The sequence below is a fragment of the Eucyclogobius newberryi genome, unplaced genomic scaffold, assembly GCF_026437365.1.
Source record: "Eucyclogobius newberryi isolate DKJ021-1_F unplaced genomic scaffold, fEucNew1.0.hap1 SCAF_16, whole genome shotgun sequence".
In the NCBI taxonomy this organism is placed as follows: domain Eukaryota; kingdom Metazoa; phylum Chordata; class Actinopteri; order Gobiiformes; family Gobiidae; genus Eucyclogobius; species Eucyclogobius newberryi.
The window spans coordinates 16,407,684-16,551,862 of record NW_027315790.1 but is presented as its reverse complement, the minus strand read 5'-3'; the positions used below and the strand labels follow the sequence as shown (position 1 = coordinate 16,551,862).

The following is a 144,179-nucleotide window of genomic DNA, read 5'->3' as shown; positions in this document are numbered from 1 at the left end:
AATTGCTCCCATTTGATCAAAACGAGTCCGATTAGGACCAAATTTGAATCAGTTGTTAAACTTTCTAGTTTGGACCAGTTTAGGCTGACAAAATTGAAATGGCAGTGATAGCGCCCCCTACAGAGTGACCTTTAAATTAACATTGAAGGTCAAAAATTAGTTTTACCAAAATTGTCTAAACTTTACCCAAAATTCTATTTTGCCGTCCCGATCACAAAAGCCAATCACAAAAATGCCTAAATTTTTACGCCGTAGTCGTAGCGATGACAGAAACCTCCCATGTTATCCCTATGGGAAAACCACAAAATCTCTCAAATTACCACATTTTTATGTTTTACACTTTAACGAAGTCCTCCTAGTGCGTTTTGCCCACCAACCTCAAAATCGGTGTACGTCCTCTAGACAAGTGGTGTATCTAAAGTTATCCAAATTTTAAGGATAACTTTTACGGTCTTTGTGCGACGGAGCCGCAAACGTTTCCCAGAATTCTGACTATTTGGCCTTCAGAGTGGCCTATAAACAATAGAGTTTTTCCAAATGACATGATATTTTGAACAAAATTCTAATTTGCCATCCTGATCATAAAAGTATGAGAGCCAAAGTCATATTTTGTACGGCGTAACCGGAGCGTTGACAGAAACATCCCATGTTATCCTTATGGGAAAATCGTAGAATCGCTCAAATCACCACATTTTTACGCTTCACACTTTAATGAACTCCTCCTAGGGCGATTGTCCGATCAAGTTCATATTTGGAGAATATCATCTACACAAGCGGGGCATCAAAACTTACCCATATTTTGATTCTAAGTGCTACGGTCTCTGTGTGGCGGACCCGCAAATATATGTCAGAAATGGGAAAACAGCGAAATCTCTAAAATCACCACATTTTTACGCTTCACACTTTAACGAACTCCTCCTAGGGCGATTGCCCGATCAAGCTCATATTTGGGGAAAATCATCTACACAAACGGGGCATCAAAAGTTATCCATATTTTGATTTTAAGTGGTACGGTCTCTGTGCCGTGGAGCTGCAAATATACTGTCACAAATGGGAAAAACGCCAAATCCTTGAAATGTTCACATTTACGCTTCACACTTTAACAAACTCCTCCGTGGGCAATAGCTCGATCAAGCTTTACTTTGGGAAAAATCATCTACACAAGCGGGGCATCAAAAGGTATCCATATTTTTATTTCAAGTGCTACGGTCTCTGTGCGGCGGCGCAGCAAATTTGACTGACACTTGTGTTCATTTGCACTGGATTGGCCATGTCCAATGTGTCGCCGTCTGTCAAGTTCTTTTTTTATTCAAGACACAATAAGGGCGCCATCTTTATCAAGTCAAAAGCGCAGAGTCGGAAGGCCGGCGGCCCGCGAGGGCCGTTGGATGCCGCTTGCGGCTTTAATATTCTTTCTTTCTTTCTTTCTTCTTCTCGGGACCAACCCCCCTATTTTTCACCCAGTGAACATTGACGAAAAGTCACAAAAATTTGCACACCTCTAAAAATCGTGCCTCTCTACATTCTGGCTATTTCCCTTTTCTAAAATAAAAAAAATTGGCGCGTCAGCGCCACCAAATGTACCAAAAATGCACTGAGAGATGGGAAATGACCCAAAAAAAATCTGATCGTAGAATCATGAAATTTGGCGCAGAGGTAGATGGTGACAAGAGAAGTAAAAAATATTATTACGGCAACGCCGTCCGCCCAACCAAATGTCGGCCATATTGCTTCAAAAATGGCTAAACATGACTTCGGAGTTTTTCCAAACGTCGTACTTTTACGAACTCCTCCCAGGGCGTTGGCCCTAAAAAGCTGAAATTTGGTGAAAATGCTACTGAGGAGTGGGACATCAAAAGTTATCCAAATTACATTGATACCTCTCACGGTCTCTGTGCGGCGAAGCCGCAAACTGTAGCTAGAATTTCAGAAATCTCCCATATTTAAAATTTCTGCCGTTTGCGCAGATAAAGTCCGAATTGCGTCAAATTAGAATCAGTTGTTAAACTCTTTGCCCTAAACCTACTTGAAGTGAAATAAATTCATTTGGCGCCACAGCGCCCCCTACAGATTTTATATGGAGGTTAAATGTTTAGTTTTGCGAAATTATATGAAATTTGACACACAACTCAATTTTAGCATCCCCATCAAAAAAGTCAATGACTCATGTCATAATTGTTATGGCGTTGCCGTAACGATGACCGAAACCTTTCATGTTATTCCAATGGGGAAATCGCCAGAACATGTTTACACTTTAGACTTTCACAAACTCCTCCCAGGGCGTCAGCCCTATTAACCTGAAATTTGGTGAGACTCATCTTCAAGACCATCAAAAGTTATCCACATTTTCATTCAAAGAGTCACGGTGTCTGTGCGGCAAAGCCGCACATTTTGCCAAGAATTCAAAATAAAATTGCTTTTTGATGGTAAAACAAAGGGGAGAAGATGTGACAGCGTCACAGATTCAGCAGTAGGCATAATAAAAGGACAATTGGGGCGCGTTAGCGCCCCCTCCTCTTGCGGCGTGGCGGCGGTGTGGCGGCGGCGTGGCGAGGGCCGATCATTGCCGCTTGCGGCTATATTTTTTATTATTATTATTTTTCTTGTTCTTCTTCAGCGCTTTGAGCTCTAATTTGACCCCCTGAACATGCTCAAAAACTCACCAAACTTTGCCCAAAATTCAAAATCGGCGAAAAATTTTGTTTTTTCTGGGCCATTTTTTTTTTCGTTAAAAAATGGCGCGACAGCGCCACCGACAAAAGTCAAAATACATTGCGCCTATGGGAGACGCCCCGAGGTCAACTTTGGCGTAAAGCTACGAAATTCGGGACACGCATTCCTCTCGTGAGGACAAAAAAAAAAACTCATTGTGGCCACGCCCCCAGACTTACCCTATGGCCGCCATTTTCCTTTGAAAATGAAAACACGCTGTGTTAGCCATTTTGTTCACGTCAAACTTTGACGAACTCCTCCTAGGGCGTTTTGCCCACCGACTTCAAAATCGGCGTACGTTCTCTGGACATGTGGGGCATCTAAAGTTATCCAATTTTTTGAGATACCTTTTACGGTCTGTGTGCGGCGCAGCCGCAAAGTTGGACAACTTATTTTGGAATATTGCAGATCTAAAAATTGCTCCCATTTGATCAAAACGAGTCCGATTAGGACCAAATTTGAATCAGTTCTTAAACTTTCTAGTTTGGACCAGTTTATGATGACAAAATTGAAATGGCCGCGATAGCGCCCCCTACAGAGTGACCTTTAAATTAACATTGAAGTTCAAAAATTTGTTTTACCAAAATTTTCTAAACTTTACCCAAAATTCTGTTTTGGCGTCGCGATCAAAAAAGCCAATCAGACAAATGCCTTAATATTTACGGCGTAGTCGTAGCGATGACATAAACCTCCCATGTTATCCCTATGGGAAAACCGCTAAATCTCTCGAATATCCACATTTTTATGTTTTACACTTTAACGAAGTCCTCCTAGTGCGTTTTGCCCACCGACCTCAAAATCGGTGTACGTCCTCTAGACAAGTGGGGCATCTAAAGTTATCCAAATTTTAAGGATAGCTTTTACGGTCTCTGTGCGACGGAGCCGCAAACGTTTCCCAGAATTCTGACTATTCTATTTGGCCTTCAGAGTGGCCTATAAACAATAGAGTTTTTCCAAATGACATGATATTTTGAACAAAATTCTAATTTGCCATCCTGATCACAAAAGTATGAGAGCCAAAGTCATATTTTGTACGGCGTAACCGTAGCGATGACAGAAACATCCCATGTTATCCTTATGGGAAAATCATAGAATTGCTCAAATCACCACATTTTTACGCTTCACACTTTAACGAACTCCTCCTAGGGCGATTGTCCGATCAAGTTCATATTTGGAGAATATCATCTACACAAGCGGGGCATCAAAACTTATCCATATTTTGATTCTAAGTGCTACGGTCTCTGTGTGGCGGACCCGCAAATATATGTCAGAAATGGGAAAACAGCGAAATCTCTGAAATGTTCACATTTACGCTTCACACTTTAATGAACTCCTCTGTGGGCAATAGCTCGATCAAGCTCATATTTGGGGAAAATCATCTACACAAGCGGGGCATCAAAAGTTATCCATATTTTTATTCCAAGTGCTACGGTCTCTGTGCGGCGGCGCAGCAAATTTGACTGACACTTGTGTTCATTTGCACTGGATTGGCCATGTCCAACGTGTCGCCGTCTGTCAAGTTCTTTTTTTATTCAACACACAATAAGGGCGCCATCTTTATCAAGTCGAAAGCGCAGAGTCGGAAGGCCGGCGGCCCACTTGCGGCTTTAATTTATTTAGAGATTTTTAGAGATTTTGAAATGAGATTTTAAGATGACATTTTTAAACAAGATTGAGCTGTATTAATGACACCCTTTTGTTCTTCCTATGCAACGACACCAACAAATGTTTTATTCAAATATATCCTGTCAATTGTATTCCTACGCCCCAGGCACAAAAGAGAAATTCTGAAACGAGTAAACCAAAAGGATTAAACCTGCCACAGAGTCAGTTTTGAACTTTATACATTAGGACCAAATGCCTGCAATTATTATTAATAAATAGTTCTAATTGTAATATAATTGCAAATTGGTCTTTCTTTTTATCTTCCTCAGAAAAACAAATTGATTTCTTTTCCTATATAATATACTATCTTAGGTTTATTTCCCTATTGTCAGTGCAATTCATGAAGCTGTGATTATTCTGATCACAACATTCAAACAAAACAGAAATATTGTGATAATGTTATAAGCAAAAACTCTTGACTTATTGACTACTAGACGTTATCATTTAGAAAGTTTGATTTCACAAAGCTAGAAAATTATTTTGATCTATAAGACAATTTGAATGAGATCAAATGAAGTATCTGACTGTTTGGTCTTGGTGTCAGTCATGAATTATCGTTAAATGTGATGTTTCTTCTCAGTGTTAATTTTGACCGACATTTTTATTTAGTTTTATTTTTCTTTTTTTTAATTTACTCAATAATTATTTCACGTTTTAGGCTAGTTTCAGTCCACAAAGATGTATTTTTAATTTTGTTGACTAAATATGTAATACTTTCAGTCAATCAGAAAAATATTGTATCTTAACTATGATAAATTGTATTGGAACTTTGACATAGTCTCCACTCGTCCCTTTTATTCATTTATGCTTATTTTTTTATATTTTATCAAAATATTAGTACTAGTTGACAACAAATTGTACTGTTGGTAGACAAACACGCATGTAAATTTAAGTCAAAGTTTTTTTGTTCATTATGAGTATGTGAGCTAAAGATTTTGGAGTGAATTATGAGTTTAATCCAACTAATACATATCTAGCATAAATATACATAATTAACTAATACTTTTCTGTATAGATTGTTGTTTTTGCATGAACTCCTGTGCAGAAGTTGTCTTTTGAGTGCAGTTTTGTTCGATACACGGAGATACTTCATGGTTTTGATAGCTTTTGTCACCCATCTTTAGTCCACCAGGAATTTTTTTAGTCAACCACAGCCCTGACACAAATATTTTAGTAGATGAAATTAGTAATGGGTCATAACACTAAAATCAAAACTAAAATATTGCGACATCTCTATTCATAATAAAGTGTTGTCAAGTTAACCACGAGTTCGTGCCTTGTTTTGTATAGCTGAAGAAAACTCAAAGAGATTTTTGAAGTAACAAACCTGATGTAAAAATCAAACCCTGCTGCAATTAAGGATAGAAATCCTTTTCAAACGGGGCCCTTGTCCCCTTGTACTTGTAATTGCAACACTTGCCCTTCCATTTCCAGCACTGTCACTTTGATCAATACAGCTCTCTGTAAAAAGATGGTTTCTCTGAAGTCAAATACAGAAGCTCATCACTTTGGTGGAGAAGACCTTGGACGATGTGCCAGTTTTATGAGGGCTGTCCGCAAGATGAAAGCACTATTCCTCCTGCATGGGCCTTTTTTACTCTCATGACAGATACAAGAGATCATTTAAAATGAGGCTGAATGATTAATACAAATCTAATCGATATTGCTGCAAGTTCACAACTTTCCAAAACTTGTCTTAGTTTAAATTGAGTAAGTGGGTTGTTCAGAATGTCCCTTTTATTAGATGTCAAAAAGCAAATAGTTCATCTGTAATTGATGGGCCTGTCCACATGATTTTTTTTTTTTTTTAATAAACACAAATGCTTAAATAGCAAAGCAAACAGCAATAGCAAAAAGTGTCAGTTGAAAGGACTGAGAAGCATATTTTTGTTGTAAATATGTCTCAATGTATTTATACAGCATATGTTAAAAGGACTGTACATTCAAATTAAGGCAACAAAAGTAAATGCAACAATACATATAAAGCTTTGAAATACATACAATGATAACAAATGTTTAAAAACCATATAATATATAGAATTAAATTAATAAAAGACACAAAGGACTACAAAATCTGGTCTTAAGACAAGGCTTTAAGCACTTCACTGCGGGGGAGTTTTCGACCCCCATTCCTCCGCTCAGATGGAGGGCAGATATTAACCATGAACCAGGTCAAGCAATTTGCAAACTGACTGTTAATAAGAAAAGTCCACCATAAATCTTTGACTTGTCTCCAGTTGGTTTTAAATTTGAAGTCTAGATATGACAATGGTTCTCCTGTTTTTCTAATTGTGACTTAGTTTGATAGGATATTACCTGTGGTCAATATTTATCATAGTTTAACTTCTGTTAAGTTGCAGTTTGTGAGGGAATTTAAAATCTATAATTTACCCTTAACGGCAACATTTTCTTGACAGTTTTAAATGCTGATTTGACAAAATAAAAGTCTTGTATGTGTTCCTGTGTCAAATCATAACTGTTTTGTAATTTATTTGGATTTTGGCCCTTCTTTAAAGTATGGAATTACCTATGACATATTTGCTGCCCATCAGGAAGTACAATTACTTCCAAAACGTACTTACAAAAATGGTCAAACAGGGAAAAATAGGCAAAATGTTTGGTAAAATCTGAAATATAATTGTGTTGTAATTGTGTACTCTAATCTGTCATATATAGACTTTAAGTGACCAGAATATTGCGATGTTTAGGTAATCTAATCTGTTATAAAACTACTAACCATGTTATTTTGACTGAACAAAGTTGTGAATTGTTTCAGATTTTTGTATGACCTAGCGGTTCAGATTTCAATGTTCTTTAAATTATTTATGAGTAAAAATATGCAAGCAAGCAAGCCATAAAATGTTTAAATAAAATACCATTTCAAAATACAGGCTAATTTCAAATATGTACAATACACTCTGAGCCTTCTGTTATTTTTCATTGTAGCATCTTGAATGCTGAATAGCGGGTTGTAGTACTATTGTAGTAGTACTTGATGAGCTCATTCATGAGTCTCATTCAGAAGGTCTGATCTGCAGGTGAGAACATCCGCTACTCTCAGCCAAAGCAGATTTAGCAGAAACCTTGCAGTGAGCAAATGAAGCATTAGAGCAGGTTACCAGGAGCATTAAAACAAGCCTTCGCTCTGCACGCCAGTGGATTAAGGCTGTTAAGTCTTTCACGTGCAGCTTTAATGAACATCCTTATACTGTCTGTATTGAATGCCCGACCACGAAGTATCTTATTGATTCAGCCTTCTATTGTTGCAAAACATTTGGTTTCTGCCTTTTCTATTTGCCTGGAATGTATTCATTTATTGGTTATTTAAAGGAGACATGCTATGAAAAATTTGAATTAGTTTGAAATGTATTTGATAGCATTTTGACTTATCTTGTATATTTTCAGAACATTTGCGACATCAGGGCTAAACTACCTCCTATCCCCGCTCACAGCCCTGTACTTCCTGACAATCTTTGGGAAAACCTCAGACTCTGGGTCATAAACAAATGAAAACAATGTAGCTAAAAAGCAAATTAAAACCATTAGAATTAGAAAAATGGCAAAATGTCACTATGAATAGGTGGGACCAGCAGCAAAGAATCAGATCTGCAGTTTTGAACAGGAAGTCAATGGACCCGTTTCTAATAATAAGTGGTTTCGAATCAATTTTTGGGTTTACAATGAACAAAATGTAATATAATTATCAACATATACGTAGAAAAATGTATTGAATGCCAAAAAAAGATCATATATCTTCTTTAACATGCATGTAACAGTGTGCGCCTCCCAATCACATCATTACCAGAGGGTTGATGGTTCAATCCCATCTCTTACGCAGCACATACTGCCTGTACCCATGGGCAGCCACCTTACCTAAAACCTGGAGTCTACTGCACAATTTGTTTCCATCTTATAAGATTTATGGATGTCACACAACAAAACACGGGGAATTTAAAACGGTAAGACAACACACAGTCAAACTGCAACTACTACAGATTAGAAGGGGCTAGCGCTACATGTACATTTATAAACGTTTCTAAATGAAATAGAAATGGGGAGATAAGTTTCCGGTTCATGGCTGAGCTCTTCAGTTTTTGCTTTGAGGAGCGCTTGTGTTCTGTGTGCTGTTGGTCACATATTTGTGTTTGCCGCTGGTGACATGTTTGACAGAGATCATAGACGCATCGAGACAAGGGCTCACTCTGCGGGCCACATGTCTGCCAGTAACCTTAGAGCAGCAGTGAATCCAAAAGTCCATTTATATTGCAGTGTTCAGTGTCCAAAAATGTCTGTATATGCCTTTTTTGTACAATTGAACATTTGAACATTTAGACATTATTGCATCCCTACAGTAATAAATGAGCCTGTTGCTGTCTCTGAAATTACACAAGCATAATCCAGGAGTGTGTACAGATGACATGAGCCACACAGGATTGACTGTCAACAAACACCTATACCTGGTTCCACTGAGAGACCAGCTCATTATACACTAGCCTACCTATAGATTGCTCACCTCCTCTTTCTAAGTCTGTTTCATGATAATAGAGCCAGCAGATTAAAAGTTAATTCATGTTTTAAAAGAGTTATCTATGCTAAATATACTATTAAAAACATTAGCATCTCATTAGCATTTGACCCACATGTTTTACTTATTTTGAGGGGGCTGCGATCTCTTGTTTAGGGATTTATTTCAAAGGCCTCGTTGCTTATTGCTCTTTGAAAATCTGGCAACCCTGACAGTCGCAGAGAAGACAAACTCATAAAAACAATTTGCCAAAAAAGCGTGAATGAAGCGATCCACAAAAGCAGGTATGTTTCTGATGAGGGAACAATATTATAACCTGGTCAAACAATGTGCATAATGTGTCCTGTATCAAGATGTGTTAGAGTGAATGATTTGTGGTTGGAAGGGCTATTGGCGCAGATTGGCAGCCACATCACTGCCACTCAGCCCCAGGACGAGTGTAGCTACAACACTTTACCATCTGGAGTGTGGGTATGGACTGAAAACTGTTGTGTAAACCAATTTTGGGTGTATAAAAAGGGCTTCATAAGTCTGATATATTCAAATAATGATTAACCGTTAAGTTTTCTGTGTATCGATTAATAAGTCCACTGATATTACAGGAGATCACGCAATTACAAATATTTAGACAGACTAGTATCTGGTGTATTTATCAATAAAAAGGAAAACTAAACTTACAATTCATTCCCAAAGCTCAAAATAACTATATAAAAGGTCTGCAGGTTAAAATATATGGACGCTGTATACATTAAAGTATGAATTACTATTGAAAAATCCACCCACAAAGCTACAGCAATGTTTTCAGTTTTGGATTTTCTTTGGCCGCTCTGTCAGTCTGCCACCTTCCTCCTGCACATCCACCCACATCCACCCACACCCTCACTACTTCCATTTATTCATGCAGCGAGCTTTGCACACTAACAGGTCAGAACTCAAAGTACAGCCTCAATCCAAGGTCTGAGAGTGCCAATTTATGACAGCCTTTTCACAAAATGTCATGCAAATTCTCCAAATTTGAACAGTTTTATCTAGATTCCAGGGTAAGTAGTAACACTTAAAAGTACATTAATGTTTAAGCAATCAGGGTTTACCATATCAAGGCATTATCAATAGTGCCTCCTGCAGGGCTGCTATCAATGCTAATGCTAGAGTTGAGATCCAGGACACAGTGGCGGCCATTGTGTTTCCTGAAAAGCCGCATATCCTGTTACATGTTCGGCTCTATTAGTGGATTTTCCGTATGACATTAAGCCTCGGTCAGATGAAGCGGTGGAAACTAACCCACAGATTCTTTCAATGACTTTGTTACTATCAGAGTATCAGGCTATACTTTTCAAAGGGTTACTATATCAGGCTAGTACAATACCAGAACCACAAGTTTTTCATATAATTAAGTAAAATTAGTTTTGCCTCACTACAGATATATGTTGTAAAAGCAGCTCTTTGGGCCAAAGTGAGACCCCAGTGTGCTGTCTGCATCTTATTTTAGACCAGGATGTGCTGTTTGTAGTTAGTTAGTTAGTGTAGCAGTACGGATGCGTGTAGTAGTTTTGTTTACGTCACAAGCATGTCCCATTGTAGGTCAGGTGTGCCTCCATGTCACGTGTCAATCCTGAAGCCGGCGTGAACGCTGCAACACTGTAATCGGTATGTTTACCCGAAAAGCCAATGTCACTTTCTCATAACTTCATTGACTTCATTGTAGGATTGGAGCCAGACGACCAAGCAGCTGCTATTCTTCTGTCTGTCTTGGTGTCTTCTAAAGCCTCGTGGCCAATGGACATGGTGGGCTTTTTCCTTCTTTTTGTTGACACGGTGGCATGTAATATTTCGCCGCAGTAGCCTCAAATAGTACTTATTTGCATTGAGAAATGGACTCCACCTGTAAGTAAATGTATTTTCTTTTGTGAAACAGATCACGGTGATCTTTGTCAACAAAACACCTTGCGATCCTGCATGCCACAGCAGAGCGCATCACACAGATTAAGGAAAAATGCTCAACAACTGTGGCATCGACAAGCAATGGGTTGATGTAATTTTGCGCGACAAACGCTGCTGCTAATATGAAGAAAGCCATGGGGGAGACGAGGTGCGGTTTGGGCGAGGGCGTCATCACCATTCCAGAGCACAGGCACGGGGTGCAGAGTGCGAGCTGATAGTGCGGCGTGATAGACACCGTGGCTACAGCGAGGATCAGAACACTCGCCCCTGTCTTACTCTCGACTCGACATTCAGACGGATTTCACCAAGAAAAACATACATTTTATTATCTAAGCCAGAAGAATATTAAGAGTGCAGTTCTGAAAAGCGCATTAATGGCCTTACTTTATGACACTGTTGCATTTTCATTTAATATGCACTTATGCGCTTATTTGTTTACATGCCTGCTGGGTATTTTAAGTTGAGCTGCTATTTTTGTTTAATTCAAATTTTGCACTATTATTTCTTATTCAAGCTACCTAGAAAGGAACACTGTTATTGTGTTAAGAAATAAAATAAAAACTGGGGACAACCTGTTTATGTTGCATTTGTGCATTTTTAAAAATGTGTTATGAAAGTATCGGATCGGGACTCGGTATCGGCAGATACTCAAAATCACATGACTCGGAATCGGATCGGGGCCAAGAAAACCTGATTGAGACGTCCCTAGAAATAACTATGGACCTGAAAAGCAGGTACAACATCTTTAATGCCGTTCTGTGGAACATGCTTAGGATCACCTGTGGGGGGAGTGATCAGAGGGGATCACCCGTGAGGGGAGTGATCAGAGGGGATCACCCATGAGGGGAGTGATCAGAGGGGATCCTCTGTGGGGGAGTGATCAGAGGGGATCCTCTGTGGGGGGAGTGATCAGAGGGGATCACCCGTGAGGGGAGTGATCAGAGGGGATCGAGGGGATCCTCTGTGGGGGGAGTGATCAGAGGGGAGTGATCAGAGGGGATCACCTGTGGGGGGAGTAATCAGAGGGGATCACCTGTGAGGGGAGCGATCAGAGGGGATCACCTGTGGGGGGAGTGATCACCTGTGAGGGGAGTGATCACCTGTGAGGGGAGTGATCAGAGGGGATCACCTGTGGGGGGAGTGATCACCTGTGAGGGGAGTGATCAGAGGGGATCACCTGTGGGGGGAGTGATCACCTGTGAGGGGAGTGATCAGAGGGGATCACCTGTGGGGGGAGTGATCACCTGTGAGGGGAGTGATCAGAGGGGATCCTCTGTGGGGGTGTGGCTGCAGCACTGGGATTATATTGAACTTAGTTATTGGTTTGGTTGTCTTGTTTCTAGTTATGATTAAATTGCCAGTTGTATTGATTTAAATATAATTTGCTTATGCGGTTGGTTTGTGTTGTGACCATGAAGAGGTTTTTCGGGTATTGCCTCTTGTTTCCTTCCCTCCCTGGTGGCTGTTGCCTTCCAGGAGGGAACTCCTGTGTAAGAGGAGATCCTAGGAATTTTTTGTTCTATTTTTTTTTTTTTAATAAATTCACTTTTTGAGCACTTTACTCTTGCTCTTACTTGCTTTGAACATCCAGTCTCTACATTACAGTCATTTTATAAACAACCAGGTGTTGCAGTTGCACCACAGTTAGACAACTTTACCCCATGATATGAAGAAACACACAAATTAATAAATACAAATTTCAAAAAGCATTCATACTTTTTTGTAAGACCAGGTAAGTTGTCAATCAAAAAACCTGACAAAAACATTACAAGAGAAGCATTTCTTCATCTTGGTTTTGCATTTCAAATTTGCAGGTGTCTAGAGGTTTTCACTTTGTTCTAAATAAAATTCAAATGTTTTATCAGTGGGAGAATAACGCCCTGTGGCTAATTGAGCTCACTGATTTGTGGTACCCCGTCGCCCCTGGCAAGTACAGTGAACTAGCCCATGCCGAAGGCATGGATCATGCATACTTACTCCTGCTATGACAGAAATAGTCAACAAATATAGCCGCAAGCGGCAATGATCGGCCCTCGCCACGCCGCCGCCACACCGCCGCCACGCCGCAAGAGGAGGGGGCGCTAACGCGCCCCAATTGTCCTTTTATTACGCCTACTGCTAAATCTGTGACGCTGTCACATCTTCTCCCCTTTGTTTTACCATCAAAAAGCTATTTTATTTTGAATTCTTGGCAAAATGTGCGGCTTTGCCGCACAGACACCGTGACTCTTTGAATGAAAATGTGGATAACTTTTGATGGTCCTGAAGATGAGTCTCACCAAATTTCAGGTTAATATGTCTAACGCCCTGGGAGGAGTTTGTGAAAGTCTAAAGTGTAAACATGTTCTGGCGATTTCCCCATTGGAATAACATGAAAGGTTTGGGTCATCGTTACGGCAACGCCATAACAATTATGACATGGGTCTCATTGACTTTTTTGATGGGGATGCTAAAATTGAGTTGTGTGTCAAATTTCAGATAATTTCGCAAAACTAAACATTTAACCTCCATATAAAATCTATAGGGGGCGCTGTCGCGCCAAATTAATTAATTTCACTTCAAGTAGGTTTAGGGCAAAGAGTTTAACAACTGATTCTAATTTGATGCAATTCGGACTTTATCTGCGCAAACGGCAGAAATTTTAAATATGGGAGATTTCTGAAATTTTAGTTACAGTTTGCGGCTTCGCCGCACAGAGACCGTGAGAGGTATCAATGTAATTTGGATAACTTTTGATGTCCCACTCCTCAGTAGCATTTTCACCAAATTTCAGCTTTTTAGGGCCAACGCCCTGGGAGGAGTTCGTAAAAGTACGACGTTTGGAAAAACTCCGAAGTCATGTTTAGCCATTTTTGAAGCAATATGGCCGACATTTGGTTGGGGGGACGGCGTTGCCGTAATAATATTTTTTACTTCTCTTGTCACCATCTACCTCTGCGCCAAATTTCATGATTCTACGATCAGATTTTTTTTTGGGTCATTTCCCATCTCTCAATGCATTTTTGGTACATTTGGTGGCGCTGACGCGCCAATTTTTTTATTTTAGAAAAGGGAAATAGCCAGAATGTAGAGAGGCACGATTTTTAGAGGTGTGCAAATTTTTGTGACTTTTCGTCAATGTTCACTGGGTGAAAAATAGGGGGGTTGGTCCCGAGAAGAAGAAAGAAAGAAAGAAAGAAAGAATAATATTCCGATGCGAAAACAATGTTTCCCATTTTTCAAATATCATAAACTATACATTTTCGGAAAGCGCTCGCGCTTTCCTACCTCATGGTGTGGGTCCCTGGTCACTGACGGGTACTTTCGATAATTTTGAGTGGGCTCCGCCCACTTTGTGTTTTTGGCCCTCTATACAGTAATAATGTTCAATTTTTGCATTACATGCTTATATGCACGGAACATGCAAGAGATGGGGAACGTATTCGTGAGCTACTTAGCGCAAATGAGTGCTTTATATGGTGCTTCCCAATGTAAAGTGCTCGTTTAGTGCGAACTTTTGCACGGGCTTCGCCCGTTTACAACGGTAATGTTCCATTTTCCTACAACTAATTAGTATGCACGGGGCGTGCATGAGTGGAGGAGTGCGTTAGTGAGTGTTTGGAAGTGGGCGAGCGCTTCGCGCTCGATTTCGTGCGCACTACGTGCGCACTTTCGCAGCCGTGCTTCGCACGGCCTTACGAGATTAATAGGCCTCTCGCCAGCTTGTGGCGCTCGGGCCTAATTAATTGTTGACAACAGCAGCGCGAAGCGCTGCATTCCTCAGAAAAAACCTCCTGGCATCGTCCCGTACGCGAGAATCCATGCCGCAGGCATGGGCCATGCTTGTATCTGCTCAAATCAATGGAAGTCTATGGGGAGTGGGCGGGGCATCCCGACGGAATAGGGAGTGACGAGCGCGTAAGCGCTCGTAATGATGATTCCACCCCATGGCGGCATGGGGAAGGCTTAGAGCTTTCAAACGATGTATAATTTGTTGTTATAGTGGAAACGGCTATATTGTTTTTGCTAAAAATATTATTATTATTATTATTTTTCTTGTTCTTCATCGCTTTGAACTCTAATTTGACCCCCTGAACATGCTCAAAAACTCACCAAACTTTGCCCAAAATTCAGAATCGGCGAAAAATTTTGTTTTTTCTGGGCCATTTTTTTTCGTTAAAAAATGGCGCGACAGCGCCACCGACAAAAGTCAAAATACATTGCGCCTATCGGAGACGCCCCGAGGCCAACTTTGTCGTAGAGCTACGAAATTCGGAACACACATTCCTCTCGTGAGGACAAAAAAAATATATTATTGTGGCCACGCCCCCAGATTTACCCTATGGCCGCCATCTTCCTTTGAAAATGAAAACACGCTGTGTTAGCCATTTTGTTCACGTCAAACTTTGACGAACTCCTCCTAGGGCGTTTTGCCCACCGACTTCAAAATCGGCGGACGTCCTCTGGACAAGTGGGGCATCTAAAGTTATCCAATTTTTTGAGATACCTTTTACGGTATGTGTGAGGCGCAGCCGCAAAGTTGGACAACTTATTTTGGAATATTGCAGATCTAAAAATTGCTCCCATTTGATCAAAACCAGTCCGATTAGGACCAAATTTGAATCAGTTGTTAAACTTTCTAGTTTGGACCAGTTTAGGCTGACAAAATTGAAATGGCCGCGATAGCGCCCCCTACAGAGTGACCTTTAAATTAACATTGAAGGTCAAAAATTAGTTTTACCAAAATTGTCTAAACTTTACCCAAAATTCTATTTTGCCGTCCCGATCACAAAAGCCAATCAGACAAATGCCTTAATTTTTACGGCGTAGTCGTAGCGATGACAGAAACATCCCATGTTATCCCTATGGGAAAACCACAAAATCTCTCAAATTACCACATTTTTATGTTTCACACTTTAACGAACTCCTCCTAGTGCGTTTTGCCCACCAACCTCAAAATCGGTGTACGTCCTCTAGACAAGTGGGGCATCTAAAGTTATCCAAATTTTAAGGATAAATTTTACGGTCTCTGTGCGACGGAGCCGCAAACGTTTCCCAGAATTCTGACTATTTGGCCTTCAGAGTAGCCTATAAACAATAGAGTTTTTCCAAATGACATGATATTTTGAACAAAATTCTAATTTGCCATCCTGATCATACAAGTATGAGAGCCAAAGTCATATTTTGTACGGCGTAACCGTAGCGTTGACAGAAACATCCCATGTTATCCTTATGGGAAAATCGTAGAATCGCTCAAATCACCACATTTTTACGCTTCACACTTTAATGAACTCCTCCTAGGGCGATTGTCCGATCAAGTTCATATTTGGAGAATATCATCTACACAAGCGGGGCATCAAAACGTATCCATATTTTGATTCTAAGTGCTACGGTCTCTGTGTGGCGGACCCGCAAATATATGTCAGAAATGGGAAAACAGCGAAATCTCTAAAATGACCACATTTTTACGCTTCACACTTTAACGAACTCCTCCTAGGGCGATTGCCCGATCAAGCTCATATTTGGGGAAAATCATCTACACAAACGGGGCATCAAAAGTTAGTCATATTTTGATTTTAAGTGGTACGGTCTCTGTGCCGTGGAGCTGCAAATATACTGTCACAAATGGGAAAAACGCCAAATCCTTGAAATGTTCACATTTACGCTTCACACTTTAACAAACTCCTCCTAGTGCGTTTGGCCCACCGATCTCAAAATCGGTGTACCTCCTCTATACAAGTGGGGCATCAAAAGTTATTCAAATTTTATGGATAACATTTACGGTCTCTGTGCAGCTGAGCCGCAAACTTTTCGCAGAATTTGGACTATTTGGCCTTCAGAGTGGCCTATAAACAAGAGTTTTTCCAAATGACATGACATTTTGCACCCAATTCTCATTTGCCATCCCCAAAATAAAAGTATGGGAGCCAAAGTCATATTTGGTAAAGCGTAGCCGTAGCGATGACAGAAACATCCCATGTTATCCCTATGGGGAAACCGCAAAATCTCTAAAATGACCACATTTTTACACTTCACACTTTAACAAACTCCTCCTAGGGCGATTATCCGATCAAGTTCATATTTGGGGAGAATCATCTACACAAGCGGGGCATCAAAAGTTATCCATATTTTTATTCCAAGTGTCACGGTCTCTGTGCGCTGGAGCTGCACATTTGACCGATATTTGTCTTCATTTGCACTGGTTAAGCACAGCATTGTACATGTCCAATGTGTCACTGTCTTAGTTCTTAGAAAATTGCGTTAGCGCCATCTCTGTAAAATGCAGAGAGCAGAGTCGGAAGGCCGGCGGCCCGCGAGGGCCGTTGGATGCCGCTTGCGGCTCTTCTTCTTCTTCTTCTTCTTCTTCGGACCAACCCCCCTATTTTTCACCCAGTGAACATTGACGAAAAGTCACAAAAATGTTCACACCTCTAAAAATCGTGCCTCTCTACATTCTGGCTATTTCCCTTTTCTAAAATAAAAAAAATTGGCGCGTCAGCGCCCCCAAATGTACCAAAAATGCATTGAGAGATGGGAAATGACCCAAAAAAAATCTGATTGTAGAATCATGAAATTTGGCGCAGAGGTAGATGGTGACAAGAGAAGTAAAAAATATTATTACGGCAACGCCGTCCGCCCAACCAAATGTCGGCCATATTGCTTCAAAAATGGCTAAACATGATTTTGGAGTTTTTCCAAACGTCGTACTTTTACGAACTCCTCCCAGGGTGTTGGCCCTAAAAAGCTGAAATTTTGTGAAAATGCTACTGAGGAGTGGGACATCAAAAGTTATCCAAATTACATTGATACCTCTCACGGTCTCTGTGCGGCGAAGCCGCAAACTGTAGCTAGAATTTCAGAAATCTCCCATATTTAAAATTTCTGCCGTTTGCGCAGATAAAGTCCGAATTGCGTCAAATTAGAATCAGTTGTTAAACTCTTTGCCCTAAACCCACTTGAAGTGAAATAAATTCATTTGGCGCCACAGCGCCCCCTACAGATTTTATATGGAGGTTAAATGTTTAGTTTTGCGAAATTATATGAAATTTGACACACAACTCAATTTTAGCATCCCCATCAAAAACGTCAATGAGACCCATGTCATAATTGTTATGGCGTTGCCGTAACGATGACCGAAACCTTCCATGTTATTCCAATGGGGAAATCGCCAGAACATGTTTACACTTTATACTTTCACAAACTCCTCTTAGGGCGTTAGCCCTATTAACCTGAAATTTGGTGAGACTCATCTTCAGGGGTGGACCATCAAAAGTGATCCACATTTTTATTCAAAGAGTCACGGTGTCTGTGCGGCAAAGCCGCACATTGTGCCAAGAGTTGCTTTTTGATGGTAAAACAAAGGGGAGAAGATGTGACAGCGTCACAGATTCAGCAGTAGGCGCAATAAAAGGACAATTGGGGCGCGTTAGCGCCCCCTCCTCTTGCGGCGTGGCGAGGGCCGATCATTGCCGCTTGCGGCTATATTTATTATTATATATAAGTATGACCATATATAAGTATGGCCTAAAACATATTCATCCCCATAGAGATGTCAGCCTGAACATCCATCCATCCATTTTCTACCGCTTGTTCCCTTTTGGGGTCACGGGTGACTGGAGCATATCCCAGTGACTTTGGGCCTTAGGCGGAGTACACCCTGGACAGTGGCCAACTTGTCGCAGGGTCAACACAGAGACATAGACATTACAGACAGTTCACTCTCACATTCATTCACTAGGGCCAATTTTAGACTTACCAATTTTTACCTAACACATGCATGTCTTTGGACGGTGGGAGAACACGGGGAGAACATGCAGACTCCACCCAGAGAGATCATGTGATGTTGGTCTGGTCCGGGAATCGAACCCATGATCTCCTTCTTGGGAGGCAAGAGCGCTAACCGCCTTTGCCACCGTGCACATGAAAAAAAAAAGGCCTTTATTTAAGTCTACTTTTTGGGAAAAAAAGTTGTTTTTCACCCTGCAACCTTCTTACCAGAGGATACAGCAACATCTTTCTCTTCCCTGACATACAGTCTTATGGGGAAACATTGAATAGGCCTGTGGTTGAATAAAATACTTTTTATAGAAGCAGATCATTAACTAGCTGTCCCTTCAAGCAGTCTAGTTTGGACCTCTTTTTGTGATTTCCCGGGGACCTTTGAGAATCTTTAGGTCCCTGACTTCGTTGGGAATCACTGGAGTAATGAGTGCTGCCCTCTGTCATTTATGTGATGTAGAAAGTCCACAACAGAGTGTTTGAAGCGTGTAGGTGAAGATGGATATGGATATTGACACGTGCGCACTCCTGGATGACTGAGAGGTTAGACTGACATTCCAGGGCAGTGGTGTTGCTAATATACAATTCTATACAGATAGTTGCATCATCATATCTGACAGAAAAATCTCATCATCTCAGCAACAGCATGGACATGACAGATTGTATTCCCAAATGAAAACACCATGTCTTTTAGTCCACGAGCATGCCTCTCACAAGCTGTGTTATGCCAATTCAATACAATGCATTTTTCAATTTGGTTTCTATTTGGTTCTGCAGTTCACTTCTGTTACTTCGTATGTGAAGCATTTGAATAATTTATACCATGATGCACACGATCAGATCTTGCGCACAACTTCCCTGGTGGGCAGCGTCTATAGCTGTCCATCTACCTCTTTACTTATTAATGCAGAAGCCTATGGAGAATGATCTTCAATAAATATTCACCCTCCATATCAGATTAACGGGATCGCTGAAACAGGGAAGCAACACACATTGATATGGCCAAATGTTGACTTAAAAGGATTTTTTTATTTTCTTTTTTCAGATATTTTACTGCAACATAGTCGTCTGGATGCTGTTTTATAAATCAAGATATTTCAAAAAAGTCATTTTCAATCTGATGGAAATGGTGTGAGCAGCTAGAATGTATACCCCTCCTGGACTCAGTTTGGTTTTGAGTTATAACTGAAACATGCCCTTGTTTACAAGTCTAACAATTTCCCTCTTACAGCTTGGATCGTTAAGGCCTATTTTGTTCACCGTAAACCACAATACTGATCTAAAACGGCCTAAAATAGAAACGGGTCTGCACGAAGTGATAGAAGTGACTGTAGCAAGCAGCAGATTTTCATTTACATATTTTTGTTTTTTTTTAATATGACATTTCCAAGCCCTACGAGTATGACAATGCATAAATCAATCAAAACAACTTTGGGTATGATAAGGGACGTACCAACATTATACGGTAACAGCTCATAAAACTCAATTTTACATAATATGCCTTAAATAGTTGGAAACACAGGAGTTTGTGACAAAATGATGACAAAACCTATAGCAGGACAATGTTGAATTGTTCTGCACTTGGTGCAGTCAGTTTGAGCCAAATGGACTACAATAAGCACTTTGACACTTCACCAAGGAACATTACAGGGACAATCTTCTGTCAAGTCATAGAAAAACTGTTGCTCAATTGCCTGCGTTCTTTAGGATCAGATAGTATGCTTGTATAGAATACTTGAAGGAGCTGGGGTATACCTGACTCCAGTATATTGTAAGAGCATCACTTTTGTGAGGAGAACTTTGCTGTGTGATGAAGGTTGCATGACAACAATCATTTGGTGCTAAATGTTAATAAGACAAAATAAATGGTATAGATTCGAAGCCTGTTGGTGATCATAGACATAGCCTGGTGGTCATACCTGACACAGATATGTAGGACTCCATGTAGACTGTATATTCACCTGGAGAATTCAAAAGTTTGTGGTCTCGGCTCCTACAGTTGCTCTATTTACTGTGCCAACTAAAACTGTATAGCTGCTGTTTCAGTTTGACCAGGCAGCGCTGGTGAGCCTGGTCAGATTCGGCGTAACTGACAGATACGGAACCATCTTGTGCAGTTGAAAACCAGATATAAAACGCTCTGAAAATCCTGGGTATGAAACAACACCAATCTGTGAGCGCTCTGTACGAGGAGTCTGTGCTCAGACAGGCCCAGAGGGTAGTGGCTGACCCCTCATTTCCCCAAGGAGACAATAAAGTACATGTATTATATGACCGCCAAGCCCTGCTTCGCTTCATGACATGGGCCAAAAAGTTTGAGAGCTTGGAATGAGTTGGATAGATTTAAATATTTACGTCCTCCTTTCACGGTTTGAAAATCTGCTACACCAGCTTTAAATAGATTTGCCAAGTCTAAGCTATTTCCTGGACTGTTCTCTTGTTTCTTGATTTTGTTCTTGTGTTCCATTCAATGCTGTGTAATTTAGCTTGTATGTTGACCAATACAGACGGTCTATAACAATAAGAGTAATCAATTCTAATCAATTCACTAGTAACGATTCCATTCGAGTCCATACCTCCATTCACAACTGGTTGAACAGTATGCTTTGGTAAATCTTACATGTCATTTGCAGCCTGTGGTTTTAAACACCTGTCTTTCCGGCTGACATCGACACTTGCAGAAAGCCGACACAAGTTGCATAAATAAATAACACTGTGAACTAATTGCGACTGTTTTCGTCCTGTGTGAAGAGCTTTTCTCTGGCTTTATCCTTGCGCGGAGGTCACCCAGGTGTAATGATGCCGTGCTTTGGGGAACAGAACATATCCACACTCAGAATTGGAAGCCTTTTCTCTTCACCGGCGCAAATCAAGGTTACTTTTCTGGGCCGATCTTTTCCCACTGTGACCATGGCGCCTGGGGAGGAGGAGGAGGAGGAGATGAGGATGCAACGCAACACCGTGAGGTTATGCAATACACAGCACACAGAGAAAGTGCAACAACAGCAAACTTGAGAGAAAGTGCCAACAAAATGTGATTTAGAAAAAAGTTCGGGGTGTTGGTAAGTGAATTACTGTAGCATCATTATCCAGCAGACAGACTTGCATTGATACACTGTTAGGAGCAGTTATTCAAACAAGGCTGACTCAGGGTTTTGGTCATGTTTCACGGTCGACAAGAGAACAGAAGGTGAGTTGGAAAGTGTCAAGGTGCTGGCAGGAACATTCTTTATGCTTTGTTGTGGGTTCATTCTAGGTGAGCTACAACTCAATAGGCTGCTGGAGCTAAATTCAGCCATAAAGTCCTGCCTCTTGCCACTGCCAGCTGACCACTGCCTGTCACTTTTACCTGTCACTTTTACCCTGCAAGTCATTCAAAGCTTTACGGGACACAACACTCTGCTCTTTCTCACAGCAGCAGAAGCTCTAACCTCCTTCCTTTTCATATAAAGCTGCCTATAAACTATTCTTTGCAGTTCAATCCCTTTCCTACATTTAATCTTGGCTTTGTGACCTTCTCTTTGACCAATTTGTATTTATTGGCAGTGTTGGGTGATAACGAATTACAAAGTAAGGCATTATATATGTGAACAGATTACTTTTAACACTGTAATATAGCATTTAGAATTGACTAATTAGACAGTTACTAGTCCTAGAGATGTTGTCCATAGAAATCTGTGTAAAACAGTAAAGTAGTAAAGTAAAAATAAAAAAACACCACATGCAAGACTCTAAACTTTGCCTCTGCTGTTGTTTGACTAAAATTAGGCCCAGTAATAAGCGGTATTACTTTTAGAAAGAGTAATACAATTATTTTTTGAAAAATTAAATGCAAGTAAAAATAGCAATTAGGAACTGGAAGACAACAGCGCAAATATTTTAGTTTGTAACATAATTGATACAAAAGCATAATCAGCTCTTTGTAACTTTAGGTCAAAAAATGACTTGTACCAAGAATAATTAAATGTTCTGTCCACTTTCTTTCCTCCATGGTCCCTGTAAGCAGAACATGCATGATCACACACTGAGTATCCGTGCTGTGGGGCAGTGCACTGGGCCTCAGCCTCTTCCATCAGACACACTTCCCTGACCATTCACCCCCAGGTTTACAACATGAACCCAAAAGTAACTCAACTTTAGTCCAACTTGTGTCACGCTACACGATGAGGTTGTGGGCTATGTATATACGTAATACCATAACTACACGCTTCCTCGTTAGCAATGATTGTTACAATGACGATCAGAGCTTTTGAAAGCTTTTAGTTGAATTGTCTCACTTTGGATTTACAAAACATTTATCCAAATAGTCTTGAACAGCGTTTTTTTAAGTACAGACAGAATTTGTAGACCCATAGACAAGTAACTTTAACTACACTTTTAAAAGCCTGAATTAAGTATTCACGCATTATCAACGTAAATGAAGTTAGTTATTATAGAGTGGTAATATTGTATATACTAACTGCACATGAATTAGCCATAATAAAAGGCTAATTAACTAAGGGGTTAGGATTTAGGGTATCAATGATGTTGTTACTAAGCCTGAATGATTCTTAATAAACCATGTATTTACTATTTCTTTGTTTATGCTTTAATACAGCTTTTAAAAGTGTAGTCAATATCAATATCTCTCTCGACATTCTGAATAATATCTCTCCTGGCGTTCCGAATGAGTGCACTTTCTCCCTACTTGACACACATTCAAACTGTGCTTCAAATAAAAAATAGAAAATAAATTTTCCTCATCAGTAGTCAGCCAGTTCTGTATTTGATTCGACCGTCCCCGCCGCGTCTCTTCCCCGCTGCTTCCATTGAACGCTGCTGTGATATTTCTCTCAACACTCTCAACAGTCGTCCTCTTGTGTTACAGTGGTATTGTTTACGCTGAAACCCATTTTTGTTTTATTGGAGAGGTAAATTGGCTGAAATGACTTTGTTCTATGCAGCGGCGGAGTGAGGGAAGTGGACTGATGATGAGTCCTGTGTGTGTCCGGGTAAATGACCGGGGCCTAATGGGACATGATCGGCACGACACTGCAGTGATTAGGACCCCCGCCGAGCGCCAGTCACAATCCACCACGGCAGCATTGATTGTCTTAGAGTGTCAGCAGTATGACTTTTTGTATATAAGTGTTAGTTTTCAGATGATTCCAGATGATATAGATGTATATTATAACGCTAAAACTTCAATATAAGCCATTTCACTAGTTACTGATGTTATATTTTCACAATTACGTTCCCGAACACAGCAATTAGTATTATTATGTGGGAATAAAAGCTTAAGAAATATGTTGGGTTTTTTATATTCTAATGGTGAAACTTTAATGAGCTTTTTTACCTTGTTAGAACAGTGTTTCATCAGCAGTAGTTTACTCAAAGTGGCTTCATTCATGCATGTTTGAGTAGTCCTGTATTGTCCTCCAACTGAAGCCGAGTGCTCAGATGATTCCTGTTTTCACCTACCCCCTATCCCCGCCCACATCCCTGAACTAAGTTTTTATTGTTGTAAAAATGAATACTCTGTCCCTTTCCCAAGTACTTTCCCCACAATGCGTTTCATTGTAATGTTTTAAAACAGTGCAGCACTTCTACCATAGCTGGAACAGAAAACAATGGAAAGGAATGTTTTAGCAGTTGAAAGTATTTGGAATGAATCCGTGACTGTCCAGCAACAACACTGTAAAAACGTTAGCTTGAGCTTGTTCTTATTTGTTTGTGTTAAATTCAGCCGATTATCCAAACTAAACACTGGCAGTTGTTTTACGCTGCTGTTTTTCGTTATTGCATTCTTAATGACTGTTCTCCTGTTTACCCCCTGTGCCAGGAGTCAAGTTCTGGAATACATCATTTCAAAAGTAAAAAGATGTAAATGAAAATCCAAATGCTTGTTACGGTGAAACGTCACTAGGAAGGGGCTTATCCGTTCTGCATTATTGAACAGGAAGTGAATGGACCTGTTTCTATTTCATTTACTAAGCAGTTTTGGATCAATATTGTGGTTTGCAATGAACAAACTGTAAAATAATGATCTACTTCTGTTATCGATTCAAAAGGTGCATGTTTTTATACTGTTTTATATAATTTGCTGATTTACTAACTTGTCCTTTATTACACAGCCTAAACCATAAGACCACAGTAACCATCGAGATAGAAGTAGGCCTATTATATATAGAACTCAGCATGGAACGTCAAGAAATCAAACCGTGTCCATACAGATACTTTAACCAAGAGCTGTGTACTACGGAAATACATGAATCACACTGTAGTGTCAGAATACTTTTGAATGAACGCTAAGTTTTGTATTTTGAAGTTTAAAATCTCCTAACTGAGCTAACTGAGGTGTGACGCCACAATCCAGAGCATTGTGTGAGTGCATTTAATGTCTTGTCTAGCCATAAAAAACCCAAAAACTAAAGCGTCCACCTCAGCATGTTCCACTGACTACGCTGCAGACCTTAGTTCCGTTGTATATTTGGGCCTGCTGTCCCTTCAGTGCTGCCAAACTTAGCGTGAATGGGACCACCTGCTGTGACTCATCCTCAACCTTTGGAGTTATTAAAGCACCTTTTCTCGGAATGCACCCGAGGTCTGTGAGCTGTGACAGAGAAGCAGATGTCGAACCACGATGGCCGCTCGTGGCTGGCTGCATGTCAGAAATAATATATTATTCCCATTATTCTGGTGCCAGTGATTTGCTTGGTGGCTAACTTTGTGAAACTGCACAGAAAAAATGGTCAATGTAGTAATAAGCAACATTTGTCAAAGGTTTGGCAGTAAATGTACATAAGCCAAACGTCCTTATCAGAGTGTAACACGACATAGACACAAATGTGTTTCTGGATCAAGTTCTTGGTAAAACAAAATGGTTTATCCCTTAAAATTACGTGTAATTTAAACCTATAAAAACCTGTGTCCTCATTGTACTTCACAAACCTGACTGTGGACTTTTTGGCCCGTAAGATTTATTAGACAGGACAGCTGAGCATGGAATGGGGGTGAGAGAAGGGAGGACATAAAGTAAGTTGTCAGAATTCAAACTGGGGATTCAAACTCATGACACTGGCATGTGAGCTGCCACCTTAACCACTCCACCACCGAGCAGAAGCTCCAGTTTTTTGTTTTTTGTTTGTTCCTTTAGCTTTTATATTCCACAGTGTGCCATAAAACGTATCAATCTCCACGTAGAATGTTCCAAAGTATGGCTTTATTTAGGACCAGTTCTCTGAATTTGATGGCCCTAAAAACGATTTAGGTTGTAGCCCTGCACCAATGGATCATGGATCATAAGAAAATAAAGGCAATCAATGAATAATAGGGCTTTTCTCTGAACTTCCATTAAGTGTGGAGCGCTGTAGACAAGAACAAGAACATTCCCCACAATGCATTTAATTTGAATGTTTTCAAAGGACGCAGCGCTATTGCCTTAGCAACTTAGCTGCCAGAGCTAAACGGAAACAATGGAAAGGAATGTCTTATGATATTTTAAATAAATCAGTAATTGTCCAGCTTAACAACACTGTAAACAGGTTAAGAAAAATCATTTAAACATATTTATTTGAACATAATGCGCTACATTGCTCTCACCAAGAACCATGATAAACCATGCAATTATATCTACATATAAATATTAAAAATGAAGCAAACAAACCATTTTGCTAAAGTATTTTAATAAATATTCTGAATAAAAACCAAAGAAGCAAAAGTTGATCAAGTAAAACATGACAATGAACAAATGGACATATTCTGAACAACTATTCAAAAAGGTTCTATTTCCACGGTGTATAGTTTTTGATAATTAGCCTAAGTAGCACACACACCTTTACAAACAGACGAATATCCAAGTAGTCCACAATTGAATGCATTTTTAATGAGGCGGGAGCTGGAACGGAGCCATCGGCCTTTTGACGGTGTCACGATCTAATAACGCGCTTTCGGAGAGCGGCGTGATTCAACATATCATTAAGTCCCGTGTCATCATTCCACACATGTCGCCCTTCTGCGGAGCCCCGGTACAGTACCGGTGATCTCCTGCACCGTGACTCCGTGTTGTGACCGGCCTGTGACAGAGGGAGAGAGAGTGCAGCACCCGCTCGCGCGCGCGCGCCAGGGGGAGGGCTGCGCGCGCGCTGCACTGCCAATAGGCGCGACGCTATATAATTAAACCCCCCCCAACGTAATCTCAACAGCACCATCCCCCAGTTTTAAATCCACTCCAGCGGCGCACTCCGTCCCAAACGCTGCCGTCCGTCCTCCGCTGTCCAATCGCTGCTCCAGAACCGTAGCCTCCGCACTGTCCCGTCCCGAGCCCTGCAGCAGCGGAGTAACGGAGCACCGGAGCACCGGAGCACCGCCACACAGCAGCAGCACCGCCACAGACTGCTGCTGCTGCTGCCTGTCCTCTGCACGATCATGCCGCTGTAGCCGAGGGGACACTGTCACTCATCCAGCGCCAGCGAGCAGCACGGAAAGTCAACTACATCGGCCCGATCCGCGTCCCCCCCCTCACCCCCCTAACCCCGACATTAGACAAGCAGAACACGTCCCGGAGCGATCCCGGCAGCAGCAGCAGCAGCAGCAGCAGCAGCAGCAGCAGGAGCAGGGTTTGCCCTCTCTCCTCTCCTCTTCTCTTCTACCCCTCCTCGTCTCTGTCGGGTAAGGATAAGACGCGTAGCCGTAGTGCCGCACGCGCAAGTCACATTTTGTCTCATCTTTGTGGACAGCGGGTGTTGGACGAGCCGGGCATGGTCCATTCCACGCTTGTGTTTTGGTAAAAGATGTGTTGTTGGATGCGCGAAAGTGAAGCGTAAAGCCATGTGATTGGGTCTTCTTTACGCATTGAGACGTATAGCGGATTATAAGAAGACGGGTTTATCTTTTGCGTGTTTGTAAAAAAAAACAAAAAAGGTTTAAAGCAGGTTGAGTGTGACCGTTGGTGATGGTGAAAGGGTTGCCATTTTTCTTTCTTTTCTTTTTTTTGTTCGTTTTTATGAATGGTTTGGATGCGGGACAGGGTCGTCCACCTTCTTTTTGCGTTGCTGTTCCCGGCTCTGCCACGCGGTCCTTCACTTCCAGCGCGCTCACGTTACGCTTTTCTCACTTTCCAAAGCAGAAAAACCGTTAGAAACAAGCGTGAAATTACGAGCAGCTTTTGGATTAAATTGTAGGGTACGACGCGTAATTGGCTGCATTATAGAGCTGTGGCAGGAGTGGAAGACAGTTAATTACACTAACGATGTTTTTCTTATAGTTTTTGCATAACTTCGAGCTCATATTTATTTGTATCATGCTTGTGTTGTTATTGTACCCTTTGTGTATTCATCTGCACATTTTACAGCCTATTAAAAAGTTTCACAGAGGTGTCAGCAGCAGTCACGGAAGAACAATTGTAGGGATTTAGTTGTTTAATCGATTAATCAGTTGTGTTTTCAAGTTTCATTGGTCAACACATTATTTTATTGGGATTCTAAGGATTTCTATGGACAACAGAAGAAAGAAGCGTGCTCACAGTAGGGCAGGGTTTGTTTGTCAAATGATTATTATCAAGAGACTTATTTTGATGGAATAAGGCTGCAGTATGTGTTATAAAACAGTCATTTCATTTGTGTTTGGAGTCTGTTTGGTCCAGACGATGATTACGATGATCAAAAGTCAATGGCAAATGATTTTTTTCTCAGCCGACTAGTCACGAATAATGGATTGACTGTTGCAGCCCGGGGTAGGAGTGAGTTGGTTTGAGATTTGGGAATACATCCGAGTTTACTAGTCGTTGTAATTGCGTAAACTCCTGTGATCTTATGGTCTTGGTCAGTGTACTTTTGGTCAGATATGTGATTTGTTCATACAATCGACTAAGCGACCGACCGATAATTCCATTAGAGATCCCTTAGAGACTAGGTTATTGCTACCAGTGCGATGGGATACATCATATTTACACCAGTCCACTTTGAAATCGACTTGCAAAGGCTTTGTTTGCTCTGATATTTAAAGTCTTCAATTCTACAAAAAAGATATGTATCGATGTCAGAATCAGAATTATGTATTGGTGTCACAACATTTTGAGATCACGATTGATGATTGTCTACAGTATTACAGTAAATGCATATTAATGTCTCTCAAATGTAAAGCGTCTTTGGGTATCTTGAAAAATGCTAACCTAAGTGTTATGTATATTATTATTATTTTTATTTGTAATTATGTTTTATTATATCATTATTTTTGTTTTTTTATTATTTTTATTATATTATTATGATATAAATTATTATTATTTGTTTTATTATTATTATCAGTATTATTAATGAAAGTTTGGCTATGATTGACTGTCCTAAAACCTTAAATGTAGATGATAAATAATACGTTTCTGGAATATGAATGAATGTGTATCGTGGTGAGTTAAGTAGGGTTTTTGGAATAATTCTATGTCATTTTGTGATAGTTGGATGATTGCAGTTTCCCTAATTACCCAACTCTCCCACACTGCTTGTTCTATTTGCTACAGGCTTCTCCTTTTCAATTATTGTGCTACTGCTCTAAACGACTTGATGTCTTGCATCGATTGGCATGAATAACTCAAAGTATTCACATATTTGCTGTTCTCCTCCATCACTCCAGTGTTTGGGAGCTGCCCTCTTTACTGGAGATAACAGTTCAGTCTGTGCACAGTGGACAGACTAAATGCCACCCAGCTGTTGCATGACTTCCAACTTATCCCTTCTGACTTAAAGGCCCTTCTGTCAGTGTTCGGCATCGCGTAAAGGAGGAAAAAGTAGCCTTGGGGAACGTTATTCAGAAGTGAGTGACAGTTGGGGAAGTGTAATGTTATTGAATTGAGTTGAAAATGTATAGCTGCATTTCTAACTAGCAAGTTTTTAGGTTGGGTGTCATACTGTAAGGAAATGAAATGTGGATTATCGTCCTATACATCCCTGTAGTTCATTTCTAGTAATTTGCTAAGTGTATTGAAATACTTGATTTGAACAATATCGTACAAAGTAAAACACCTTTGAGTGCAGCTGAACAAACCTTTCAGACCACAATTCATAATTTACAACCAATAAGAGAAGCTAAAATGTCTCGCTTATTTAGTAGTTCAGCTATGAGGTGTCTGAGGAGGTCCAAGTAGGATTTCTAATTGAAATACATGAACCAAAGTAATAATAGTCTTCATTTGTTAGATAAATGCTACAACAGAAATAAGAACAGAAATACACCCTTTTTTCTATGAAGCTATCACATTCAACAGTTGTTCCAATTCAATTGGAATTAACCAGCCTTGTACCCGGATATGAATCAATACTCAAATATAAATATAAACAAAACTGGAAAAAAAATGAAAAAAATTGACTTTTTCTGAATAGCTTTACAAAGGTCTTGATCTAAATCAGAATACAGTTATTATAACTTCATTTCAATACAAAGGAATAGGCTCAATACTCAATACCGATTCCAATATCACAAAAATAAAACAGTTTTACACAATAGACAGTCATTTTCAACAGTAAAATTAATACTTCTAGGCTACTTTCTTTATGTTACCACGATGTTACTAGTTTCTGCTAAAGCTGAAGCTCATTCTAAAACTGTCCAAAACAAGAAAAGTCCAAATATTGTCCTGTTTGTCCTCGAAGTATATGCAAACTTATCTAATTTTGTCACTAGTTGATTAGTATCTGATTTTAGATATTTTTAACAAGCCTGTAAAAGAACTAGCATAAGACCAGATGATAATATAAAAGCAAAGTATTATTATCTGTCAAAACTCCAGTCTATTGTAAAAAAATAAAATAATACATTTTATCATTCTGGTATTGAACTCGGTATCAATTATCAACCTTTTCGTATCGTGACAACACTTACTGCTGCTGATTGCAAGATTGCATAGAGAAAAGTTGTCGAAATGCTGCCTCTTAGCGTTAACATCCTTCATAAGACATGTGGTAGCGCTAGTCTTGCTGTTACATAAGGAGATAAATGAGAACTGGAGCACTACTTACCAAGTCAGGCAGTCTCAAACACACACTCGTCTGCGTTGACACTGTGTAACCTGTGAGTGTGGCAGTTATATTACGGGGCTGAGGTTTAACCCAAGTGTTAAGCACCTACAGAATGAGCGCTATATTTTCCAGCAACGGGGGGGGGGGAGATTATTTATGTCGAGAATTTCCTGCATGGCTTTTCAAAGTGCTCCTATTGATGAGGACAATGCAAAGAGAGAACGCGGCGCTGCTCGTATATATATATATATATATATATATATATATATATATATATATATATATATATATATATATATATATCTATATATATATATATATATATATCTATATATATATATATATATATATATATATATATATATATATATCTATATATATATATATATATATATATCTATATATATATATATATATATATATATATATATATATATATAATCTGACCTTGGTTGTGTGGATGTTGGAAATTCCCGTCCTTGTCTCCTCAGAATTTGTTAGCATAACATCCCGCAGTCATTTTGCATTAGCCGGCTTCACTGTCACAAAGAGGCTGACGTGCTTATTATTATGCATCATGGGAGCGATGTCACTGAAGCTTTCGTCACTCGTTTTTACATGCAAATTTACACTCAAAGCATGTTCAAGAAGAGACTTTATGGGTTTGAACTGTCCGTGGTACTGCAGGACTGACCATTGCATCATACCAGTAAATTAGATAGGAAAGAAAACAATTTATATTCTGACTATGGATGCCACTGTTGCTTTTTTATTTCATATTTTTGTAATGGCACTGTGGGTTAAGTGCCCAATTCAAACTCACATGCTGTGTCTATGGGCAAGACAAGAACATCATTGGATCATTTAATATCTGGCAATTTACACGGAAATAGGCACATTTTATGTACAGACCTTCTATCAAGTGAGTTTATATAGTGAGCAGTAAACCAGGTTAATTGCAACTAATATGACTTGCATTACGATTGGTAGTTCCATAACAATTGTATGAAAAGTATTAACTCATTTTGTGTGTTGTTGTTGTAGTTGTTGTTGTTTTTGAGATATTTTAACACGTACGTCAGAGTTCAAATTTGCCATGTTAAGAAATATGGTAAATCACATAATATAATGTCTAGAAGTTAAACTATTAGTTGTATGTTTTTAGGAAAGACAGTTGTCACGTAAGAGAAAAGTTGAATTTTTCAAAAGAATATGAAACACAACTTAATCTCAAAACTGTGTACGTTAGATAACATTTTTGCGCACTGTTGAGTTGAATTTTGGAAGAAAGTCCTTTAAAGTAATAACACAAAAAATGGATGATTAGTTACATAACTAATAGCCCATTTCTAAATAAACTCAAACTGAAATAATGCTGTTTTTTCTCCCAAACACAATCAAGCACGTTGTAGAATTCTGCTGTGATTGAATAGATTTTTTTCATCCATAACAGATTTTTTGTGTGTGATATCTAGACTCAGAAAAACAAGCTTGTGGGCGAGGCAAGCGTTTTCGACAAATGTTTTTCTGTGAAACCTTTTGATCCCCTTAACCAGGCTCACGTCAGATTGATCTGTGTCTCTGAATTGAGTTCTTTACATTAGAAGGCTCTTGCTGAAAGTCATCGGAAGAGTCCCAAAAGTGGAAGAAGCAGAAACATCTAAATTGTGTTAAATCCAGTGTTCAGAAAAGCACAGTCCTCTTTCTCATCTACAAATGCACAAAGCGCCATTGTGTGCTTGTTTTTTCACCCGCCGGCGTCGCCATATTTGTTTTGGTTCTGGTTGTTTTTACTTCCGCCCAAACCACAATGCTGCTCTGTGATTGGCCCCTTATACCACTGGTATGGACTGCACCAAACAGCGGGAGCCTAACAAGATGGATACTCAAGAGTTTGTGAATGCACAAACATCGCGAGAATTCATCTCTGTGGCGAGGTTAGAACCCCATCACTGCTGGAAAGGAGAGCGAGCTTACAAAAAAGTCTGATTGTAGAAAGATGGCTAACTGCGTGAGCGAAATGGAAACAAACATCATGATTAGGAGAAAGCTAAGGCATAAAATCTGGGTGTAAAATGCTTGTGGTCTGCTGTTATTGCACAGTAATGGGAGGAACACGGTAATGGCTTTGTTTATCTTTGTAATTTTATCTGGGATGTTTTAGAATGACCACTTTGCCGCTACAGAATTATCGTAGCAATTGAAGCCACACGTATTGATTTAAGTGGATCTTAGTGGAGAAAAACCTGTTTGTAAATTACTTGCACTTTTCTATTTCAAAGACCATTTGCAGTTCAACATAAACCTAATAAAAACAACAGCAGAGGTCTTTATCATAAGTCAACTAGCAGCATATGTACAGTATAAAACTTAACTATTTTAAATATCACTTTGTACGTCCGATGATGTAAATCTTACTAATCTTGATTGGTTCATTACTATGGAAAATGCTTGATGCTTGATACTCACTACTGGTTTTGAAAATCACAACATTATTTTGAACTGTTCTAAGACCATACTAAAACTGTTCAGGAAAGGGCCAATTTGTTCCTGTTTTTGTGATTTAATTTTTTTCAGTATCAGTACAACATTTAACTATTGTTACAGCTAATTGAAGAGACTTATTGTTAGTATGAAACAAATATTTCAAACAAAATACTTTTGACAATAATTATATTTTCAAATATTCAAATTTCAAATTGAGTTCTACACATTCATCATCTGGAAAGGCTCTCACTGAAAGCAATCAGGACGCTGATTGGTCGAAGCGTCACAACAGTGGAACAAGTCTAGAGATCTAAGTTTTGCAAAATCCAGCTCGAGATCTCTCTGTTCAAACAAACAAACAAACAAAAAAGTTGAAATACTCCCATTAGGGCCACCATTATTGTTTTGGTTAGTTTGGGAGCGTCACCTTTGGCCCAAACCACAATGGTGCCCTGTGATTGGTCCAGTAAGTGGTGCAGGTCCCATTGCAATCAAATGCAATTGCTGCAGCCTAACAAGAAGTATTCTCAAGAATTTGTGAACTCTCAAAAATGGTAAGAATTAACTTTGCTGGCAAGGTTATAGTCTGATTGAGGCTCCGTCCACACAAAGCTTAAAAAAAATGTTTTGTCGGAAACAGGTATTATCCACGTCTCCGCTGAGTACCCGCAACTTTTTTAAATTTGGTGTCGTCACAGCACCAGTGTTGCATCTATTCTGCATAAATGACTGACCTTTATATGATGTTTACTGCACTCCCAGCCACAAGAAAAAAAAATTGAAAAAAAATATAGATAAATATTCCCAGAGTTTGTCTCCATTAAGTTAGTTTTGAAGCTTTGACATTATATCCCAGTGACACCTGAAGCACACCTCTGCTCCCCTCGTCTCTTCTGTAGATTTCACATACATTTAGAATCTCTGCTACGTTTGAAAATAATCACTGCTAAATTTGTGTTTACATCTCGAAACCTTTCTGCGCACACTCCATGCCATATCTTCTTCTGGTTTGGTGTCTATCAGTGGCAGTGTCACAGTGACACATTCAGGCTTAAAGATGTATTACAGGGGTTTTACTGAACAAAAATATAACCGTTTTGTCTCTGTGGATGTAACCCTAGATCATGAACATTTAGAATCTTATGGACATTCTGTATCAATACATGATCAAATTAAATAACAAAGATTTGTTTGACAACCCTATCAGAGACCCATAATAGTGCAGTGAGCCCAGCACCACCCTACAAGCAAAATCCACTGCACTCTTTCTTTGGGCTAGTTATTAAATATGGACAGCATTCTCAACTTCATATTTGGAAAACGGCAATAATTAGAATTTCCCAACTCACCAAGATATGCATCAATGTTATGTGACAGTGTCTTGGTGCAAAAATAGCCTCAGATATTCCTTTTTTGAGTAACATTCTCCAAAACATCTGCCTCTGTCCAACTTTGCCAATCATTGTGAAAATCTATAACCTTTGACCGTTATAAAATCAGCTAAATCTGAAGTCAGGGATGTGTTGTGCTGCTTTATCTTCACCGTTCAGTCACATTTCTGCCACAAAAACTTGAAAATATGCTTGGAGTACAGATCGTCACTATCACCCAACTCCTAGTCATGAACCCCTTGTACGTTGTTACCCCTCGGCGACACTGTTTTTATATGACGCAGAGTGGGTGGTGACCTACACGAGTTGATACACATTCATAATCTGCCCTGAGCAACGCGACAGGGGCGTGACATGCAGTCCACGATATAGTCCCTGATAAGCTTGAGAGACGGAGACTGCTTGACTAGAGGACTGTCAGCAAAAACAACCAAAGATTGGACCAATCGATTCCCAGAGATGTTCGATGAAGCTTAGCGGTCTGAGTCAATAAGCCGTTTGGTCTTTTATCATACGTCTATGTGGCAGGAAGTCTGGAGATTGGATAATGTTGAGAGCAGCCAAGCAAAAGAGCAAAGGCCAGGCCACTCATCATGATAGAAAAAAGATATATCAAGAGGTTTATTTTGTTCCACCAAATGGTTTCTATCTACTCAAAAGAATCACTATTTCAGGCTTTATTGCCTTAAGTGCTCTGTTCACCCAGGCTTCAAAGAACAGAAATACTGGATTATGTCTTACCCGTTTATAGTGTTATGAGTCATGGAGCAAGTTTACATATAGACTTAGTGACACCTTGAAGGAGGCATTATGCAAACTTAACTTTTACTAGTTATTACCGTGCTGTAATTGTTTTCCATTCTCACTTTGCCACTTATTATTATATTAAGAATGATTCATTCGTGTTTGAGTCATCTTTATTTTACTGCATTCAAGATGCCATTGCTCAGAACATTTCCCCTACGCCCAGTACTTACTTTGTTTTGTGAAATGTTTTAGTTTCTTAGACTGTTATAAATGGCTCCAGCAGCATTGTGTAGTTTGCTGAACTAGACAGTCAGTCAGTCAGATCAGACAGTCCTACACTTTCTTTAGATTATGGTCAGCCAGAAATGGGCAGATTTGTTTCTTACTTGCTTGTTGTTGTTTAATATTACATTTCAAATGCTATAAATATTAAAAAATAATTATCAACATAGCTCATAGATTATAACAATATAGCTGAGCAAAGCAAAATGTCCAATTATTATTATTAATTTTCAATATAGATGCAGTTATAAAACTATATTTTCAGACTCATGCAATTCAAAATGTCTGCACCCAACTTTTGTACATGTGTTGAGTTAAATTAGTATTTTAATTAAAAATGAGACAGCTGTGTGCTATCTGATTAAAAACATTTGTATCCCCGCGAACCAGGAAGTAACTGTGTCGCGCTGTTAGCATGCTACTTGTTGTTAGCCGTTGCTTGAAAAAGTCCGCTCTGGACTCTGAAAGTTGGAAAAAGCACTTAGAAACTCATCATAGTGAAGAATTAGGATGTTCAAAATGTGGTGGGAAACTGAGGAATAATAGTTAGCCATTTCAGCTATTCGTCAACACAACCTGGCAATTTTTTGGAGAATAGCAATATATTATTTTCTAAATAAAAGCACTGCCAAGTTGGAGATACAGTACTTGCAATTTTTATGTCACGTTATCTAAAGATATTGTCAAAAGCTCTTGCCTTGAATTGGGATGAAAAAGAAAACAATTTGTTTCTTATATTATTGATTTCAGAGCACAATAGTAATTACTGTAGACGAAAGAATAACTATTGTTTTGTACTAAACATGGCTAGAGTCGGCTCTGTCTCTTAACAAGTCTATACTCCAACTTTCTCTCTACTTGCATTTTTTAATCACAAAATGAACATTTGCTTGTCTCAATGTTGACTTAACTTAAGGAAAAAAAAACATTGTCAAATTACAGGTGAGATCTGAGATCCGTCACTTTTCTGTTGTTCAGAATATGTGAATATGTAAGTGAATTATGTTGTAACATTTTCCTTGGCTCAAAATAAAATAAAATAAAATGGCTCAAACAATGGATAATACATTTTTCAAGTGCTTTTTTTGGCTTCTTTCTTCTTCTTTTTTTTAACCAAAAAACACCAGTAATTTAATAGTTTAATCATATTGAAAACATATTCAAACAATATTTAACGTGTGTTTGATTTATTTACTTATTTTTTTAGTAAATTTGTGAGTTTTGTGTTTTCCTCCAAAGATTGTAAAAGCAAGACTTTAAAACAAAATGAGACCAATGCACGCCGTCAGCAACTAATGAAGTATTTCATTTTTTGTCAACCTGGAAGTTAGAGCCAAAAGCGGCGTTCTGAGAGGCTGCACTTGGTGGTCCATCCCAGCTTCACTTCTCTGTCTGAAAAGACTCTTCTAAAGCTGTGCACTTAACTACAAAGGTTTGTGATCGATATGGACAAATTAGTATTCGTTTAAATACTACTTCCTCTCTCCTGTTGCAACATTGCAAATTCCCACTGTCGGACATAATAAAGGTTATCTTATCTTCTTATCTTATGTTTACACAAATATTGTAAAAAAGTATTTTATACCCCAGATAAATATATTCAGTTTTTATTTTTCCAACACTGAGTAGTTCATTTGTAAATCTGACTACAACGTCACAACAATTTAGGATCTCGATAACAATATTGGCAAATATTAGTTGGCAGACAGACATTGGTATCGGTGGGAAATATCGATATCGAAAAACCACCACTAATCATTACCACACATAGTAACATGATCAAAATTACGAAGTTATTGCATTTTCAATATGATCTAATAATGTGGAGTGACTTATTTGCCTTGAAAATAACACAGCTTTATCATTTTCAGTGCACTATGTCAGGTGAACTAGTGCTACAGTTGATCTGCCGCATTGTCTTCTACAAATTGCCGTAATTTGCCTTGTCATGGCCATTCTTGAGCGACTGCACCGTAATACATCATGGCACCATAACAACATGATTGTGGATATTCTTAATTGGAAGTGGTTGATGCTCTGTCTCCAGCGCATCGAGAGACACTGGTCCGGAATCATTTGACAGAAGTGGCACGTTACTTCTCTCTTTTGAGTCGGCAATAAAAATAACTACTGCATTTTACAAATTGGGTCAGGACAAAAAACGCACAAGTGAGAACATTCGAGCCGAGTTAAAACATTTGTGATCTGATACGATACACAATGAGTGCACAAGTTTGGAGAAAAACAAATGAATTTGTCATATTTTTGATGAATATTGCGATTAGATTGACTAATGTTTTGAAATGTCCATGAGCAATAATATCTAGAAGACTGAAATATGAACAGCTAAACTTAGACAATAATCCCATGCATTTTGGTTTGTAAACGTTTAAAAATCAGGGTTAAACTATTAATTCTTCCCTAATTAGACAAAATTTCATTTTTCACTCATTTGATAATTGCGCCATTTAGGTCGTCAAAAGTATGAAAAGTCAAATACTAATTGACACTAAAACTAGATTTGAGCGAGTACTGATAAAAAAAATAAAAAAAACACACATAAATGACAAAATTTGGCCTCTTCTGAACAGTTTTAGAATGATCTTGAGCTCTGGCTTAATAAATAAAATACAATTATTGTACAGGAAAATTGTCTAAAATCTTGACCTAAAAAAGAATCGAGAATATTCCTTTATAGTCAAATTTTAATTGTAATATTGTAACTTTAGCGTTTCAAAGCGTTTTCAAATTTTAATTTTGATTCCACTGCAATATATCGTGCAGCCCTAATGTCAAGTCTAAAGGAAGAGAATAAACACAGGCTATTTTCAGTTTTATCTTGTACTCTGCTGTGGACATTAGATAAAGGTCAGCCAATAACTCCCCTAAGCAGTCAATGCAGTTTGGCTAATGAAGTCAAGGGGTGAGAAAAATGTGTGTCTTTTAAAATGAGAACGCTTTCGGACCAGCGTAAAGTGCAGGAAAACCACTTGCAGCCATCACCCAATACCTTTTGCTCTGATCGTATCTCCCAATCTCTCTCAGCTCTATCAGCAACACTAAAGAAATGTTTATAACAAGCGCACACGTCTTCACTCCAACAAACGCGTTTCTCAGCATCTGATCTCCCGTTTCAATTTGTTTAGGCTTTCATCTTGTTCTGAGACGGCTCTACTTAAGCGTCTTTGTGGCTATGTGTCTGCGTAAAAGGCTGGGGAGATTAAAAGTAGCGTAATTAGTCCCTCACCGTGGAGCTGCACCGTCGGACTCGAAATAATTTCAAAGAAGAACTTCAAATCCCACAGTAACAAAGAAAGAGGCTGTTTATATCACTGTTCTTCGATGAATGCACTGAGGTACTGCATATTTTTGGAGCAATATTTTGTATAATATTTTGTAAATCTAAAAATGTGTTTGGTTTGGTACACTCTGTTGCATGTCATACAGGTTGTATTTTGAAAGTATTTTTAGGGCCGCAGTGATTAATGGGAATAATTGTGGCTTATCAACTGAATTATCTTATTTTGAAAATCTTATTTGGACTTAACACACATGTAAAAAGAAATAGCAGCATAATGAAATCAAAATGTGCACAATGTGAACATTTTCATCAGAACATATTTTCTGTTCAGAAACCTCCATTATTTGGTAAAAAAAAATCAGTTTAACAATCGAAATACACACAAATAGTTCTTTGAGTCGACTAATCATATAAATAATTGTTGAGTTGACTATCAAAATAATTGTAAGCTGCAGCCAGTGTCTTAGTTAATTAAACATGTCCTTTTTTAAGTTTTAGTTGAGTTTCGTCACAATATTTTAGTCGACTAAATCCATAATAGTTTTTGTCCACCAGAAAGGTTTATTGTATCTTAACTATGATCAATTGTATTGCTTCATGAATATGTGCAGTGTTTTTACAGTGTTTCTTTGAGTTTGTTTCCGCTTTGGTGTGAGGGTCTAGGACTGAGAAGAGGAACATTTGTCACTTTTATTCATTTATGTTTAGTTTTCATTATTTGACAAAAATATTAGTACTTTAATTCAAAAAAAAAATCTACTTTTAGTTGATGAAAATGCTTGTATATTTTAACAACAGTTTTAACTGTTCTTTTTATTTAGTTTTTGACAAGTCTGCAAATGAACACTGGTTACAGCTCTATAGAAATGAATGTGCTTTTGTGTGGATCATGTTAGAAAATGTAAATGCATTCTGTATTATTGCAGGTTATTGCTTAATGTTGTAATGTACAGTACGTTGCCTGTAATTGAAGAATGAACAATATAACAAAATCATTTTTACACATGAATTTAAAAATGTTTGACCATCAATTTTACTACTCAAGCTCTTCAAATTCAAAACATTCACGGTGAACATTCTGCAACACCTTTTAACTTGATCATCATCACAGAAGCAATAACGTCTATTTATACCATGTCATTTCTTGACTATATCCCTTAAAGGCTGGCCCCGCAATTTCACTGAATATTTCACATCTTCTCGAAGAATAACTACCAGTTGAGGTCAGGGTACGGACACCGAGTGCTGTTTTTTTTTTTGTCTTTTTTTTCTGTCAGAGTAACAGCCACACTGAGATGGAGATAAAATGTCCCCGGTGCAAAGAAAAAAAACAAATGATAACCTGTTTCAAACCGTGACAGCATCAATTAGGCTTTGCGTTTCCAGCCGCCAGCAGCCTTTTCACAGGGGCCTCTCTGGGCTACGACAGAGGGCCAATCAGAAATAGAAAAATCGATCTGGCGCCGGCTGGCTTGGATGCATTTACAAGCAGCTGTAATGACTGCGGGCTCGTTTCTCTCCAGCTGCTGGTGCAATCCCACAGCAGCCCTTAACAGAGCCGTGAATGAAATGACAGTATTATTCCGTCGAATGGCAGTAAATTATATCAGCTCTGACACACAAGCAGCCGCTAAACAGGAAGAAGACCTGTGTCAAACAGTGACACATTGGGGAAAGTGGGATAACATTTTGGAACGTAACCATTCATGTGTTGCTTTTATGTTCTGTACATAACATACGTAGAGTAATAATATGAAATAAATAAATAAAATAATACTTAACAAATAAAATAAATAAAATAAATAAAATAAATAAAATAAATAAAATAAATAAAATAAATAAAATAAATAAAATAAATAAAATAAATAAAATAAATAAAATAAATAAATACATATGTGGATAAAGAATTGTCCATACAGATCTTGTCCACTCGGGCCTTGATTTCCGGAGAACAGTAATGTGCCTTGAGGTATTGCCAAGTTGCCAATGCCAATATATATTTACAGTTTTGGAAGGTCCTGAACATACTGAACATACATGCCATGTGATGTACCTCATTTTTTTAAACAAAAGCTCTGATTTGATTTGGTTGGTTGGGTGCTGTGGTATTTTTTCAACCAAACTAATGTGCTGCAACTCAAAAAAGTTTGGAAAACACTGCACTAGAGAGTGAGCTAAAATAAGCCATCACAGTCTCCATGATTGCCTAACACACAAAATCAATACTATGCCCCGGCCTTTCGTTCAATAGGATCATGTGACTCTTAAATATGTAAACTAATATTAGCGTCTTTTTGTGGAAAGTTACTGTTATTCAACTTGACCAATTTACTTGTCTCGTCAAATTCTGTCTGTGTATTCTTTTTTGATTCGTTTTGTAGTTTGTAGTGTCAAAATAATAGCGTTGTTTCCGTGGTAGACCAGGGTTTTTCCACCTTTTGTGAGTCACGGCACACTTTTTTGGTCCATTTCTGTTATTCTTCTTTGGTGTTTTCATTCAAATGAAGCTCAACTTGGTCCGTCAATATGTCAATAATATGGATCAATTGTACATTAAAGCTTCAAGGTCAGTTTAAATTGTATAGCCAGCGGTTCCGCGGGGTCAATGTCAGTCATGTTTGTGTTCTGTCGGCCCGTCACTCTGCGTTGATTTATTTTGTTAAATCATGCTGAGATCACAGATAGTGTCAAGAAAATGGAGACAATATATCACAGCACGTCCTCTGCTGATAAACTGCAGAGTGAAAAATATGAGAAAATAAATGATTATGAAATACCACCTTAAAGCCCTTGATACCAGCTGTAGGAGCGTGTAAGCTTATATTAAAACATTGACTAACAAAACGACTAAATTCATCCATCCATCCATTTTCTACCGCTTGTTCCCTTTTGGGGTCGCGGGTGACTGGAGCCTATCCCAGTGACTTCGGGCCTTAGGCGGGGTACACCCTGGACAGTGGCCAACTTGTCGCAGGGCCAACACAGAGACATAGACATTACAGACAGTTCACGCTCACATTCATTCACTAGGGCCAATTTAGAGTCACCAATTTTACCTGACACATGCATGTCTTTGGACGGTGGGAGGAAGCCGGAGAACCCGGAGAGAACCCACGGTAACACGGGGAGAACATGCAAACTCCACCCAGAGAGATCATGTGACGTTGGTCTGGTCCGAGAATCGAACCCATGACTAAATTCATTTGTCATTAAAATAGTGCCTAGAATCAACATAGCAATGGGAATACTTCATAGAACATACAAAAATCTAACTATATGAGGATATTATTCTGAAATATTATGATTCCAGTTGAAATAAAGTGCAAAGTTCCAAATCTAGTTCTTCCCTTGACTCATCTATACTATGGAAAGCATGATATATATATTGCAAGCATGAACTAGCATAGCCACATAACTGGTACCTGTGAAAATATTGCTCTTTATGCTAATATTGTAGCTAGGGCTAAGAAATAGTGCAATGTAAAAAAAGAAATCTAACCAGTTGCAATTGAAAAAAAATGACTGACTTTAGACCAAGTGGACTTTTTATTTTGATTTGATTATGACATGAAGGTTGATTTAATTTTGTTATTATCTATATGATTTCTATTTTTATTTGAAATTTCGCTCTCTATTGTTTGCCCTAATGTTTGTTCCACGTTTTGTGTTTTATATTTTAAAAAAAGGTTTAAACATGTATTTAAGATCAATTAAAAAAATCTAACTGCTCTAATCCAGTGATGATCAACTTTATTTTGGTGATATTGTCATATTTTGTTTCAGTGTTGTTCTGTTGTGCGTCTACTAGAACATGGACACATTCACCCACTTCTCCTATTGGTTCATGCCAGACATGTGACCTGTAAAACACCCGCTGCCATCTTGGTTCAGGTTGCTAACTCCAAAGGAAATCTGCATAAACTGCTTGAATACCAGAACAGTCCATATATTTACAGTCAGCTGTGGTTCTGGCATTTACACAACAACAAATTACATCGTACAAAAAAACACCGTCATTTTAAAATGCAAATATGGCTTTGTTGTAGTGAGTAGTATAGAAAATGCTAAAAAATATGATTAGCATTGTTGATTAGCATACAGGTCGAACATAATGGACGCAAAGAAATCTTCTAACAACTGAAATGTGGCTTTTAAGCATCTGAAACCTTCCCTGTGTATAGCAATAGTGCCACATTATGCATTAATTATGTGATTTTAAGCTTTCAGTGTTTACTTTGAGTAATCTGTGTAAAAGCCTTTGAAAAGCTCAGATCTGACTGCGCTAACTGCCCTGTGAGGCGTTAGTTTATAAAAACCTGTGTACCAGTTTTCTTTTATTAAAATCAAAGTACAAAACACTCGCCGCTTCTTGTAGAAACAGTATGTCATGTTTATTAATGTATTTATTATTTCACATTGCAAAGCTGCAGGTGTTCAATCAATTTTATTTAATTTATAGAAAATGTATTTAAAAAGGACCTGCCGCAATTGAGTTCTATTCTTGATATGTAACGCATGTTGGCATGAACCGACTAGTCAAAGAGTGAGTCACAACTGAATTCAATCAATAACGGTTAAATGTGAACTCTTAGAAGCAACAGATCACTTTATTTGCCCCTTAATGGATAATATAAAAGATAATTACTGCATGGATTATGATAAAATCTAAATTGTGATCATAGTTCTTCAAATTTGTGACATGATTAACCAAAATGATGCAGTAAACGTCCCATTTCTGGGCTCGAAACGGAGATTTGTGATTTAAACGATGCCCTTGTTGTATCCAATGTGACGGAAATGCTTGGATGTGTTTCTGTATTTCTGTGAGAATTAAAAGGCCGCCCCGAGCTTGGGGGACTGATTAAACCACCCGATGCTTAAAAAAATCTGGCAGCTGAATACAAGTTACTACAGCTTTATCCTCCCCCCTCTTTTTTGTCTTCTGTGACCTGATTTTGTGCAGTTCTCCAGCAAAAGAAAACAAAGTGTACAATAATTCTTTCCCAAGCGGAGGAGAATACAAAGCTACATTTTCTCCCATATCTCTTCTTTTGAATTGTTATTTTTCTACCAGACAAATGCAAAATATACTAAATTAGCCATTCAACAATTAGCTGCAAGAAGGACATCACAGAATTGAATGCAGAATTGCCGACATCTCCCAAGCCAAACCTTTCTACTGGTCTGAGTCTCTACATTCTCTACAAATGGCAGAATCTGTAGTGAACACAACTGAACGCATGGCAGGGAGATATCGCTACAAACGGCACCCGTGACAACCCCTGCCTTGTAGCTTAGCGGCCTGTCAGAAATCAGAGCGCTGCTGCTGCTGTGGATATCGTGGCTTCCATGCGGGAGATGCCACGGCGTCTGGTAAGGCAGCGACGCGAAAAGAGGCGATCAAAGAAGCATAAGGACGCACCGGTGGTTGGATTTTAAAGGCTGTCAAAAGTTTGGTCCCAAAGGTTTACTTACATGTGTTATTATCAGCGTTATGTTGGTTTGGATGTGTTCTGACAGTTTTCACAAGGTGTTTTTGTGTTGGTAAAGCGCAAGGCAAATGTGCATTATTGTAATATATTATGTCTTTCTCCACCGAAATGTTTATGTTATAATTTGTATGAAAACTGAAGCCAACACGCTCTCATACCAACGTAATTGGCTTCATCTGCAGTTAATAAAATGTCAAGAATAATCTTGGGTAGCCCAGATTAAGTAAAGTATCATGCCCCAGAACCTGTCAGCAAATGTCTGGTTCAGCAAATTAATCTATTTATCTCAGTAGGCAAACAACATGGCTTCAATAGTAATGCAATTTGAGCTGCTACTCACAATTATTGTAGTTGTCTAGTCAGTGATTTTGTTTCCAATTAGTGAAGTAAAAAAAAAAGTACATTGAAACTTTTAAATACATCACATTTTGGAATATGGTAACTAGTACTAGTAGTATATTTACAAAGAAATTGAACATTGATCATTAAGCGTTTAATCTTTTGTGACATTTTGAGTCAAGAATTAGGGATGGGCAATGTACTGCAATTCGGTTAAATTATGGCCATATGTTTGCACAAAAATGCTACAAATTATTTTAAATCACAGCTCAATTATTTATTATTTTTATCAATAAGAGAAAAGTAAATTTGTAGGCCTGGCTTTTAATTTTAAAATCTAAATATCTGTATCTGCAAATATTGGCATAAACATCATTACTTTTTTTTACCAACATTTCTGTGTACAAGCTATTTGTATTTCTTAATTGTTTTCTCTCCGTTGGCGTGGCAGAATTTCTTCTTACACAGGTGTTAACTGTGACACTTGTGGCGGTTGTAATGTGTTGTGTTGAAAGTGCTGAGGGAAACTGGAGGATGCTGTCTGCCATGTGTGTGATCGTGTTCTCTGCAGCAGCTGAGGGGAGTTCACGTCCCAGCTCACGGGGCACCGGGGCCGGGGCCGGGGCCGGGGAAGGAGAGAGGAAGCAAATGGAGCGGCAGAAGACGCAAAAAGCATGCTAGTCTTGTCTGAAAGGCCTATCTTTAATCTAATCTGAGCCAACAGTCAGCCCTGCATGCACGCCATTAATGTAGACGTCACTGCGCCACACTGCATTGTGGGAAAGCTCTTGTCATCTGACACAACCTTATGACATGATGCGACGTGAAGGAGGAAATTCTCACAGCGTCACGGATCATGTTGTTATTTTTAGACACACTCCCACACGCTGTCACCAGCCCAGGAAGTGTCGAGCGAAGGGTAGTTACAGGAAGGTGAACAATATTCAAGTTATTATACAGTGTATTGTATGTCAGCTAGTTGTATTTAGTTCATTTAGTAGACCCTTGATTTTGTACATCTTTAGTTGGGATGATTTTGTCACATAATTTGTGTGGTTTTAGCATCACCGATGGAAGGAGTTTGTGTGACATATTGGCTTTAAATCAAATTGTATTGTACCAATTTTGAAATGCATATTATTAGACGTGGGGTTAAGAATATAGAAAGATATTTGTTTAAACCTAAAGTGGCACACCATCAGAGCAGCTGGGTAAGGATGCATTAAATGAATATGAATGTAAAATGTAACTGTTTGGAAATAATAATGTCATAAAATATTTGTATATTCTAAGTTTTACAGCACACTTGAGATACTGAGACATTTTTTTTTTTAATTTCCATTGCACATTTTCTATTACCATCAACTGATATTGTAACAACTTTACCATTAGATGCGATACCATCAAATATTGTATCGTAAACGGTTATTAGTTTTGTGAATAAAATGCATGTACGCTCTTCTATTGGACATTCATTATTAGCATATAAGACCAAAAATACTAAAATGTAACTGTTGACCATGTTCAAGTGACTCTGTGCTTGCGTTTTTTTTAATATTCCATTTATTGCTTGACCTGAATTGCCAAATAATTGCCTTTGGTGCACAGGAAATGAATTTGATGCTGTTAGAATAATTATCAGTCTCATGTGGGAAACTTGTCTTCCTTGGGTGCATGTTTAAGAGACTTGTGTGATATTTTGTGAAGTCTGACAGTGCTTCCAGTCTGTTGCTTGTGCTTGTGATGCTATAGCTACATTGCAATGCCTCGAAAGCCCTTTGCCCCAGAGACCAAGTTGTGTAAATAGTGTCCCCTTTTTCGTCCTAGTCCCTGCAGAGCTCCGGAGCTTGTGACCTTCTGTGGATATGGGACATTTCGACTCGAGAGGCAACGTGATACTATCGTTAGAAAGGAGCGAGAGCTGATTCTGTGATGTCTTTTAGTAGAGCTTACGATATCTATTACAACCCAGGTGAAGTCGACGGTAACCGCAAAACGCTTAAACTCTTCAAACAGATGACCGGCTGAAAAACAATGGTAACCGAGTACAAAATACACAGATGTTTTTGGGTGTTCTGACATTGGGACTTGTAGTATTTTTAGCCTTGTTACGATGATGAAAATAAGACTATCCTGAGAAAATACAGTTTTGAACTCGAATGTTTATCGAATTTTATCAATGCAACTGGATGGACATTTGATTGGAATAAGGAGTAGAAAAAAAGCAAAATAGGAACCACTTCATAGATTCAGAAGCAGTTCTTTTTCCGTCAGAGAAGCTTTGTCTGTAAAAGATTGGATTATAGTCCTTTAAAACACTGGATATCAAACTATCACAGCCCTGGTTCATAACGCTATTGTTGACTTCTAATAGTTCATTTCTACTGAGCGGCACAGTAGGGACAATTAGTTTGTCACAGCCATTCTTTAGTAGAAATAAATATAGTTGTAGGAGGTTGTAGAAACTAAGTATGTCTTCAAAACAGGTAGAAAAGCTAAAACAAAAACTACAAAATTGAAGGTATGGAATTATGAGTAAAGGTCTTGTACGTTAAACTTCAACACAAAGAAGTAGTTTTGTGTAGAAATATATTTGGGATTGTTTGGTATTATTTATAAAAGTATTCGAGTTCTGTTTGAAGAGAAATATTGTTTTTTCTGTTAATTGATTTGGGGGAGGAGCCTCCTGATATAAAAAAGAACGTTTGCACCACAAATAGGAGTGTGTGTTCGAGGAGGGAGCTGGGTGCACCGCAGGCACGAGCTCCAGAGCCAATGCTGGTCATCATTTTTGGACTATCACTGTAAATACTTGTGAATACTTATTTTTTGCACTGGTTTGGATTTTTGCACTTTGTTTTTGCACTTCCGGGAATACATTTACGAACATTATTCTTTGACTTTGCCATATAATTTCTTTGGTTAAGAAGTACCCACCACACCCAGTAATGGAACATGGCACTCATTAGCGCAAGTTTACCCTAAAGCGGCTAGCGTAAGGCTCGGAAGGGACGCAGGGTCTGACCAATCAGAAGGAGAGCTACTAGAGCGGTGCAGCATGAAACACAGCAAGTCGAAGCTGAAGAATAACAATCTGTTTTTAAGAAAATTAAAAGGAGAAAGGTTCATGGTATGAAAATAGGCAAATATTGCCACAAAATCGACCTCTATTCTCATTCTTTTACGAAGTACGAGTACCAGCCCAAGAGCCCATCGCATCCTCAGAAGCCCCAAACCAGGCTTTTGTCAAATATCACTTTGTCTACCATGATCATTGTCTTCATACATAATAAATTAATATTTACACTATATTGTGAGGTTGTGGTCCTTGTGAACACAGTGAGAGAAGTGAGCGAAACTAACAGTTTATTCTGACACCTGCTGTTCATGCATGCCCTTTAAATTCAATCTAATTAAAATTGCAATTAGAATGGTTGCATTGTGCAAATAGTAAATTATTCCATATTAAAGTACCTTCATTTCCTGTGCAAACAACACATTCCTTCTTACCTTGTAGTTGAGACCGCCACACATCGTCTGAAATGCACTTTGTGTTCTGTTGTGTACAGTCTTCTCTCAAATGAATCAAATAAAAAATGCTCTCTGAACTGAAACCTGACCTTAAAAACATACATCACAAATCAAATCACCATCACAATACTTTGCAATCAAAATGTAATATATGAAGCATGTTCAGGTGCTGTAGAACAGTGCTGTAGAACTGTAAGCAGCAGCTCTGCTGCCTGCTTCATACTTCTACCATAGTTTGCTCTGGCACCGGTGGCAACAGGGTTCACTCGTGCTGCCAGCCGCTGGTGGCATTAGACGGATGAAGAGATGTAGAGCAGCAATACAGAGAGAGTTCTGCAGCCACCAAGCTCGGCCCAAGGCGTTTAGCTAAGATCAAGAGCTGCTCACAAGCGACAAACTGACATAGGAGACCACGGGCTGCATGAGGAGGGGGGAAGGATGGGGCTGGAGTGAACCAGAAAAAGCCAGGCTAATTGAAAAGAGACGAGGGTTGTATGTCCGGAGATCGATTACAGCTAAAGGTAGAGCTGTATCAGAGTTCTCCTTCACCTCTGCAGTAGCAATGGAAGCCCTCTTGACCCTCGAGTGAAATCTGTGCTTGTTATAGATTTGTTTAAAAGTCACTACTGAAGCTACTATCTCAGTACATTCTTTAAGGGACATGTTTGATTTCAGCTTATGTCAATTTTTGGTGGAACGAAAGAAAGAAAATCTAGTTGGAATCATACTGCCTCCAACTGTATTTTTATTTTCTCAATCTTAAGCAATGTTTGGTTTTCTCAACCGATACTTGAACAATAATTTACAATTTTATTTGTTGTGCCCATTGGCTTTATTGGACAGGACTGTGAAACAAACTAATAACGCTGAGGTCAGTCGCACAGAGCCTGGTATGTGCTTTAGCTTTAACCACTACACCATTGGGCAGCAAATTTGTTCCCTTTTTAATTATTATTAGGAACTACAAATTAGAATAATCATAAACTCTATTAAAGAACATTTATTTGGACAGCAACTGTAGTTTTTACCCTTCATTTGTGGTGGTACTTTCTAGTAACTCTCTATATTGCCTCCCAGTGCCGCCGCTCCCATTATGCACATAATGCACAGTGTGTTTTCCATCAAGTGCTCAGAGGGGCACCAGCTTGACCAGGCAGTTTGGATTGAATGGCAATGGCTTATTGTGCAACAGCTTCACATTACAATTACAATCAAACATGGAGCCTACAGACGCCTACTCGGTCTTCAGTTCTTTATCATTTTTAAACTAACTCTAGGACTCGAGTAACTAGTGCTCTCTCTCCATAGCAAGTTTGAGATGCACTGTACACAATGATCTTTGGATGATAAAAATTGTCCTCTTATTCAATTAGAAAATGAGCAAAGAATAATATGTGCGTCGAGCTAGCGCACCGAACTGTGGAGCTGAAACTGAAAACCAAAGTGGTTCAACTTTTTACAAACGTCTAAATGTTTTAGAAATACAACAGAAAGTGTCAGTAGTTTGCGACAGTGGTGTTTTCTAGGAGCTCGATCTGTTCTGCAGAAGAGCAAGAGAAAGGCTTCAGGTGGAACAGGGGCGTAGCAAGGGGCATTTAGGGGCTGCGGGGGGCCCTTATAATAAACTAAGAAGTTTCTAATAATATTAAATCTAAAATGCTCCAGAAAACAGGAAATAACATCATTCCATTCCATTAGGATTGGGAGTTATAGTCTGCGGCCCCACTGAGCATTTTTGCTTAGGGCACCCAAATGGCCAGCAGCGGCCCTGGTGTCTTCCCACAAACCACCTGCAATCCAAACGGGTGATCAAAAGTTTTCATTACCTTTCTAGGCATCCAGTTTCCTTTTAGTGGGACTGATGATGTTTCACATTGAGACATCTGGACAAGTTATATTTGACCTTTTTCGTTTGTGTGCGTACAATATGGTATGTTTGTGGATACACAGAGCAATATAAGCTATCACTGTTGAGAAGTGTTGAAGTAATCCGCCTGTAATCCTTATTTATCCACAGGATTACTCGGACAGCTGCATGGTTGCTTTTCTATAGAATGGTAATCATTGACCTAAATTAACCCACACGGTACAGTAGATGTGTGCCTTTGATATTCGGAGAAAAGAATTAGTAAGACATATCTTTTGAAGCATAAAGTGTGTGCTTTAATCACACATTGGTTATCCAAATAGATTATGTATATTAAATGTTTGAAAGCCTTCTCTGGGCTTATTTGCTATGTGGTAAGTAACGAGCACACCTATAATTGTATATAAGCCTCTAAGTGATCAAGACATTTAGAATATTTACATTTGAAAACAACCGTGTTATGGACATACATAGCTGCTTAACCTTTTAACTCTGAATATTCGATTTTTTCTAAATCCCTATGAGAAATTTACCATGGCTGTTGAGCTCCATGATGTGTCCCGCTGCAGGCCGTGCGCGAGGAGACTTAGCAGCAGCAGCAGACTCATCAGCCTCTATAGATTTTCATGTATTATTATGCTCAGGCCTGCACTAGGATTACACACTCGCTAAAGGTCACGGCCGTGCTCACTGCGGATCCTGACGCAGCACCGGGGAGAGGGGCATTCATTACACTTCAGAGCTGATCATCGCTCTGACTTTTGTTCTGTTCGGATTCTCATTCATCTCGAATATTTTCTGTCCTTTTGGATGTCATTGTCCGTTAAACGTAGACTTGTAACAACATCGGAATCAGAAAGAGCTTTATTGTCATTGTCATGTAAAGTACAGTATGTGGTGCAATATAAAACCATGAGTAATAATAGTAAATATAAATAATGATACATGCATAAAATAAGGTTTGGAATAGAAAATACACTTTGATTGAACCAGGACGGCAATGATAATGCAACTAATTGTAGTCGTATTTTGATTATCATTAACTGGACTATATAGACTCTAGAACACAGACAAAGACAGTGATATAATTAACTCAAAATGTTCTGATTTTGATCAATAATTCACTTTACTTGTACATTTTCTCTATCTAGAAAGCTTTTATTCACCATATTTCAACCTTTATTTGGTTTATATTTAAAAAGTCTCAATGTACAATACAAATAATCTAAAAATATAATGAATAAATAATAATAATAATAATAAATATAAAAAAATAGCCGCTGACTAGTCCACAACAACACTACCAATGCAAATAGATTCAGTAGGTTATTAAAGTGGCAGGAGGCCAATGACGGAGGGGAAAAAAACTGTTCTGGCCCAAATGAACCTGCCAGAGGGGAGTCATAATAGTAACAAAACACTAACATTTCATTGTAGCTCTGATAAATGTGCCAAGGAGGATGTGTTAAAACCGCCAAATTGTATTTTTAATGCCACAGTTCGTCCCAGGGCAGAAACTCTAGGAGAAATGTTGTCCCGCTGGCCTAAGTCCTACTAAACGAAAATGCCACGCCAAAGCTTCATAAAATCAACTGCATCTCTACTCGTGTGTCTAAATTTAAAGTTATAATTGCCAACATATTACAGGTTTGCATCAACGACCAAACTTGACTGAAAAACCACCCACAACCAAAGGAATATACAACGCCCGTATTTATCGTTTCTGAAAGTAGTGCTCCGCCGGCGACCTGCCACCTTCGCTCTCTTCCACGCGAAAAAGCAAATTGATTCTGAGATCAAAGGGTTTTTCACACACAAATAATCACAACTTTTAGTATGAATTTTTTTTTTTTTTACATGAAACTTGCGGATGATAAATTTTTAAAAAGCTGCCAAATTCCTTATGAGTTAACTGCAAAAAAAGCTCCAAACTGCCAAAAAATTAAATCCTTTCAATCCATTTATGCCTCTATTTTGCACTTTTGAATCATAATTGTTGATCAGAGCTATGTAACATTTAGATTGCCCACATCTCTGGCAGTCTCTCTCTCTCTCTCTCTCGTGAGATTCCCTATCTGAAGCGTCGACCGTGGAGACTGTTGCGAGTCGGGCCCACACAGACACATGGAGCGTCGCGGTCGGGGAGCGAGCTGTAGCGCTGTGGCCCGCAGAGAAGCACGGACAGATGCAGCGCTGACCTGAGCCGTATGCCCAGCCACACACGTCTCTGTCAGAGCAACCACTCCGCAACACTCCACAAATTATCGACTCCCGCGCCTTCGCTGTTCCTAGATGACTTATAGTGTAAAACATGAAATAAATGCCAGAGTGTGAGTGCAAGCAAAGGGGGAATACAATGGAAATGTTAGCCTCATTAGTCGTTGTGTTTTGGAGCTTTTAACCCTGTTCTAACATCAAAAGCGTACCTGGAGTGGTTTTAGCTTTGTTCACTCTTATTTCTCGGACCCTGTTTTTTGAGGTAGTCTTCTCTGCCCCTTTTCTGAGCCTCACAAAATCACTTGATTTCTACTTTCCCAGATGGGTTCATATCATCCTGTGTGGAGATCCAGAGGTCCATAACTCATGGCCAGACTTGTCCTGAGCTTTCAAAGCACATTCGTTATAACGGCATGTTTTTATTAGCATGTTGGGATACAGTTTTTGTAATTCCCTCTGTTGCTGACACCAATCCAGATTAAGGATAATTTGAGTGAGGGAAAGTAATGTGTGCTTTTCAATACATGCATTTATGTATTCATTTATTTCAGTTCTAAAACATGAGATACTCAAGAGCATGCTTAAAGCCCCATTACGTAATTTTGTTGTAAAAAAACAAACAAAAATAAAAGCATGATGTTGTTTTTTGAATTTAGGATGTTTTTATTGCGCTGAAACGTTGAAAAGCATGCATCTTTACTGTCCACAAACCTTGTGAAGATGGCCCTATTTGGCCTGTAGGAGCCTCCTCCTGCTTGTTACCATGGAAATGATGTTCCTTTTGGCTTTAATATTCCACAGTATGGCATAGAACGTGTAGAAGCATGGTTTTTACGTCTCTGCAGGTGATGTGACACCTTTAGAACATACGGTTGCTTTGAAGGCCAATAATACATTTACAGATGATAATATGAGTCTTTAAAATGGAGGGTTTTTACGACTGCTTTGACATGAGGCCAACACTATCTTCTGTTTCTATGTGGAATTTGCATGTTCTCCCCATCAACCTAAGATTGCACAAGTGGTCATCACCAGGTACTATTCAACAAGCAGGCCAACTAAGTGGATATGAAGGGTGTCATTTCTTTTTTAAGCTCTGGTTATAACAAGCATATAATACTGGAGGTTTTTCTCTATCCAAAATGTAATGGCAGAGCGTCCCAGTGCAGCTGTGGACTGCATTACCACCTCCACAAGGTGACTCACTCTTACCTAGACCTGTGAGTGTCTACAAACAGCATGGGACGTCGTTTGATGCTAATATCTGGACTTTTCCGTGTGTGTTGAACAAATAACATTCACTGTGGGGTTTCATTGATCTTGTTCAGCAGCTCAGATCATACAAACTATATTTTGCGTTGCTTGCTTAATGTAAGTATTTCATAAGCCACATCTCTCCTGAAATACTTCATCAAATGTATTTTATATTTGCGCTTTTCTTGTTAATCAAGACCGCCTCGCATTTACTCAGCAATGAAAGCAGCAGCTTCGGTGTTTGTGCATATTCGATTTAACTTTGTGATTAAAAATTAAAGCGTTTGAGAGATGATTCTGTGGCTGTGGACGCAGTAAGTGCCCTTAAGATGTTGCAGAGGGAGGAGAGGTGTTTGAAGTTGTGAATGTTCTTATCAGTATAGCAATGAGAAGCACACACATTTGTCAAAGCAAAGATGTTACAGCGTTAAGAGTCACTGTGCGGCTGATATGGGAGGCCTGGTCATGAAAAGGGTCAGGGATTGTGCTTTTGGTTAGAGAACATAATTGTCATTGTCATTGTGACCCTGATGGAAACAGAATCGCCCTCCCGTGGGTTGACCTCTTCCCAAATGGAGGCCTGGTTCCATGGAAAGGTTGCGGTAATGGTGGGCGCTCTGTCAAGCCGAGAGGGAAGCAAATGTACGCTGTGGTATCGCTGCGGATATGTACAAAGATGTGACGCCAGTTGTTGGGGCCCGTGTACAATCTGTTTCCAGCATTGGTGTGTTTGCCCGTAAGGAAGACGTGATCAGATGTTTCAGAACGCACTCATTTATGATACATGTGTGTACAGACAAAACACAAACATACCTCTAACTTCCAAATTTAATTCTTAAGTCTTACATCAACCATTTGTCTTGTCAATCTCTGTATACAGCATTAAAATCAAATATGATCTGCTAAAACACTACCTTAAGCTATGTTGAAGATGGTTATGATTTGATTGGTCTTTCTTGAGTATTAAGATCATATCTGAATTTTTCGAGCACAACAACATTCTAAAGATTATATCTGGTCTAAATTAGAACTAAACATGTTCACTACGTTCAGACGTGCACATTCAGCACATCAAAATTGCAAGTAAACCAGGACTAAAGCTGAAACTAAACCTGGACTAAATCAGGACGAAACAAGGACCAAGTACACATCAGGACTAAAATGGGCTCAATTTAAGACCAAATAACGATGGACATCCCAAACCTTACATACATTATCTATAAATGTCATTAACCCAAAGGAGGACACAAACTTGAATACATTTCTCTGGAATAAAAGTAATACCCAAACTGAAGAGAGTTTGAGAAACATTACTCACAGGGCTCTTACCTACACACATACACATCTACGGATTGGATTAATGCAATCATCACTTCAGACTCCAGATATGTGTAATTTCTATTCAGTACTGTGTTTTCCACACTATAACGCGCACTTAAACGCCTTAATTTTCTCAATAATAATGAAAAATTATTGGAAATAGGCCATTATAATCCAGTGCACCCTGAAGTGCATCAATTACGGTATAATTTACCCATTAAAGACTGCGTGAACTCCAAGAATCAACAGGTGGTTGTAGATACCTCCTAGAAGTGTTAAGGTAAAGGTAATGTTAAGATATTACACAAATCATAATAGAATTTAAAAAAGATATGACCTTTTTGGCTGGTCGCCCATCTCTGAGTTATGCGCTGTAATTCCCCATTGTTTTATGTTCTTCTGGAAGCATCAATATTCACTCGGGACGCACTGGATGTAGTTGGTATGCAGCACATGGCAGCGTGTGTGCTTCCCTCCTGTGCACAGCGAGGGGAGAACCCACTGTAGTGTTAACATGAGCTGCTAAATCCAGTTGCACTTCCCTGAATTTGATTAGGATAATCTCAAGAGTATGATTTCTTCCATTAGTGGATATTTCATCATCTCCGCTTCTGAAGCACCATAAGCCCAAAGACATGCCTTCTGCACACACGAAACATGACATCCTACAGCTACACTGTTGAGAAAGAGATTTAAAGGCTAAACATTAGGCAAAATCAACTCTGAAGAGCTTATCGCCATGTTGTATGGTTTTCCTTCATAATTAACATACTCAAAATAGTATTTAGAGTGATTCATTGCTCTCAAAATTGCTGTTCTGTTATTACTTTAGTCTGATTTATTTCTTTTTTCTTAAATATGTTGGATTCTTCTGTATCCCATAGCCATATTGGAAGCTTCTGGTTGTATTGAGTGTGATGACGTTTATGATGATGCGCTGTAGAGGTGCCAGGCCCAAATCAGCTCTGCAGTTTTCAAACAGAAGAGCGCTGCTGACTTGATTAAAGAAATATAATTAAAACAAATGGTAAAGTGGTAACAGCAAAATTACCATTTAAACTTGTACAACGCCTCATAGTATTTCCAATTAGTCTGATGAGGTTAATTGGGTATTCTGATGTATTCATGAATTCACTAAATTATTAATTAAATACTAGTTTCTTTTGAACGTCTGTTTTGATCACACCTTGACAGTTTTGGCTGCACTTTGTAGCCTCCCATTAAAAGATTTACTGGTGTTTGGTCAGCTGATTCAAACTGATTGTGTTGCTGTCTTCCTACTTGAAGCAGTGGCATCTACAGTCCGACTTCCTCAGATTTATAGCCCATCCTCATCCTGATTTACAGACCGATGGGACCATTTCTGGATCTCGAACGGCTTCTATGATCCAAAGTTGGTATTTGTTGCTCTCTGTGATCTTAGATGTCAAAGTAACACACGTGACACTTCTGAGGAAAACGACAGAGTTCAGCTGAAACTGTCATGGTATGATGACAACTGAGATCTGTGTGTAAGAAACATACATATATTACATAAATACGAATATTAACTGTACCAAAACTGCTACTAAGCTACTGTCACCTAACTTTTGTGTGTCATTGCATAGTGTTACATTAAAAGTGATTTGACCGGTTCCTTCCTGCACCAAATGGTCCATGATACAGTTTTGTGAGATTCATTATAGCTTTACCAAAGGTGATTTCTTCTTAATTGAATCACCCATGACCATTTTGGAAGTCCCAGCGCTGCGTTTCAAAACAGATCATTAAAAGTAATACACTTTCATGACTTGTCCTTAATTAAACTTTTCATGCTAGCGAGCGATCAGACGAACGCTAAAGTTTGCTTTTCAAAATGAGCAACAAACTCAAGCGCGTTAACTTGTCTGCCTGGTGCTAATTAGCTTGTATTGAGGCATCAAAGTGGCCATTAGCGCGTGAAGGTATCTTTCGCTCTGCCATAAATTACAGTATCACGGAAGCTTGAATGTCTGACCTCTGAACCCTGTGTGTCGGGTAATTGCATTAAATGGTTTTGTTAGTGTGCAAGTGCGATTAGACGGTGCCATGTTTGTTTGTTTATGGGGATGGTCTGGAGACGTGTCCGCGTGGCGTGCAAATGGTGAAGGTGTAGGTGTCTTGAAGGATGCCAGACAATACAAGCCGAGCTCTCCGATCCTCCTCCTCTCTCACCCTGACTGCACCAACATCCCGACTCAAAACTTTTGGCGACAGAGCATTCTCCCGAACAGCACCCCGACTCTGGAACTCCCTCCCCCAACCTGTCCGCCACTCTCCCTCACTCACAACATTCAAATCCCGCCTAAAAACATACCTCTTCACCCAAGCTTATGACCTCCCCTACCCCTAGCCTCCTCTACCCCATTGCCTACTCTTCTACCCCCTGTTACATCCCCATCTTTTTCTCTCTACTTCTTCTGTCTTGCTCATTTTATCTGTATATTAATGTGTTCTGTACGTGTTGTCCCCCCCTGTCTGTAAATACCCCCCCTTTTTTATATATGTTCAGCGTCTTTGGGTCACTGAAAAGCGCTATATAAATAAAAGTTGTTATTATTATTATTATTATTATTATTATTATTACAAATGCGTTCACAAACACACGTTTCATCAAATCAGATTAGTATGAAGTGTTTCGCCCTGCAGGCCTGGCGCTGACTGTTTCACGCTGTCAGTAATTCTCACCTTCAATTCTCAAGCTACTCAACAGAAGGTCCTGACTATCAATCATAACGTGGACCGTCTAAAAGAACAAGGGCACATTAAAGGAGACGTATTGTGGTTTTTCCGGTAGTATTGAACTATAACACAGCATTGGCGTTTTACATTTTGTTTATTGCCTGCAATATTGACTTAAAACAGTTTAGTTATAGAAACGGGTCTATTGACTTCCTGTTCAAAACTGCTGCACTAATAAGCTCCGCCCTTTCTCCCACAACGTGCCGGGGAAAGTCATTTGCAATTTTTCAAATCTTTTCAAAGAGGCTATGTGATATTTTAGAACCTTAAAAATGTCACTCAGTCTTTATTTGGGGGTGTGGATAGGGGTAGGTGAAAACAGGAATTTTCTCAGAATAATCCTTCCTTATTCAAACATGTGTGAATAAATCATACAACTTTGAGTAAAATGATCAGGAAACATTGTATTTGCATATTATGTCCTCTTTAAAACTGACATTTGAAGAACAGATTTGCCTAAAAAAAATCTAATTGGATGTATTATGTTAATATGCCAAGTGTTTAGACCTAACAACCGTATTTTCATTGAAACAATTAAAAAAGGTGCAGTATATTCTCATTATTGGTGATATGATATCAGCAAATGTTTTCAATCTTCATAAAAAGTACAAGATATTGTATTATCTGATCAAATACATTTAAAGCAACATAATATGCTAAATCAACTTTAGATGATGGAAGTATACATTAAAAAAAAGAAAAATTAAAAGTGATCTATGTGGTCTTTGTATGTCTTAATAGGATAGAGAATCGTTGAAAAGTCTTTGTTGATATACACCTTCTTTTCTGTCTGTTCTACTGGGCATTTCCTTTCATTTTCAATATTCTTCTATTCAGTTTTATTTTTTATTTGCTTTAACAATAGTGCCGTTGTTGTGAGTCCACGATTCCGCTCTCATTGTTGTGTCGTGCTGTTGAGAGCATTCAATAACAAGAGCACACAAGAATTCATTTTGAAAGCAATAACCAGTGTTGTCTGAAGAATTATACCAAATCCTGGAAAATGTTTTCACAATAATGCTTTTAATATTCAATCAATCTTGATCATTCAAGTATTCAAGTATATTTCTGCTTTGTTTTGATCGTATGAATGGGTGATATGGAGCTCCAAATCTCCCAGAAGTCAGTTTCTCATTCATTTTTGCCATGGAGATTGTCCACAAAACACATGTATAACTTAAAATACAAACTTTGTGGTTTCTAAAGTTTCGGAAACATATTATTTTAAATGACATAATAGGTCTTGTACTCATTACTCACCACATATTGAAAAAAACGACTTCCAGAACCAAGCGTGCGATTACTGTATCTTTATATGTTTGCATTTTGATAATGATAAAATGGGGAGACACTTTGAGCCGTGGATTGACTATTTTGTCTCTTTTTGAGGTAATTTTAAATAATATAATAGAGGTGGACAAAATATAAAAATTTAGACAACAACGTGAATGATTTTTTTAAAGTTTTCCAAATTTTTAATATTGAGTGTTGAATTTGTAGTAAAACAAAACAAAACACAAACCAAAGAACTACAAAACGAGCTGATCAAAAGTAAAAAAAAAAAAAAAAGTAATGTTTTAAAATGATAAATTAATGATAAATTGTTTCTTAAACCTCAACTGCTACATTTAAATATATGTTTCAACCCATTTTTGTTGAATTGACATAATATTGTCAGACTTTAATTATTAGGAGACTTTGTCAATATTCTCATTTTGCACCAAACAACAATATAGATTTTTACAATAATCTCACCACCTCTCTTTGCTTGAAACTTCAAAACTTATTCAACGCTCTCCGTATATATTAATGTAATCCCTCACTCGTCCAGGAGTGGTCCTTTATAGACCACTCCTGGACCAATATCATACTCTTTGTCATTCTGTTCTAACTAAGAGCAGCTCTTGAGTTGAAGGGTTTTGAAAACACTTACTACATTTACATCATAGGTAATAGCCACCCACCTTTGCCCATTGTCACTTTTACGCTGAGCACCAGGCGGGAGTGTTGTGTGCGTCGAGTGTCTGTGATAGAGAACGGCTCCACAGGAAATATCAGATTTAATTGGGTACAATTTCAACAGCCTCATTACACCAACTATGACATACAAGTGAGACAAAAACAACCAAAACAAAGACATCTTCTTTAATTGACTACTTTTTGCTTTAATAAACACCGTCAACTATTGAAAGTCTCACTTTGTTCTTCATGAAGACAATGTTTTCTGGGAGAGTTTTGTTTGCAAAAAGCTACAGTATGTGTTAAAAGAAACAAACTGCTCAGTGAGTGGATTGTGGTATATCCAGCACACATGTTTCCATGGCAATAACCGGAATAGGCAATGCTCTTCAGAACTTGTGGTAAAACTGTTTAACTGGGAATTTAGATCAAATGGATTCTGACCTCATGGGATGCATTACCAAGAAATCTCATTTGTGCCTTGATATTAAGGGTGGGCGATACTGGGGAAATCTACATTTTTGGGCGTATTTTTTTGCTTGAACAATATTCAGATATTTTAATGAGGAATGTGCTAAAATGTGCCTGTAAATGTCTTAAAATAAACTTTAAAAATAATGTAGTTGATTTAAATGAAGGTTTTATTGAAACATTTGATAAATAATTTAACAAATACATTTAATAAAAGGAAAAAAAAGTAGCTTTATTAAAAATGACTTAAATTAATGTACAAATCTTTTTTAGTAAAACCTTTCTCAAACTGTATTCACTTCTCAGTTATCTCCTGGTAAATGATAATAATGCAAAGCAAATAATAAAAGTGAACTAGTAAGGAGGGCTCTGATTGGTTAGAGCAATAAGATTATCTCGAATGATGTTAATTAGAGGTAATACATTAATCATAAAAAAACAAAATAACAAAATTACATTAACTGTCAATTGATATTGTTGTGCATCTGCTCATTTACCGTTTCACCTGCATCATGTTCCTGTACTGAACTTCTTGGTGAAAGTAAGTCAACGTTGTCATCACGCTGCTCTAAGTTTCAATCCCCGAAAGTGACATTTCCAAAGTCTTTACAGCCTGTAGCCCCCAGCGTGCTGTCAGCCACTCCGTTAATGATCATCACTCACCAAACTAAAACACTTTCGGAGGCAGTGGATCCCCGACAGTTTAAGAGCACTGTCAGATTGTCACGATTTCCCCATAGCAACGACGCAAAAAAGTATTTTGGATTGTATTTTTAATCACTATTCCCAGTAGAACTCATACCAAACCAGTCCAAAACACGGATAACATGGGCGCCGTATTCCACCAAACTAAAGCAAAGACACAGACATGAAGATGAGTAATGTGAGGTCACACACAGTAGGTGTGTTACTTCAACCTGTGCCAGAGCATTAGACGATGCTTATTCCGTGTTACCCTTGAGAAATTATATGTTCAATGTTCGAAGTTTGAAGATTAATCCAGTTAGTAAGAAAGTTAACCTTGGCCATCTCAACATATAGAAGGTTATGTTGTCTCACAAGTGGTTTTGGTCTGTGGTCTTTATAAACATGGCTTTGAATTCAACTGCATTTGAACTCTTTTGTGTCATACTTTCAAATAACTGCACTGTTTAATCTGTATTGTGTCCAGTATGTGACTTTAGCCTTTTATAGATCTTCAAACTGCTGCACAAATGACAGACCATTTGAATCCAGTTTACATTTCAGATAAGAATTTCTTGAATTATGCAGAAGTTCATTTTAAAACCCAGACTATAATGAATACTATTCCTTAAACATGCCAAATTCATCTGCATCTTCACCTCATTCATAAAACGAATTTAAATACAAATACATCTTACTCTAATCTCTCCAATCACTGGCAAAAACAGGTCCAAAGTATCTCGAAAAATACAAGTTAAGGCCTTCAACTTATATTTGATAGAGTTTTTGAATATACTAAAGTGACTGATTATATTCTGGTTTTAATGAACTTCTTCACATTCACTATAAAGAGCAACGACTTCCATTTAAACACCTTCTTTCAGTCCTTACGCTTAGGAATGTTGCTATATTTATTCCATTTTGTCCACATCTGATAAAAGGGAAGCCGCTTGATGTGTTGTTCTTAAAAATAAAGCTGTAACCCACTTATTTTCAGTCAAATCAATCATTCTGGGAAGAATCGGGGTCAGTTTGTACTCATAAACACACAAATAAAAAAACTACCCTAAAATAAAACAAAAATGTATATATAGGACTTTTACTGTATATGGATTCCCGACAGGACTTTTTTTGCTTTATTACAAGTCCCTAAAACATATTTTTAGTGAATTTACCTTCAGCTTTAAAAAAAAGAATTGACAAAAAATCCTTATTCTTAAGGGATGAAAGTTGCTCTTATTTTTAATTGGTCCATGCTCCTTTTACGTCTGATTGGATTAAAGATAATTGATAAAGTTAAATGTTGTATGCAGCCTCTCATCCGAGCAGGAACCAGCCCAAGCCTGCTTAGCATCCGAGATCTGACATGATCAGACATTTTCAAGTTTGTGTGGCCATTCTTTTCTTCTTGTCTTCAGCTTTTGAAACGAGATGCTATAAATACATCACACTTTCATTTGAGAAGTGCCGATCACAGTAAGGGAAGTAATAGGCAATCGAACCTTTAATACAGCAGCTCCTTCAGCAAAATACCATAAGTGCTTAGATTCGCGACGTGATTGCTAGGCCCACACTGCCTCATGGAGTAAATGACAGTAATGGAGCACTTTCTATACTCAGCAGCAGTACAAAAGGACTGACGGCGCTTCCTCAAAGATAAAGAAGCTCCACTATCTCAAAGTGCTTCCAATGTTGCCAGAAAATGACCCCATGAGGTTAAAGCCAGCGATGGAGTGCACTTCCAAGGGAGAAAATTGGTGACATTCCGTGACAATCGCTATAGTTACTTGAGAAAATGAGGAGTTAAATTTTGGTGAAGAGGTGGTTGAGTTTGAGGTGATTTAAGTTAGTTAGTTTGCTTTTCTTTTACAGGATGGAAAAAATACTGTATCTTTTATTGTAAAGTATGTACCGTTAATATATTCGTGGATAAAATGAACACTATTGCAGGGTCAACTTTATTACAAACCATAAAATCAATATTTTCCCTTCATCAAAAATGCTCAGTGTGCCATAATCTCATATTAAACAAACCAATAGTAAAGTCTTTAAACCAGGTTTTGATAACACTTGCATGTATCTGAGTGATTTTAATTTGTCAAAACCATGCACCTTGATAGTCATATTTTGTGATATTCAGGTTTCTCCACTGAAATTACATTTGTTCCACTTCACTTTTGCCTCCATTCCGGAATTTAGAATGTATTTGACTTTTAAAAAGGTCAATATTAAAGAGAAATGGAAGCCAACTTTGATTTATTTATGTTGAAATGAAGCACTGAGCATTGCAAGCGCTGGAAGTCAAGGCACTGGAAGAAGAACTTTTAGGACTACGACAAAGTCTAAGGAATAAAGTCTGGCGGTAATGCAACACTCGGATGTCGACCGCCATAAAACAACAACAACAACAACAACAACCGGGTAAAAGTATTAAGCGATCTGTGAACAATACTTTAGATTATTTACTCATTTGACAAATACTATGAAGATGTTGCTTCAGTTCATCTTTGTAGGATAATATGATTCTTAAAAATACTAAAATGCTAAAAATACCCCCCTCAAGTTATAATTACAACTTTGGCATGGTCTATATTTAGTATTAGTATCAGGTGGTTCTGGTTGCTGTCCATATTGTGAGGTGGTGAGTATTTTCAAATTAACTGGCACCTTCAACTTCCCAGAATCCAGAGTGCATTAAAAAAAATGTCTTGAGCTCCAATGAAAACTAATTTAAGTTTAGTTGGCTGTAGCGTCACCGACTGTTGAGTCAAACCCTCCAACAGGAAAGCTGAAGCTGCCATGAAATCAAAAAAGTATTAAATGCATATCGACTCGCTGTGGCCAGGAGAGAGCGTCATCAGAAAAGAAGAAAGCAACGGCCAATATCTGTTTTTATTAAAGGGGCCATTACTGCACGCTGGCCTAGTTTTGAGATGTAAAAGGGAGAATCAATTTAGATGTAGAGGAAGGAACATGAGGACAAGGAGAGTCTACACAGGAAAATTAACTTTAAAAAATGCTATAGACAAGTATTAGTTTTCATTATGTGTTCAAATGTTGCCCAATAAATAGTTCTGAAAGGCTACCTGTTAGTGTTTGGTGCTAGCCACGCAGCCACTGTGACATTTTCAAAAGTTCACAATACTATCATTATGGATTGGTAAATTATAGTGAATTTTCAGCTTCTATGCCTAAATGCATTGTTTTGTTGTTGCCGCTAGCTAAAATACTCCAGAAAGAACTGCATACACCTTGGTCCTTTGTTCACAATAATATGGAAATAAATCATTTCACACTTAAATTTAAATTCTTGGTCATTAACTAGCAAAACAATATCCAACCATCTAATGAACAGTAGGCTCCATGCCTCGTCACTCCTTTGCCAAACTGTCTTCCAAAGTTCATATCAGTAAAAGTTACTGTCAGTGGAGGAATAAAGAAAGCTTTTAGGTGCTTCCTCTGTTGGCAGCAACTAGATATCTTCTGCCCTTAAAAGTCCCAATGCCCCACTTTCACTGTAGACAATACCAAACAGTTCTGTCTCCGTGAAATACTTCAATAGCTCCTTGCGTTGGTTTCTTGGCAACACAAAATACTGCTACAAACCCAGAACGCCTTGAGTTTCCAACTGGCCCAGCACTTGCTTTATAAGTGTAAACAGCCAACTATCAAGCCAACATGTTCCGTTCATGATAATGTGCTTAGTTAGAAACAGGATGAAACATTGCTTTATATTTCTTGCCAACAGCGCGGCCATAAGAGGGACGGTCGGAGATGCGAGGAGAGGTGTTTTCGAACGGTAGAGAAGCAGAGCAGACAGAGCCGGAGCCATGAGAAAAAGCAACACATCAAAAACAATGACAACCTCCATTGATTTTCCTTTTGCTCTTCACTGGAGAGCGCTCTGCCTCCCGTGTGCCCGTGTGCCGCAGTCGGAGAGGCCACCAGAGATGTGGGCACAATGTTCTGTTGCATCCATCTGCTGTAGTTACCCCCGGCATCAGTTCTCGGTGCACGGAGCGCTTTTTCCTCTTCCCCGGAACCCTATTATCCAACCCATTTGATGGCGATTCAAAAGCACTCTACCATCGTTGGGCCCTCAGAGTAGGATCTCTTGGGGTTCTAGTCACTTAGCATGACGACTGCATTTTGAGTTTGACGGCAGGGATACACTAATGGCCTAATGAACTGGCTTGCTGCTGTGGTTTTGAATGCCTCTTTCTTTTTAGAGTTTCCGTAACAATAGCAACTTGTTTGCGATTGGAAAAGGTAAAAAAAAAAGGCCAAGCTAGCGGTTAAGAGGGCACAGTTTGGGAAGACGATATGCTTCTTAATGATGAAGTTTGCCATGCTTACTTATTTTTGTTTTGCAGAGCGGAATTTGAAAAACACTTGTGAGAAAAAGTGTTCTTGCCTTGGTGTGTTCTGGGTTGATTGATGTTTGGCTGTTTGTTGGCAAGAGACGTTCAAAAGTCTGTGTTGGAGTTTGAAGGGATTTTCCAAACAGTGTTTTGTTGTTTTGAATGTTTTGGCTTGTGTCCAAAAAACACAGATAGAGAAAAACATTATAATTATCACTAGTACTATTATAATTCATCTCGCCTGCTTCAATTTACTCTAACTTTACCCACACGTGAAACGACACAAATTATGCAAATTATAACATTGTTCCGGCATCAAAGCAATGGATCTGGAGTTATATTTATCTTAGTTTACGCTTGCATCATTAATCCTGTTTTTAAGGTTGTCTTCTCTGCCTGAGTAAACACCCAGTTTCAATTTCTCAGATTTTTTACATCAAAACTAATGCTCCAGAGATCTTCTGCCTTCTGTCTTTTCTGTCTCATCAGACTCATTATGAGTCAAATTGCGATCATTACCACTGACTGCTTGTATTAGCATGTTGGGGCAAGCTAGCCTCTGCTTCTTTTTCTCCATGGCTGCCAGTGGCTGCTGTGCTAACTGCTAACAGCTAATCCTGATGAGATGTCTCACTATTAGAAAGTAATGTGTGGTTTTCATTACATACAGTATTTTAAATTCTAAAACATGAGATGCCAAAGCAAAAGTACTCAAGAACAAGGCCATGAACAACACAAATAATGCATGTGTCCTTAAAGTGAGCTTCTGAAATGGTTTGTGACGTAGTTTTAAATTAAATATGGACAAGTGTAGGCCTGGATGGAATAGGTTAATTAAATAGATTTCATTTATTATCAATTACTGTTTCAATCTATTTGGACTAGACTTTTAGACTTTTAATCATAAACAGACACATTTCTTCCTTAAATGTCTGAGATCTGCCCCAAATCACATTTACATTTACTGACAGAAGATCAGCTGGACCTCGATTGAAAAATATCATAACCATATATTTCACAATTGGGAATTACTGAATCGTAATCTCGAGTAATTGTGCAGCCCTAGTTTAAAGTATTTGTCGTGGGAGTACATTCACACATGCCCCAGGTCACTCCTGTACCTGTCATAAATGAGACTCAACTCAACCTCAGTGCATAATACTGCTGAATATACTGTAATGCAATGACACAATCAGCTTTTCCGTCGATATAAGCGATGAGCCTAAGAATAGTTTGTGTCACGGTGTCTTTTATCTTGAAAGGCTGTTAGTAGGACTGACAGAGGTGGAAGAGTGGAGGAGGATTGATGAGTCTACGGAGCAGTATTGAAGGGAAGACGTTAATGGAGTGGTTAAAAATAAGAATGAGGACTGCTCTCCTGCTGCAGTGGCTTTTCAGAGCATAGCCAAATCCTACAGGACCAACTCTGCACACTCTATAGTCTTCAGTTTAGGCTTCCAAGTGCATACAATCCTATATTTTGAAGCGCAGTTTTCAATAAAAAGGGTTGGACAGTCATAAAAACATTTATAACTACAAGGCTCTTTGAAATGCATTGTATTCATGATGGTAATTGCTCCTTATCTAGTCTTGCAGTAAAATGTTCTGTCGGGCTATTGTAATTGCACATACAGTGAATACAGCTGTCGATACTGGGGCATTTGTGTATTCGTTTTAGCTCCTTTGTGTGAGAGTTCTAAAATGGCACACTAAAGCACATGGTAAAGCAGCAAGTATGCTAGAATAAATGGTACAAATGGTTTTCCTTTTGCAAAACAACAATGGTTTAAAAGGTCCATCGCTGCTTGTCTGGTGAAAATGTCAATGCGTTGCCTGAAACGTTCCACAGTAAATGTATCTATCTTTCATTTGCTCAATTTGTATTATTAAAAAAACATTTCAGGCAAAGCGACATCTCCACGGAGAAAAGATCCACACACAAGATCCTCATTCATTCAGGAATGGTTAATGGAAGAAAAGGTTTTAAAAGTAGTCATCTGAAAACTGTTTTTGAAATGGAGATATTTTGACTCTCATTGATTTCAATCTGAAGGTACTGGTCTGAGGAACTAGATAGAATGTACACTCCCTTGCACTTGTTTACCAGCAATTAGTCAGAGCCGGATTGGCTCTGACTAATTGCTTCTCTTTCCGTCTCTACATCACTGTTGCTAAGTAAATTATTGGCATTGGACTGATTTAATTTCTAGTTTGATCAAGGTCTGACCAGACTATTGTAAACAGGAGGTAGGTTGTATCTTATCCCACCATTTCTGGTCGAAGAAGGATTTTCAAGGCTGTTCTTAGTCAGATTAGTAAACAACTACATCTGCTGTAACCATTGGATCAGAGCCATTTCCCTTGATAGCGTCTCACCAGCCAGATTGCATCGAAATTATAGCTAAGGCTGTAAACATTTCTAGTTTCAAATCAAACTTTAAAGCACTTCTAAATCCTGCGCGGTGATCAAAACAGCTCTAACAATTATTCTCCAGCTCAATGAACCAACATTATCCCCAATTACCAGACGTTTCCCTTGCCACCATAACAACAGGTATTGATCTCTAGAGCGCCAATCCATCACTTGATCATTGCATCTTTGAAATCTTGTTTGCTAGATAGCTTGAGCCCTTTTGCTTTTGACAGAAAAAAGCCACAGCCATAACAAAAGATTAGAAATGAGATTACTGTGTTTCCTTTTCTTGACGTCACCAGTGCGGTTATTGCAGTGTTTGCTCAAAGTGATGCTCTGGTAGGCTATATTATGTAAGAAAACATGAACTGGGCTTTGAGTTCACTTCACACACAATACGCTTCAGTACATCACTGAACTGTTAAAGGTTGGTACTTAGACACTAGTCATTTGTGATGTTCATGATGCAACGAAGGGAATAATAGAATTATTAGGGAACATAGAAACGTGTGGTGATGAGGAGGAGGAAATGGAGAGTAGAAGCAGGGACGTTAGGGAGATACTGTATTTTCAGTTGGAGGGTCCGCCACATGCTTGTAGGATGCTTGAAAGATGCTTGAAGGATGCTTGTAGGATGCTGGTAGGGTGCTTGTAGGATTCTTGTAGGGTGCTTGTAGGATGCTTGTAGGATGCTGGTAGGGTGCTTGTGGGGTGCTTGTAGGATGCTTGTAGGATGCTGGTAGGGTGCTTGTAGGATGCTTGTAGGATGCTGGTAGGGTGCTGGTAGGGTGCTTGTAGGATGCTTGTAGGATGCTGGTAGGGTGCTTGTAGGATGCTGGTAGGGTGCTTGTAGGGTGCTTGTAGGATGCTGGTAGGGTGCTTGTAGGATGCTGGTAGGGTGCTTGTAGGGTGCTTGTAGGATGCTGGTAGGGTGCTTGTAGGATGCTGGTAGGGTGCTTGTAGGATGCTGGTAGGGTGCTTGTAGGGTGCTTGTAGGATGCTGGTAGGGTGCTTGTAGGGTGCTTGTAGGATGCTGGTAGGGTGCTTGTAGGATGCTTGTAGGATGCTGGTAGGGTGCTTGTAGGATGCTGGTAGGATGCTGGTAGGGTGCTTGTAGGGTGCTTGTAGGATGCTGGTAGGGTGCTTGTAGGGTGCTTGTAGGATGCTGGTAGGGTGCTTGTAAGGTGCTTGTAGGGATGTAACAATAACCAAATCTCACATTTCAATATTATCTCAAGATTAATTTCATGGTATGATATTTATTACGATTTTGTGGATAGAATTGAGGAGATTAGGCTACCCCAAATAAATTGTCTGTTTGCTGTAACCCGAGTCAACATTTTTCATCTGGCTCCGTTGTTAGGCAAATTCTTATTTTATTCACTTTGAAGGCAAAAATGTCATTTTTTTGCGTTGGAGTGACCACCAGGGGTCAGGCTTTAACAGTCAATGACGGAAAACGTCTCTATCAACCCGATCGGGAGACTAAATCTCACGATTTTAAGATATTTCAATCGATCGTACGCGCTATCCTTTATTTTGGTAGCTAAGGCGAGCGGGGGGAACATGCAGGGGACACGGGCGCCGCCATGTTTGTTGTGATGACGCTACTGGGCGTGTTTCAATCCCAGAATGCATTTGTGTAAGTCAAATTTCACACCCTGACAGAGCCTGGCATTATTCTGGACATTTCAGTGGCGCCGACAAGGGTTAACCACTTTGTTTAGGGCAAAGTAACTACTCCTATGTGCGATCTGTACAGTTGAACATGCATGCGGAGAACTGAAAATGAAGGTGGTCGGGTTGCGGCAAACAGACTGACAGACAGATTATTCTGCTCAGCCTTATACATTTTTCTTTGTATGAATAATTACTGTCATATATGATATGGAAGTCATGTCTTCATGTTGTTTCCACTTAAATAGAGCAAAGGGTGTTGGTCTATGCAGTCTCTATGTTTTTCTGTTTTACAGCTGTTGCTGCATCAAAACAATAAATACCCTTGAGCAAAGGAGCTTTTGATGATACAACATAATGATATTTTGGTTATAGTTACATCCCTACCTGCTTGTCATCTTGGAGATGTTAGGGCTTTGCCTGAAATGTTCCACAGTATGATATTAAACATATCTATTTCCACGGAGGCAAGCTGGTGACGAGCTGAGGCCAAGTTAAAGTCAGAACTGTACAGAATTGGAAAATGCATGATTTTCAAGGTATTTTTGAAGAAAAAAATCTGTATACGAGTTTGGCGAGATTTAATATTTTGTGATCTTGTCAGGAACCCTTTTGGTCGATTAATCCATGCACAGGGCAAGTCTTTAGTTGATCCAGAATTTCTTAAAATGACTACTGCCCTATTCTCCAGGGATACAACCAGGAGGCAGACCCTTCACCAGAAAAGTCACATGTGATTGGTTGTAAGTCAATACAGGTGATCAAAGATGGGAATCTTCGTGGTTGAATTTATGCTCATGGTTCATAAATGCGTGTATTGCCTTTAGTTCATTTGTCACGGTCTCAAACTTGGTATCTCCATTGTCCATTTCAAATCATCAATACTTCATTTGCCAGATGATGATGAGTGACATTCTGTCCGTCGGCCAACGAGTTTCTCAGTGTGCTCTTCTCTTTGTCTTATTGTTGATGTTTTCTCTTTTTGTGTGATCGACAGGTGTGAAACGCAGCCTGGCTAGCGCTGTAGTTGTTGTCGTCGTCAAGGAAACCCAGACTTCTGTCCGGTCGCCATGGGGAAACAAAACAGCAAGCTGCGGCCAGAGGTGCTGCATGACCTCCGCGAGAATACTGAGTTCTCCGACCACGAGCTGCAAGAGTGGTACAAAGTAGGTTTATGGTTGAAGTAACATACTGTTGTAGTATTGCCGTGTTTCAAAGCAGAAGCAGAAAAAAAATATACGAAATATACAAATTTAGGGCTGTGCAGATTGAAAATTATAAGGATAACTCGATGTTCGACCCAAATATTACTCTGGAACTCACTGAACAAATGTTTGCTATTTGCCAAAGAAAAACAGCGGCCAGTCCAAGTCATTAATCAAACAGTTGTGCATTTGAAAAGGTCAAAAACATTAGTGTGACTTTTTGGGCAATTTCCAGAAATGATTAGTTCCAAAGCAACACTAGTTTTATCAACTTCATAAAACCTAAACTTATTTGTTGGTGTCGGGTCCTAAATATCTAAGAAAACAAGACAATGAAATGGTCGTAGTAAGAAGAGTTTATTTCCCTGACAATTACAGCTAATACAACATGTGGAGCGTTAACCTGTCCCTAACACACGTGCTGACCAGCAGGAGCTCTGCCTGGCATCTCTCCCTCATGCTCTTAACAGACACAGGAAAAATGAAATGAATTCATTGTTCTGGAAATTATTCATGAAGGTTGAAATCTGGCCGCTCCTCCGTAGACCTCCTCTTCTTATTGATAAGTCCAGTTTTCCTAATATATTGGTCTTGTAAGAAAGAAACAGTCTAGACTTGAGGAACGAATGTTATTCCACAGAGACTTGGAGACACAGACTGCATGGTACGTATACACACAGGATACATATATCTTTAAGAGTTAATCCTCTATGACAGGTGCACCAGGGAGTGTAAGACATGACAATGAACAGACAAGGAACACACAAAGAAGCAAGCAAGAGCAAGACATATTTGCAGTGTGTGGGGGAAGTTGTATCAATATTAAAGTTATATTAATGCATTATAATAGTATACGTTTATTAATGACAACATTGGTTAAATGTAATCAGCAAATCAGTGTCTGTCTTACATCAGAGTTCTTAAACTGAACTTCACCATGGGCCATGTTTAGTTGTCACTACAAAAGCAACACGTTACAGTAGTATATTGCATTTTTCAGTAACACAGTAATATAAAGCATTACTGAGTGGAAAATGGGCAATATATAACCCTTGGCTGTTGGAGCACCTCCTCTCCCACAGTCCCGCTCAGATTAGGCAGGTTTTTAGGACCCGGTGGCTTCGTGTCTGCCTTTTCCTCTCTCATATTCCATCAGCGCACATACATCAGTGCCCCGGCTCATTACGCAGTGACGAGAGAGGTGAACACCGGGCTAAACTTAACACTGACTGATCCTATCCAAATTGCGCAGCCATAATCGGGATGTTTGTGTGCTTGTGTGACATCCCTACTAAAGTGACAATGCTCAGATTAAAGCTTTATGCCGCTTACTTTCTGTACTTGTTATTGTTGGGGTTTAAGCCGTTTTCCTAATAATGTTGAACTTATAGAATCCCTTCACGAGTCGGATTGTGCTGTGTGGGGCTAGATTAAATGCTGGCGTGATAAAGTGCCACAGTAACCCTCCTTGTGCCATCACCCACATATGGACGAGTGTTTCTGGAACGCTTCTGTGGCTTAATGCATAGATTAGACGTGCAGGACAGATGTGTGTGATCAGAAATTCCCCTGCCTGACCCGGCCATGACCTGCGGCCAATGGTCATCAGGGTGTGTGCTGACAAGTGCACCCTTCAGATGATACGCACTCCCTGGACACGTTATTTAACACATGATCAAACCTCTGGGTATGTAAGTACCTACGAGCTGTAATTATGGTTTAGGATTGAATGGTATTGGAAAAAATGACCAAAGTACATTACATTTTTTGGATTGTGATTAGATTTGCAATTTGTGTTTTAATAAGAAGGATTCTGTTCAGCACTTGGTTGAGCTCGGGGTGTTTCATTTTGCATCAGAAAAATGAATACTTGTGGAGATGAATAATGTGTCAAAGGGTTTGTGAGAGCTAAGAACCAGTTGGAAAGATTTTAATACCTACTTCCATTTGCTGTGTGAAAATTCAGTAGAGAAGAGTGGAATAATAAGCACTAAACTAACAAGAATTGCATGAGAATTGCATGTTTTTTCTTTACATTTACATTTTTACTGTACTGTGTTGATTGTGTTAACTGCTGCCATGATCAAGTCAGTCTATTGCAAAAGAGATTCTGAATCTCAAACATATTTTAAGGTTATTAAAGGTATTTCATAGTATTTACATCACGATAACTTAACTTTTGCATTCAGAAGTTTTGATTTCATAAAACTGGTCACATGCTATATTGGAACCATAATGTATTAGAATGAAAAGAAAGAGAAAACAAAGGATTTAACCTAATCAATAATTGTTACAAATTCAATATTGTGACATTCCTATTCCGAACATGTGTGTAGCGGTATAAACTATGGATATGATGATTTCATACACAAAAGGGCATGTTTTTTGTTGTTTGCTGGGGAAATGTTGTTACTTATATCTGCCATTCCCAAACTCTGCCACGCCAAATAGATTTAATTGAATAATATCACATTTTGCAGTGTTCTGGGCGTTGTCACAATAATAACATTTTAAACTCAAATTTGATACCAAGGAGAAGGCTCAATACTTGAAATAAAATGATATTTAAATACTAGAATGCAATGGTTTTATACTAGTTCTAAGATTGATCAAGACCATTTTAAAACTACCAATCAGGAAAGATAAAATGTTGTCTCTGTATGTGTTTTCATCCCCCAGTATCAATACTCAACAAAGTTCACATAAGAGTGATGAAATCAATATTAGTTTCTAGCCCAGACTCTCTACACATATTTTCAAATTGGCTGTGGGTAGATCCTGCTTGTCTCTATTGAAGATTTCACAGCCAATAAAAAACAAAAACTTTGCTTCAAGGAAAATGTCAAGCTCCTAGAATGAAAAGAGTTATTAAACGCAGACCTATTTCAACCTCAGTGGCCTTTTCCTTCAATATAATCATCAAGTAATCCCCACCTCCAACATGAAAAAAGTAATCTCTCCGCTCCTCTCTCAGCGGCTGTGGCAAAAAAAGTGTTATTTCTGCCGAACAAAACCCGGACTGACACTTTTACCTCCCTTTTCTTTCCTTACATAATGAGACATTATCAAACGTGATGCAGAGCCAAGGAGATCAGGTTTGCGTGGTAGAACGGGCGACTGAGCTGCTTTACATCTGCCAATGGTTCAGCTGATAATGTGTTTGTGTGTTTATTTCTTTCTATCTTGCATTTGGGGAGGAATTCAGAAATATGGGTTATATTTGAGAGTACAGAGCTTCCCATGCCCCAACGTCTACAGGCCAGAAAAAAAAAAGACATGCATGATGAAGTGGGCCTACAGGGCACAATGTTAACTGGCTTTCTTCCTACTTAAGTTGAACCGTTTCTGTTAAATTTGGCAGCTTTGTGTCTTCACCTGCCCCAATTGCGCATGGTGTACCTCAAGGATCAGTTTTCGCACCTCTTTTATTCTCACTGTACATGCTTCCCTTAGGTTTACTTTTGGAGAAGTAAAAAAGGTCTGTACCATATGTATGCATCCGACACGCAATTGTACCCACTAGTTTCCCCCGATACAAACTGTTCACTGTCAACTTTACGTCACTGTCTAGTAACTTCTTGCAATTGAATGATAGAAAGACGAAAGTTATTGTTTTTGGCTCTAATGCAGACGACCTAAACTGAGCTTTGGGACCTCTGTTTGCAAATTTGCACAGTTCTGTAAAAAACCTTGGTGTTCTTATCAATTCCAATTTTAATTTTGATAAACATCTATAATGTTGTTAAGGGAAACTGTTTTCAACTCAGTTTTTGCCCCCAAAACACTTGGCAATAGTGACTCATGAGTTTATTACAAGTAGACTGGATTTTAGCAACTCATTATATCTAAGACTGCCGCAGTCATCACTGAATAGGCTCCAGATGGTCCAAAATGCAGCTGCAACACTTTTAACTAGAACTAAAATAAGAGAGCACATTACTCCAGTCTTAGTCCTGCTTAACTGGCTCCCAATAAAATACAGAATTGATTTTAAAAATGAATGATTTGTGTTTAAAGCCCCTCAGCATACATTATAGATCTAACTTCTTACACTCAAACTCCCTGCATCTCCTCTCTGTCCCCCTCGATCGCTCCTAAACTGCTCTTCCTTTTCAATTTAGACCATAACCTAACCTTAGTTAAGTTATGTATTTTCACTTTGTAATTGTATTCTGTCCTTCTAGTTCAGGGGTTAATGCTCAAGTCTTTTTTTTAGACAAACTTTATTGATCCACAAGGATAATTATTTGGACACAGTATTTGTAGTAGTCTGATTCTAAGTCAACTTCCGAGTGCAAGTCCAAGTCGAGTCATTCACCTTTAAAACAGAGTCACAATTCAAGCCCAATTAAGTTGTCTTATTATTTTACTAGCTGTGCTCACTCAATGATCTCTGGTATGAATTATCACAACTTTAAACGAAATTTGAACTTAAAACAACTAACCTATGTGTGTGTGTGTGTGTGTGTATGTTATAAAAGTAGATTTCCAGCAGTCTGCAGCTGAAGAACTAGAGAGATGTAACCTTAAGATGAATCCCAAGTCAACAGTCTTTATGTCGGACTTGTGAGCTGTAACTAGTCAAGTCTGTGTCCATGTCAGAGTCCTTGATCCGAGAGTCCTAGCCCTAGTCTGAATCCTCTTCCCTCAACTTCAACTCAAGTCACAAATCACTGCCCTCTGAAAGTCACAAGTTTGAGTCGAGTACCAAGTCATCAGTTATTATGATCGAGTCAGACTTGTGAGGTGTCACTAGTGACACTAGTGGGCCTGTGCCCCACTCCTTGATCCAAGAGTCTGAGTCGTCTTACCTCTTGGGTCCTCTCGACTCAGAAACTCACAAGTCTGAGTCTCTTGTAAATGGGCGAACGAACAAACTACATATACAAAGAACTGCTTTTCAAATGAAATTGCATGTCATCCATTTAGTCAAAGACACAACATTGCACTTGCATTTTACATTATTTCAGCGTTGTCATCATCCTTATCCTGTATTCTTTCCCGTATAGGGGTTCTTGAAGGACTGCCCCAGTGGGACCTTAAATGTGGAGGAGTTCAAGAAGATCTACGCTAACTTCTTCCCCTATGGCGACGCCTCCAAGTTTGCCGAACACGTGTTCCGGACCTTCGACACCAACGCTGATGGCACGATAGACTTCAGGGAGTTCATCATTGCCCTCAGTGTCACATCCAGGGGCAAACTGGAGCAGAAACTCAAGTGGGCTTTCAGCATGTACGACCTGGATGGAAACGGGTACATCAGCCGCGACGAGATGCTGGAGATTGTACAGGTGAGGTGTATTTAAAAATAGTACCCTTTATAGAAAAAAGACATGGTGGTGATTACTTGGATTGCAGTTTTGGAGACTTCTGTAGCTCGTCTGCAGTATTTTTGGGCCACCTGAACCATCCTCTTCAAGTAACATGGATAAGATCGACTGGTCTAATCGTAACTCATAGATTTTTTAAATACATTTTTGGCCTGAGTTGTTGTTGCGTTACCTGGAATGTTCCCCAGTGAGCTTTAAGTCATTCATCTTCATGGCAAGCCCGTCACCTGAAATGTAATTAGTTAGTCTAAGTCAGATCTGTTAGTTATAGGTAGAATAGTGTTGCTTTAACTGATAGTAGTACCTTATTATTTCTTAACTTAAGGCTGCACATTTAACACACTTAACAAAAAACAATTGCACATTCATGGGGCCGTCTCTAATGCTTTCATGTTGGTTTGAAAAGCATTGAAGGACAACAACTTCAACAGTCTTTCTGCAACATGTTCCAAGCAAATGGAAGTGAGTGTACAAAGGCGTTCTTCCCCAGCTCTGTGCGGGCGAAAGAAACAGGGAAACAGCTGATGGTTTGATCGTAAGGAATGTGAGTCAACACTTGTGTGTGATTAAAGAACAAACGTGCGGAGGCAGTAGTCCAAGCACAGCCTTGTAAATTAAAGTGTACCAATGTCCCTTATGTTCCTGCCCCCTAGTGGCCAGAGGAGGACATCCCTCTCATGAGTACAAGTCATAGTGATGGATCATGGCTGTACTGTTAGTAATGAACCCCAGAGAAGCGTGATAAACCATTTGAAGAGATGAAGAAGAAGTCATACAAAAAAGATCCCCATATTCTAGCACAGATTTAGCATAAAGGTTGCAGTAACAAGGTGCTTTTTACTTGAAAAGAAAAACACAATTTAAAAAAAAACACAATTTATTATAGAAGAAAAAAAAAACTGTTTAAGTGTTTAACATTCCAGAAAATGTGTTCACACTAAAGTTGCAATAACTCATTATTTCATGTGCAAAAGTGTGACTCACGAAATGCTCTTGGCCTTTCTAGTTATAGAAACTATAGATACTAATCTTCCAAAAATGGCTTCATTTCTAAACTTTACCACTCGCAATGAGTTTATACTATACAATAATATACTATATATCGCATGTATTTTATTGCACATTCACATTATTTCAGTACTGCAACAGCTGTATCCTTTTTTGAGGCTGTAGATTCTGGCACAATACGTAGAACAACATGACATTTGACTGTATATAAGAACCAATCTGCGTGATTCACTTCATGGCATAAAATCAAATACTTCTTTTGAAATATTAATACCTCTAATGGGCTTGACACGTGTTAGCATTGTGAACGCCAGAAATCACCCTGTTTGGATAAATCCATATGGCCTTGCTGATTACATTATATGCTTTAGGAACTGACTCTTTTTGCCCTTTTTACCTTTTAACATTTAAATCATTTCAATTCCAAACATTGACATAACCATAGATTGCCTGGGTGAAGTATTTATATTCCTTCAATTAAGACGGTAATAAGAAAGTGAATGAATTTGATAAGTGCCGAGTTTAATTATTTAAGTAATTGCGTTGAGTGAAGAGAACATTTAAGAAGGCTTGAGCACTGATAGGAGGAAACTTAATCACCATGCTTAAAGGGCTGACAGAAGTGTTAGCCAGTGCATGAGTGTGCCCCAAGACTGCTAAGTGCTACGGCTCCATCAGTGAGTTAGAGATGCTTTGCAGAGTTCAGGGAAGTATACCGAGTACTATAACATGAGTGTCTGTATGCTTATGTGCTTCAATGGATTAGCAAGTTAAATTTACCCCTGGGTTTGTCCCTGAGTGTGCAGTATACTGGGATTATCCTACAGCTCAGTGAGGCTACACGCCGCTGGATTGTACAGGGGAAGCCTATTGTGTCACCAAGATACACAACGGTGAGAGGCGATGGAGGGCACAAGAGCCATATCGTAGTCGGAGACAGTAGTAGGCTGACAGCGTTGTTGTTCTGGTGTGGCAGTTGGAAGTTATGTAAGACTGGTAAACAACAAGAAGACAAATGAAACGAACCATTTCAGTAATTAAAAGGGTCAATAATCCAATATTGGGATTAGACTACAAATGTGCTGCAATTTACTGTACATTTCAACACACCATAACTTTTACTCATATTATATTTGATGGTGTTTATTTAAAGGACATTGTTTTGTTATTGGTGTTTATATGTGTTCTTTACTTTCAGAATTTACAATAATGTATCTTCTGAACCACACATTACTTTTTGAGGCATTCCCTCATCTGCATTTGTGTTTGGGGAGGGAATTACCAAGAGGAAATAAACACTTGCCACGAGTCAAATGAATGTAAACACATTCATTTGAACTGTGATGAGTGCGATCTGATGTCAGAACTGCACAGAACACGTCTGCTGATGCTTTATGCTCAGAAGAGCTATGAGTTATTGAGGCTCAGGCACAAACAAGACCTACACCGGATTCAAACTGAATGAAATGAAATATAACTTCTTATAGGTTTTTGATGAGAAAACAATGTTATAACATGGTTAAAAGCTCATAAATGTACATTTTGCATGTAGAGGGATACTGTGTGTAACTTTTTTGGTGGAGGGTCTGCCATCTTCTTTCCTCCATGGAGATGTTTCTCCTTTGCCTCAAATATTGCACAGAACGGCGTTAAACATAGCTATCTCCATGATGAGAAGAAGGTAAAGCCACCAGGGCAAGTTAGAGGTCAGGGGCCTCATTTATGAAGCTTGCTTGCGCACGCCTCAGTGCGTAGGCCGCCCTCTGCGCCCTCTGTGGTATTTATAAAACTTCCACTAGGTGCAGGACTTTGCTTAGCTTTACGCAAACCGAGACCCTCCTGTAAGTTCTGCACTAAGTATGGAGACGACACTCGTGGAGAGGAGCAGAAGAGAAGACAGTTTGAGGAAGTGTTTTATTCAGAAAATTGTCAGCAAATACATTTGCCTACAATAATTGTATTCAGAAAGATGATCACATTTAAACAGAAGTCAGCCTAAACACGGAGAAGGGCTGTTTATTCATTCTGGACAACACATGACACATAAGGCGTGAGCACTCGTGCACGAGCGCATGCACATTCCTGGTGCTCTCTCTCAGCTCGTGATCCTACAGAGAAGATCCCTCTGAATTTGTAAATGGATTCATGAAACACCAAGAGAAAAAACTCCTCTTTCAGACAGAGCACATGAGAGAGCTTTGGTTTAATGAAGCTCTGAGACAAGACGCAGATCCAACACGGTCATTTGTCTGGACTTTGGATCAACTCAAATGATCCAACTCTGTGTGCGACATGTAGCCCAGAGTCTGAACCCGACACAGACCTAGATCTCATTCATTATTTAGTAACAGACAGCTTTAAGGATCCCCCTGTTTAAATAAATTAAATACTGTCTGTGCCGGAGCCAGGCGCACTCACAGAAGTAACCAACGTTTTATATTAGATAAGAGCACCTGCTCCCTCACATGCTTTTGTCTTTTGTTCTTGCTGCACTTGTCTCTGCAGCAAAAGCGTTTGTCCCTTGACTGCTGATCCATCCATATCTCTCCCGCTGCTTTCGCTCTGTCAGGAAGGGCATCTCGCGCTCACTGCCCCCTCCTTTGACCATTCGGACCACCACGTGCACGTACCAATGTAACTCACACACATCTCATTCAGACATAAGATTCTGAAGAACAACCCAAACAGTATCTACAAAATAGTTGTAAATAGTATTACATATTAGGTATAGGCAACTAAAACACAATTTATTCTGTTGTTTCAAAATAAACAGTTAATTAGAGAGGAATCACTTGTATTTGTATTTGTCATAAAGCCTTTGACGTGACTGCTCTTCCCTCTTGGTCAAACCTAATTTTAAGGTAAATCTCATTCATAAGTCACTTTGCATGGGCCTTTTTGTGCTTTGGAGGCGTGGAGAGGGCGGGACATGACCTAAGTTCACATGTGCCACTGATGGGATCTATAAAGCACAAATTGCGTGGTGGAGAGTTTTATAAATCTGGCGTAAGCCTCTATTGGCCACTTCGAGTACGCACTTGCTCAGCAAAATTCCTATGCAATCCTTTATAGATGAAGCCCCTGATTTATGGAGAGGCCCTGATAAATGTAAGAAAACATGTAACATTTTAAGCAACAAAAATACCTGCTATTAAATATATGCAAGTTTAATGTCATATTGTGGAACATTCACACACTTCAAATGTTTTCATTCATAATCAATGCATTAGTTCATGTCATCTTATGGTGAGATTGGTTAAACATATTGTGACATGAGTATGTGCAAAAGAAGTGATTAACAAAAGTGCCACATTTCTTGAAGTTATTGCTCTGACCTTTTCGTTCAAAAGGTCAGCCTTGGGTAAATGCTTTTGCAATCAATGCTATTGACTTGCACAATTGTCTGGAGGTTGAGCCTCCATTTCTATATATAGAAACTTAACCTTAGTTATGGAAGTAAGTAGGTAGCAGCACCAACAAAATAATGGCATTATTGTGAATTGAGAAAATAGTACAGCGGTAAAATGATTATCCACTCAGTATCAGTATCTCAATCTAAGATACAGTTTTACTAGTAAAACGATTTATTTTTGTTTTAATAGAATTGAACTTTAAAATATGATGAGCCATTTCTTTTTCTATATTTATCCTTTACAATTACAAGTAAAAGATGCGGTAAAACATTCCTAAAGTAGCAATTGAATACATTTGAGGACTTTTTACCTCGCAGTGGACAGATGTCTGCAGTGATGGTGATCTGGCAGAGCTTTACACCCAGAGCAGATTTGATGGCTGCGGAGGCTGATAACAGATCGGGGCCCGGGGCCACGGATACAGCAGGCCTGTTTCTCTGTCCCTCTCTATGGCCACTTCATTTAATGCTACCATGGGACGGGACACACTAATATCAGGCAACAGATGAAAATGTATCATGTCAATCAAACACATGATGGGATCCGGCCGCTGCCCCGCCCACAACCACGATGCCATAACAACCGGATCTCTATCACTGAGAAATGTTGAAATGTTAGCGTGCAGAGACTTTTATGGATGGGCAAGCAGACTTGGAGTGTTCATCAATATTTAGTGGATAATATTTGCACGCAAAAGTGAAAAAAACAAACGTGTAAGGTTGAGATTTGGTCTCCTCCACTGAGCTACTCCCATACCTGTAAGTATTGCTGACTGGAATAAATAAGCTCACTTCACCTTAAAAAAGCATTCTTACTGTAGATAAGCTCCACAGATCTGACCTGTAACTTGACCTGGTGGACTCATAAAATAAATACATCTAATGCCATAGTACAGAACGAATGTACAGGCAAAGCAATAACATATCCACTGCAGGAGAAAAAAAACAGTTAAAGCTGCATTAACAGTTTTATCTTGTTAATAAGTGCTTTTAGTTTCCCCCCAGCACCCTGTAAAAGCAGCAGTCTGTGTCAAAATCAGACCACTGCACGCTTTCTGCAACAAATTATGAAAGCGTTCACCAAAGCAGACGTGAAAGAGCGAGGATGAAACCGGATTGGCTGTGCTTTGGTGGTCCACCCTGCTTCACGTCGCTGTCTGAAAAGGCCAAAAATCCCTATATACATGAATACTAATGTTGTTAGACAGATTTGAGTTTAAAAAAAGCTTTACAGTTTGTGTCTCAGTATTTTACAGTAGTACATCTTGCTCTTGCCATCTCCATTTAGTCCCTCTGGTCGTCAACACACTGAATAACCATCCCTGTGTCCCTGCCGTGTCTCCCTGTGTCTCCCAGGCCATTTACAAGATGGTGTCGTCGGTGATGAAGATGCCAGAGGATGAGTCCACGCCGGAGAAGAGAACGGATAAGATCTTCAGACAAATGGACCTCAATAATGACGGTGAGAGGAGGAAAAAGGACCAAATGGGAATGAATGAATGCGGCGCACAGAGGGGGCGAGAGCAGGGGCCACAGCACAGAGCAGTTTATAGGACATCATTTATTTAAATGTATGCGTCTTGGTTGGAAAATGAGAACAGGGGGACATTAGCGGGCGATTATGCTTCATAGGGTTAGCCAATCAGGGTGTGTTATGTGGCACGTTGAGAAAGGCTTCAAATATCCACTTCCACGCTGGACATTTTGAGCCTGATAAAGTAATTAAAGCAATTCTTAGATCGGCGTTCAATCAACATTTACATTTTTCACAAACTACACCCATCAAAGTACCAAAGTATGTGTGTGTCACTGACTTGTCATATCACTAAACTAGTGTCATATCACTAAACTGGTGTCATATCACTAAACTAGTGTCATATCACTAAACTAGTGTCATATCACTAAACTGGTGTCATATCACTAAACTAGTGTCATATCACTAAACTGGTGTCATATCACTAAACTGGTGTCATATCACTAAACTAGTGTCATATCACTAAACTGGTGTCATATCACTAAACTGGTGTCATATCACTAAACTGGTGTCATATCACTAAACTAGTGTCATATCACTAAACTAGTGTCATATCACTAAACTGGTGTCATATCACTAAACTGGTGTCATATCACTAAACTAGTGTCATATCACTAAACTAGTGTCATATCACTAAACTGGTGTCATATCACTAAACTAGTGTCATATCACTAAACTGGTGTCATATCACTAAACTGGTGTCATATCACTAAACTAGTGTCATATCACTAAACTAGTGTCATATCACTAAACTAGTGTCATATCACTAAACCGGTGTCATATCACTAAACCGGTGTCATATCACTAAACTGGTGTCATATCACTAAACTAGTGTCATATCACTAAACTAGTGTCATATCACTAAACTAGTGTCATATCACTAAACTGGTGTCATATCACTAAACCGGTGTCATATCACTAAACTAGTGTCATATCACTAAACTAGTGTCATATCACTAAACTAGTGTCATATCACTAAACTGGTGTCATATCACTAAACTGGTGTCATATCACTAAACTGGTGTCATATCACTAAACTGGTGTCATATCACTAAACTAGTGTCATATCACTAAACTGGTGTCATATCACTAAACTAGCTGTTGTGTATCGTTTAGAATATGACAAAATGCCATATTCTAAACAACACGCTGACTTAACTTTATCCCTGTTAAGTTAGTTAAGATGACTAACCTAACTTAATCAAAAGGATTGGAAAATAAAACAAAACGTACCATACAATTTAAAATTTACACTATGAAAATTACACTCTTTTAATTCAATTCAATTCAATTTATTTTTGTAACGGCCAAAATCTCAGCAACGGCTTCCCCTGAGGGCGTCAGTGAAAAAACATAACATTAAGCTAAACATAAGGTTACAAATGCATAAAATACAAATAAAAGAAAGAATAACAATTAGTGTCGATGTAAACTAGGGTTGCACAATATATTACTATCAAAACAAAACCACAATTTGAATTCAAAGGCAGCAAGTATTTAGGTAGTAAGTATGTCAACTTAAAATTCCTGTGGTTCTTGTTTTGGTTAACAGTTCAAATGTTCCCGTTTGTGTTTAGAACAGGGCTATTCAACTAAACCCTGCACTACACGACTTTCAGCCAGATTTTCTCCACATTTCCAGTCTTGCTTAGTCACTCTCAGTCATCTCTAGTTGAAGTCAGTTGCAGTGGTTTCAGTCTCGTAGTGTGGACCGGTTACGATTGATCTCACGTTCAAATCACCGGGTAAAGACGCGACTAGACCGCAGTCGCAGTCATTCAAACATGTCTGAATTATAAGCCTGATTTTGGCCGTGCTCCAGTGCAGCAGGATGTTTACTGACACTTCTGAACACACAGAGCCCAGCGGACAATGACAAGCAGCAGAGGAGACAGTGGAAACAGCCTAAAACTGGGCTAAAACTTTCTATTTTTGTCAACAGCGAGTTGTATGCTTAATATTCCTGCCTAAACATCAGATTAATAATACAGAAAGAGCTGAACCGAAAAACAAACACTCACATGTTCTCATCACAACTTCTACAGAATACATCAGAATAACAGATTTTCTTAATTTAATTTAATTTAATATAGGGACAGAGCAGAGAGCATTGCCACATTCAAAAAAGTAACTGATGCCATGTCCACATCGAGCCCAGGGCTAATTTGCAGTTCTAGTAGCTAATATAAAACAGACAAAAGCAGTAACATATAGACATACAACATGCAGCACAGTAGGACATACTGTATTTTCTGTATTATAAGTCGCTCCGGAGTTTAAATCGCACATGCCAAAGAATGCATAATAGAGAAGAAAAAACATATACGTCGCTCTGGGGTAGAAGTCGCATTTTTGGGGGACATTGATTTGATAAAATCCAAGACCGAGAACAGACATTTCATCTTGAAATGCAATTTAAGATAAAAACCGATTAGAGAACATGGTGAATAGGTGCACGTATGCTAACGCTAAGTAAGTGTAAGTGTCTGGTATGTTAACGTAACATATTAACAGTTATTCAGATAACTATAGCATAAAAAACATGCTAACAAGTTTACCAAAGCATCAGTTTTACCCCAAGTTACTAAATCTGCTGCGTTCATACCTCATACATCGTCCTGGTTGAAGACTTTGGTCCTGTTCTAGTCCTGGTTCAGTTCCAGGATTAGCCTCGGTTTAGTCCCAATTTTGATGTAGTACTTGTGAATGAGTGAAGGCAGTCTCAACTTTGTTCTGAATAGTTTTAACGAGTTCCGATTATACTTGTACATACATTACTGCGCGTGTTACTCTGCACAATGAATCACCACCTCGGTGTCACTTCTAAACAACTCCCCAAACTCAGGTCGGTAGAGGAAGTGCCTGTTCTTCTTCTGCGTCGCTTAGAGCGTCGCTTAGAGCCCTCTTGTGGTTGTCCTGTGAAATGCGCTTGGCAGTGTGAAAATAACGAAAAATATCAGAAATAAGTCCCTCCGGAGTATAAATCTCAAAGTCGGCAAAGTCAAAACGATGTAAAAAAGTGTGATTTATAATCCGGGAAATACAGTATTTACAAAATGAATATGCAATGGTGTCACATTCATGTGCATATAACTGATGAGAATAGAGTGTTTATTTTCCCATTATTATTATTATAGTCTTACGCTAGCTGTTTTTTTATTATTGTTTTATATATTTTATTTTTATTTATTTTATTTATTTTTCCCCTCCATCCCTTGTTTGGAAATGGGAGGTTCTGTCTATAAGAGGTTTTGTTTATAAGAGTTCTTCTATTTAAACTTCCTATAAGTTATCTGTTCTTTTCCTCTGTATCTACCTGCGTTGCAACAATGAAATTTCCCCATGTGTGGACAATAAAATTTATCTTATCTTATAATATATTAATTGTGAAGCCCTACCCAATTCAAACTTTAAGCGCAAGAACTGCTTTTGCTACACCCAATTTGTACAATTGTTTATCTGCAATAGGCACAATATTAATGTTATGAAGCACAAAAACTCTTTCTGCTTGTGACATATCTGACCTTTATGTGCTCACTTTATTTTAACAATCCTCCTTCTGCCCCTTCAGGAAAGCTCTCCCTGGAGGAGTTCATCAAAGGTGCCAAAAGCGACCCCTCCATCGTGCGGCTACTGCAGTGCGACCCGAGCTCAGCCTCCCAGTTCTGAAGCCCCGGCCCCTCTCCTGCACTGACCCCGCCCCTCTCACCTCCTCCTCTGTCACTGCAGAAAACAGTCACTCCAAAATAATGCATGATGGTTCTCGTCTCCTTATCATATCGTTTCTCTGGAGTTGTTGTTATTTTTTAAGGATGAAGTTATCGCTATAATTTATGTTTTACAAAAAAAGGAAGGGACCTTTTTTTTTTGCCAGTGCGTCCACTCTTGTTCCAGAAAGGATCTTTGGATTAAGCTGTTGCGTTTGCTTCATTTTTTTTTGCTAATTGAGAGACGGTGCATTCTCACTTTCAATATATTTCTTTGTCTCCTGTACATCGTGTATATAATGTATGTCTCGGTATATCATTTAAAGTGCACTATGTAACTTTTTGACTGCTTCTCTCCATGAAAAGGTCATTGCTTTGCCTTGTCATGTTGCATTACACTTAGATATCTCCATGGAGACAAGCATCTGATAACACCAAGCCAAATTACAGGTCAAAAATGCATTTATATCAAGGTGTTTTTTTGTATAATAAAAAAATATTGGAAAAATACCTGTAGTTGAATAAATGCAAGAGAGATAATGTTATACTTTGGGACGTTCCCAGGCAAAGCAAGAACATTTCATGGAAACAAGGAGGACCCTACACCAGAAAAGTGACATAGTGCGTCTTTAATTTAGTTGTCTTCTGGTCTGGTGCACATTGACAGGCAGTATTATGTAGCGTAGTTTACTGATCTGATCTCTTGTGATAAGGTTTGGGATTATACTGGTAAACGATCTTAAACTTTAGATTTGTATCGACATGTTTTGTTATTTTCCATTTGTACATATTTCTTTCTTCATATTTTATTTATTGATTTTTATTATTGTTATTTGATACGTTGTATAAGACTGTGACCGATTGAGAGAAAACGTGAATAATCCGAAACATATTAGGGGAGTTAATGGAAGAATTTGTGGGGCTTATAATACACATTTTTCACAATGCTTTTTCAACACCGGTAGCACATATCGTTTGAGCCGCCATCGTGTGTCCAGGTACGGCCGCGTCCAAAAGTGTTGTGTGCATGTGGACACACCTGTACGCTTGATGCAAACTCTTAACAGTATTATCTAATTGTGTTGTTCTTGATTTGTATTCTTTAACCAAGCAAGTGAACTTAGGATACTGTAGTCGTAACTCGTCACTACCACCACCGCTGTAACTACTGCATGATCCTTCCTGATACAAGAAGAACATAGCAACAAAACCTGTGCCGCACAGATACCATACTTTTTTGTAGTTCTGCAGCCTTGGTTATGTATAATATCTTGCATTTTCGGGACTATACACTATGTCTCCGCTCTGGTTTTCCTCTGACAGAGAACTCACTAAGGGCTCGTTCATCACTTTCCGGCTGAATGCTTTTGTAACCTCCTGGATTTGTCTCCTCTCACTGCAGTAAGATGAAGGGATCTGTAAATGGACCAAGTCACCATACATGATCCTATTTGAAATGTAATTTTTTTTTCCAGACGGCTGCTGTGTTTACAAATAAATACTTCTTTTTTTTTTCTTAACAATACTGTAAACTCTTGAACTGACATTATTTAAAATGTTTGCAAACTCAAACAATTGGCTCGCAATGTATTTCTATACAGCCAGCTTAAGGCACCATTGCCAGATCACTTAATCAATCTGTTGTGACTTTGGGACCAGATTTGTCCTTCCATTCATACCTAAACTTAATTTGGCATAACTCTGGCAAAAAATTTTGCAGGAATTATGTTGTATTAACGCTGGGGTACTTGATTTTCACAGCACAAAACCTGGAGTAGGTTTTTAAATTGGTGTAACTCGTCCCTCTCTCACACATTGTATTAATACATTGTTAATAATCACAAGCATTCATTTATGAGCTCATGAATAGCTTTAAAACTTTTTTCAGATGGCGGAGTCAAACTGTACAATCAGTGCTGCCTTCAGCTTTGATTTCCCTGTTGACAGACAAAACGTTATTTGATACAGACAGCGTGCAGTGGTCTCATTATGTCACACATGCTGCCTTTACAATATACCGGTAAAATACAACATTTACTCATTTATTTTTAAAAATGTCAGGTACCCAAGCTTCAATCAAACCAATCAAATTTCAACTTACCAGAGAAACAAACCTGCTCCCATTACAGATAAACGATTAGTATTACAATAGGAGAAGTAAGTAAATGCACACACATTGTAGACTTCATTAAGTGACTGGCTGACCAGGCTAAATTATTACGCTGGACTAATGCGTGACACACTTGCGCTCTCTAGTGGTCTTTACAAAATGAGAAGCTTCTCATTTTTCTCCAAATTTATTTCAAATGTTTGCACCTTGTGGGGGCCAAAAAAAAGGGAATATCTAATGTTATGAATTGAATTGAAACCACTCGTGTGTCAATATTACCTTCAGTGATGAATGTGTTCACTACCTCACTGATACAACTGTGGCAAAGTGAAATGGCAATGCACGCCTTCTACAACAACAATCAGACCTGTTTAATAATCCAACATTTTTGCACAGGAGCTTCCTTTACCAGCTGCACTTCTGCTTTGGGAATCCTAGTGTCACTGCCTCCTGCTGGTAGGATAAGGAACTACAGTTGCTTCTCCCTTCTATATTTTTTTTTTCTTTCTATTCTCACTGCCTCTGATCAAACCTTGTGCTAAACAAATGCTGTATGTCCCCTTCTTTCCTCCTACTTTTCTGTTGCATGAAAACCTCACGTGGGGATGTCATGGATATTCTGTTTGAACTGATGAAGAAATATACCTGTGTTTCAAAGCTGCGCGTGGCATGTGGTTCTTTTTTGGGGGGGATGTATGTGTAATGGTTAGAATGCATTTAAGCTGGAACACTTTACTTTAGCAGTCAAGTCATGTCAACCGTCCAATTGATGTCACTAGCTCATCATGTCATTAACAACAAACGCATTATACAGCCGACTGTCAACCTGTCCGAGTGCAACCAGTCGTACCTGTCGGATCACTACGCTTCACCATTTACCAGTGTTAGGTTATAAATACACACGTATGCCCAAACGGTGTCAATTACAAAGAAAATACATGTAAATCTTTATTAATTTAGACACTATAAACATGAAGGCAGAGAGACAGGTAAACATTGCACAAAGTTACAATCTTGGCAACTTAAAAAGTGCATTTACAGGATGACAAAGCCAAAACGGCAAATTACTATTGCAACATATTTTTATGATAACTTGACCATGGAGCATGGGAATCTGGTTTGACTTAATAGTCAGGTCTTAGGCATGATATTCTCAACCAGTAAAACTTGAATTGAAATTACTAGGTAGACTTTGCAATTCAGTTTTGAATTTCAGACTTTCCAATCCTTCAAAGTAATTGCAAACACTGGACTAGACCGCAAACATGAACAGCAGCGTAAACACTTTGTAATGTAACAGCGACAGTTATAGAGTTATAAAAATGACTTATCTTACTTTGGGCTGTCTTTCTGAACATAACCCCAGATGCCCATCTAGACTGGTTTTACATTCCAGCATATAGAAAAAGCAGCAGAAATACTGTAAGGTTTTACATCCTACACTGACCCTCTTAGCTGCATGTGACGGGTGGACACCTCACAGAGAGTCAGAGATCAACTCTACATCACAGCGCAGCAGTCACTGGATCAGTCATTTACTCTCCTATGCAAAAAAAATGCACTGCAAACAAGTACAATCTGCAAAGTGCAAATTACTTAGTTATTACTAATTTACATGAACTTCACATGAGAAGTAGTCGAGTGAAACTTCAGTGGTGGAAGACCTGCTTGTTGATATGGAGGGGTTGGATATGCCCTGCCTGCAATGTTCTAAAGTATGGCTTTTCCGTAAACTGGCTCCCCTAGTCGCAGATCTGACCCGTAACTTTCTGGCAGAGGGTCCCCCGCCTGCTCCAGGTGACAGACACTTTAAAAGTGTTTTTCATGCAAAACACAATTTAAATGAACAGGCAGATTTTGCTAACAGGGCAATTGTGTCTTTTGAAATGCCGTGCCTAAATCCAAAAACTGGTCCTCTCCATTGCCCCCCTCTCCAGCGGTTGGTTTTGTCGGTTGAGAAGCTGGTGCTCCTCTGGTACTCTTTGCACTCTTGCACTGGAGCTCGGGGTCCTTTCCCGACTGGACCTTTCCCTCCGCGGCTTGGCCACGGGCTGCCTCTGAGACGGGGGCGTGCTGTTGTAATGCTGTCGGGGCGCGTACTGGGGAGGGAGGGGCCGGCTGGTGTGCGCTTTCGAACTGTCCCGGTGCGGCCTTGTGGTGGCGTCGAGATAGGTAGGGATTCTCGGGGGTTCGCTGCAATGAGACCCATTGTGGCTGAGGCGAGTCGCGCTCTCCGTGTACTGGACCAGAGCGGGAGCAGAGCGGGCAGCGGGCTGGAAGGGGCGCCCCGTGCCTCGGGGGGGCTGAGCGGGTGGAGCAGGACTGGTCGTCGAGCGTCTTTGGGGAGGAGGGGGCAGTGGGTGACTTGGTGGTACTAAAGTGCTCGTTTGAGGGGGTGAAAAGTGGGCAGGGTCAGCTTCTAGAGGCTTCACAATGCTTATCTGAAACAAGAGAATCCACAGCAATCAGAACAAAAACTGGCACAAAGTTAAACGTCTTTTCTGTCAGAACATAGTAAGCCAACAAAAGCCTCAGAATGTGGTGATGTTATTCAATTCCAAAGGTTAAAGCGGACTACTGTCAGCTGAAAGGATTTGTGGAGCCAATCCTTAGTCTTTATGGATAAATGTTCAATGTTTATGGATTTCTATTTTGCATATTTTTATCAATAACAAGAATCTCCCTCAGAGTTACATGGTCTCAGATGGCGGGCGGGGGACTATGACATCATTCCAGAATGTGAACGCAATCTATCACAGGTTTACGGAGCAAGACCAGAGAATGAAAAGATGACATCAAAAATAAATATAGCCCAAGAAACAAAACAAATGTGTTCAAAATCTGTCCCAGTGTCAATTTTAAAGTTCAAAGTTAGTCACTTTTTTCATTTTTCCTTTTGTAAATATCCAAAGTTTTTCCGTGCAGTCCTTAAGTCGGTTCTGTCCCCGTAATCCAGTTTTATCATATTGCTTTTAGTGCATTCCACAGGTATCCATCAATCATGTCCATTGTTGATGTCTTATGTCTGAGATACATAGTTTTAAAATCAAAGGGAATATCAATGTTGAGGACAGTCTGCAGTCTAATTTACTGTACAGAGAATTACAAGTTTCATCATCAACAAGAAATGAGAGCTATTTTTGAAATTATTTTGAAGGTTTTGTCATTGAAACCATGGAACCCTTTTGGTAAATACCAATTTAAATAAAATAATAATTTAACATACTTTCTCAGAGCATGAAACTTTACCTACAAACAAGGGGCAGTTACTAATTCTCTTGTGAATAATAATAAAGATTTTCTGGACCACAACGAAAGTCCAATTGAATTTTCTGATCATAAAAACACTAACTAAGATAAGATATTCCTTCATTGTCCACACATGGGGAAATTTCATTGTTGCAACGCAGGTAGATACAGAGGAAAAGGACAGATAAAGTTTAAAAATAATAGAAGAACTCATAAACTTATAAACAAAAACTCCTATAGACAAAACCTCTAATTTCCTAATAAGGAATGGAGGGGAAAGATAAAGATAAAATAAAAAATACAATAAAATAAAAACAGCTAGCATAAAACAAGATAATACTAATAATAATGGTAACTACGGGTAAGTGTAGCAGTGAGTCTGAAACAATTCTCAAATGTCCCACGGTGCTGTGTCCACAACTATCATTTCAAGGTCTCACCGATCTTCCAAACAACTTGGGCCTTTTCTTGTGGGCGCAGCAGCAGCAGCAGCAGCAGGGTAGCTCCAAGAAGGAGGTACAGACTGCGAAACACCGGGACGTGAACACCAGCTGGACCATGGAGGTGACGATGAGCGGCAGCCACAGGATCAGAGTGGTGCTCTGGGAGACCCGGGGGAGAGAAAAGTGCCACGTTAAAATCGGCGCCACCATCTGGACCCTCCCTGTGCAATTTGAGGCTCAACAGCAGATCTTACGAAAACTCCACAGTGGGCGACGGTGCGTTTCAGATCTACATTTTTACAGACACAAAAATACAGAACCCAGGCGGGGTGGATGTCTCACAGGAACGCCAACAACTCACAAATATGAAATATGCAGCCTGATATGATCATCTGCACAGGGGGAATAGGGAGTTTGTCTTTGTTGGCGTGCCGACTTGCAGACTACAAAGGGAATGGAAGTCGAAGTCGGAATACCAAAGTCACGGAGCTAGAAACCATGATGAAATATGCAAGAAGGAGAAAATACACCGCTTACATAACTGTCATTTGCCTCTGAGCAACTGTGAGAACTCAAAAGTTCTAACACTTTTTTGGGTGATGTAATCCACCCTTTGGGCATTTGGGTTCTCTCAAAATACAGTGCATTAAAGGTAAAGGAGTATTCCCTCTCAGAGTTCTGCTTAGGACTTTGCCAAGACTCCCATCCAAGCAACTTCTACTGTAATTCATGTTTAAATACTCTTTAAAATTGAATAAAAGAGTCTCCAAAATGTAGAATCTTGTACTTGTATTGGACTCTAAGTACTTCAAATCAAGGAACCAGTCAAACACATATTCAGTACACAGATACTAGAAAGGTAGGTGAAATGCTAATAAACATAGTGAGTAGCCAGATCAAACCCAAGAACTTCAGGTTAGTGGTTTAACCTGGGTTGAGCATTATGCCAACAAAATAGATCACATCATATTTTAGTGCCAATATCTCCATTTTATTACGATTCATGCATTTAGTATTTTTTAAATCCTCCTTCAGGCGAAACTAAAGCTGCGTCTAAGAGTTCATACTTTTATGTGACTGATTACATCCACCAAAATCAGGGCATGGCAGGAGGAGAGGGTGGGGAAAAGTTAGCATGATTGGAATTTAACAGAAAAGCAATGGTATATTACAGGATTAGACTACAATTTGGATTTTTATCACCCAAACCTAAGGCAAACCAGTTCTTTCTGCTTTGGTGTTATTCTCAGGCCTGTACAGCCAACTTCGACTGACATGCATCTTGCCTTTCAGCCGTCAGTGACCAGTTGTTTGGCATGCGAGTGTTCAATAGAGAATCCCTCCAGTACAAACAATGCAGAGTGCAACGGGTCAAGGGTCAAAAGGTCAGCTGCAACAGTGTTAAGAGCAGCGGCCGTGACTGGATTTACAGGCGTTCCATTACACTCACATAGACGCGCGTGGGGTCGAAGGGGCACTCGTTGGTGACGCTGGAGTAGCTGATGGCGTCAGGGAAGCGGCAGTGGCTCAGGAGGCTGCGGCCGTTGTGCTTGATGGCCGTCACCACGGCAACAAACAAACCCAAGGCAGACATCCCGCTGAGGATCGCTGCGGTCAGACTGAACGCAAACACAGTCCAGGTCTATCAACGAGAGAAGCATAGAAAAGGTTAGTTCATGGATCATATCAAGATCATATCATTTGGGGTTTTTGCTCCCCCCCAGCGCCACTAAAATTAAACAGTAGTAAAATAAAACAGTAGTATTTTGACATCTTATACATAAAACAGAAAAGGTCCTGTAGATCAGTGGTTCCCAAAGAGGGGGGTCACACTTTACAAGATGATTTCAAGATATTATAAAAACAGATATGTATCAAAGGTTTTTTATTTTTTTTTAACCCTAACCCTTGACATGTTTTGCCAGCTAAAACTATTACCGCAGTCAATTTAATTTCACTCTGGGATCGAATGCCTGGTTATTTTTGAGGTCCCGGCATGAAAAGTTTGAACCATTGCTGCACAACCGTTTCACACTTTCTAGAGCTGTCGTCAACAGAAGAAATTCTAGGCACACAGACAAAAACCCGCACTGCACCAACCAGATCATCAGCTTGTGGTCGAGTTTGTGGCTGAGCTTGTGGTCTTGTTAATGCAGTTTGTCTTTTTAGGTCTCAAAATGTATCAATACAAAAAAGTAGTAAACAGAACGTAATAAAGTAATAACCCAATCATTCATTCCTAAAACTCCAGATTACTTGCTCCATCCATTTTTATTTCTGCCGTTGTCCACATATTTCCTTACAATCTCCATAAAAAATGCGACTAACAAACACTTTGGTCGACAAGTGTAAGTCAACATCATGAATTAATCAACTAAGCAATTTAATGTCTACATCAATCAGCAGGTTTATTGTGTTACAACTAATGATTGCAGTTTATTTTGGGCAACTGTGTTCATTTCAATTAAATTTAAAATCACAACTGCATTCGCCTTGCAGGGTTAGGGCTATTGTTGATTCAACAGAAAGTTAGAAAATCAAACAATAAAACTGTCACTGGTCAATAACAGACGAGCGGATGAACTAATATTGACAGGAAATAAGCTAATGAATAACAGAGCATCTGCTGAGCAACCTAACAGTGGATTAGCACATATTTAGTTAGATTAAAAAAAAAAAACAAAAAAAAAACTGCGCTTAAAAATTATCGTACTTACCGGACTTTAAGTCGCACCAGCCAAAAAATGCATAAAAGAGAAGAAAAAAACACATAAGTCGCACTGGAGTATGATATGCAGTGTGAAAATAACAAATAATATCACATACAAGTCACTCTAGAGTATAAGTAGTATAAGTATAAATCTAAGTATAAGTGGCACTCCACCTAAAACTATGAAAAAAGGTGCGACTTATAGTCCGGAAAATACGGTTTTACAAATGTCCAGCATCAATCACAACAGTACGATTTTCCATACGGCAAAGCAAACAATTGTATAACCACGACATACAAAACCAACAGGTGGATTCACTAAACACACAACCACTCTTTGCCTCATAAAAGCGTTATATATTGACTTTGCAATGCTTTACAAAAAATATCACTTTATTATTTAGTCTAATGAATAAAATGAAGCTTCTGCTCAAATATATATCGATTTGATGTTTAGCACACACAGATTTCACAGAGCCACACCAAAGGAGTGTCTCGCTGATACATTAAAATGGCGATTATTCTTCCTGTAGTGAATCGATTTGTTGTTAGAATGTTAAAAAGCGATATGGTTTAAAACTGAACTGTTTTATGCTAAATGGCAGTGTTTTGTATTATGTTCAGGAAATTGATATTGAAAGCCATTTTATTTTGCCACTTTAACCATAATCACCCACTGCACTACATATGTAAATTCAACTGTACATTTTGTGTACATAGTAAGCCTATTTTGATTTTTTGTTTGTTTCTTAGAGCCCATTTTATTATTATCCTATAGCTGATTTTAATCGTTTTTTCTTTTTGACTTATATAGGTTGTTTTATCATTGTTAATTGTTTTATGTTGCACCGAATCACCAAAGCAAGTTTCAATGTTTGTGAATTCTGTTCATTGACACCTTTTCTGATTCTGATTATTTTTAAAGACAAAATAAAATCGATCAATGAAGAGAAAAGTACTTACAATGAACATATTTACTTCTTTGTCCCTGATGAAGCTAATCTGAAAGGAGTTTGGATGATAAATTTTCTGTAGCCATGGAACCTACTTGGACAACACACAGATAATGCTAGTGGTATTGCTTGAAGACAAAATAACATATTTTTTAACTACAAAAACACAAAATGTACATATTTCCAACATATTCTTTATAATTCTTGCTTTTTCGGAGCCGTAAAAGCACAGTATATTGATATAATATTTGATTACTTCATTTGTTGACAATATTTTAATAACAGTTATGATGGCAGACATTCACAAGCCATTTATTGCCAAACCCAATGCCCATTATATCCTGCGGCATTGAAACCAGTCTTTGTTTTCAAAAATCTGCGCACAAACGAGTGACTCAGGTTTACAAAGTGTGCCCTGAAATACTTTGCCCGGCTAAAACTACTTCAGATATACTTCAGTGATAAAACACAATCTGTGGACAGCGTTCATGTGACATAAGGGCGTGTTGACAGGCGGGTTAAGCGATAGATGGCAAACAGCCGAAAATGCTGCTGCCTCTCCTGGTTAACCGTCTGAGGGTGACAAAAGGCAACGGGGAGTGGTTTGGATCAGAGCAGGTGCTTAGTCATGGCCCGGAGCAGGTTGCCCTGTCAGTCCTGCCCGGGCGGCCCCTGAGCAAACAGCACTGGGAGGCAAACGTGCTGCTGTGTGGAGGCCAAGAAGAGCATGAATGAATGGTGGAAATACAGGGTGGAAATGTTCCAAGGAAGGCAGTAAGTAAGGTAGTAAAGTAAGACCGTAAGGTAAGAAAGTGCAAGTGCAGGAAGTAAGGTAGTAAAGTATGTAAAGTTGGAAAGTAAAGTTAGTGAAGTATGAAAGTACAGTAAGTAAAGTTGAGTAAATCAAGTCCGGTAAAGTAAGGAAAGTTTGGTAAAGTAAGGAAAGTAAAGTAAGAACATTAAAGTAAGACAGTAAAGCAAGTAAAGTAAGTGTAAGAAGTAAGAAAGTAAAGAGTAAAGTAGAGTAAAGCATGTTAGTAAATGAAACTATTTTCTAGAGCCAAGATCACAATTATATCACAATTCAGGAAGTTTATTTGTGAAGACCATTCAACAGTGCACGTTTCTCTGTGATTGGATAGGGCCTCCTGTCAATCACTTAGAGCATGATGAAGAAGCTGCATTAAATCTCCAAAGTAACATGTTAGTCATGGACAAACATTTGACCGTTTATCAGCCAGGCTCTAGTTCAAGACATGCACTACATTGTAGCTTATGATTATCTACAACGGGACGTGGATTCACAGTGGCAAAGGTTGGGTTTAATAAGCGTTATGATTTCAATAAAGAACATATTTGACTTATAAGTTGTCCTTAAATGTATATTTGTTATTTTGGAATTGTAAGAAATTATTCAATTATCTGAATAAATGTCTATTGAAGACAAACGGGGTAAAAATTGCAAATTCACCCGTTCACTAATGTTCCTTATTCAGACCACATGACGACCACATGACCACAGTAGCTCCAGTTCTCCCCATAATATCTATAGTTAGAGAGGTATTAGCTCTAGCCATAATAACCTTTAGCCTGCTCTCATTTCCCTTTCTTTCATGAATTAATTAATTGATGCTTGTCTAATTAAAGATCAACATTGTTTGGTGGTCACAGGTCCTGAAAATATGGCTATATAGGTGTATTTCTGAAGCGAAAAAAATGTCCTAGTGCCAAGTGCCTTAAACTTACCAAGCATCTGCTCTTCCTGTTCTTGGCCAGGACAATGGTGAGAATGCCTGTGACAATTCCCTGTAAATAAAAGAGAGACATTGCTTTTTTAAATCATAATGTCAACACCAACTGAGCAGCGCATTTTTCAGATTCTCTGCAAAGTCGCTCTTAAGAATGTGGTCTTTTTGGGGGTTTGGAAATGGTAAAAGAATGTTAATTGCATGTTATAAAAGAAGAAAAAAACAGTTGATATTTCAGGTCCATCATGTTTCCAAACACTTAATGAAATTAAAAGTTAAACATTAAAACAACCGCTCCTTGAACCGACACCTTAACGGGGTGGAGGGGTTTGAGTGCCCGAATGATCCCGGGAGCTATGTTGTCCGGGGCTTCATGCCCCTGGTAGGGTCTCCCAAGGCAAACAGGTCCTAGGTGACGGGTCAGACAAAGATCGGTTCAGAAGCCTCTTATGACGACGACACGAACAAGGCCGTTTACGTCGCCCGGATCGGCGTCACCGGGGCCCCATCCTGGAGCCAGGCCTGGGATGGGTGCTCCATGGCGAGCGCCTGGTGGCCGGGTCTTACCCCACGAGGCCCGGCCGGGCACAGCCCGAAAGAGCGACGTGGGGCCGCCCTCCCGTGGGCCCACCACCCGCAGGAGGATCCATAAGGGGCCGGTGCAGAGAGATCTGGGCGGCAGTCGACGGCAGGGGCCTCGGCGACCAGATCTTCTCCAGACACAGAGACTAACTCTGGGGACATGGAATGTCACCTCGCTGGGGGGGAAAGAGCCTGAGCTTGTGCGGGAGGTTGAGCGATACCGACTAGATATAGTCGGCCTCACCTCCACGCACAGTTTGGGCTCTGGAACCCATCTCCTCGAGAGGGGCTGGACGCTCCACTTCTCTGGTGTTGCCCGCGGGGAGAGGCGGCGGGCTGGTGTGGGCTTGCTGATAGCCCCTCAGCTCAGCCGCCACGTGTTGGAGTTTACCCCGGTGAACGAGAGGGTCGCGTCCCTCCGCCTTCGGGTGGGGGACAGGTCTCACTGTTGTGGCGGCCTACGGGCCGAACAGCAGTGCAGAGTACCCGGCCTTCTTGGAGTCCTTGGGAGGGGTACTGGACAGTGCACCGACCGGGGACTCCGTTGTTCTACTGGGGGACTTCAACGCCCACGTGGGCAATGACAGTGACACCTGGAGAGGGGTGATCGGGAAGAACGGCTTCCCCGATCTGAACCCGAGCGGTGTTCAGTTATTGGACTTCTGTGCTAGCCACGGATTGTCCATAACGAACACCATGTTCAAGCACAAGGGTGTCCATCAGTGCACATGGCACCAGGACACCCTAGGCCGGAGGTCAATGATCAACTTTGTTGTCGTGTCATCAGACCTCCGGCCGCGTGTCTTGGACACTCGGGTGAAGAGAGGGGCAGAGTTGTCAACCGATCACCACCTGGTGGTGAGTTGGATCCGCTGGCGGAGGAGGAAGCCGGACAGACTTGGCAGACCCAAGCGCATTGTGAGGGTCTGTTGGGAACGTCTAGTGGAGCCCTCTGTCAGTAGGGTATTCAACTCGCACCTCCGGGAGAGCTTCTCCCATGTCCCGGGGGAGGTTGGGGACATTGAGTCCGAGTGGACCATGTTCTCCGCCTCCATTGTTGATGCGGCTGCTCGGAGTTGTGGTCGCAAGGTCTCCGGTGCCTGTCGTGGCGGCAACCCCCGAACCCGGTGGTGGACACCGGAAGTAAGGGATGCCGTCAGACTGAAGAAGGAGGCCTATCAGGCCACTCTGGCTTGTAGGTCTCCGGAGGTCATCGACGGGTATCGGCAGGCCAAGCGAGCCGCGGCTCGTGCTGTCGCAGAGGCAAAAACCCGGGCCTGGGAGGAGTTCGGGGAGGCCATGGAGGAGGACTATCGGTCAGCACCAAAGAAATTCTGGCAAACCGTCCGGCGCCTCAGGAGGGGGAAGCAGTGTCTCACCAACACCGTTTACGGTGCGGGTGGAGGCCTGCTGACCTCAACTGGGGATGTCGTCGGACGGTGGAAGGAATACTTTGAGGATCTCCTTAATCCCTCAGTCACGTCTTCCGAAGAGGAAGTAGAGACCGGGGACTCGGAGGCTGGCTCATCCATCACCCAAGCTGAAGTCACTGAGGTTGTTCGCAAACTCCTCGGTGGCAGGGCTCCGGGGGTGGATGAGATCCGCCCTGAGTACCTAAAGTATCTGGATGTTGTAGGACTGTCTTGGTTGACACGTCTCTGCAACATCGCGTGGCGTTCGGGGACCGTGCCTCTGGACTGGCAGACCGGGGTGGTGGTCCCTCTGTTCAAGAAGGGGGACCGGAGGGTGTGTTCCAACTACAGAGGGATCACACTCCTCAGCCTCCCGGGTAAGGTCTATTCCAAGGTACTGGAGAGGAGAATCCGACCGATAGTCGAACCTCGGATTCAGGAGGAGCAGAGTGGTTTTCGTCCCGGTCGTGGAACACTGGACCAGCTCTATACCCTCCATCGGGTGCTCGAGGGCTCATGGGAGTTTGCCCAACCAGTCCACATGTGCTTTGTGGATCTGGAGAAGGCTTTCGACCGTGTCCCTCGGGGTGTCCTTTGGGGGGTGCTCCGGGAGTACGGGGTCCGGGGCCCTTTGCTCAGGGCTGTCCGGTCCCTGTATGACCGGAGCAGGAGCTGTGTTCGCATTGCCGGCAGTAAGTCAGACCTGTTCCCAGTGCATGTTGGACTCCGCCAGGGCTGCCCTTTGTCACCGGTTCTGTTCATAATTTTTACGGACAGAATTTCTAGGCGCAGTCAGGGGTCGGAGGGTGTCCGGTTTGGGGACCACAGGATCTCATCTCTGCTGTTTGCAGACGATGTTGTCCTGATGGCTCCATCAAACCCGGACCTGCAACATGCACTGGGACGGTTTGCAGCCGAGTGTGAAGCGGCTGGGATGAGAATCAGCACCTCCAAATCCGAGGCCATGGTTCTCGACCGGAAAAAGGTGGCTTGCCCTCTCCAGGTGGGTGGGGTGTCCTTGCCCCAAGTGGAGGAGTTCAAGTATCTCGGGGTCTTGTTCACGAGTGAGGGAAGGATGGAGCGTGAGATCGACAGGCGGATCGGTGCAGCGGCTGCAGTGATGCAGTCGCTGCATCGGACCGTTGTGGTAAAGAGGGAGCTGAGCCGAAAGGCAAAGCTCTCTATTTACCGGTCGGTCTACGTTCCTACCCTGACCTATGGTCATGAGCTTTGGGTAGTGACCGAAAGAACAAGATCGCGGATACAAGCGGTCGAAATGAGTTTCCTCCGCCGTGTGGCTGGGCGCTCCCTTAGAGATAAGGTGAGGAGCTCGGCCACACGGGGGGAGCTCGGAGTAGAGCCGCTGCTCCTCCACGTCGAGAGGAGCCAGCTGAGGTGGCTCGGGCATCTGTTTCGGATGCCTCCTGGGCGCCTCCCTCGGGAGGTGTTTCAGGCATGTCCCACCGGGAAGAGGCCCCGGGGAAGACCCAGGACACGCTAGAGAGACTATGTCTCTCGGCTGGCCTGGGAACGCCTCGGGATCCCCCCGGAGGAGTTAGAGGAAGTGTCTGGGGAGAAGGAAGTCTGGGAGTCCCTGCTCAGACTGCTGCCCCCGCGACCCGGCCCCGGATAAAGCGGCAGAAGATGGATGGATGGATGGACATTAAAACAATTAAAATAAAAACAACTTTTTTAAGCCTGAAACTATTTGAGCTTTTACTAAAATGAATGAAACAATATTCCCAATTTGAGTTGTAGTTATCTTTTTGAGTTGTGGTATTTGTTGTGTGTCTGTTTTTGGTTTTCTGACTATACAATGATTTGATCTTTTTTAATCTCCTGATGACGATAATTGGATAATATTATGTCAACCGAACAGAAAGGTCGTAAACACATTATTTGAGGTACAATACATGTGAAATGTCTGTTAAATTAATCACAAAAGTGCAGATAAAGACCAGGGCTATATAAAGGCTACATAAAGCCTGGGAGCCAAATCAGGCCCTCCAAGCAGTTCAAACCAGCCCACATCCTATCTTCCAAATATTTAAAAAATAAAATACAACATTCTTGTTTAACTCTGGGTTAGTGCTAGTTCAGTGTTTCAGAAGAACACCAGACAAATCCAAATCCAAATCCATCCTAAACTAGAAAAGACTAAAACCAGGAAGTACGATCACATTAGTCCTGTGCTCAGGTCTCTGCACTGGCTCCTGTGGCTCAGAGAAGAGACTTTAAAGCAGCTCTGCTTGTGTACAAGTCTCTCCATGGCCTAGTACCAAAGTACATCTTGGGCATATTAGTGCCATATGAACCATCTCAGACTCTGAGGACCTCAGGGACCGGCCTCCTTCTGGTGCCCAGAGTCAGGACTAAACATGGACCAGCCTCCTGCTGGTGCCCAGAGTCAGGACTAAACATGGATCAGCCTCCTGCTGGTGCCCAGAGTCAGGACTAAACATGGACCGGCCTCCTGCTGGTGCCAGAGTCAGGACTAAACATGGACCAGCCTCCTGCTGGTGCCCAGAGTCAGGACTAAACATGGACCAGCCTCCTGCTGGTGCCCAGAGTCAGGACTAAACATGGACCAGCCTCCTGCTGGTGCCCAGAGTCAGGACTAAACATGGACCAGCCTCCTGCTGGTGCCCAGAGTCAGGACTAAACATGGACCGGCCTCCTGCTGGTGCCACAGTCAGGACTAAACATGGACCAGCCTCCTGCTGGTGCCCACAGTCAGGACTAAACATGGACTGGCCTCCTGCTGGTGCCAGAGTCAGAACTAAACATGGACCGGCCTCCTGCTGGTGCCCACAGTCAGGACTAAACATGGGCCGGCCTCCTGCTGGTGCCAGAGTCAGGACTAAACATGGAGAATCTGTGTTTCAGTTTTATGCACCTACAATCTGGAACAGTCTTTCTGAAGATGAGAGACTATTTTGTTTAGCTGAGTATATGACCGAAAGGATTTTATCTGCAGTTTTCTTTTTTAGTCTTAAACTGTCTTTGTGATTTGAATACTTTGCCTTACCCAAATGAGCTCCCAAATGTTTTAATCGTGCTTAAGGACTTGGTGGTGAACAATAATACATTTGGGAGCTAATTTAGCTGTGCAGACTTCATTCTTTTGTTGTTAGCACTAATTTGGACCCGTTTGGTCTTGGTTTAGTCCCCCTTCAATTCTGCTTTAGACCTGTTTTGATTCCGGGTCAGACCTGGTTGGTATTAGTCTAGTCTTAGTTTAATTCTGGTTCAGAACTGGACAGATAATTTTGCAAAACAATGTTGATAAAGCATGTTGTATGTTAGTTCTCACAAAAATCAAATCCATAGTTAGTTTATTGTTTAAACTCAATCTATTGAAACAGTTGGAGATATTTTGATATGACCCAAAATGTTGTTAGAGCAGCACCCAGAGGCCTTGAGCCACTGAAAAATCTGGTCCTCTATTCCTGCTTAACACCGTTGAATGAAAGCTTACAACTAAACTGTTTATTTAAAATCAGCTCTTTTTGTAGCATTTTTCACAATAAAAGATATGCAAAATTTGAATAAAGAGAATATCTTCAAATTCACAATATTAGCTAAATATTGATAAATTGCCCACCTCTATTTACATGACTATTGTATGAACGGAATAGATGTGTGGAAGTTTTGTGAAGATTCTAAAACATTGACCTCCTTTGGTTTGGTTTGTCTATAAATAAAAATGAAAAAAATCCAATACTCTGCCCTTGCTTGGAACATTTGGTTTTTGAGTGTGTATATTTGCCTGCTCACCACCAGTCCTGCGGTGAGGGCCAGCACAGTGGAGATGGCAAACTCCAGGGCCCGGTGGTGCTTCTGGAAGTTGATGTGTCTGAGCACCACTCCCTGCACCAGCGCGGCCAACATGAAGTTCACGTGTCCGATCAGGATCACTGTCAGCCCCATCTTCATCAGGGGCTTGGGCTGCTCCAGACTGCCACAACACAGACCTGTGGAGACGACAGTAGTACTTTTACTCGAGTACCTCATTCATAAGGCTGCAATTATCTCTGTTGTACTCTGTTGAGACTTTTTAAATATACGATAAAACAAATTAAAGGATGAAATATGGTGACTGAAGACTTCTAGATGGATTTTGTTAACTTAAAAATATCAAAATTCATCTTGTAAATATGAGCACAGCTGTAGTGATGCATCCCTGTAAACAGCAGTTATTTGAACAGAGAGTAAGATAAGATAAGATAAGATAAGATAAGATATTCCTTTATTGTCCCACATGGGGAAATTTTATTGGTGCAACGCAGGTAGATACAGAGGTAGATACAGAAGAACAGATCACTTATAGGAAGTCTGAAAAACACTTTCAGTAGAAGATCTCCTATAAATAAATAAAAACTCCCATAGACAAATAAATAAATAAATACCATTGCATGTGATCCCGACGGTAATTGCACATGAATATGTGTCACGACAGCACATAGATTGCACATGAATTCCAACAGCAATTGCACATACGACAGAATTGCACATCAGTATTAGGTTAGGTCAGTATTGCGCCGGGATAACGTGACGATCTCCGGGTAAGACGACTGTTCTCTGCAGTTTCATGAGTTCCTCCTTTGTGGAAACGCGGTACGGCGCCGGCCGGGGGGCGGGGCCGGAGCCGGGGGGCGGGGCCGGAGCCAAGACACATCGCAACGACACGACGAAAACACTCAATCCAGCCGAATAAAGTCAAAACAAGTTAATTTAAAGCGATTCCAGTGCGTGTCCCGATCGTTCGTGAAGTTCCTCTTTCATATAAACGTGTATATAAACGTGTACCGACGACACGCCGTACTTTAGGGGCTCGCTCGGAGCTAGCTCACGTCACAAAGAGTGAGTATAACGTTAGAAGAACAGGTATATTCAAGCAAATTAAGACCAGAACCACTTTAAAAAAAAAAAAAAAAGTAACCATATAAATTACATTACATATTTGAATAATTTTTAAGAGCTCTTAAAACGTTGTATTAGTCAAACTGTCAAAATAAGACTTAATAAAATATAATTTAGAATTGATAAGGAAAAAACATGTATAAAATCTGCCGTTTTTCAACATTTTCATCATAAAAGCAGTACAACTCAGTCAAATCAATTATTATTTTCAATATCGATACTTTTGTTATAGATTGTGCAGCCCTAATTTACAACATCAGTATAATTAAAACAGAACCTGTCATAGGAATAATTGACAATACACTACTATAATAATAAAACACATTATGAATTGCCTGGTACCCGAGATAGCAACAAAGTTTAGAGGATATTCGAGACAAAGGTTAACTGCTCTACCCTTAAAAAACACAACATTTGCCCATTGTACTCTTACTCGAGTACAGTTTGCGTCTACACTACTCCCTCTGAACACAAGTGCAGTAGTGAGTCGAGGCTTATTGATATCGGTCCACACTCCATCGATCAGAGACGGGTCAAAGCCACAGCGGTAACAGATGGCATTAATGATTAGCTGCTGAGCACATAATGTGGACTGAGAGAATAACTACTGCAAACATGTGGTCAATGTCCTCAATATGGGGATGCATCCTGGTGCAAAGCTCTCTGGAGCGCTTTATGTAGACGCTTAAACTGATTTACATACAGGCACATAGTCTTTAGAGCAGGATGGAGAATGGAAAACATATGGAGTAACCGTCTGGAGGGATGCCACCTAATCACAAAACTAACATTTCAAACTCAAAGACACTCAATACCACTTTCATTACCATAATAGACAAAAACCCTGTAGTTTATTTTTAATTTCACCACTTGGTCACATAAGTGTTAAGTATCAATTCATATTTTGTGTACTGATATTCTAAATAATAATTACATAATCTAAGTAATCTAGTTATTCTCTCTAGTTACTAAAATGATGTGCAGCATTAGTTTGGATGGATAGAGAGAGAAAGAAGATCCAGTTACTGATATCAGACTTTGCTGATAATAGGTCTAGCCTATTATTTATTTTACCAATGTTTGTCTATATTGTAATGAATATTTACAAAAGTGACCAGATCAACACGTTTTGATAGAGCAACTCACTCAGTTCTTGAGCTACAGAACTGAAACTTTAGCACCAAACACCTTCATTTGTTGGCTACAAAGGGCACTGATTCCAATTTTGGAAACATAAACACAGACCCTTAGAGATGATGTTAAGTCCAAGGTTTTCCTCATTTAATAACAGTATGTAGCTCAACAAATCACAAGTTGATCAAAAAGTTTTCCTATTCTAGCCTAAAACTTATTCTTTTATATATTTTTTACTTTAATTTCCCCCAAACATTGACAAGCACCAAACTTCCCCTCGTCCCAGAGCTGATTGGAATTGTCCACAGCAGGTGCAACGTCTACAACAACACCACACCCAAACTTTTAAACATGGAACAAACACGTCCAGCTTTCTTACCATCATGTTTTTATTTATTTATGTATGTATTTATTTCTGATCTAATGTGTGTGTTACCTTGGCCCGGCATGATTGTCAGGTCACCATCCGTGTCACTTGAAGTGGAACCTGGTGAATGTCGCGCTGTTGTTACGCACGGGCCGAGATGCGCGATGTCAACAGAGACGCGGGAGGATGCAGCGCGCGCGGCCTGGCTCTCCAAAGTAAAAGCATAGTCAGAAGTCAAACCACGGTGGGGGTAATGACAGCATCTTATTTTGAAAGACGAAAAGTTATGTTCTTTGTAAAAATGTTGCTTTTAAATTCTCTGTGGTCTCGCTAGGCTATTTTCAGTGGTAAAAAGTAACAAGGTACAAAAGTAAAAGGACTGTACTTAATAATTTGTAATTGTAATTTACTTGTTTTTTATTTATTTATTTTTACAATAGGTACGTTATTGCTTTTACTTCACTACATTTAAGAGCAGGTATTTTTCATTGCTACACATATGATCTACATGCCAAATTGCTTAACATTCAGAATTTTACTCACATAGAGACGCAGTGCTATGACAAAAGATGAATTATATTGTACAATGAGGGGCACACAATTGACGAAAACATTATTTTATGGGATTTCTAGGTTTATTTGAAGCGTGCCACACTAGTTTGTGTGTTCTGGAGGTCTTTGGTGCTACCGCCATCATGTGGTTCAAATGTGAAAATACACGAAGTCATGTGCAGCTCTTTGTTTTGAAACGGTGTCAAAATTCATATTTGTTTTGATTGTTCAAACTCTTCAGTGCCACTTATTTTTCACAGCCGCTTTTTAGTATTTCCCTGATTTGATAATCACCCATTCCCACTGCAATGTATGCAGTTAAAATATACTTGACTCTAACCATTTTAATGTTATAACATGCTTTGAATGGTGGGTCTACCAGAAAAATAAAATACACAAAATCTGAAAGCAGATCTGAATCTTTATTATTATTTAAAATGTAAAAATCATAACCACATTTACCAAGTTGGCTGAACACCCTGCCTCCTATGAACATGTGAAACAAGTGCATGTACAATTTTCTCTTGTCGATCTCAGCAGACATTCCTTGAGCTATCTATATGTAAACAAGTCAGTGAGCAATCGTGAAAATGGGGGACACTGTCAGCTGCACACATATCTTAAAATATACCCCAAAGTATATATTGTACTAAAAATATGTAAATACACTGCTTGTCCAAAAAAAAGAAAGAAGGAAATGCTCTAATATTTCTATAGAACCTCCTTCAGCTTTAATTACTGCACACATTCACTGTGGCATACGTTCAATAAGCTTCTACAATATTAAAAGATTAATTTCCAAACAGTGTTGCATTATTTTTCACTAATTGATCTTGTATTAATGATGTGAGAGAGTGGTGACACATGCGCAAAGCCTTCCCCAGCTCATCCCAAATACTCTCACTGGGGTTCAGATCTGTAGTACATTAGTTTCTGCTGAGGCCAATGATTTGACCCTTCTCAAACACACTGGCGTCCTTTCCATGACCACGGGAGTTGTCTTTCCACATGTTTTTTTGGACAGGCAGTGTACAATAAAGAAGAATCATACAAAAATCAACATCTCTCTTCATTTCTTATAGCGGAGTCTTTGACCAGGAGCCATCTTAGTCCAGAATCTTTTCGCACCTTTTGGTATGGACGCTCCCTCTTTGCTTCGCAGTCACCGCTCGAGCCGCGATCAGATAAAAAATCTCGCACACATTTAGGATGATGCAGAAAACGGACGCGCCCACCATGAAATACGTAAACACCGTCTTCTCTGTGGGCCGAGCTATGTAACAATCAACCAGGTTTGGACACGGGCTTATGTCGCATTTGACCTTCCGGGGCAAACTGAAGGTGTCGTAGACGTAATGAAGCATGTAGAGAAACGTGACCTCGAACGCAGTCTTCATGAACAAACTCATTAAATATGTCCACCACAGGCCGCCGTGCTTCTGCCCCGGGTTATCGAACAGTTGCGCGTCCTCGCCGTTCTTGGCTTTGAATTTACGCTCCCGCTCTTCTCTGTAGGCCACGTGGAGCACGACCATGAAGGTGGGGCAGGTGACAAAAATGAGCTGGAGGGCCCATAAGCGGATGTGAGAGATGGGGAAATAGTAGTCGTAGCAGATGTTTGTGCAACCCGGCTGTCGTGTGTTGCAGTCGAAATGTCCCTGGTCGTCGCTCCATACTCTCTCAGCGGCCACCACGAAGACCATCACGCGGAAGACGAAGACCACCGACAGCCAAATCCGCCCGAACGCCGTGGAGTACTTGTTGACTCCGCTGAGAAGACCTTCGAGAAACTTCCAATCCATTTATGCTTTTGGATGTTTTTGAAAGGTCTGCTGCAAAATGAGAAAAGCAACGTTTTAATGATATCACATAATATCAGAACGTGCTCGGAAAAGGTTATTAAATATATGGATAAAACGCAAAATGTTTTATATCTGTAGTGTATTATTTCCCCATTAACCAAAACATGCACATACTAATCATCCACTTGTACTTTGGAACCAAATCACTAGATGGTGATAATGCTGCACAGCCACATTATGTTATATAATAATTATCTTTATTTACTAAGCACTTTTTAAACACAAGGTTTACAAAGTGCTGCATTGTACAATATACAAAATAATACAAAAAAAAATAGTATGCAGTAGCGAAATAAAAGAGGCAGTAAAAACAGACAGAAATCAAAAAAATTTAAAAAAGAAGAAAAAAATGTGTCAAATGTGACAAATCTATAGCATAACTTTATCAATCTAAATCTATCCATAACAAAGTCAAATAAATGCTTGTTGTGCCAATAATGATTTCAGTTTTGATTTTGAAAAGTTGAAATGTTTAAAAGTTGAAACATTTTTATGGGCAACTTTAGCAATTTAGATCACTTATAACCCAATGAGAACAAGTGTTTATTTTCTGAACCAAATGTAAAGTGTACCGCCATTCTTTACAGGTCCCTATTCTATGCAAAATTCTAGAAGGGTAGAACAACACTGTATAGCTAAATTATAAAATGCATTCAAAATCTTACCTGAAAAATATTGTTCAAGAGAAAAATGTGTTCCCTTCACGTTACAGCAGGTCTTGAGTGAACTGTGTACAGAACACTACTGTTGACCACAACCCAGGAGGAGTGGCCACTGTTGGCAACCATTCAGAATTCATTTTCAAATGTCCAACACCCAACACAGACCTTTTTTAAAAAAACTTTTATGGCCTCTATTATTATTATATTATTAGTTAATATTGTTAAATACATAAATACAATGAAAATATCAAGAAATTGTATACGCAAATAACTGCTATCTATCTCATTAGGAAACTCAGCTGTGACTCAGATTTGTACCACCTAACATTCTTGTTCAGACATTAATACAGTATCAGATATACTTGATACTACTGATACTACTAATACTTTACTGTGAAAGTGCCACTGCCAAGTCGTTCTGATACGATTCCAATCCCCGGCTTCATACATGAATGTGTGAATGTGCAAAGAATGTGGCCCGAAACTCAGGAGTGGTGTTTTATCAAAATGTCAATATTACACCTATAAGCAAATGTCTAATGTAGGGATGGCAATGCCACAATTATTCATACCATACAAAGTACTTTGATGATAATTTATTTCAATACTGATATATTGGTTTCAGTCCATGACCGGTCCTTCTCTAGGAGTTTGGTTTTCTGGTCATCAAGGCCTTCTCTTCTTGGTGTTTTCCCCTTTACAGCAGTCACAGAGCTTCTTTCCACACAGATACAGGACCTCCAGCAGAGAGATAAGAATGCACAAGCAACTGGTGACCACCATGAATATAGTGAAGATTTTCTTCTCTGTAGACCTGGAAAGTAAAGGACAAATGGCTATGAAATGTACGAGCTACAAGCTGTGCATTATTCGCCTGTATTTAGTACTAAAGCATAAAAGTAACATTCATGAGATTACTTTCTTATATTAGACTTTATTAGACTTAAGTTAAAATCCCATGTTGTGTGGCCTCGAGCTGAGTCGTGACACTTATTTTGAATTCTAGTTTAATCTTAATATTCAATAAAGACTAAACCAAATCTATAATTACAGGGGAAATTTTTGATGTATTTTATTTGGTCAGTATCAATACAGAAACATTGTTGTCTTGAACAAAATAAAAACATAAAATAAAAACTAATTGTCTTCTGGAATATTCCACTCCTTGATATAAAACACATTGCTTTGCTATGGTTCACAACTTGACTGACAACTGACCAATGTCAAACTGTTGACAAAGTGTCAAAGTGTGGTTAAGACCCAAGGTTCTATTCTGGGTCCTTTTTTTGTTTTTATTGTATGTTAAATGACCCAATGATTCAGTTAAACTGTCTAAAATATTATTTGCAGATGATATAATTGTATTTTATTCCCACGAGGACGAACTTTCTTATACAAGTTGTTAATGAAGAAATTGCTATATTAATCTACAATGGTTCAAGGCCAACCAAATGTCACTCAATGTTTAAAAAACAAATTATATATTTTTCATTCAAAATCAACCACCTTGGTTAAAATTGCCATTAACAATGTAAGATGGGTTTGTTTAATTGGCCTTATGTTACAAAACTTGCCAAAGTTGTAGATATTTTAGGGAAAACTCGGATATATACAAATTTTATCATTCAATATCGATATATTTGAGTGTCTGTGTGATGACGTAACGCAGACACTATATGTTCTTGTATTGTGAGTGATATTTTATTATTATTATTATATTTTCCATTTAGCCAGTTTCAACTCCTTAACGCTTCAACCGATTTCAACAAGTTATACCTCATTATGATCGCTTTCGCAGTAGTACGTGCGCTATTACTTTGGACATTTGAAAAACTTGTACTTTACGAGAGAGGTAGACTTTATTCTTTAGGCTTTATTCTTTAGAATTTTGGGACGGAGCCAGTCGAGAGAGAGAGAGAGAGAGAGAGAGAGAGAGGGAGAGGGAGAGGGAGAGGGAGAGGGAGAGGGAGAGGGAGAGACGCACTCCAGATTTTCAAGTAAATACTGTAATTGCTTGGGCTAGCACCCACCAGGGTAGTCTGGGTGGGTTTTCTTCGGGTGCTCCGGTTTCCCCCATCAACCCAAAACATGCACAACTGGTCAAATCCTCCAGCTATTGTTGTCCTGACCAAGTCTAGCACAAAGATCTGGAAATGTGCTGCACTGCAGCGACCACTGCTTCTGAGGAGGTGCTCCAGTGGCATTGAAGAATGGGTCAAATGCAGAGACACATTTCCCTACAGGGACGACCAAGTGTACCTTAACCTTAACCTAAACAAACTAAACATTAAACGATTTTGCCTCTACAAAAGCGAGCTTTAAAAAAATCGTAAAATTGATCAATTTGTTTATAATTCTATTGAAAAACTCAAACCTCAACATCTCAACAATGTTTTAATATGGAATTTCACGCATATCCAACCTGCAGTGGACATATCATTAGAGCACCTTACTCTCGCACAACTCAGTCCCATTTTAGTGTAGAGTACTAAAATGGGACTGAGAACTAAAATAGATTTCAATAGAGTAATTCAAATCTGGAACAACCTGTCCTCCTCCATTACAGAGCGTTAACAACAGTTTCAGTTGTGGTCAAACGTCTGCTTTTGAATAAGTACTTCCTACTTTTCCACATTTTTCTTTGACCATGACCGTGCTGGATATTTACATTTCAAACACACTGGATATTAAATATAATCACAATAAACTCAACATCCAAGTCAAAAAGTATTACAGCACCTACCTAGCAATGTAGCAGTCCACCACATTGGGGCAAGGATCTTGCCAGCATTTGACCAGAGGTGGAAAGAAGGTGGCCTCGTAGATGTAGAACAGCAAGAAAGTAAAAACCCCATCCACCGTGATCTTAAACACCAGGCTCAAAAAGTAGGTCCACCACAGCCCTCCACGCTTCTTTCCAGGGTCATCATAAATTGGCTTGCAATTCTTTCCATGCTTCAGCTTGTGTTTGCGCTCTCGTTCCTCTCTGTAGCTCACATGCAGGGTCACCAGGAGGGACGGACAGGTGACAAAGATGAGCAGGAGGGCCCAGAGACGGGTGTGGGAGATGGGGAAGTAATAGTTGTAACAGACGTTTTGACATCCAGGCTGGCGGGTGTGACAGTCAAAGTCTTTCTGCTCGTCTCCAAACACCTTCTCGCATGTCACCAGGAACACCAAAAGCCTGAAAATAAAAACAGTCGCAAGCCAGATTCGACCAAAATTAGTAGCGTGCTTGTTGACGCCATTGAGAAGATCCCGTAGGTTGTTCCAGTTCATTGTGAAAAACTGGTAGAAAACACAAAAATGGAGCAGCAGTCGCAGTAATAGAAAATAATACTGGTAATCAAATGGATTCTCACACATAATGACACACATAATGACACCTAGTACAAATTTACTTCAACAGGGAAGCAGTGTACTATGTTACGCAAACATTCCATTAGAATGACAATCACAACAAGGATGCTACTAACCCTTGTGATACCCGCAAATATAGTACGTGTTTTCTTATTTTACTATTCATTTGCATACATTATTAACATAAAACAAACAAACACACTCAGGAAAACACACAAGGAAAAAAAAACATGTTGTGGAGGGAGGGCGGAGGTCAGGGCCACTGCTAGCCATTTGGGTGTCCTAATCAGAAATGCTCAGTGGTGCCCCCAAAGCCCAGCCCACTATGAAAATGCATATAATGCGTAAATAAGGCCAATTTTAGAAATACAGACTATTTTGTTTTTCGAAAATGGAAACATTGCTTTGTGGATGAGAAAGATGACTTTCTGACCACTGGATTTAACACAAGGTTGTTATGACACTTTGACCAATCAGCGCAAATCTTTAATGTCCCAACGGCTTTCGGCCGATACTTTCCAGATTGATTCATGTGACTAATGTGACACTCAATTCAGAGTATCTGAATCTGAAATCATGCCTTTTTTATATATAGTTTTACTGTATATTTGTATATAAATTAAAATTACCAAAGCTAATATTTGCTTTGAACACATCTCCCTCACTTCAAAATAATAGGTGTTTTTTTTCTTTACCTGAAACTCAATTTCATGTTTTGCATTCAAACTGTGCTTGTAGCGGCCCTGCATTATAATGTGCCCTGAGCCAACTCTTTGTTTCCTGATGGGACAGCGCCAAGCTCTTCTGTCATGAGATCTTACTCTGCCACAATAGTGGCACATTAGATGTTAATTGTGTCACTCATTACGGCAAAATGGGCACGTTCAAGGAGTACCTCACAACAAAGAACAGGGATCGATTGATTGATTGATTGATTGGTTGTTTAAACAATTTAAAGCTGAATTAAGTTGTTTGAAACCGCACTCCACATGGAAAGACCACCATCCACCAGCTGTGGATTGGGACAATTGGGAGTTGTGCTATACTCGGTAACACCTCATTTCAAATGTAACTCATTACAAGCTCAATGGAAAAATTGTGAGTGAGAACATATTTGACGAGCCAGCGAAATCTACCAAAAAAATCTTAAACTTGAATGACTCATTGTCGTTTCCAAAATTGTCGAAAGACATGGCTGAATCTTGGAACAAAGCTGGTGCAAAGCCTGAATGATACAAAGATAATGTAAAGTCACCTAAAATACAGCTTACAAACAGAGTTTTACCACTTTCAGATAATAAAGTACTGCGCCTGGACAGGGTCCTGAGCAAATCGTTAGAGAAGAGAGGAATTAGAGAAGAATTCCTGCTCCATCAGCCAGTGACCGGGCCAATGTTTCAGGATCACCAGCCTCACAACCACAGCCTCCACCAAAGGATTCATCAGCTGCCACTCCACCACCACCAGAAAAGGATTCACCTCCACCGCCTCCAGCAAAGGACTCATCAGCAACAGCACCACAACAATCTTCACCACGGCTAGCGCAGGAGTCACTTCAGTTTTGTCCCGCAGGTGTTAAATGAAGGTGATGAATCCTTGGGTAAAATCTGTGCTTATTATCTGGAAAGAACTAATCAAAACATACAAACTAAACACAAATGTTAAACTCTTAAACTAATTATGATCAAAGTTTTGTACTGCACAGTACGGGCCTGATATTTAAGGTCTGTATAACAAAAAATATTACTTTTTTTTTTTTTTTACCAAATCAAAGGCAAAGTCGTGATACTTTAAAAGAATCCTTCGAATTAGAGAGACAGGACTTATAGGTACTCACAAATAAGGAGTTATTACAACCAAAAATAAACAAAGCAACACTAGCCCTCTGTCTGAATTTGTTAATAACGTATATAAAGCTAAACTCTCCAGGGGAATCATCTCAAAACTATATGAATGCATTATTCTATATCAAAAGATTACAAAAAACCCTACAACCTACTGCCACCCCCCTGTGGCACCTGGCATTCCAGTGGTCTCCCATCCAAGTACTAATCAGGCCCAAGCCTGCTTAGCTTGTTCATGGTCCCCTTTTAGATAGATAAAAATAAACTCCTTATCCTAACCCATATATTACACATATATTGTACATATTGTTTATTCAATTTGCTATTCCAGTCTACTCTTTATCAGCATTAGATAAATAGATCTTTCTAAGCTTTGTTTACATGCACAATTTTTTTTTTTTTTTCATTTAATTGATTTCTAGGAGTTATCAGAGGAATGCCATATAACCAATCTGATTTATTCCTGATTGCTCACATGTGTAGGTGTTGCCAAGGAAGAAATCTTGCATCTTATCTTAAGTGTTGATTGTTTCTGAACCGATTGTAATGTGTCAATTTTGAGGTCCTGAAACTCCTACATGAAATGTAATGGTTAAGAGGAAGAAACTTGAGTGAACTGTGTAAAGAACGCTACTGTTGACCATAATAACCCAGAGGAGTGGCGTTGGCAACGATTCAGAATTCATTTTGAAATGTCCAACACCCGACGCAGACCAAACAGTTCACTGCCACTGACTGAAGCCACACTTCTCTGCCTACACCTGCTGTTTCAAAATGATGACTTTTTTCTTTCTCTTTTTTTTTACTTGAATGGACTCCAGTTAGTTAATATTGTTGACAAAAATAATGCAAACTTCCAAGAAAATTAACTGGCAAAAAAACAACCAGACCTGACTGACCTCACTGTCCTTTTGTTCCCAGCAAACTGCTGTCTATCTCATTATTAGGCCATTCAACTCTGACACAGAGATTTGTGCCAATACTATTACTAATACTTTGTTGTGAAAGTGCCACTGCCAAGTCATTCTGATACAGTTCCAATCTATGGCTTCAGACATAAATGGGTGAAGGTGCAAAGAATGTGGCCATTGTGCCTAAGCTTAACCGAAACTCAGGAGTGGTGTTTTATCAAAATGTCAATATATACTCCCATAATTAAATGTCTATTGATTTGAATTTGTACTGAAGTTTCATTGGTATGACTGAGGTGGGTATGAGTTTCCAAAAATGTAGGCAAGGCAAGTTTCTTTGTGGAGCACAATTTGTACTCAAGGCAATTCAAAGTGCTTCACACAACAGGAAAAAAATGCATTAAAATCACAAAGACATGACAGAAATCACAAAACAGTTTAAGACATAAAAGAAAAGAGTGCAAAGAAAATCATTCAGTCATATGCACAACTAAACAACTGTTTTTAGCTTAGATGTGAACATTGTCAGAGAGGCCTGTCTCACATCTTCAGGAAGACTGTTCCGGATGATTTTAGCTGCATAAAACTGAAACACAGATTCCCCATGTTTAGACCTGACTCTGTGGCACCAGCAGGAGGCCGGTCCATGTTTAGACCTGACTCTGTGGCACCAGCAGGAGGCCGGTCCATGTTTAGTCCTGACTCTGGCACCAGCAGGAGGCCGGTCCATGTTTAGTCCTGACTCTGGGCACCAGCAGGAGGCCGGTCCATGTTAAGTCCTGACTCTGGCACCAGCAGGAGGCCGGTCCATGTTTAGTCCTGACTCTGGGCACCAGCAGGAGGCCGGTCCATGTTTAGTCCTGACTCTGGCACCAGCAGGAGGCTGGGCCATGTTTAGTCCTGACTCTGGCACCAGCAGGAGGCCGGTCCATGTTTAGTCCTGACTCTGGGCACCAGCAGGAGGCCGGTCCATGTTTAGTCCTGACTCTGGGCACCAGCAGGAGGCCGGTCCATGTTTAGTCCTGACTCTGGCACCAGCAGGATGCTGGTGCATGTTTAGTCCTGACTCTGGCACCAGCAGGAGGCCGGTCCATGTTTAGTCCTGACTCTGGCACCAGCAGGAGGCCGGTCCATGTTTAGTCCTGACTCTGGCACCAGCAGGAGGCCGGTCCATGTTTAGTCCTGACTCTGGCACCAGCAGGAGGCCGGTGCATGTTTAGTCCTGACTCTGGCACCAGCAGGAGGCCGATCCATGTTGAGTCCTGACTTTGGCACCAGCAGGAGGCCAGTCCATGTTTAGTCCTGACTCTGGGCACCAGCAGGAGGCCAGTCCATGTTTAGTCCTGACTCTGGGCACCAGCAGGAGGACGGTCCCTGTTTAGTCCTGACTCTGGGCACCAGCAGGAGGCCAGTCCATGTTTAGTCCTGACTCTAGGCACCAGCAGGAGGCCGGTCCATGTTTAGTCCTGACTCTGGGCACCAGCAGGAGGCCGGTCCATGTTTAGTCCTGACTCTGGCACCAGCAGGAGGCCGGTCCATGTTTAGTCCTGACTCTGGCACCAGCAGGAGGCCGGTGCATGTTTAGTCCTGACTCTGGCACCAGCAGGAGGCCGATCCATGTTGAGTCCTGACTTTGGCACCAGCAGGAGGCCAGTCCATGTTTAGTCCTGACTCTGGGCACCAGCAGGAGGCCAGTCCATGTTTAGTCCTGACTCTGGGCACCAGCAGGAGGACGGTCCCTGTTTAGTCCTGACTCTGGGCACCAGCAGGAGGCCAGTCCATGTTTAGTCCTGACTCTAGGCACCAGCAGGAGGCCGGTCCATGTTTAGTCCTGACTCTGGGCACCAGCAGGAGGCCGGTCCATGTTAAGTCCTGACTCTGGCACCAGCAGGAGGCCGGTCCATGTTTAGTCCTGACTCTGGGCACCAGCAGGAGGCCGGTCCATGTTTAGTCCTGACTCTGGCACCAGCAGGAGGCTGGGCCATGTTTAGTCCTGACTCTGGCACCAGCAGGAGGCCGGTCCATGTTTAGTCCTGACTCTGGCACCGGCAGGAGGCTGGTGCATGTTTAGTTCTGACTCTGGCACCAGCAGGAGGCCGGTCCATGTTTAGTCCTGACTCTGGCACCAGCAGGAGGCCGGTCCATGTTTAGTCCTGACTCTGGGCACCAGCAGGAGGCCGGTCCATGTTTAGTCCTGACTCTGGGCACCAGCAGGAGGACGGTCCCTGTTTAGTCCTGACTCTGGGCACCAGCAGGAGGCCAGTCCATGTTTAGTCCTGACTCTAGGCACCAGCAGGAGGCCAGTCCATGTTTAGTCCTGACTCTGGCACCAGCAGGAGGCCGGTCCATGTTTAGTCCTGACTCTGGCACCAGCAGGAGGCCGGTCCATGTTTAGTCCTGACTCTGGCACCAGCAGGAGGCCGGTTCCTGAGGTCCTCAGAGTCCGAGATGGTTCATATGGCACTAACATAGGCCATGGAGAGACTTGTACACATATGTACACCTGAATGAAGTATCTTCTCTGAGCCACAGGAGCCAGTGCAGAGACCTGAGAACAGGATTAATGTGATGGTACTTCCTGGTTCTAGTCAGGACTCGAGCAGCAGCGTTCTGGATGTACTGCAGCTGTTTTACAGCTCGTTTGGAGAGGCCAGTGAGCAGGCCGTTACAGTCTAATCTACTGGAGATAAACGCATGGATAAGTCTCTCCAAATATGGTTTAGACACTATACTTTTAATTTTGGAAATGTTTTGAAGTGGCTGTTAAAGTTCAAGTCTGAGTCCATTATTACCCCCAGATTTTTTACTTGATTAGTAGGTTTTAGAGCGAGACTCTGGAGGTGACTGCTAACACTTTCTCTTTGTTTCTGTGGCCAAAGATGATTTCAGTCTTTGGCGCACAGTCTGAAAGTTGTTTTGCCTCCACACCCTGATCTGTTGGATGCAGTGAATCCACTGGTCCATATTCACCTGCCGTCAGTGAGTCTGCATAATTGTGATATACGTACTAAGAGTACCTTTACTTTTAAAATGAGATTTGAGGGAAAGTTTCAAGTTATGATATGACCTGCAATGTAAATGTTTTTTTTTTGTTGAAAACATTTACTTTCTGTTACTTACTGCTCACATGTTTGATCTATTGTTGTCAAGATTTAAGACCGTTTGTAGAAAAATGTCTTTATTAGTCTTATAACTGTTGCACCCTCGGAATGAATGACCAGACTCATGTTCATCTTAACTTTAGAGCAACTTTTTAATAACAGTCCTTGGTTCATTAATACAAGCATTTTCTTGTTCTCTGCCATTTTACAGTTAAATCAATGGACGCTCCTTTTCCTATAAGTCCACTAATTTGTCTCATTTTTCTTAAAGACACATTACTATGGTATTACATAGGTGCAGGGAAGTAATAAAATAAAACCTAAAAAAAAAACTCAACAAAAAAGTAACTAACGGTACATGAAATGTTTCTTGCCAAGAAAATAAATTTTACATTTTAACTTCACTTGTAACTACAAAACAGAATATAACTAGTCTTAAAAATATGGTTAAAATGGCGTAGAGGGTTTGGTGGATAAGTATGGAGCAAAAGACCTCGTAACCTCATGCATAATTCAAATATTTTAAGTCCATGCTAAAACTACAAAAGAGCTGTTACAAAACTATGCATGACAAACAAAATATAGGGCATTAGTTTTGTCTCAAGACACGGCAACAGTATAAGGAGGTGCAGAGGATTCTTTGGTCATTTCTCCATTGTCCAGTTTGTCCATGACCGGTCCCTTGTACATGGAGCCTTCTTTCTCTGTCAGAGGTATTCTGGGCATCATGAAGGATGTGTCTCTCCTGGAGCTTTCCCGAGCTCTGCAGATCTCAAACAGCCTCTTTCCACACAGATACAGGATCTCCAGCAGGGTGAGGACGATGCACACGAAACTGGTGACCACCATGAAGATCAAGAAGATTTTCTTCTCTGTAGGCCTGGGAAGGAAAGGACAAAAGGACATGAATTGTTAGTTTCTTAAGTATTCTAAACAAGCTGTGACTTTTCATTTGAAACCTAAAAATAATCAGAACTACACCACAGCTTATAATATAAGGAAAGTGAAATGAGGTGGTTGAGTAGTCCTGCTGTTTTTAACAGGAAAGTAAGGTTTGAGCTCACTGAATTTATATTAATAAAGTATATACCAGTAAGTTTGAGTGTTGTATGAAATATGTTTAGTATTATAATATATACTTAGTAAGTATTTTTTTATATGATACCTAAACTCGAGTAATTTAAATTGATTTCTTGTTCAACCACTTTAATTATACATTAACAATAAACTGAGCAACCATGTCAAATTATGTTAACGTACACCTACCTAGCAATGTAGCAGTCCACCACATTGGGGCAAGGATCTTCCCTGCATTTGACCAGTGGTGGAAAGAAGGTGGCCTCGTAGATGTAGAACACCAAGAAAGTAAAAACCCCATCCACCGTGATCTTAAACACCAGGCTCAAGAAGTAGGTCCACCACAGCCCTCCACGCTTCTTCCCAGTGTTATTATAAAGCGGCGTGCAATCCTCTCCATGCTTCAGCTTGTGTTTGCGCTCTCGTTCCTCTCTGTAGCTCACATGCAGGGTCACCAGGAGGGACGGACAGGTGACAAAGATGAGCTGGAGGGCCCAGAGACGGGTGTGGCCGATGGGGAAATAATGGTCGTAGCAGACGTTTTGACATCCAGGCTGGCGGGTGTTACAGTCAAAGTCTTTCTGCTCATCTCCCCAGACCTTCTCGCATGCCACCAGGAACACCAGGAGCCTGAAGATAAAAACAATAGCAAGCCAGATTCGACCGAAAGCAGTGGAGTACTTGTTGACCCCACTGAGAAGACCCTCGAGAAATCCCCAGTTCATTGTGATAAACTGGTAGAAGACGCACTCAAAAAAGGACTCTTGTGAAGAAAAAGAGTGGTTTAAACAGACTGCACACACCTAATGGCACTTGTTACGAATACTAATTTATTTTGCAACGTCCAAGTTAAAGGGGTGGGAAGAAGTGTGATACGCTACGCAAACATTCCAGTCCAATCGCAGATCGCAACAGGGATAAGCAGCCAACTGAATTTAAAGTGGTTTCAAAAACTCTCAAAGTCATGGATAAACAAGTCATGTTTTTAGGCAAATACATAGAAAGTCCTATTATAATAAATGGAGACTATTTAATTTACGTTTTGTTTTTCTATTACATCAACCTTGTGACCAAATGCCTAATAAAAACCTACCATATTTGAATTCAGTAGTTACTAAATCTGAGCAATTCTTAATAAGCGGTTTGTTCATTATGATTTAATAGGTTTACTGTGGTTAAAAAAGGGTCTAAAGCTTATTTTAACCACACTGAGGTCAAATACACCGTGTATACTCTAACTTTGCTGATATTCTTTGATTCAACTTTTCAAAAAAATATGATGTTCTTATTGTATCAATTGAATGTTCAGTTCTTTCCAGACATTGTATGACAGACACTGTACGCCCACTGTTATGTGCTGCAGTGTGAAGAGTGATTGACAACATAGACCACTTCCTGTGCATATCAAAATAAAACATGATTAGCCACGCAATCTTCTTTACATTAAACAGGCTACACCCGAGTCTTGGAAACGTCTACAGCGAGGCAAATAGCCTGTTCATTAAATGAGTTTGTCCTAGTCTTTATTAGATTCTTTATATGTTTTTCTTTGTTTTGCATATGCCCTTATTGATGTCCGCCGGCAGCACATTCCGTGCCCGTACTGTAACCGGAAGTTGCGATTATTACAATGTCTACGATTACAGTGGTGTCGGGTGAGGGGTCATAAATTGAAACAGACTCCCCACATTTGCATACTGTATTCCCCCTCTGCATAGCTCAAAGACAACATGACCCTGTACAGTTTAGCTTATGCACGCTCGTAACCCTTTGTAACCGCGCTGCTGCTTGTCCAGGCCGGAGTGTCTTTGGCCGGGGCGCACACTTACACTACTTCACCCACAGTGTTGGCCCCATCTGTCCACAGCTGGCCGCGGCGATCGCTCCTCATCCGCTGGAGGTAAGATCTCCGCGGCGGTGGGACACAATGCTAGTAGCTGCTTTGCTAGCGCGGCTAACTGGCTAGCATCATGGCGCTGTCCCGGCAGGTTTCGGGTTGCGCGTGCCATCGTCTGTAGTGTTGAGTCCATTTGACAGTCTACAATATCACACGCTCGCTCTAAGTTGACTGTCCGTACTGCATATTGTGAAACTTTAGTTATTAGCCAAGCAGCGGTATAATTAAAAAGTCAAAGAAGAGGGAGCTAAACGGAATCCGGCAAAATATTCAAAATAAAAGGCTGCTGCTTCCTGGATTTATATTCTTTAGAAACAGACTACATTTAATCTATGTATTTGTTATAGTCTGTTTTACATAATCCTGATAGCAATAGCCATACGATGCAATCTAACAATGCATCTGGAATGTGGTAAAATGTCTTTAATTGTCTTGGTTTAGGTTCAAGTCCTGCACAAAACGTAAATGTACCATAAAGTTTGCTTAACGTTGTGCACTTTCTGAAGAAGTGCAGACACATTACTTTATACTCTCTTTTTTTGAGGCACGTTTTAATAGTTTTCTATAAACTTAATATGTTTTGCTTATTTCCAAAACAGCCGCGTCAGTGCTATCTTTTATATTACATTTCCCTCAACTACTAATAACTGATACTCAAATAATTCAGTTTTGATTCGCATTTGCATTTTTACATGCTTCAAATGAAAAAAAAAAAAACCATTGTGGTTTCGCAAGCTTTGTTTTGAAGGAGTCGCTACACTACTTCCGTCTTCGACCCGTCTTGTAGCCAACTTGACACCCCCTTTCCCATCGCATCAGCCGCAGCTTGAGTTGCGCTTCTTGCCTCCTGCCCGGTCCCGTACGGGCTGTTGTTATTATCGGGGATGTAGCCGCGACTTTCTGACTGCACCGGTGATGCTTCGGGACGGTGTCTAGTGACCAGACTTTGTCACTGCTGCTAAAAGAGCTGTGCATAAATCTTTTTCTATGCAGGTCCGGAGAGACGCGCTCCTCCGCTGAGCCATGCGACAGTGGAGTGTCCCCGTCGCGACCCCACGCACCGAGCCACTCCCGGGCTGCCTCTCCGTGTCGCCCCCTCCCGCAGGTAACCAATCGGATGATGACGATGGTGATGATGATGGTGATGGGACACTGCTTTCACATCAGGAGAGTTAAGGATGCTCTCATTCAAAGTCTTGTGAATTCCTCTCCTCCGTTATGCAGCTTATTACAGTATTGTCAATATGGCTGTTGTCGACATTCCTGGTTGACTAATTGTGCATCAATTAGTCAATTAAAAGGTTGTGGATCTGGTAAAAGCTCTCAAAACTATGAAGTATCTCTACGATCTAAACGAATATCTGATTCAAATTGCACTTTAAGACAGTAAACTCTATGGATATCAAGCCAAACACAGTTGTAAAATAGGTATTGACGCATAAACTCCTGTAAATCCTTATAATCCCAGGAAAATGTGTACATTTAGAAACATTTGGTCGGTCAAGGCACCATTGACCAATTAATCGACTAACCGATTAGGGCTGCAACTCACAGTTATAGTTGTACTGGACTAGTCAACGATACGTTTTTTTGACTTTTTCAAAACATAAACTATAAGGGTGAAGTATGGTGATTGAAGGCGTTTTTAGTGTGTTATTGTTGAAAATATGAAATTGTTCATTCTTTTTTTTTGCTGCTGTCATAAAACGTCTTTATGCATGCGTTCAAGAGTCTGTATGGTCCAGGTTTCGATTATCAAAATACTGGAGTAGTCAGTTATTTCAGTTCCTCATTTCAGCCCTATTATTTAACTCTTCTTATAATCCCAGTCAAATTAAAGGCTACAGCTCTAATTGTTGAGCCGATATTCAGCGGGTTCTTTGGGTAGATGACATAAAGAAGGCCGACTAGTTTGTTAAATATAATATAATCCTAATTAGAACTATAATTCCCAGACTCAACAACATAAAAAAAATTACCTTATGAATTTTAATGTTCAAAATTCCATGCCATGACACGTTTTATTCGGATTCCGCCCCCAATTAGACAAATGGGCCGGTAAGTGTGAGATTGCCCGGAAGTCGTAGTTTTAATATGCTAGTGTCATTGCCGTGTCTGTATTTCACCCTGGACGTATCAAGCAAGGTTATAGTTTGTGCCAAGCGATTGAATAGATGCCAGGATTTCCAATGCACTTCTACAGAGGAGAATGCAGTCCAGTTTCATAAACCAGTTTTATTAACACGGAACTTCACGTCAAAATGCCACGGCAGCATTCGGTGTGTCTCCGAGATGAAAAGGTCCACATTGGCCTGTACATAGAGCTTAATCATTTTACCTGTGCGTTTGAGGGGTTGGACTTAAACTAATAATCATACCTTGATGGTGAATTACAACATTACGAAATAAATAGCCTATAAATTGCACTTAACCAAGAGCTAAGGTTATGTATTGATTTTGTACAAACACGAGATGCTCCTTAAATCTTCAACCACAAATGGCAGGAATCAATGTAACGGTAATGAAAGTGTATTTGCTCTTGATCTTGCTTTGAGCTCCCCTCCCGTACCAAAAGTAACAAAGTATATTCCTTGAATGTTGCTCTGACAATGAGCAATTGAGCAAAGTTAATCATAAAATATTTAGTTAAAATAACCATGATTCCAGCTTTACAAACTAGGTCAAATAAACAGTGCTTTAAAGGAGACATATTACCCAAAATCATCTTTTAACCATGTTATAATCGTTTCATTGATCCACTGGAATTAGTTTAGAGTGAATCATGCATGTTTAAGTCATATTTATTCTCCTGCTTTCAAGACATCGTTGCGTCAAAACTTCCAATTTCCCCCTACCCCGCAGACACGCCCACAGCGCTATACTTACTTTGTCCTCCAACTTTATTTTTCTTTCTTCTAAGAATTACTTTCGCAGTGCGAGTGATCGGAAAGCTTCTGTTCTTAATTATGGATACATTGAAGCGTCATTTAATAGAACATCTCTCATTGCGTATTGTGATTATAATTTGATTCGGTTCAAAGTTCACATTTTAAACGTGTCCAGGAGCACCAACATTTGAGAGAAATCTGAACTGCTAAACTAATCTAAGAATCCCATGTTATTAAAGAACGTTGTAGAAAGAATGTTTGTATTTTGTAGAGGTCCAAACTACAGCGTCAGTAGCTTAAAAACACATTAAGATGAAGGATATTTCTTTTAACTTTACTTTTAAATGATTGTTGTCTTTGTGACTTGGTAATTGCAACATTGACTCGACTGCAGCTCTATCACTTTGCCAAATTAGCACATATAATAATGCAGTAAAAAGTTGACGACAGTAGAATAGGGAGGTGGACTTTGAATCTATCACGACACAGTTTATTGTTTGACGTTCCCAGAGGCCACGATGGAGTGCTGTGACGTGGAACCCCGCTACACCATCGAACAGATCGACCTCCTGCAGCGCCTCCGTCTGTCCGGGATGACCAAACCCCAGATCATCCACGCGCTGGAGTCTTTGGAGCGCCTGGACCCGGACACGCGCCCCGCCCACTGTGACGCTAACCCCGCCCCCTCCCAAAACAACAACAACAACAGCAGCAGCAGCAACAACAACAGCAGCAGCGTCCACACCACATCTTCATCCTCCTCGGCCTCCTCGCTGTCGCTGGCCTCCGCCACCACCCAAACCTCGGGCCTGGACGGAGCGGCCCTGTCTCCTAGCAACAGCTACGAGGCCTCACCCCCGCCGCTCTACCCCCCCACGGTGGCAGTCCAAAGGTCGTTCAGCTACGACATGATGGGAGAGGAGGAGTGGGACCTGGAGGAGAAAGTGGAGGACTACATGAGGTGAGGATGAGGCGAAATGAGAGCGTTTGGAAGAGCAGCTAATGATGGTAAACGTCCCTCGTGGACCAGTCTCCAGAATTGTTAGCGAGTTAATCCAGGCCGAGCGCTTGGGGAGCAGGAAGGACACGAGAGGCATCTGTGAATACGTTTCATAGGAGCAGAGGCGAGGAGTCTAACTACAATGTTGTACTTTATTTTGACAGAAGGGACAGTAACCTGGTGAAGGAGGAGATCAAAGCCTTCCTCAACAACCGCAGAATCTCTCAGGCAATAGTTGGACAAGTGACTGGTAAGTGGAGCTTTGAGAGTCACACGTTTATTGGTCAAACGGTCAAGGCGATTTGTCAGGATACATAGTGGATAGCGAGTGAACATTTTGTCCTCAGAAGGCTCACATTTTAGAGATCAGGGCTGTGTTTGTTTGGGGGGATTGAATTGTCTGAATGCAATATCAGACTGCTCCTCTTTACTAATGTTCCAATTCCCTCACATTGTGGTGTTCTGTAATGCGATTAACAGGGCGGTACAAGAAAATGTATCCTTTTGTTTCAGGGAGACTTGAATATTCTTCGGTTCATTTTACTGCAGTGTTTGTCGTGGGCCTCTTAATCTAATTTCCCACTTATAAATGAATAAAAAATAGAAATATTGCATTTCACAGGACAGAACGTTGCAGTGACTTGGTACATGGAAACCAATGTGCAAATTCAGCAAGGGCTGACTCTGCATTGACAGAGTTTGAAGAAATTTTCTCTCTCTGCAGTTGATTGATTATAATACTATCAGTCTGTGGAGGAGAATACTGCAGCCTGGTGGTAACAGTTTGACCCGTTTACTTACAGTGCATACAGAGCTGGGCAATATAGGGAAAATAACAATGATGTATTTATTTTTCTCCTCAAATTTGATGTATCTTGAGTTTTATATTTTCTTTTCAAAAACAGAATAACATTGTCTTTCAGTATTGTTTTCATGAACATACACAGGACTTTAATAAATGCCATTTAATGCAAAAAACAGTACTCCAAAAAATGCTTTTACTGACAGGATTGGCTGTGGACCCTTCGATTAAAAAAAGAAAACGAGCTGATCATTGATGATTTGGACATGACTCAATCTCAATCTCAATCTCAATTAAAATTCAATTAATTTCTTAGCCCGGATGTTGAATAGGTGTCCAAACCGTGAATTATTTGAAACGTTTTGTTAAAAAGTGAGTGCTGCCACACCTAAATTATTTTTCATCAGAACATAGAAGAAACACAAACTCAACAACAAAATTATTACACCAGAAGAAGGGGTAAAATAAGAGCAAAAACAAAATAAAACGGGAAGAAAAAAATAAATACATTTTTAGGAGCATAATTTAATTTAGCACACCTAAATTCAGGGATTTCTGTTAGTTTTTAGGGTTGTAATGGCAGAGAATGCAGAAAGTACTTCCCCGGATAATTCACCTGGAGGTCAGAGGGCCAAGAACAATTGAAATGGGGCCATAGTTTGAACTGCCCTGGTCTAGTTTGTTGAGCTGTACAAGAAGGCTATTCTTCATACAAAATGAAATAAACGTCTTAGTTGCGACGCCCCTGAATAGAAAACAACACAAACACACAGTAAAAGTGCGTTTCCCCTCCAGGCATCAGCCAGAGCTACATCTCCCAGTGGCTGCTGCAGCAGGGCCTGGAGATGAGCGACTCCAAGCGCAGAGCCTTCTACCGCTGGTACCTGCTGGAGAGGAACAACCCAGGTGAGGAGTGCACCCGAGCTGGTCATATAACGCGCTGCACCGCCCGACCGGGAGCAAGATCAGATAACAAGGATGATGAATGCTCCCGGACAGATAAGGAAGAGGAGTGACTGTGGAAAACACATTAAGCGCACAAGGTTAAAGACAGATTTGAGAACGGTGTGTGTTTTCTGTCTGTCGTGAACCATTTATAGCTTGCCACACTTGCCCTTCGCATCTGCACCTCTTTTGTCCCTCCCTCCCGCATGTTAAACCACCCCACCTCACTCCCTGTGCTAACCTCATCTGATCATGTGGACGGAGGGCAAGCAAGGACTCCCGGGGAATCTATAATTTCAAAGGAAAAGGCAAATGATAAAAGCTATTGCTGTCACTGGAGATGTGCGTCGATAGGCTTCAGGAAGGGGACCGTGGTTCGACTGTGCTGGCTTTAGTAACAGTAACATGGCGTGGAGATGGAGATGGCGTCCACGTGTCAAACTTTACAGATTCTTAAGCAAATTAGAGTGCAGAATCTCATCTTTTATCTGCAAATTTAGCATTCAAGTAACATTTTATTCATGGCTGCAATATTTTGTATGGCAACAGTCCTAATTTCTCATCATTATGAAACCCATGGATAACTAAAGGCTTTGATTGGTTGACAGAAAACAGATCTTTGAATATCCTTGCTCTCGGTTGGTGCATAGTGCCTTTTATTGAAATGTGCCGATGGACTCTCTACCGTCTCTTTCGTCTTTGTTTTTATTTTTTCCCTGCGCCCACACGGCTTTGCACTAGCTTTCAGACACATCGGCCGTATCTAAAGCTGGGAGGCGGTCCTGTGCTGGTTTTCATTCCTACATGGCTAACAATCAGGCTATTAACTGTGAAACTAACAATGGCTCTCCAAAGCGGCCTCATGCTTTGCTTTCAATCTCAGCTCCTATTGACCCGCCGCTCATTCTTTTATCACTAACTAATTGGCCATATTAACATGATCAAATATACCATCGAAGTCACTTAATGATGGATCTAAAGGAGCTTGTTATATCAATTTATTTTATCTAACCACAGTACAAACTTCCAAAGTCCATGCCTGACTGTTGGGTTTTGTCCAAAAGGGCTGAGATGGAGTGAAAACCAGCACAACGTGAGTCCCTCGGGCCGGGGCAGGGGAGGAGACAGCACCCCCCAGCTCCTCCCCAACCCCAACACCACCCTGAACCCCAACGCGGCCCCGGTGTGGAGCAGGCAGAGGGAGCTGCTGATGCACCTGCTGCCCTGGTACACCGCCGCCGCCGCCGCCGCCTCACAGACTCACTCAGGTAACAGAGCCTGCAGCCCCCCGAGCAGCGTCGCACGGACCCCGCACTGCCCCACCAATGCCCTCGTTTGTGGACCTTTTTGAGTTTAAGTGGACTGGATGTGTTATTAATCCGTCTGCAAATGGACCTACTCTGTCTGTCGTGCCACGTCGCTCTGCTGGACGAGGGTTCCAGCGGCCCCCAAGCAATCTTACGAAGGAATCACTGCAAACTGTCTACAACTGTATCCTGTCTGTGCGTTCCAGGGGCCACCTTGTCCATGCGCTCTATGGTGAAAGAGGAGCCCGACTGGAGGACGGGCATCATGACAGGGGAGCGGACCGGAGTAGTGGGCGGACCCTTGAGGCTGCGCAGGGGAAGCAGGTTCACCTGGAGGAAAGAGTGCCAGTCCATCATGGAGAGGTACGTGTGCTTCAAGTGAGCCGGCACACTCTGAGCTCCACCCACCCACACACCGCCTCCTCTTCTCAACTGCGATTGGCTGGTACTCCTCTATCCATGCCATTTCAAAAGGTCTCTCTTCACTCAGTATGTGTGTTTTTATTTGTAGAACGTAGGCAGGAGTGAAATGTCACTTTGGAGAGGCTTTAAAAACATGTTCAAACGCCTTTTTTCTGAGGGTTGAAGTAGTCTGAAGTATGTAGTCTGTCTGCAGTATGTAGTAAATAAGCAGCAGTATGTGAGGTCATGTCTGTGTGCACTTCTTCCACAACCGGAGAATCAACTGCAGAAGATTGGAATTCCGTCGCGTGGCATTTTATCCAGCCAAGCTCTATAAAACATGCCGTTGTCAGTTTTAACAAGCCTTCCAGGTGCAGCGTCCTGTAGTCCTCACATCCAGTTATTTAAAGTTATTTAAAGCTACAGCCGCGCGGCGTCAAGTTAATTACAGAGCTTTACCTGTTCGCCTTCACAACACTATTCGCGGCACCGGAGACGCTCCAGGAGAACGGCCGAGAACCAGAGCAGACATTCCCGCACTGCTCCATCCGATCGATTTCTCCCATCACACGCCCGCTGTAAGTACAAGGAGCACTCACAATAATAAAGGCCGCAGACGACAACACTCCCCCGGATCGCTCTCCCGCGGATTACGCAACTCCACTGCAGTGCCGATCCTCGCGGGCCCGTTTATGCCCAAGGACGGGACGGCGGAGGTTAAGAAGCTGCGGACAGGAGAGGACGAGGCAGAGGGTGACGAAGCACTGAGAAATTGATCCCGCCGTGTTTGTAATGCGAGATAATACGGCTTTTTTTTTGCCCCAAGAGATGTTCCGAAGCAGGAGCGAGCGGCGCAAAACTGTCTGCTCCTTTACCTGGATTTAAACATGACTTGAAACTCAAATATATGAATGAATCCACTTTGCCTACGACAGGTTTTTACGATGTTTTAATTTTGATTTTATTTGGTGTGTTTATACCGGTTGTACGTATAGATTATAGTTTTACACCAATCGGGCAGGTATTTGTGAAGAAAACGTTGAAAAAGTTGTAGGAAATGACAGGAAGTGACATCACACAGGGACACTAGGGAAGTTTATGTAGAATTTACACAAAGAAACAACTTTTTTGAGCCTCTAAACATGAATTCAACAAAATAAAGATGCTCTCATGTATTTGTATTAGTCAAATAACTATTAGATGAACGATTAGATTAGATGAGTTTTTGCTGGGTAATTTCCTAGTGTGATGTCATCAATTACAAACAGGAAGTGAAATTCTAAATCTAAAAAATGTGCTATTCTGTGATACATTTTTTTTTATAATTCTTCGCATAATTCTAAATATATTCATCTTTACTGCATTCTAATCCAACGAGTGGTCGGACCTGTCAGAGGCACTTGAAGTTGTGTCTCTTCTGTGCTTCAGAACGTAATGAAGCGTACAATAAGACGGTCGTGCTGTGCTAATCAGACGCAGAGCCGGCGATGCGGTGTCATTTACAGCTCTGGGATTTTGCCTCACAGTTTCTTCATCGAGAACCAGTACCCGGACGAGGCCAAGCGCGAGGAGATCGCCAATGCCTGCAATTCGGTCATTCAGAAACCAGGTACGGACCCCGGAAAAGACGTCACGTTTGTCTAGATCACGTCGCATCAGCTTCAATCCATGATCAATTTACGTGGACACCAAGCACTCTTTGAAATATTACACATTAGGGCTTTTTTTAACGGTTATTTTAGCGGTCCACAAGTCAAACTATTATTTCTATTGTACATTTAAATCCATTATTAACCAAATAAAAGCTGAAATATGATGACTGAAGGCTTCTAGATAGAGAATATTTACGAATATTCATTGTTTTTTGACATTTTGGTTTAATAATACCACTGTTTCTGTTATAAAAACATAATTCCGTTTCGTTTCGTTTGTACAGTACAAATAATGAGTATAATGATCAAACTATAGCTACTATCATTTGTTTTTAGTCGACTAGTCACGGTTTAGCCCCATTAAACATTTATTCTTATATTTTTATTTGTTTTTTTATTTTTTCTACAGAAACCCATTGTTACACAAAGTTTTTCTCAATTTTAGTTAAAACAAAGCCATTGTTGTATGTTTCTGCTGGGAACGACTCCATTTGCTTGTCTCCATGGAAACGTTATTACTTTGTCCACAGTATGACACAAAACCTTTCATTTTTCAGTTGCAGGAAACAGATCTCACCACAGATCTGACCTGTAACTTGGCCTCACCTTCTTGTCTCCATGGAGATTGACTTAATGTTATACTGCGGAACATTCTGTAGAGACAAGAACACCTTTCCTTCATAGTACAACAACACGATGATGGACTGTACTTTTATTGCTAACATTGACCAGTTTCCAATAAATAAATCACAATTACCGTCCCTTTATTTGATGAGTTCCTGTTTCACGCTTTCTTCTCGGTGATTATTCTTTCTTATAACGGACAGTTCGTCGTGACACGTTTGACACTATGCAAATCCATTTAAATTTGGGTCCCAGCGCAGTCTCTACAGTCTTCTCCCTTTCTTATTCGGCACTTCATGTTAAATTACGGTCCCGGCGCTTTTGCATTTCAAAGTCGACGACACGTTTGATGTTTGCTGAAGGTAAAAATAAGCGCTTCTTGCAGTCGATCGCGGAACAGATTTCATTATTAGCCCAGCGAAAATAACATGGTGATATAATGACATTGTTTATTAGATGCGAGTGCGTTTCTTCCCAGGTTGTAAGCTGTCCGAGTTTGAGCGCGTGACCGCACTAAAGGTTTACAACTGGTTTGCCAACCGTCGGAAGGAGATGAAGAGGAGAGCCAATATCGGTGAGTATTCGATTTATGAACTGCTTCTTCTTTTTTTGATGGCTCGTTCATCATTTTTTCTTTCGTTTTCTCTAATACAACTAGAAGCTGCCATTTTGGAAAGCCATGGAATCGAGGTGCCAAGTCCCAGCTGCCATTCGAATGGAGAAGAGGTGGAGATGCACGAGTTCGCTGACCAGGCCAGCCATCGCTTCACCGAGCAAATCATTCACGTGAGTTACAGATATAGCACCAGTTTGATTGTCTGACCCGCCAGCCCCGCCCACATTCTGTTCGAATGCGTCTCGGTCTGGAATCGGACCATTGGGGGGCGTCAAAAAAAACTTTCCAGCATTTACCGGTCCAACCTCCGCCGCTAATTTGTGTCTCTCAAATAAGGAAGACATCTCTCAAATATTTTCGGAACGTTCAGAACAAAATATATAACTTTATTTACCTCAGATTTACAGAGTTTAGTGCGTCGCTTGTTGACTCAGCAGAAGTCGGCAACGTTTCTCAGTCTGTGTTATTTTGATCCTTTCCTCGTAATCCACCATGTTTGTTTAGACACGAACGGACAATGCGTTTGTCTGATTGGGTAATCCGCCTGTCAATCACTCCCTTTGGAAATTGGCGCGACTGGGTTGGATCCCAGACCCTCAGGTTTTGATAAGTAGTCTGTCAAAACGTGTTGGGAATGGCTGGTCAGGCAACCAGTCCTTGTTTTGAAAAGTACTTGCAATATCTTTGAATGCGCAGGCCGCTCTCGTCTTTTAATACTCTTTTTCAAAGCGAAGTGACGCGTGGTTTGTGTGAGAGGGCGAGTTAATACTTGGCGAAGCATCTGTTAGTGTTGTAAACGCAGTCAGAGTTGCTCCAGAACAAATGTGTAAATTACAGGGAGTCGCTGAGGCAGCTGCGCAAAGCCGGAGCAGGTGTGAAGTGTTCACTAGAGCCAGGCACGACCATCTAAACATGTGACACATCAAAGCCTACGGCCTACAGCCCGGGACCATCAGCACCCTTCAGAACGGAACGTATCTCAAACCATTGTCCATGTCACAGTTTGATCAAGAGAAGAGCTGTGTGATCACCATCTAGGATTTAACTGTAACTAGCTCAAATATAACTAACCTATATGTATCTAAATGTTACATAGTTTCAACTCAGAAAGTATCTTTGATCATAAAGGTGGTCATATAAAGCATGGAGTGTATTGCTATTGTAAAGTAATAATGAAAGTGGAATAGAAAAGGATTTAGTTTTAGCAGGAAAATTTGCTGCTTTGACTTCCTTGCAAAAGTCATTTTCAATCTGAAGAAAATGGTTTTAGAAGTTAACGTTTAAGACTCTCCTGAGCTCAGCTTGGTTATTATCATGTAAATAGTTCTCAAACTGTTCTCTTCAGATTGAAAATTGCTTTTCTACCATTGACCTTTGGATGAGTGATTACATGGGAATATTGAGTATTTGTATCCGACAGGAGGACGGCTCCGTGCAGAGGATCGGGGACCAACAGGACTCTGTGTTGAACGTGTCAGAGGGAGCCTCTCTGCCCAGCCCTCAGGCACAGGAACAGAAGGAGGACCACTCCAAACGGGAGACTGTGGATGAAGAGTGACAAAGGCTGGTGGATTGGCACAGTCATGTTTAAGCAAATGTAACGAGAAAACAAGATGTGTCCAGCCACAAAGAGCCTTGTGGGTGCAGTGACACCCTATAATCAAAGGGAGACGGGTGCTGAAGCTTGTTGAGGTGCCTCTGCTGGAGAGGAGGCCTCCGTATTTATCGACAGTAATCCTGCTTATATTTACGGCTATATACAGTATACATGTATATCTATATTGGTATATAATGCAGTTCAAGATGGTATTAATCAGCCTAAAATCTTAGTGGGACGATTATGTAACGATACCTCGCCCATTTTAAGCTAACTTTCCTTTTCTAAAAGCTTCCTGAGTTTTCCACAGCGGCTGTTGGCTGAGCCTGCAGGTCAGGTGCTCTGTGACAAAGGGATTCGTGATGAGTGGCAGAAAGTGTGGGCTTATCTGTGACTCTGGTGTTATTCACCAGTCGATTGGCTCTAATAGTGATCAACGTCCTGAGGGTCTGCTGCATTCTCAGGAATGGATCAGAGCAGTACAATACAGTGTGCTTCTATCTGTGTACTTTAATGTTTTTGTTTAACCAAACTAGGATATTCAGTACCTTATTTATACCTCTTTGTATCAGCAGAACAAGCCTCAGAATATTTGATCATTTTATGACTGAATGCAATATTTGTCTGCTTGTGAATAGCGTTCATTTTATTTCAGGCACAGCCCGAAACACTCGACTAGTGAACTCAGATATTTCTTACTTTAGTGTTTGAAAAATGCTAAAAAAAAAAATGTGACAGCGTATCCAGGTGCTTCAGACTAGATGCACCTTAATGTTGGTGTTATTATGTGATCAAAATAAGCTAAAGCTTAAAGCTTTAATGATTGACTGCAAAGCTTCAAAGCACTTCAGAGTGAATTCACGATCATGGTTCAGCGCCCAATTTGCACTGTACAGAATCCAGAGAGTCTCCTGAGAATCTCTCTTTAAATTAGATCCGATTGGTCCAACTTGAATGATGATTTTATTTTTACTGTTATGTATTCCCCTATATTGATTATTTGGCCCAAGGCCATGGGAGCTACTCTCTCAAAGTTCATGTAATGAACTTGCTTTCATTGTGGAGCGCCCCCTGTGGGTGGAGCCATGTTACCTCTTATTGCCAAAGCTATGCCAAGGTAGAGACGAGCTCCAGACTCAACTGTGCAGCAGCAGGACACAGTCCGACCATAGATGTACATTATGATTATGTAGATGTTCTAATGCTCAGTACAACACTAGCCAACTCTAGCTTACCTCAGACTCACTTGTGTCATGTTGTTACTGTCGACTCACTGTAACACACCATGACATGGACACTATGTAGCAGTGTGACGAGGGGATCCCTGGACAAATGACTCCTCAGACAGTTCTCATGTGAGACTTTGGACACAAGCCCCAAAGACTTACTTTATGATTATTATGCTCTACTCTCTCTGCTTTTATTTGAAAAGTCAAACTATACCAATAAAATCATGTAAGAGAAAACCTGGCTCTTTATTTTGCATCCAGTCGATAGATAGGCCTAGTATGTACACGGACAGATATTTTACCTTTCAACTTCATACCCCCAAGATATTCAAAAGTACATTTTAAATGTTTAATCTGAACAAGCAGACGTTAGGTTTTTCAGTAAACAATCGCTTTTCTAAGTTTGAAGTTCCTCTTCAAACCACAAGATGGCAGCATTGTTTTACACAAACTTAAAACTGCCATAAAAACTAATGCACACGTGAATTCTCTGGATATAATCGAGTCATTTTCGAGTCAATCCTACACAGCAATGAAATCTATTTTTGTTTATTGCGTTAAAAGGAAATTCCATGTATTTTAAACTGTATTTTCTTCCCTCAGTGTTTTCATGAACAGTAACAGAAATACATTGTCTATAATACATTATTCAACACCTTTGGCACCAACAACAAAAAATCGTCCAAAATACCAACATTATAGCACAATACCATTCAAACCGTTGCCAAAATCACACTGCTGAGTTGAAGCCTTTCTAAATGACAATATTCAGACAAAGCTCACTCTAATGTTGGGGTTCCATGCTTTTTGGGGACATTACATTTACTGGTATTAATGGACCTTAACCATTGTTTCTGACCATCCGCCTATTTGGCCCTGTGCACAATGGTTGGACATTTGATGGCATTGCTTATTAAAAGAGGATGTTGCGTTCCACATGTGAGTGTGATGCATCATTAGAAAGCTTAGGCCTTCTAGTTTCTGCAGATGTGCACATGAACACTGTCCGGGCTTCAGAACTTACACTACAGAAGCCCAAACATACAAAATACATCCTTTTTTTAGTCTTGCCAGAATATTGTCGATTTGTAAAGGTCCTGTGCATGACATACTTCATTGTGTGCTTATGCTGTTCACTGCACATGCTGTTTACCATGACAACAACTGTGTAAAGTTTCAGATCTCTAGGAACAGGCATTTTGGTGCTTTTGACATTTTTGTATCAAAAAGTATATTCGGAACAAGAAATATGTCCCAAACTGTTTTATTACAATTTTAGCTCCTCTATGATCATAAAAAAATACATTTAGATTCTTTGTAGGCCACTAATACCTATTATAACTGCTAAAAACAATGTATGTGAAAATGTGTAAATATGAGTTTACCCATGAATTTCCCAGTAGAGTGCGATAATGTCGAGGAATTGCATTTGTCATTTGAAAGAAAAAATATTACAATCAACCAATTCAGACAAAGTCATCGTGTGTGCGCATTCAGAGCATCAAAAGACAGCGCTGTCATTTTGCTCAGTTTCTAATATAATATCACATAACAAATACCACATGCACATTTGTACTCATATGGCCCATGCAGCTTGATAAATGAGATTTCCTCCCAAAAGGTACCACATTTTGAGAAACTGTTGCTTTCACCCTCGGCCCCGGCCTGTTTATCCTCAGCTACACTGTATGTTTATCATAATACAGACGATCGGACTGTAGAATACTAACCTGCTGGGCTTGTTTCAGGTTGAATCGGAGAACAAGAAAGAAACCTGCAGGGATCAGGATCAGAATCGTTTATCAATGGCCACACAACAGATTGGAGGTAGAATTTGTTTTTGGTACAGTAGGGAATTCTCACTTCTTCTGTGTCAGTTACAATACACGTACAAAACAAGTAATTGAACAAACAGATTACATAAGGGATTGGTGTAAAGTTTATGTTCATGTTTATTTTAAAGATCTCCACTAGCTGAGGTTTACAGCCAACTACCATATTTTCCAGACTATAAGACTATACGTTTTTCATAGTTTTGGCCGAGGTGCGACTACTTATATTGATACTGATATACTTATACTCCGGAGCGACTTAGATGTAATATTATTTGTTATTTTCACACTTGCAACCGCATTTCATACTCCAGTGCAACTTATATATGTTTTTTCTTCTCTATTATGCATATTTTGGCTGGTGCGACTTATACTCCGGTGCGACTTATAGTCCAGAAAATACGGTACTCTTCCTCTGGTCCTGTTTTGCAATATTGTGACAAGTGACAATTACATAATTTTCAATGCATATGCAAATACAAACTGCAAGTATACATTCTCATTGTAAAAAAGGCCATACATAAGTATATTTAAACTGTATTTACTTTACATATAATGTGTCCTAAAAACTGTCTTTTGTCGATAGCTGTGTCAATAAAAGTACATTTGAGAAAGTTATCGTTTGCTCTGAGAATTAAATAAACCGCCCTTCATATGCTTGTCTAGTGGCAGACTCAAGTGGTTTTTAAACTGACTCATGCTCGGTCTTCAACCTTTGAGTGCTTTGTGTTTAAACTGGTGCTAAAAGAGCTGCAGCTTCTGAAGATTGTCCAGTTAAGAAATGGTCAGAGTTCTTACGACAGGGTTTGGTTGGATCTGGTCTCAGGTATTTACAACATCTTCTTACTGTGGATAAAGATCTTCCTATAGTCTTGACCAATTCAATTTACTGTCCAGAAAGACTGCCAACAGCTTCACTTTGTGACCTGCTCTATGAGATTGTTATTCATTAAAAATGTACTGGCTTTGGGGGAAAAAGCTGTTTTTGAATCTGACTGAGGGGAAGAATACTTGAAAATGTATTCCGTTACAGGCAGCATACTGAATAGCTGCAGTATTATTTATATATATTGCTTTTAATGTATTCCGATACATGGCCCAATCAGAGTATGTATTCTGAATACTTAAAACATAAAAAGGCAAAATACGAACAAAAAGGAGCAGAAAGAAGAGATGTTATACTTTTACTTTAAGTTGCAATAAATTGTAATGTAAATAACAAAACATATGTTTAGAACAGCACTGTTGCACTGGCTGTGATACATGAATTAATCACTAATAGAAGAAAAACACAAAAATATGTGGTTTTATTAAGATTGTGCAGGTTGAACCCAAAATTGCATGATTGCAGTACTGGATTGTATTCCTTTAAGACAAGTAACTGTATGTGCCTATTCTAAATACACAAACAAAATTAAAAACCTCAGAATGTGTATTTTAAATTGAAAATATATATATAGTTACGTCCCAAAACTGACGCCGGGAGAACAAACTTGAAATAAAAGCTCTTTAAAGTTTTGCAATAAAATCTTGGAGCTTCTTGTTGTGGGTGGAATATAAGATAAGATAAGATATTCCTTTAATGTATTGTTTGTTGTCAATGTTCAAACTTTTTTTTTGGAGACAAAGCAACACATACTTTTGCTGATAGGGTTCCCATGAATATGAAATTGTTGCTTACACCCACATTTCCCACCCATCTCCTCCCACCAGGCGTCGACACCCGCTTGTATCCTTCACTCCTTCACCAGTATTTTTCATCCTCTTTATTCCCCACGGAGCATGGAATTCATGACCCGCCAACTTTCTGCTGACTGCACAGGCCGTCCTCTGCTTCTGTAAACCATTTCCCCTCCACTCCACTCACAAAACACCCAATGACACGTTGCGTTAAAAAAAGAAAGTATTCAATTTGTCACCGGCTTTGTAGCGTCAACAGTTACATTTTGATTATGACTATTTTCTGTCGACGGGGCGTTCGCTGGTCTGTTTTTAAACGCGGGGGAAACATTTATTCCGGCGCGACCTATTGCATTTGCCTTTCTGTCTGATGACTTTTCCTCTCCTCTTTGTCCTTTTGAGAGGTGGAGGAACGCGGTGGCAAAGGAAAAACGGTGGTGTTGGAGGGAACAGATAAGATGGCGAAAGTTAAGGTTATCTTCAGAGCTAATGTTTTGTGGCAAGAGACAATTCCTTGGAGTCCGATTTCTATTACCGCAAAGATGTGTGTGTGAAGATAACTTTTTGCGGGGTTCTGACACTTGCTTGTTTCCATGGATGCCTTGAATGTTCCACAGTATGGCATTTAAATGTGCTGTACCTGATTTTTTATGTGTGAAAAAGACCAAACGCTCCAAATGTATTGCTCACTTTCCTAATGCATTGTAATCATTCCCAGCGACGAGTTTTGAAGTGCCTTTCACAGAGCAGTAAAGCTAACATTAGCACGCTAACAGTGCACTTCCTGTTTTGCGGACGATAAAGCGCTCTATACTTAGACGCAGACAGTACACAGCGGTGTCGTTTTGACCCTAAGAGCTACTTTTACAATACAAAAACAGATTTTAACATGTGTAGCATTCATTTCACTTGGGTTGTTATTGTTTGTTTTTTGCTAAAAAAAAAAAACTGCATTGCACTGTTAGCATGCGCGCCACACCACAGATCTGACCTGTATCTTGTCTCCATGGAGTGCTACATAGGGCACCATTAAATAAAGTCTCACAGGTCTTTTGTCTTTGGAGGAGTGATGCCACAGACGATGGTACTTGGAGTTTTATGTGTACTATTTGCAGAACTACAAAGAAAGCGAGCATAACTACTGCCACGCGTGCCCCGATTCTGTCACTGTTTCTTGGTCGTATTGTCTGTAGTCTGATATAATTTACACAAAGGACTCATTCCGATCTTGCAATGTTTTTGTTTTTTCTTCCACAGAGCACCAAGAAGAAAATGAGCACAAATGAAACAAGTAAAACTTTGGTCTCTTTGGAGACCAAAAGAGAACTTTTCTCTGAACTTTGCTGTCTCTATCACTTGACGTAATAAGTCTTTGTCTCTTTGATATCTCTTTGATATTTATTCTAGAAATCCAAACAAATTCATTTTCATCCCACTTCACTTCAGGATCGATCGAAAAGTACCTTGAAAAACATATATGTCCACTGTGAGCTGCTTGTCTTCATGGAGATCGTTCTAATGACATTCTGTGGAACATTTTAGACAACAGCATGTGGCGGACCCCCACCAGAGCAGTCCCATGGTGTAACCTGTAAGCATTATGCAGAGCAGTGATCTAATCATGTTGTGCATTAAATAGCTAAAACCCAAAACTCTGCCGTGTGCTCTACCAGATCTGTAACTGTTGGATAAGATGTAATGTATAAAAGCATTAAATGACTGGTTTACACAGGCAAACAGACCTCAGAGGCTAAACAAGTTCTTTAAATAGCCTTCATTTGTCGATCCACGGTGAAGCTGAGGCAAAGTGGTCACTAACAGACTCTTTCCACGCACACTATTCATGACTCAGGTGCCAGCTCTGATGTTTGAGACAGGTAAAGCACACGCTAATGACTGTAGCTCTGCCATTTCATATTGCACCCCCCCTCGTAGTCTTTTGATTGTTTCCATATAAAATTGTTTTTGTTTTGTCAATTGTCGTCTATTCCCCAATGTCGTTTTGTTCCTCACAGCCTCGTGCCCGTGCATTTGATTGGCTTTACGAGCACCAGTGTCCTTTCACAAATCTGAACCGTAGATCTGCTCAGAATTTTCAAAGCAGGAAACAGGATGGAACGTTCAGATGGTTTTGCACTTGTCAGCAACAGTACACCGTGGACGCAGATCTATTCTCCTATAGTGGGCTGTTTGTCACTCCAGAAATGACATAAAACCTAAGCATGACACTATAATTCCAGCCAGTCTCACGGTTGCGTTGGCACAGTAACTCCTGCCGTTTTACCGTCACCCTCTGTGACAGCCATATAAATATACTCACTCAGTCCATTATCACTTAAAAATACCGTTGTATAACATGCCACTTATGTCGTTTTTATGGGGCCAGTTGTGTGCCATGAATGCAGATGAGGCTCCGTATTGGTCAGGATTTATATAGAAGAACTGCAACCGCCAGAGAACCATTGTTTGCTTGATGCAATTGAAATAAAATGGTAGATCAGGGATTCGATTGGCTCAGGTTTATGATTGAACCAAATGTTACAACCAGAGGGCGAAGAGAAATGACATGGAAGCCAAAAGAAGTGAATGAGGATAATTAACCAAACAAGACACTTTGGGTCTATTTAACGCAGCAATTAAAACATGAGCTCAAATTTAAATCTTGATTTTGCCCATTAGTCTTGATGTTTGGTGCTGTTCTAGTCTGGGTTTTGTCTGGGTGTAGTCCAGGTTTAGTCACAGTTAGATCCTAATTTTAATGTATGTGTGGAAGTGTATAAATGCACCCAAACTGTATCTGTACAGAGGAAATATGTACCATGTTTTCTGTTATCAAGTCGATATAAACTTAAATACTCTAGTTAGCATAGAGTCAACATATGTTCATATTGACATAATATCCAAAGTGAAATTGTAAAGTTGTTGTACTTCTCATCCAAGCACACTTTTTTGCCCTACAACACCTGCCTATAGCTCCATGATGGAACAATACGTTTGACTCTCCCCTGGGTAGACGTTGCCAACTTGAAATCTTGTCTTAGCGTTTGGACATATATATCTGGGACTCACGCCGGGCCAGAGGTACATCTTCTCCAGCAGTAAAAGTCAAAAGCAGACGCACTCCAGTCCAGTGCAGGGTCAGAGGTCAGCACACAGGAGGAGAACCTCGACCCGAGAACAGCGTGAAGAGAACAAGCCTCAGCTCAATCTCGCTTCCACTCAATTCTAAACCTTTATGTACCAGCACATGTGACTTCTGTGCAGCAGAGACGTTCTGTGGCATAACATTGCATTTTGTGTTATATGTGCACTTAAAATCTAATTATTATCAGATCTTTTGGGGGGTTTAAGAATTAAATAAGATAATTAAAAGGACTTGTTTGATTAATTCTTTACCTGGAATGTTTCACAGTATGGCTTTAAACGTATATATGAATTTGTTACACTAAATGCCCTTATTTTAGAACATGTCACTTGTGTCACCGATTCAAGAACTGGATCCAAGTGTGAAACAGCCGTTAGGCCCCCCTGTCCCGGTTTATTATCACATAAATTTAATCACATCTTTAGGCTTGATTTGAATCTCTTTCTCACTTTCAAACCCACCTACACCTTCCTTCCCACACATTTCATTTTGTCATGTACACTTCAGTAACCTTGTCTAATTATAAGTACTGTGAATACTGAAGAACTTTTGGACTTTACGCAGCAGGCGTTACATAAATCGGAAGAGAGCTGTCCGACCCTGGAGACAATTGGATTGTGACAGCTCGTTTGAACCCACTGGTGGTTGTCCCAGTCCCTGCGTGGGTGGAGGGAAAGAGGGAACGGCTCCTACGCAGGTAATTAATACACTGATTAACTCCTTAGCTCATGTTCTAATCAGAACCACTGAGAGAGAGGGGGGTGGTGGAGGCTGGACGTCTTAATGCAGGGGTGTCCAACCTTTTTTCACCAAGGGCTGCATTTTGAAACTTAAACGGGGCAGAGGGCCACAAATGACTTGACAATGTCGAATTTGTTGAATGACAAAGTGAATCATTCGAAATTTTGTGTTTGACATAATTGCGATGAGCCTCAACAACTTTAATTAGACCTGGAACATTAATATTAGGTTGGTATGACATCAATATGCCTGAATTTTCCCAATTTCACAGTAAAAAGTACTACTTTTTTGTTGTTTGGGCCGACATAGCACGAAGCTGGCGGGCCAACAAAAATTGGTCTGAGGGCCGCATTTGGCCCCCGGGCCCTAGTTTGGACATGCCTGTCTTAATGGAATTCACACGGTTCTGTAACTTGCTGTGATTAGGGCTGAAGTAGGGGTCTAATTGAAACCTTGCTTTATTATATTACTCGGATGGGATTATATTGGACTATTTTGTTATGATGTCCTCTTAATATGGTAAGCTGTACTTTTGCAGCAATCTCACAAGGGTTTCACACAATTGTATGTCAGTTATAACCTTAAAGCTTGTTGAGGCAAATAGTTGAATAAGATTTATTGAATAGAAGACCAAAATGTAGTAATTAAAAGAGCAAATTATAATTAAAATATGAATAAAAAACAACACAAATTGTGGGGTGGGCGATATTGACTCCATATCTCATTCTTGATAACAATATTTAGAGGATATATTATGTCAATCGTAAAATTAGTCACAAAACTTATAATATATCACCTTTTGTTGCCTTTTATTTGTTTCATAAATTATATACTCAGTATTCAGATGTTGCATACCTTCAAAACAATATTCATGTTAATCTACATTTCAATATACTACCCACATTTATTATCATTATTACTATGTTTTTACATCGCACTTTTCCACCTTCAAGGCACTCTAGGTGGGTGACGTGTCTTACTAAGGACACAATGACATTTCCTCTAACGCCCCACTGTGTGCCTGACCCGCCAGCCCCGGAGGAGTGAAAATATTTTTCTTCTTGCCACAGAGGAGTTGGGTTGGTACTAGAATGCTCAAGTAATTAATCACATAGCTGCCACCAACAGCCAAAAGTAGTTTAGGCTATGACAATATGTTTTGGGAACTTGGATGAGGAGGATGTGGAGGATTCACAGAGCGCCACTACTAGAAACAGACAAATAGTTCTTTGACATGCCGGCAGTGTTTGCCCTTGGCTGTGGAGGTTGGACACAGAGGCTGATCTCACTACTGTACGGAGGGAGCTGCAGGTGGAGATTGTTCATTGAGGATGCAGACCTCAAGCAGCTGTCCATTGTCCACATGCTGGGGTCACTGATATGATACAACCCTTCTGCCCACTTCTATTTCTATGTCTGTGCCTGTGTATTGTAAAAGTTACAGGCATTGTATTGTAATCATTGTATATTCTTGTATTTTCAAACAATATAATTGCAACTTGAAACACAATACAGAGTTTTAATTATTCAAAAAAATCAAAATTAAATCAGTCACAGTAGACTACAGTAGTCTAAATAATTCATACACTTTCTAATCACTCATTGATCTGTTCACTTTCTGCACTACATCTGTACAACTGTAAATTTGTGTACATATAAAGCCTATTTTTATTCTTATTTTCATTTTTTATCTGATAGCTTATTGTTATTCTTATCCCATAGTAGACTTAAATTGTTCCTCTTTTGACCTATTCATTGTTCATTGTTTTATCTTGCACCGAATCAGCAGGATAAGTTCCTATGTTTGTGAATTTTGTTCATTGACAATGGTAATAAATCCTTTCTGATTCTGATTCTGACTCCACTCACTTGGCAGTAATAGCTACAATTGTACACAAACTGCCATAAACCACATTTTGGTTCACCTTGATCCCCCAAATCAGTTGCCTGACCCGCCAGCCCCGCCCACATTCTGTTCGAATGCGTAAGGGTCTGGAATCAGAGTCAGAGCCAATGAAATCGTCGGTAATCCATTTACCGATCCAATCCCAGTCGGAGGTTTTAACGCGTCACATTGAGATACGGAAGTAGCGCTTTCCACCCCCGTTCCAAAACATTCAAGATGGCGGACCCGGCTTGTGACCGAGTGTTTACTTCTGCTCTCGCTTCGGTTTGAACAATCAGGAAAGTCCGCTCCGTGATGAACGTGTGTTAGATGCGGTTATGCGAAGGGCGTCATCGCAATTCAAGAGACATTTTCTGCGTTCGGGGACGGATAACGTGGAACACGCCTTGTTGACACGGGCTACGTAATATCCGGTTAAGCGTGTCGCGTTTTTTGCGTCACTTCTGGGTTTATGTGATTGGTTCTGTCTCTGCTCTAAACTCTGCCCTAGAAATTGAACCGCAGTGGTCGAGCCCCAGACCCACACACAGTTTTGATAAGTAGTTTGCCAAAACGTGTTGGGAACGGCTGGTCAGGCAACCAAATCAGTTCATTTTAGAATGCTATGGAACACTTCTTCTAATGGCATGTCTCCATGCTCCGGGCCTGGCTCCGAGTCCAGAGGAAGAGGTCTGCTACGTGAGCAGAAACATAACAAATCTTTTTTGAATAAATATAATCTTTTTGTACCTGAATTATACTTTTTAATCTTGAGGCCGATCTCAGCAATTCACAAAAAGATGTTTAATAATTTTAAGTTTGTAGCGCTGTGAGACATAGATGAAGCAAGAGTAAAGAAGATTTTTTTTTCTGTTTGTTGTCATACTTTTCTGCATTTATTTAACTTCTCTGAGCCTCTACACTGTTGTTCTCTTCATGTAATCAATTGGGTAGATAATGTTGGATGCATTATGCGCTGAAAATATAATATTTGGGTGCTGTGAGTGCCATGGTATGATAAACAGGAAACCGCAAATACTAACGTGTGCCAGCTTTCATTTTGCTAAGTATAGTATGTTTTTATTTTTGCCTCATTTTGCGTTATCTCTTTTCCAATCATCTCAATCCAAAACGTTGCGGGTGCAAAGAAAGCGAAACAGCCTGCTTTAGAAGTCCTCTCTAGACCTCTCACAGCCTCTTTTGGATCGCTTAAATGGCTTAAGACAGTTGAGATTCTTGAACCATCCAATCTGCTCTAAAGTGAACCTGTCCAAACTTGGCTATTCTTTAGTATTTTGCCTAAATATGCAAAACTAGAGCTGTATTGAATCAAACTGCCAAATACCCGATCCCCAATGTAAAGGCAAAACATCTAATCTTCCTCTGCTTTATTTTTGCCCATGGATTTTAATACACAAAAGACAAAACCCCAACTAATGGCCAAAGAAGACAAATCTGACTTGACACAGAGGTAGACCTGTAACCTCAGCGTGAGGAGGAGGTTGGACCTGTCAGCCAATCAGAATAGGAAGAAAACAACAGGGAGAGCAGCGGGCCTTCTCCACATGACCCCTACATCGCTTTGATTGATGGCTCCTTT

At 40.2% G+C, this 144,179-nt stretch overlaps 6 protein-coding genes across 10 annotated transcripts; 2 read left to right on the top strand and 4 right to left on the bottom strand.

Moving 5' to 3' along the window:
* The first annotated feature begins 70,138 nt into the window (after positions 1-70,138).
* LOC140361846 (hippocalcin-like protein 1) lies at positions 70,139-88,104 on the top strand. The gene is made up of 4 exons (XM_072447724.1): positions 70,139-70,307; positions 75,356-75,637; positions 81,453-81,558; positions 85,202-88,104. Exons 1-4 carry the CDS (start codon positions 70,212-70,214, stop codon positions 85,297-85,299), a joined length of 582 nt encoding a protein of 193 aa, XP_072303825.1. The 5' UTR covers positions 70,139-70,211; the 3' UTR covers positions 85,300-88,104.
* A 1,218-nt stretch (positions 88,105-89,322) lies between these two features.
* LOC140361854 (uncharacterized) lies at positions 89,323-105,094 on the bottom strand. The gene is made up of 6 exons (XM_072447736.1): positions 105,038-105,094; positions 102,322-102,518; positions 96,549-96,608; positions 92,590-92,781; positions 91,137-91,298; positions 89,323-89,888 (listed from the first exon to the last, which is right to left on the bottom strand). The coding sequence occupies exons 1-6, from the start codon at positions 105,048-105,050 to the stop codon at positions 89,343-89,345; spliced, it is 1,170 nt and encodes a 389-aa protein (XP_072303837.1). The 5' UTR covers positions 105,051-105,094; the 3' UTR covers positions 89,323-89,342.
* A 1,441-nt stretch (positions 105,095-106,535) lies between these two features.
* LOC140361860 (gap junction beta-3 protein-like) lies at positions 106,536-108,118 on the bottom strand. Its single transcript, XM_072447746.1, has 2 exons — positions 108,048-108,118; positions 106,536-107,352 (listed from the first exon to the last, which is right to left on the bottom strand). The coding sequence occupies exon 2, from the start codon at positions 107,320-107,322 to the stop codon at positions 106,627-106,629; it is 696 nt and encodes a 231-aa protein (XP_072303847.1). The 5' UTR covers positions 107,323-107,352; positions 108,048-108,118; the 3' UTR covers positions 106,536-106,626.
* Positions 108,119-108,703: 585 nt separating this feature from the next.
* Positions 108,704-111,345, bottom strand: LOC140361424 (gap junction beta-3 protein-like). Its single transcript, XM_072447135.1, has 2 exons — positions 110,788-111,345; positions 108,704-108,858 (listed from the first exon to the last, which is right to left on the bottom strand). The coding sequence occupies exons 1-2, from the start codon at positions 111,321-111,323 to the stop codon at positions 108,711-108,713; spliced, it is 684 nt and encodes a 227-aa protein (XP_072303236.1). The 5' UTR covers positions 111,324-111,345; the 3' UTR covers positions 108,704-108,710.
* Positions 111,346-117,684: 6,339 nt separating this feature from the next.
* On the bottom strand, positions 117,685-120,471 carry LOC140361859 (gap junction beta-4 protein-like). 2 transcript variants are annotated; one of them, XM_072447745.1, is made up of 3 exons: positions 120,167-120,471; positions 118,527-118,967; positions 117,685-118,140 (listed from the first exon to the last, which is right to left on the bottom strand). In XM_072447745.1, the coding sequence occupies exons 1-3, from the start codon at positions 120,226-120,228 to the stop codon at positions 117,861-117,863; spliced, it is 783 nt and encodes a 260-aa protein (XP_072303846.1). In that variant the 5' UTR covers positions 120,229-120,471; the 3' UTR covers positions 117,685-117,860. The 2 variants fall into 2 exon arrangements, with proteins under 2 accessions (XP_072303846.1, XP_072303845.1); XM_072447744.1 differs by lacking the exon at positions 120,167-120,471 and having other exon boundaries at positions 117,688-118,140; positions 118,527-119,140.
* LOC140361853 (homeobox-containing protein 1) lies at positions 119,888-133,533 on the top strand. Of its 4 annotated transcripts, none has more exons than XM_072447733.1 (11): positions 119,888-120,237; positions 121,228-121,339; positions 123,633-124,083; positions 124,287-124,372; positions 125,720-125,830; positions 126,934-127,137; positions 127,383-127,539; positions 129,105-129,187; positions 130,333-130,428; positions 130,516-130,640; positions 131,891-133,533. In XM_072447733.1, exons 2-11 carry the CDS (start codon positions 121,258-121,260, stop codon positions 132,026-132,028), a joined length of 1,533 nt encoding a protein of 510 aa, XP_072303834.1. In that variant the 5' UTR covers positions 119,888-120,237; positions 121,228-121,257; the 3' UTR covers positions 132,029-133,533. The 4 variants fall into 4 exon arrangements, with proteins under 4 accessions (XP_072303834.1, XP_072303833.1, XP_072303836.1 ...); XM_072447732.1 differs by having other exon boundaries at positions 130,513-130,640; XM_072447735.1 differs by lacking the exon at positions 126,934-127,137 and having other exon boundaries at positions 119,889-120,237.
* The last annotated feature ends 10,646 nt before the right edge of the window (positions 133,534-144,179 follow it).

Bases quoted from the DNA above. Each gene is read 5' to 3' on its own strand.
- LOC140361846 (XM_072447724.1), top strand. From the start codon at position 70,212: ATGGGGAAACAAAACAGCAAGCTGCGGCCAGAGGTGCTGCATGACCTC. The intron at 70,308-75,355 runs GTAGGTTTATGG...TTTCCCGTATAG, and splicing joins AGCTGCAAGAGTGGTACAAA to GGGTTCTTGAAGGACTGCCC. The intron at 75,638-81,452 runs GTGAGGTGTATT...TGTGTCTCCCAG, and splicing joins AGATGCTGGAGATTGTACAG to GCCATTTACAAGATGGTGTC.
- LOC140361860 (XM_072447746.1), bottom strand. From the start codon at position 107,322: ATGGATTGGAAGTTTCTCGAAGGTCTTCTCAGCGGAGTCAACAAGTAC.
- LOC140361853 (XM_072447732.1), top strand. From the start codon at position 121,258: ATGCGACAGTGGAGTGTCCCCGTCGCGACCCCACGCACCGAGCCACTC. The intron at 124,084-124,286 runs GTGAGGATGAGG...TTATTTTGACAG, and splicing joins AAAGTGGAGGACTACATGAG to AAGGGACAGTAACCTGGTGA. The intron at 127,540-129,104 runs GTACGTGTGCTT...TTTGCCTCACAG, and splicing joins TGCCAGTCCATCATGGAGAG to TTTCTTCATCGAGAACCAGT.
- LOC140361854 (XM_072447736.1), bottom strand. The intron at 96,609-102,321 runs GTGAGCAGGCAA...TTTTATTTACAG, and splicing joins CCCTCACCGCAGGACTGGTG to GGAATTGTCACAGGCATTCT. The intron at 91,299-92,589 runs GTGAGTGTAATG...CGGGTCTCCCAG, and splicing joins TCGACCCCACGCGCGTCTAT to AGCACCACTCTGATCCTGTG.
- LOC140361859 (XM_072447744.1), bottom strand. From the start codon at position 119,062: ATGAACTGGGGATTTCTCGAGGGTCTTCTCAGTGGGGTCAACAAGTAC. The intron at 118,141-118,526 runs GTAGGTGTACGT...TTTCCTTCCCAG, and splicing joins GTGGACTGCTACATTGCTAG to GCCTACAGAGAAGAAAATCT.
- LOC140361424 (XM_072447135.1), bottom strand. From the start codon at position 111,323: ATGAACTGGAACAACCTACGGGATCTTCTCAATGGCGTCAACAAGCAC. The intron at 108,859-110,787 runs GTAGGTGCTGTA...TTTACTTTCCAG, and splicing joins GTGGACTGCTACATTGCTAG to GTCTACAGAGAAGAAAATCT.